The sequence below is a fragment of the Coregonus lavaretus genome (assembly GCF_964263955.1).
Source record: "Coregonus lavaretus genome assembly, chromosome: 25".
NCBI lineage: Eukaryota > Metazoa > Chordata > Actinopteri > Salmoniformes > Salmonidae > Coregonus > Coregonus lavaretus.
Window position 1 is genome coordinate 40,898,308 of NC_140012.1, and position 144,179 is coordinate 41,042,486.

General features: G+C 42.6%; 3 protein-coding genes and 1 pseudogene across 4 annotated transcripts; all 4 read right to left on the reverse strand.

The window, feature by feature from the left end:
• Window positions 1-16,408: 16,408 nt before the first annotated feature.
• On the reverse strand, window positions 16,409-64,266 carry LOC311100919 (trypsin-like; annotated as a pseudogene). Its single transcript has 5 exons — window positions 64,247-64,266; window positions 51,277-51,360; window positions 17,556-17,824; window positions 17,206-17,352; window positions 16,409-16,864 (listed from the first exon to the last, which is right to left on the reverse strand). The product of its transcript is annotated as a trypsin-like (transcript).
• A 14,620-nt stretch (window positions 64,267-78,886) lies between these two features.
• On the reverse strand, window positions 78,887-82,471 carry LOC311100660 (uncharacterized protein). The gene is made up of 4 exons (XM_084141593.1): window positions 81,885-82,471; window positions 81,487-81,587; window positions 80,822-80,951; window positions 78,887-80,566 (listed from the first exon to the last, which is right to left on the reverse strand). Exons 1-4 carry the CDS (start codon window positions 81,890-81,892, stop codon window positions 80,266-80,268), a joined length of 540 nt encoding a protein of 179 aa, XP_083997719.1. The 5' UTR covers window positions 81,893-82,471; the 3' UTR covers window positions 78,887-80,265.
• A 1,303-nt stretch (window positions 82,472-83,774) lies between these two features.
• Window positions 83,775-121,752, reverse strand: LOC311101228 (nuclear protein localization protein 4 homolog). The gene is made up of 16 exons (XM_084142341.1): window positions 121,591-121,752; window positions 120,349-120,429; window positions 113,387-113,496; window positions 112,950-113,195; window positions 110,841-110,889; window positions 110,648-110,742; window positions 110,359-110,482; window positions 109,639-109,818; window positions 108,080-108,166; window positions 106,864-107,062; window positions 106,203-106,363; window positions 98,311-98,382; window positions 96,938-97,030; window positions 94,902-95,018; window positions 86,296-86,398; window positions 83,775-85,886 (listed from the first exon to the last, which is right to left on the reverse strand). Exons 1-16 carry the CDS (start codon window positions 121,603-121,605, stop codon window positions 85,723-85,725), a joined length of 1,896 nt encoding a protein of 631 aa, XP_083998467.1. The 5' UTR covers window positions 121,606-121,752; the 3' UTR covers window positions 83,775-85,722.
• Window positions 121,753-135,054: 13,302 nt separating this feature from the next.
• On the reverse strand, window positions 135,055-135,549 carry LOC311100467 (retinal rod rhodopsin-sensitive cGMP 3',5'-cyclic phosphodiesterase subunit gamma; the record flags this gene model as incomplete). The annotated part of the gene is made up of 3 exons (XM_084141387.1): window positions 135,055-135,131; window positions 135,252-135,292; window positions 135,404-135,549. The coding sequence occupies 3 exons, from the start codon at window positions 135,547-135,549 to the stop codon at window positions 135,055-135,057; spliced, it is 264 nt and encodes an 87-aa protein (XP_083997513.1).
• Window positions 135,550-144,179: the final 8,630 nt, after the last annotated feature.

Here is a 144,179-nt window from a genome sequence, read left to right on the forward strand (position 1 = left end):
CCCCACACGCTGCGTTCCTGTTTAGTCCCTAGCCCCATCTGCTGGTTCAATAAGGGGGCAAGGTATGACCTGTGTCCCGGCTGAGGGTACAGTATATCACTTAAGCCCCTTTCCCCTGACAGATGGGTGCCTGTGAGGGTAACACCCATGGCCCTCCTGGCCCCTCCTGGCCCCTAGGAGTCAAAAGGGCCCTCCTCATGTCCCGGGGGGATCGCTCTCCGTCTGTCTCTCTTTGTGTCTCTCAGCTTTGTTGTGATTGAAAGAAGTGTCCATACAAACGGATTGACGGATTCCTCTAGTCTAAACATCAGTGTGGCCAGGGACTAGGGTGAGGGTTGTAATCACTAAACATCAGTGTGGCCAGGGACTAGGGTGAGGTTTGTAATCACTAAACATCAGTGTGGCCAGGGACTAGGGTGAGGTTTGTAATCACTAAACATCAGTGTCGCCAGGGACTAGGGTGAGGTTTGTAATCACTAAACATCAGTGTGGCCAGGGACTAGGGTGAGGTTTGTAATGACTAAACATCAGTGTGGCCAGGGACTAGGGTGAGGGTTGTAATCACTAAACATCAGTGTGGCCAGGGACTATGGTGAGGTTTGTAATCACTAAACATCAGTGTGGCCAGGGACTATGGTGAGGGTTGCAATCACTAAACATCAGTGTCGCCAGGGACTAGGGTGAGGTTTGTAATCACTGACATTTCAAGGGGAACACTTTCTTTGTTCTTCTATTTTTTAAGATGAGTAACATTTCTAATCAACATCAAAGTCCCATTCATGTCTTGACCAAAGGAGGGTAATTATAATGTCAGCAGTGGTAATCAATTAATGCAAATGCTTTATCAATAATGTGTTTTACACATTTGTGCTACACTACATGACCAAAAATATGTGTACACCTGCTCGTCGAAAATCTAATTCCAAAATCATGGGCATTAATATGGAGTTGGTCTCCCCTTTGCTGCTATAACAGCCTCCACTCTTCTGGGAAGGCTTTCCACTAGATGTTGGAACATTGCTGCGAGGACTTGCTTCCATTCAGCCACAAGAGCATTAGTGAGGTCGGGCACTGATGTTGGCCGATTAGGCCTGGCTCACAGTCGGCGTTCCAATTCATCCCAAAGGTGTTTGATGGGGCTGAGGTCAGTGCTCTGTGCAGGCCGGTCAAGTTCTTCCACACCGATCTCGACAAACCATTTCTGTATGGACCTCGCTTTGTGCAAACTGTTGCCACAAAGTTGGAAGCACAGAATTGTCTAGAATGTCATTGCATGCTATAGCGTTAAGATTTCCCTTTACTGGAACTAAAGGGCCTAGCTCGAACCTTGAAAACCAGCCCCAGACCATTAGTCCTCCTCCACCAAACTTTACAGTTGGCACTATGCATTGGGGCAGGTAGCCTTCTCCTGCATCCGCCAAACCAGTGCCGACCCATCAGGTAGATCCCCACCTGTTTTGAGCCCCACCTGTTTAGCTTTTTAAAAAAGTAAAAAAAGTAAATTGTTGTTATTGTTTCCGGTTTTGCATGTTATTTTGGCATTAATACATGTCACATATCAGTTTGCAAACAATGTAAAAAAATATATATATTGAGTTAATAAAGCTGCATACAAACATGGTCTCTTTTTTGCTTTCTTGAGTAAGGCAGCTCCAAAATGCAGGTGTTTCAGCCTAGCTCAGTGCTTTCTGTGGTGGTGGGGCAGCCAGCGGAAAATACGGAGCGTAGGGGTTGGTAATGTTCTCTCGTTTTTGCCGTGATTGGCTCATTGTTCTGTCACTCATGGGGACACTACATCACCGCAAAATCAACAAAGTTCAAGCCCCCTTGGGTGCTGCCATAGATTCACATTAGAAGTGCCCATCCAAGAAGGCTCAAGGTGAGTCCAAGAATGTATTATTGTAATATGCCAGGGAGGTATGTATACTGTAGTTTAGAAAGTAATACTAAGTGTATGTTGTGTAGTAAGCTGTTAGTAGCCCATGTGCCTCACCCTAATAATTTGGTCCCTTTCCCCCTCATAATTTAGCCTACTGTTCTGGCTTGGTGGTGCACATGTAGCCTATAGCCTGTTTTAGAAAAATGTCATCATAGAATATTGTAAGAGCTTTCATTGTCTGTTACTATGCCCCGGTTATTTATCCTACGGTTTTGACTTGGTGTACAGGGAGAATACTGTAAGAACGGCCCATGTTCTGAATTCTGTCGCTGTACATTTCAAAAGTGCTGAACAAATAGTTATATTTACATTTACATTTACATTTTAGTCATTTAGCAGACGCTCTTATCCAGAGCAACTTACAGGAGCAATTAGGGTTAAGTGCCTTGCTCAAGGGCACATTTACGTCATTTAGCAGACGCTCTTAAACAGAGCGACTCACAAATTGGTGCATTCACCCTATAGGCAGTGGGATAACCACTTTACAATTTTTTGGGGGGGGGGGGTAGAAGGATTACTTTATCCTATCCCAGGTATTCCTTAAAGAGGTGGGGTTTCAAATGTCTCCGGAAGGTGGTGAGTGACTCCGCTGTCCTGGCGTCGTGAGGGAGCTTGTTCCACCATTGGGGTGCCAGAGCAGCGAACAGTTTTGACTGGGCTGAGCGGGAACTATGCTTCCGCAGAGGAAGGGGAGCCAGCAGGCCAGAGGTGGATGAACGCAATGCCCTCGTTTGGGTGTAGGGACTGATCAAAGCCCGAAGGTACAGAGGTGCCGTTCCCCTCACTGCTCCATAGGCAAGCACCATGGTCTTGTAGCGGATGCGAGCTTCAACTGGAAGCCAGTGGAGTGTGTGGAGGAGGGGGGTGACGTGAGAAAACTTGAACACCAGACGGGCTGCGGCATTCTGGATGAGTTGTAGGGGTTTAATGGCACAGGCAGGGAGGCCAGCCAACAGCGAGTTGCAGTAGTCCAGACGGGAGATGACAAGTGCCTGGATTAGGACCTGTGCCGCTTCCTGTGTAAGGCAGGGTCGTACTCTCCGAATGTTGTAGAGCATGAACCTGCAGGAGCGGGTCACCGCCTTGATGTTAGCGGAGAACGACAGGGTGTTGTCCAGGGTCACGCCAAGGCTCTTCGCACTCTGGGAGGAGGACACAACGGAGTTGTCAACCGTGATGGCGAGATCATGGAACGGGCAGTCCTTCCCCGGGAGGAAGAGCAGCTCCGTCTTGCCAGGGTTCAGCTTTAGGTGGTGATCCGTCATCCATACTGATATGTCTGCCAGACATGCAGAGATGCGATTCGCCACCTGGTTATCAGAAGGGGGAAAGGAGAAGATTAGTTGTGTATCGTCAGCGTAGCAATGATAGGAGAGGCCATGTGAGGATATGACAGAGCCAAGTGACTTGGTGTATAGGGAGAAAAGGAGAGGGCCTAGAACTGAGCCCTGGGGGACACCAGTGGTGAGAGCACGTGGTGCGGAGACAGCTTCTCGCCACGCCACTTGGTAGGAGCGACCGGTCAGGTAGGACGCAATCCAGGAGTGAGCCGCGCCGGAGATGCCCAGCTCGGAGAGGGTGGAGAGGAGGATCTGATGGTTCACAGTATCAAAGGCAGCAGACAGGTCTAGAAGGACAAGAGCAGAGGAGAGAGAGTTAGCTTTAGCAGTGCGGAGAGCCTCCGTGACACAGAGAAGAGCAGTCTCAGTTGACTGACCAGTCCTGAAACCTGACTGGTTTGGATCAAGAAGGTCATTCTGAGAGAGATAGCAAGAGAGTTGGCTAAAGACGGCACGCTCAATAGTTTTGGAAAGAAAAGAAAGAAGGGATACTGGTCTGTAGTTGTTGACATCAGTGGGATCGAGTGTTGGTTTTTTGAGAAGGGGAGCAACTCTCGCTCTCTTGAAGACGGAAGGGACATGGCCAGCGGTCAAGGATAAGTTGATCAGCGAGGTGAGGTAGGGGAGAAGGTCACCGGAGATGGTCTGGAGAAGAGAGGAGGGGATGGGGTCAAGCGGGCAGGTTGTTGGGCGGCCTGCAGTCACAAGTCGCAGGATTTTATCTGGAGAGAGAGGGGAGAAAGAAGTCAAAGCATAGGGTAGGGCAGTGTGAGTAGGACCAGCAGTGTCATTAGACTTAACAAACGAGGATCGGATGTCGTCAACCTTCTTTTCAAAGTGGTTGACGAAGTCATCCACAGAGAGAGAGGAGGGGGGGGGGGGGGGGGGGAGGATTCAGCAGTGAGGAAAATGTGGCAAATAGCTTCCTAGGGTTAGAGGCAGATGCTTGGAATTTAGAGTGGTAGAAAGTGGCCTTAGCAGCAGAAACAGATGACGAAAATGTAGAGAGGAGGGAGTGAAAAGATGCCAGGTCGGCAGGGAGTTTAGTTTTCTTCCATTTCCGCTCCGCTGCCCGGAGCTCTGTTCTGTGAGCTCGCAATGAGTCATCAAGCCACGGAGCTGGAGGGGAGGATCGAGCCGGCCGGGAGGATAGGGGACACAGAGAGTCAAAGGATGCAGAAAGGGAGGAGAGGAGGGTTGAGGAGGCAGAATCAGGAGATTGGAGGGAGAAGGATTGAGCAGAGGGAAGAGATGATAGGATGGAAGAGGAGAGAGTAGTGGGAGAGAGAGAGCGAAGGTTGTGGCGGCGCATTACCATCTGTGTAGGGGCAGAGTGAGTAGTGTGGGAGGAGAGCGAGAGAGAAAAGGAAACAAAGTAGTGGTCGGAGACATGGAGGGGAGTTGCAGTGAGATTAGTAGAAGAGCAGCATCTAGTAAAGATGAGGTCAAGCGTATTGCCTGCCTTGTGAGTAGGGGGGGACGGTGAGAGGGTGAGGTCAAAAGAGGAGAGGAGTGGAAAGAAGGAGGCAGAGAGAAATGAGTCAAATGTGGACATAGGGAGGTTGAAATCCCCCAAAACTGTGAGGGGTGAGCCATCCTCAGGAAAGGAACTTATCAAGGCGTCAAGCTCATTGATGAACTCTCCAAGGGAACCTGGAGGGCGATAGATGACAAGGATATTAAGCTTAAATGGGCTAGTGACTGTGACAGCATGGAATTCAAATGAGGAGATAGACAGATGGGTTAGGGGAAAAATTGAGAATGTCCACTTGGGAGAGATGAGGATTCCTGTGCCACCACCCCTCTGACCAGATGCTCTCGGGGTATGCGAGAACACATGGTCAGACGAGGAGAGAGCAGTAGGAGTAGCAGTGTTTTCAGTGGTAATCCATGTTTCCGTCAGCGCCAGGAAGTCGAGGGACTGGAGATTAGCATAGGCTGGGATGAAGTCAGCTTTGTTGGCAGCAGAACGGCAGTTCCAGAGGCTGCCTGAGACCTGGAACTCCAGGTGTGGGGTGCGTGCAGGGACCACCAGGTTAGAGAGGCAGCAGCCACGCGGTGTGGGGCGTTTGTGCAGCCTGTGCAGAGAGGAGAGAACAGGGATAGGCAGAGGCATAGTTGACAGGCTGTAGCAAATGGCTACAATAATGCAGAGGAGATCGGAATGAAATGAACTAAACATCTGGGAGAGTAGAGAGCAGGGCCTCCCTCACCAAAAACTTCTACCTCAGAAACTATAATTGTTTCACTGAACCACCCGAACAAAAACTCTACCAACTTCCACCTTTAGAAATCAGAATTGTTGTGAACCACAGCGGTTCAATGTTTAAAGGAATAGACTCAACCCACTTTATTCAGCTAGCTAACTATGACACCATAGCTAACTAGCATGCTAGCATCCAATAACACACAGTTTAGCACCAACACTTGGTCACAACAAACCACCAATAGTGTGTTAACACACTAAGCAGATAATTCGGCTATGTAGCACAACTATATTGTATTTAGCTACTACAGTACAGTTAGCTGGTCATGTTGGCTAGCTAGCAATGGCCACTGTGTTGACCTTGTTTGAAGAACGGCTAGCTAGCTAACTAGCTTCGTGCAACCCCCGGCACCACCGAAAAACAATGCCAACCTACAGTAACTACCCACAACAGCCCACAATGCCTAGCTATGACGCCATAGCTAACTAGCATGCTAGCATCCAATAACACACAGTTTAGCACCAATACTTGGTTACAACAAACTACCAAGAGTGTGTTAACACACTAAACAGATAATTCATGTCCGTGTCTAGTTCCTTTCATAACGCAGCAAAAAATTAAACGTTGGCTAGCTAGCACATTAACACTGGAAACAGCTCTCCACCGTTGCACTAAACAGATAATTACCAATAAACGTTACCAGTAGCTACCCGCTAGCTAGCTAGCATACCAAGAGTGTGTTAACACACTAAACAGATAATTCATGTCCGTGTCTAGTTCCTTTCATAACGCAGCAAAGATTAAACGTTGGCTAGCTAGCACATTAACACTGGAAACAACTCTCCACGGTTGCACTAAACAGATAATTACCAATAAACGTTACCAGTAGCTACCCGCTAGCTAGCTAGCTAGCTAGCCTCGTGCTTCGCCGGGCTCCGCCGTAAACAATACAATACTTACCTACAATAATTGCCTACGGAAACCTACAATAACAACCTAAATAACTACGTAAATAAACTACCTACCTACGATCTAAATACATGGTTTAAGCTTTACTCAACACCATATGAGAAGCCAAGCTTACCTCCTGCTAGAGAAAAACACAACCTCTCCCGACGAACTCTCCCTCTATCCCTCTATTTACTACGTCCGTCCTAGCTCGCTCATTAATGCCTCTTATCCGCTCATCGTTCCCTTATGCCATAGTTTGTACATCTCAATTGTCAGTAGAAACCACATTTGTTTAAGCAAGTCAGCCATGTCAGCTATGTTTTTTTTTAAAGGCAGTAAATGAGGCTGAATGAACTGTTTCGCTGCCAGACAAGACTCCGCCGATAGCCAGGTGTAGCGGTGGTAAGGATTCACTCCATGGTGCTGAAAAGAAAGCACTAATGTTGGGACAGCTTTATGAAGGCCCTAACAGTTTGTGGGCACTGTTAGTCACCGTTATAGTGCAATTAATGTATTGTTTAGTGTTTTGTAGTGGCTTTGCCCCACCAAGATTTACATGCTAAAATCACCACTGCGCCAAACCCAGATTTGTCCGTCGGACTACCAGATGGTGAAGCGTGATTCATCACTCCATAATATGCGTTTCCACTGATCCAGAATCCAATGGGGGTGAGCTTCACACCACTCCAGCCGACGCTTGGCATTGCGCGTGGTGAACTTAGGCTTGTGTATTGCTGCTCGACCATGGAAACTCATTTCATGAAGCTCCAGACGAACAGTTCTTGTGCTGACGTTGCTTCCAGAGGCAGTTTGGAACTCAGTAGTGAGCGTTGCAACCGAGGACAGACAATTTCTACACGCTACGCGCTTCAGCACTCAGCGGCCCCATTCTGTGAGCTTGTGTGGCCTACCACTTCGCGGCTGAGCTGCTCCTAGACATTTCCACTTCACAATAACAGCACAATACAGTTGAGCGGGGCAGCTCTAGAAGGACAAACATTTGATGAACTGACTTGTTGGACGGTGCCACGTTGAAAGTCACTGAGCTGTTCAGTAAGGCTACTGCCAATGTTTGTCTATGGAGATTGCGTGGCTGTGTGCTCAATTTTATACACCTGTCAGCAACAGGTGTGGCTGAAATAGCCGAATCCGCTAATTTGAAGGTGTGTCCACATACTTTTGTATATATAGTGTATGTTTGCCCCCATACAGATCCTTCATTCAGCTACAAATGGTTAGTCAGTTTGTTAGCTTTGTCAGTTACTGTTAATGACCATAAGAGCGGGTGAGAGCTGCAAACGTGACGATGACAATAGCAGAAAGCTGCCAAAAGGGCCTTAGAGGCCTACTGTGGCCTAGCGGTCAGTGAGGCCTACCTTAGAGGCCTACTGTGGCCTAGCGGTCAGTGAGGCCTACCTTAGAGGCCTACTGTGGCCTAGCGGTCAGTGAGGCCTACCTTAGAGGCCTACTGTGGCCTAGCGGTCAGTGAGGCCTACCTTAGAGGCCTACTGTGGCCTAGCGGTCAGTGAGGCCTACCTTAGAGGCCTACTGTGGCCTAGCGGTCAGTGAGGCCTACCTTAGAGGTCTACTGTGGCCTAGCGGTCAGTGAGGCCTACCTTAGAGGCCTACCGTGGTGGACTAGCCTAGCGGTCAGTGAGGCTGCCCACAGCACACATACTGTATCTCTCAGTGTCGACGTGGGTTCTAATCTAGCCCACTGCCCAACTGACACACTCTACTCCTATCTCTCCCACTATCTCTAATCTGTATAATACAAAATGCAACAAAAAAAAACGACAATAACAAATGGGACCTTACTTCCAGTGAGGTGGCCTGATCTAGAGAAGCCTGGTTGTTGGTCTTCAGGAGGAGGACATCATGCAGGTCCAGGGTGAGGTGGCCTGATCTAGAGAAGCCTGGTTGTTGGTCTTCAGGAGGAGGACCTCATGCAGGTCCAGATTGAGGTGGCCTGATCTAGAGAAGCCTGATTGTTGGTCTTCAGGAGGAGGACATCATGCAGGTCCAGGGTGAGGTGGCCTGATCTAGAGAAGCCTGGTTGTTGGTCTTCAGGAGGAGGACATCATGCAGGTCCAGGGTGAGGTGGCCTGATCTAGAGAAGCCTGGTTGTTGGTCTTCAGGAGGAGGACCTCATGCAGGTCCAGATTGAGGTGTCCTGATCTAGAGAAGCCTGGTTGTTGGTCTTCAGGAGGAGGACATCATGCAGGTCCAGGGTGAGGTGGCCTGATCTAGAGAAGCCTGGTTGTTGGTCTTCAGGAGGAGGACCTCATGCAGGTCCAGATTGAGGTGGCCTGATATAGAGAAGCCTGGTTGTTGGTCTTCAGGAGGAGGACCTCATGCAGGTCCAGGGTGAGGTGGCCTGATATAGAGAAGCCTGGTTGTTGGTCTTCAGGAGGAGGACCTCATGCAGGTCCAGATTGAGGTGTCCTGATCTAGAGAAGCCTGGTTGTTGGTCTTCAGGAGGAGGACCTCATGCAGGTCCAGATTGAGGTGTCCTGATCTAGAGAAGCCTGGTTGTTGGTCTTCAGAAGGAGCACTTCATGCAGGTCCAGGGTGAGGTGGCCTGATCTAGAGAAGCCTGGTTGTTGGTCTTCAGGAGGAGGACCTCATGCAGGTCCAGATTGAGGTGTCTTGATCTAGAGAAGCCTGGTTGTTGGTCTTCAGAAGGAGCACTTCATGCAGGTCCAGGCCTGTCACAGACCCTCAGGCCTCTCCTCTCCTCCTATGACAACCTCTGCTGGAACTCTGATGGCAGCCTCTGGAACGGGTCCTGCAAACACAAGACATCCATATTCAGCAAACACAAGATAATCACAGAAATTGATATAATTAGGGACATAAAAACAAATCCTAGATCAGATTAAATCTCCTATCTCACATGCATCAGAAGAGGATAACTCGCTTTTTAAGAAAAATCTAATTATGAACCAAATCAAATCAATTTTATCACATGCGCCGAATACAACAGGTGTTGACCTTTACAGTGAAATGCTTACTGACAAGCTCTTTCCCAACGATGCAGAGTTAAATAAGATAAATAAAAACACAACAAAAACAATATGAAGATAATTTATATACAAGGAGCTTATTTGAGTCTTAGAAAAGCGCTGAATTAATCCCATGTATTATAAATAAACTGAAATTCTCAATTTTTTGGAGCAACATACAGTGGGGAGAACAAGTTTTTGATACACTGACGATTTTGCAGGTTTTCCTACTTACAAAGCATGTAGAGGTCTGTCATTTTTATCATAGGTACACTTCAACTGTGAGAGACAGAATCTAAAACAAAAATCCAGAAAATCACATTGTATGATTTTTAAGTAATTCATTTGTATTTTATTGCATGACATAAGTATTTCATACATCAGAAAAGCAGAACTTAATATTTGGTACAGAAACCTTTGTTTGCAATTACAGAGATCATACGTTTCCTGTAGGTCTTGACCAGGTTTGCACACACTGCAGCAGGGATTTTGGCCCACTCCTCCATACAGACCTTCTCCAGATCCTTCAGGTTTCGGGGCTGTCGCTGGGCAATACGGACTTTCAGCTCCCTCCAAAGATTTTCTATTGGGTTCAGGTCTGGAGACTGGCTAGGCCACTCCAGGACCTTGAGATGCTTCTTACGGAGCCACTCCTTAGTTGCCCTGGATGTGTGTTTCGGTTCGTTGTCATGCAGGAAGACCCAGCCACGACCCATCTTCAATGCTCTTACTGAGGGAAGGAGGTTGTTGGCCAAGATCTCACGATACATGGCCCCATCCATCCTCCCCTCAATACGGTGCAGTCGTCCTGTCCCCTTTGCAGAAAAGCATCCCCAAAGAATGATGTTTCCACCTCCATGCTTCACGGTTGGGATGGTGTTCTTGGGGTTGTACTCATCCTTCTTCTTCCTCCAAACAGTTTAGACCAAAAAGCTCTATTTTTGTCTCATCAGACCACATGACCTTCTACCATTCCTCCTCTGGATCATCCAGATGGTCATTGGCAAACGTCAGACGGGCCTGGACATGCGCTGGCTTGAGCAGGGGGACCTTGCATGCCCTGCAGGATTTTAATCCATGACGGCGTAGTGTGTTACTAATGGTTTTCTTTGAGACTGTGGTCCCAGCTCTCTTCAGGTCATTGACCAGGTCCTGCCGTGTAGTTCTGGGCTGATCCCTCACCTTCCTCATGATCATTGATGCCCCACGAGGTGAGATCTTGCATTTAGCCCCAGACCGAGGGTGATTGACCGTCATCTTGAACTTCTTCCATTTTCTAATAATTGTGCCAACAGTTGTTGCCTTCTCACCAAGCTGCTTGCCTATTGTCCTGTAGCCCATCCCAGCCTTGTGCAGGTCTACAATTTTATCCCTGATGTCCTTACACAGCTCTCTGGTATTGGCCATTGTGGAGAGGTTGGAGTCTGTTTGATTGAGTGTGTGGACAGGTGTCTTTTATACAGGTAACGAGTTCAAACAGGTGCAATTAATACAGGTAATGAGTGGAGAACAGGAGGGCTTCTTAAAGAAAAACTAACAGGTCTGTGAGAGCCGGAATTCTTACTGGTTGGTAGGTGATCAAATACTTATGTCATGCAATAAAATGCAAATTAATTACTTAAAAATCATACAATGTGATTTTCTGGATTTTTTATACAGACCTCTACATGCTTTGTAAGTAGGAAAACCTGCAAAATCGGCAGTGTATCAAATACTTGTTCTCCCCACTGTATGTTTTCAGTCCAACACCTGCCGTGTCCCATGGCACACGTTGCCTGGATTTACGGCTCAGAGGGAGGCTGACCGCCTGCATGTGGTTCCTGAGGTCAACTAGTGGTGGTTAGCAGGGGTCAAGGGTCATGGGCGTGAAAGGGTTGAACCCATAACAAACTAGTAAATGTGGTCACAGAGGGGGAGTTTTATTTCACTGACAGATTTTGTATTGTTGGATTGGTCATTAAAAGTGATTTGGGCTCGGCCTATGAGCCATTAATCCATTGATATGAAAAGATCCGTTGGGATCATTTCATCTCATATCAATATTGTTATGATTAGAACTGGAAATTCAACTAACTGCCTGATTTCATCTCATGTTGGAGTCAACAGGTATGCTGATATACAGTTCCTTCAAAAGGTATTCACACCCCTTGACTTTTTCCACATTTTGTTGTGTTACAGCAGCCTGAATTTAAAATTGAACAAAAAAAGAAATCTACACACAATAGCCCATAATGTCAAAGTGGAATTATGTTTTTAGACATTTTTACAAATTAATAAAAAATGAAAAGCTGAAATGTCTTGAGTCAATAAGTATTCAGCCCCTTTGTTATGGAAAGCCTAAATAACTTCAGGAGTAAAGATTTGCTTAACAAGTCAGATAATAAGTTGCATGGACTCACTCTGTGTGCAATAATGATGTACAACATGATTTTTGAATGACTACCCCATCTCTGTACCCCACACATGTCCCTCAGTCGAGCAGTGAATTTCAAACACAGATTCAACGACAAAGACCAGGGAGGTTTTCCAATGCTTCGCAAAGAAGGGCCCCTATTTGTAGATTGGTTAAAAAAAAACAAAGCAGACACTGAATATCCCTTTGAGCATGGTGAAGTTATTAATTACACTTTGGATGGTGTATCAATACACCCAGTCACTACAAAGATGCAGGCATCCTTCCTAACTCAGTTGACAGAGAGGAAGGAAACTGCTCAGGGATTTCACCATGAGGCCAATGGTGATTTTAAACCAGTCACAGAGTTAAATGGTTGTGATAGGAGAAAACTGAGGATGGATAAACAAAATTGTACAGTGAACAAAAATATAAACGCAACATGTGAAGTGTTGGTCCCATGCTTCATGAGCTGAAATAAAAGATCCCAGAAATGTCCCATACACACAAAAAGCTTATTTCTCTCAAATTTTGTGAACAAATTTGTTTACATCTCTGCAAGGCCAATTTTTACTTAAACCGGCTTGAAAATCTATGGCAAGACTTGAAAATGGCTATCTAGCAATGATCAAAAACTAACTTGACAGAGTCCACTTCGAGTTACTTTCACCGATTCAACAGTCCCCAATCTCTTCTCCACCCAATCTGATACAACATATGGATCAGCCAGAATACAAGGATCCATTCTCTCTACAAATCTCACTCCCACTGGGCCAGAATCATCCTTTTCATGATCAGGACGAGGCATGAACTCGGCCGTCCTCACCGTAGGTACTTTATCCACACTCTCGTCAGGTTCCATCTCTGAACCACTGGAGGACGTAGCCCTCTTTTTGCACTTGATGCCAACCCTTCCTCACCGCACAGCTTCCCTCTACACTCAGCTCCTTCTCGCCGGTCATCACTGCACCTGTTAATTCATCCTCACTCTCGTCACGTTCAATTTCCTTCTGTAGCTCTTCCAAAAGTTATGTGAATTCCTCCATTCCATATTCCCTCTTGTTCACCATCTTCTCCTTCATCAGATCTTCCAGAAGGCTTGTGCAATCCCCCACTCCATATTTACTTATACTATGTTCCACTTTCCTCCTATTTTTCCTATCTGCCATCTTGGAAGCCATCTTCCTTTAATCCCCTCCTCCAACAATCTTGCTGGACAGCTGTTACAAATGCAACAACATGTCTCTGTCACCACCAAATACAGTCATGGGTGGAATCTCTACAATTCACTCGAAAGACAAGGCACTCTGGGAAATAAGGCTTTATACCAAGCAGTGTGTTAATTGAACACTGTTCAGTGTCTATATGGGTTCACACTTTCAGTGTTAATTTAACACTCTCAGTGTTAAATGTAACACTGAAGAATTTGCTGTGTAGTAACCTCAATGAACAAACTGTATGGCTCTGCAAAACTGGTGGTAAAAGGTCCACTCTCTCCCATATCATCAACTGCATATCTCATTCTCACAGCCTTGTAGCTGCCCTGTTTCCCCCAATTCTTACTCATTCTCAAATCCTTTCAAGGAAAGCATAGTTCAAAAGGAGTCAAAAAAGCACTACTAAGTCCTAAAATATAGGCAACAAACGTGAGGTGGTAAATTTATCAGCAAAACATTGAATTTCCCAGAGAAACCAATTGCTATGATCCCATGGAAAATATGGGAGTATTTCTCTGGATAATATTGATTTACTGCCCATAATAATACAACTAATTAGAAAGTTGTTATAAAGGCCCAGTAACACATTAGTTATTAATAATAAAACCCTTAATTAAGGGCTAATATATGGCTTATACGGAATAATAAATGCCTTATTATCCTCTTAAGGATCGGACCCTTTTTTTCAATTTTCGCCTAAAATGACATACCCAAATCTAACTGCCTGTAGCTCAGGACCTGAAGCAAAGATATGCATTTTATTGATACCATTTGAAAGGAAACACTTTGGAGTTTGTGGATATGTGAAATTAATGTAGGAGAATATAACACATTAGATCTGGTAAAAGATAATACAAACAAAAAAACATGCGTTTTCTATTATTTTTTTTCCATTATCTTTGAAATGCTAGAGAAAGGCCACAATATAATATTGCAGTTTAGGCACAATTTAGATTGTGGCCACTAGATGGCAGCAGTGTGTGTGCAAAGTTTCAGATAGATCCAGTGAAGCGTTGCAATACTGGACTATTTTGTATCAAGTCTGCCCAACTGTGCCGAATTGGTCAATTGATACAATTTCAAGTACATAACTATAGAGAACATCGAAAAATGATATGGTAATACAGAATGTAAGTTTACACACTCCAGGAATGTCATAAATGATGGATCATTAGCTTATACACTAACTTTCACACCGGGCGGGGTGGGTGTGAAGCCAGTGACAGCAAGGGTTCAAACTGTAGAACCCAGATCCTACATTTGAATATAAAAATGGATTTCATCAAACAAAACTATGCTACATTTTATCTCTGGGACCCTTAGGATGACAAATCAGAGCAAGATTACTGAATGTAAGTACATTATTCACCTTCAGAGGTGAATGTATCAAACCAGTTGCCGTGATACGTTGTTGTTGTGCACTCTCCTCAAACAATAGCATAGTATTTTTTCACTGTAATAGCTACTGTAAATTGGACAGTGCAGTTAGAGTAACAAGAATTTAAGCTTTCTGCCCATCTAAGACATGTCTATGTCCTGGAGAGTTTGCTGTTACTCACAACAGTCATGCTAATCACAATAGCGCACGTTAGCTCAACCGTCCCATATACGGGACACCGATCCTGTAGAGGTTAACCACTTATATACACTTATAAACTACTTAGTAGTGGTTAAAATGTGAACCTTGTATTAAATAAATAAAGTCACACACTCTCTATATGTGTTCGCAACAATTTAATGGGTAAACCTCAACCAATGTTTCACAACGCAGTGCCTTCTTTACGAATGGTTAATATGTGTATTTAAAGTATAGTGTTACCCATGCTTTTTATTGATAGGAAAGATGGAAGAGGAGACAGGAAAGACAGGAGACATTTTAGTCATTTAGCAGACGCTCATATCCAGAGCAATTTCCAGTTAGTGCATTCATCTTGAGATAGCTAGGTGGGACAACCGTATATCTCAGTCATAGTAATTTGCTATCAGCAAAGTCAGTGCTACTAGGGGGGGGGGGGGGGGGGGGGGGAGTCAGTTTTAGTTGATGAGACGACAGTGATGTGTGCACTGGGGGCTGTGGCACTAACCACTAGACCACTGCAGGCCGCTCCATAAAGACATTTGATTTTTGCATTCTTATACAGTGTTCATAGCTAAAGGATTTGTCATTTCTCAAATTTTAAAAGGGCAATCTGGGAATGGTACACCCATTTTTAGACTTTTAAATGAAAGACACACTCCAGCTTAAAAAAAAACTTTTCTTGTTGAAACAATATCTATCCCAATTAATTAAGGGTACAAAAAATATGTTTTGAGCAAAATAGTGTTTTTTAGACGCAAACGTCAAGAGTTGTTCTGATGGGTTTACGCTGACGTCATGTCATGACTTACCTGAACCACCCCGCCCACTTGTGCCATGTCATGACTTACCTGAACCACCTATTGAGATGTGCCTTTTGCTAAATAAATCAGGTGATAGATTAGGTGAAAAGAAGACTAAAGTGCATCTTTAATGATATATAGTAATTCATTCTCGAAGAATATAACTTAAAATCTCTCATGAGCTTAGTGAAACTGTCCTGCTTCACCACAAGCCAAAATATAAGCTTGTTTTACTATATTGTTTGTAAACAATGTAATATTAAAGAAACATTGTAAAGAAACATGGTTAAAGCTATCAGGCTATCATTGCACCCAAAGCTCTGTCTATGAATTTAAGAGATTGTCACGGATTCAGCCGAGGCTGGCCCTCCTCCTTGCTCGGGCAGGCTTCGGCGTTCGTCGTCCCCGGAGTACTAGCTGCTACCGATCTATGTTTCTGTGTTTGACTTGTTTGGTCTTTATTGTGTACACCTGTTTCCCATTATGTTGTATTGTCTTCCCTATATAACCCTCTGTCGTTCATTGTGTGTTGTGTGTGATTGTATTCGTCATCGGCAGTAGTTTGTGTGCGGGTTGTTTTCCTCCCTGTGTGGAGGTTGTTTATACTCTTGTTACTTTCGAGTAAAGTACGTTTCCAGTGAGCTCTGTGTCCTGCGTTTGACTTCGCCTACCGCATTCACTGATGTTCGGACAGAGATACATTTCTCCAGCCCTATCCCTGAGCTGTTTACCAAAAAGTGTCAGGGTCACCGTTTGTTTGAATCCCATATTGCCCCTTAAATAAATAAGTAAATATATTTGAGGTTATCCATCTTCATAAAGAAATCAACACAATAGTAAGGCCCATTGAAAACAACTCACCCAGGAAAAAGGGGGATTGGATCTGGGGAAACTGAACATACAATAGCAGATAGTTCTTCCAGAGCACGCCAGCCATTACTTTAAAAGAGAAATCTCCCGAACTAATAGCACATGCACTCAGGCTGCCAATAAAACCTCGCCCTCGATTGGAACAAGGTAAGAATCATTTCTGTAAATGGTAAGAAACACCAGAATCAACAAGGTGCTCAGCATATAAAGGGAGCTGAACAAACTCTGTCCATTATCAAAGATGGAACCATATGGGTAAGGATAGTAGTAGGGGGAGGGGTAAGGGGAGGGGTAAGGGGAGGGGAAAGGGGAGGAGTCGACAGTAGTTGTTGAAGGGCCATCAGAACAACTGTAATTGCTGTCATCATCTACTCCACTTGAGGTAAAGTGGACAAAGACTGGCTTGTCGGTGCTGATCTTGGAGTCGATCCAGGACTGGTAAAGAGACACTTTGGTGTAGACCCCAGGGAGATTGGGCTGAGCGCAGCCATTACCCCAACTAACAATCCCAGACTGGACCCAGACGGAGTTCTGTTGAATCACCATTGGACCACCTGAGTCACCCTGAGAAGATAGAGTAAGGTAAGTATCACAAAGCAATTAAAAGAAGGCACGCTCTAGGAAATGGATTGGAACAGGGACCAGGTTTTTCAAAAGTTATCTGATCAGATTTTGGCAACCTGATAGCATTAAAAGCATAGAAATAGAATGAATGGAACAGGCGTATCATTGACTTGAAGGAGGACATAGAATGAATGGAACAGGCGTATCATTGACTTGAAGGAGGACGCCCATTGTAGTCATTCTATTTCTATGCTTTTAATGCTATCAGATTGCCAAAATCCGATCATATAACTTTTTTAAAACTGGGCCCTGTAGTACAACAAGGTGGGTTAGAACTTTACCTGACATGAGTCCTTGTCCCCCTACCAGAACACCAGCACAGAGCATGTCGTCTGTGATTGAGCCGACCCCAATGAGGCAGTTACACTCTCGGTTCCCCACAACTGGAACCTTCACTTCTTCCAGAGCCTGGGTGGATGGGAGGGGAACTGAAGGAAACAAAGGAAGACTAGTGATGGGAGATTACAAACGGGAGATAACTTTACGACTGTTTTCATCAGATTGTCCATTTCCATCGCAATAAGAAAAGGTTTTTCAGTGTGCACTTGCATTGTGGCCACTGGGGATACTGTTTCACATAAAACATAATCTCATCAACGTCTCCTACAATGGATCATGAATGTGTCCTCACCTCCTTCATTGGTGTTACCCCAGCCGGTCACCCAGCTATCAGTACCATTGTGGAAAACACTATCACTTGCTGCCAGACAGACGGGTCGGATGTAGTTTGTGAAGTTGACTGGTGAGGAGAGTCTGAGCAGAGCGATGTCGTTGTCATTTGTGCCACTGTTGTAAGCTGGATGTATAATGATCTCAGCCACAGTTCTGGACACTTCATTGGGGTTAATGCCCTCCAGGGTCTGTCGGCCAAGGCTAATGTTCCAACCGTTTGGGTTTGAGCTTTGTTGGAATGGAAAATGTAATAAAATGAAGACGGATCAAAGTGACGAAATATAAGATCAACATGGAAATAATGGACAGTTACATTTTGGAAAACGTATTTCAAGTAAGAGGAGTTGCACTCAGCTGCATCACAAATAATTGACATAATTATTTCTCCTGTACAACCTTTTATGTCTCCTGTATCTCACGCTAACTCAGTGGGCTGCCGACATCACCCACACCTTTTTGATGAGGGACCCACCACAGTCATGTCGGCCAGAGTATTGGAGACTAGTGTCAGAAACTCATGTTTAGCTTTGGGAAGGGTGATGGTTCTATGTGGAACCATACTGACCCAAAATGGTTCTTTGCAGTTCAGAAAAGGGTTCTTTCCTCTTTTAATGACAATTCAAATGTAGGGGCGGTGGCTCATTAGAATATTTTGGGGCGTGTTTTGCTGACAGATCTTTTTGTGAATCTGTGAGAGTGTCATTCCAGTTTATCTAATCTGTTGTGTTATACAATTACATGTTATACATGTGAGCTAAGGCCAGAAAACCACACGAAGAGGCAACCTGGCACTCAGGCCGGTCTTGTCATTTTGGGAGCATGTCAGCATTGGGCGGCTCGATACTGAGTTTCCTGAAGTCCCACACAGAGATGGAATTCTTGTCGGAGGCTCGGGCGAGTCAGAAAGAAGGGTGCGAGGTGCAAACCGACTGCGAAATACTAGTCAAGTACAGGAGAGAAAAATGCATGTTACGCGCCTGAAAACCCTGAGCAATCGACTGATAGTGAACTTGAAATTGATCCTGACAAAAGTGAGTACGATTCGTGGAGAAAATGGATCCATGCCTTTTGGCCGATCCATTTGTGGTATCAGGCTGGGTGAAGAAGGAGTTGTGTTCTGTCAATTCGGAGTATGCAGAGATGGATTTTTTTGTGTGTCTGCTGCTGCTCAAAGGGAGAGGGCCCTGTGCGTTTCAAGACTCGGGACCAAAGCACTGTCCTGCTTTTTTCCCCGGAGCAGAGCGCCGCTGAACGTAGTGATTACTGGGGTGGGGTTGAGTATTAAAGGTGTATCTATTGAAGTTGGGGACCCGTGGTGTCTGTGATGGACGCCATTTGGTGCGACGCAGACCCGGAGGCGAGCGCAAGACTGAGGAGACCCTATCTGTCCTTTTTTGAGTTTTGATGCAGATTGTGTGCCGATATATATGAAGTCATGCTAGGATATATATGTTGTCCCGTGAGAGCTTTTGTTCCGAACCTAATATGGTGTTTCAGGTGCCACGTTTAGGGTCAAGTTGCATTAGTATGTTGGAGGGAGATTCTGAGGTGTGAGAAGTGTGCAGGAGGACAAAGGAGTGTGTAATTTCGGTGGAAAAAGTGTTTCAATTGTGGGGGGGGTGGCCATTGTGGGGGGTGGCCATGTTGCTGGGGATCAGAAATGTCCTGTGTGAGTAAGACAGATTGAAGTTTCCAGGGTGAGAGCAGTGCAGAAAGTGTCATGTATTGAGGCAGTGATGGTGGGCAAAGGGTGAGGGAGGATCCCTGTGACTAGTAGGCCAGTACAGAGTGACCCAAACAGTTTGTGCTTTAGTAAGGTTGGCTTCTTGGCATTTATGGTCATTAATTGTACCACACAGATGCAGAGGAAATCCCAGAAGATTGAATTGGTAGTAGCAGCAGCAGAGAAGTTTTGGTGTATCAGAGATTTTAGTGTAAAAGAACTACAGGGGTTTTTGAGATAAAGGGTTCCAGCCTCCTAGGATCTGCTGGGGCCAGAGTAGTGGGAAGGGGTGAGTTGGGGATAGTGGTATAGACTGTATATAGCGTTAGATGGCAGTGCAATTTCCTTTTTTCCCAATTTCCCTTTTTCCTTTACTGTGAATAAATGTGCAATGCACTTTCCAAACTGTGAAAGGCAGCAATACGCAACAAAGCGTCTAGTCTGCTGGAAAGCCAGACAAAGAATAAGATTACATGTTATATACACTGAGTGTACAAAAAAATTAGGAACATCACGTGAATCCATGTGAAAGCTATCATTTCTTATTGATGTCACTTGTTAAATCCACTTCAATCAGTGTAGATGAAGGGGAGGAGACCAGTTAAAGAAGGATTTTTAAGCCTTGAGGCAATTGAGACAGGAATTGTGTACGTGTGCCATTCAGAGGGTGAATGGGCAAGACAAACGATTTAAGTGCCTTTGAATGGGTTATGGTAGTAGGTGCCAGGCACACCAGTTTGAGTGTGTCAAGAACTGCAACGCTGCTGGGTTTTTCATGCTAAACAGTTTTCCGTGTGTATCAAGAAAGGTCCACCACCCAAAGGACATCCAGCCAACTTGACACAACTGTGGGAAGCATTGTAGTCAAAATGGGCCAGCATCCCTGTGGAACGCTTTGGACACCTTGTAGAGTCCATGCCGCGATGAACTGAGGCTGTTCTGAGGGCAAAAGGGGGTGCAAATCAACATTAGGAAGGTGTTCCTAATGTTTTGTACACTCAGTGTATGACTGTGGCATCTTGTCAAAGACTTGCATATGGCTTTGTGTCATTTGAGAACTGTTGTGTAAATCAGTGGTTCTCATTTCTCTTCTTAGGGACCCCCAGCCATTCCAGAGCTAGCACACATTATTCATCTTGTCAATAAATACAATAATAAAACCTATGAAATTTTAACAATATAATATGGCTATCCAAATAAAGGAACCATGTATTTGGTTCTTTAAAAGGTTCTTTGTAGAACCTTTGAGATTGCACAATGTCCTTTATAGAATCGTTCTCCATGAAGGTTCTATAAAAAAAACATTAAAAAGGGTTCTACATAGCACCAAAAAGGGTTGTAACCATAGTGGAACCCTTTTTAGGTTCTATATAGAACCTTTTTTTAATGGTTCTTTATAGAACCTTAGGAAAGGGTTCTTTATAGCACCATAAAGGTTCCATTTAGAACCGTATGAGCATGGTTCTTTATAGAAGAATTGGGGGCACTATATAGAAACATTTGTTTTTCGTGTGTAGGACAGGTGAAACTTTTATTTAATAATAATTCAATAATTTCATATGCCCACCCCTTGCTGAGCTGAGGGATTAAAGGGAAGATTTTCCAAAATTTTTGTCCAATGTTAATTGTTTCCTTACCTCGAGAGTATGTGTCTTCAAATGTTAACACAAGCTCTATGGAAAGGCATGTGAAGTAAGCCATGCATGGAATGAGAACAACTATACAAATTGATGAAAACAGTTCTGTTCCAAAATAAGTCACAGAACTATTCAAGTCATATTACCGCAATAAATGTAATTGAAGTGTGAGCTATTTTAGGAAGTTTATATTTTTACCTGTCTAACATCAGCCTGCTTGCGCTGCGGTGGGAGGTGTGGCAATATCTGAGGTGTGTCCTTAAAAACAATTTCAGGCAGCGCGAGTGGGGATATTCAAGACCCACCAAAAGCAGCTCTTAGCAGTAACGTGGTTGGTGTTGGTTATAATTTGTTTCAGGAACATACACCCAAAATATTTCACCTTTATTACTTTACCAAATGTTCCGTTCCCCAGCTAGAAAACTAAGTAATGTCGCTGAAACAGAAGGGGGAACTAACAAAGAGTCACTGACAACAACAAAACGAACGAGGTGGGGTTATAGGAGGGGTTCTACTCATGGGGGTGTCCGCTGAAAGTTGACTAGCAACAACTGGAACCTAAAATACACCCACCATGAGTGTCCACTAAATTTGCCTAAGAAGAGGCAAACAAAAGAAAAACCCACACAAAACTTAAAGACAGGAAGCAAACCAAAAGGTGGAGCAAAACAAAATCACACAAAGGAATGTTTGTCTAGAAATCAAAATAGATAGAGCCAACTAAAGGTGTTGACCCTCCACATTTCTCAAGGCAACTTGAACACCGGGCCAGCCACTTTTAAATAGCACCCGGGACAGCACAGGTGAAACACCTTCCCACTAACGAGATGACAAACCAGCCCAGATGTAACACATACTGACTAACGTGGTATACTTGCTAAACTCCAACTGCAAAACATACTTTCCCTTAAGACAACAAATATATCCTATATTTCTGTTGGACAAGTTTGCTTACCAACAACAGAAAACAACTTCCATTGCACAACATAATCAACTTAAATGCGTTGCTACTTAAATGCGTTGCCTTCTCCAATATAAACATGGCGTCTCCTGGCTGTCAACAATTAAATACAAGAAAAAACAGCCACATAGTTTTTTTGTAAATATATATACTTTTCTATCATTTGTATATATAGTTGCCTAAAACTCAGAAGTTTTAAGAAACGGATGGACTAAAGTATGTTTCCATAACTCTCGTCCCCTTGGAATATGGCACAATCAAGACAAAACGGCAAAACGTGCAGTCAAAATAAATTGTGAGCCAGGGCAACACACTGGCAAAACACAAAACACAAAACTTATTGACTGCCCACCCTTGAGAGACAATCAGCCGCCAAGTTGTCCTTACCACGGACCACGGTCTGATTTCAAGGGGAAACTCCTGCAATATCCGTAGTAACCTTCCTCTTGTGATTTTCCTCAGTGGAATTTGTTTGATTGGGGCAGAGTCCACAAAGTCAATGTCATGCTCTAGTACATTTGTCTGGGTTGGCACATCTGAGAATAAACCCTGTTATTCTAAAAGAATGTCCAATTTTTACTCCGGAGACAAAAATACATTCCGTTTTTTCTAGAATATCTGAGTTACACAAGCGTCCAACCGGCACAGGGTGTATTAGACTTTCCTCAGACTCTTGTGGAAGACTATAGTCAACGGTGACAGTAGTGACCACAGGCAGAACGTCAGTACCGCCCAATCGTAGCAGGTGAGGTATGGTTTCAACATGTTGACATGACACAGCCAGGTTTTTCTCCTGCGCTCCGGTGTGGCGACGACGTAATCCAGATTACCAATTTTTTTTAAGGGCCTGAAAAGCGAGCCTGCAATGGTGACCCCAGAATGGGCAACAAAACCAGGACCTGGTCACCCACATCGAAGGTGTGGTTTCAGGCCTTCCGATCGCACCAAACGTTCATTTTAGTTTTCGCCTCCTCCAGATTCTCACAGGCAAACTCACAGGTGCGGAGCAATCTGTATCGAAAAGCTCTAACATGCTCCAACAGATTTGTTTTTGTTTTTAAGGTGTCGCCCTGCAACAACGTCTCTCTCAGCAAGCTCAACCTCTGACATGATCTCCAAACACGAGCTAATTCGGACTAAAACCGAGAGATTCCTGAACAACCTCCCGTGCTGCAAACAGCACGAAACCCCTTCAGCCCAGTCTGTCTCAAACCTTGAGACTCTGGGTGGGGCACAACAGGGACAATCGGTTAAACCCAAGTGGTGTTGCACTTGCTTGAAGACCTTTGACATGAAATTCGAATCTTGGTCCGACTGCACGACCTGCATTGAAAATAACTTCACGAGGGCCTTAACAACACTGTGAGCCGTGATCTTCCTCAGTGGCCTCAGGGAAAACAAGTGGCAGCACACAGTATGGTTAAGAGAAACTGGTTACCACTCTTGGCTTTGGGCAAAGGACCCAACACAATCCGCAGGAACCCTGCTGAAAGGTTTGTTAGAAGCAGGAATAGGCTCCTCTGGACGTATCTCAGCAAAAGATGGGAGAGGGAAAAAATCTTTACACTGTTCCACAATCACCTGCTTCCTAGACATCGAACTGTCAACTGTAGGGACCCTCTCTTCCTATCATAATTTGTGAACATCTAAATCAACATTTGAGCCATTTAAACAGTGTAGGTCCCTCCTATAGTTAGAGGGAGAAGGGCTATGTAAAGGGCTCCATTTTGTCATTCTGAGCAAATGCCATGCCGCTGATAACGTCCACACAAAAGGACTAATTTACTTATTTTAGGTTTATGAAGTGTATAAGTCGCATTCTTTATCATAGAGCTATGAAAGCTATGCATTTAGATCCGCCTGCACGAGACAAATTAAGCGATTGCTTTGCCATGTCTTTGCCGTGAAGGAGTCGGGCTGGGGAACTGTTTTTCTAAGGACCGCCCTTTTGGCGTGATATAAATCGATGTCATGATGCAGCCGACCACCAGAGGGAGGCAAATACAAATGTATTCGACAGAGGATCTTTACATGGTCGTAGGAAAGTCTGGATTCTGTATTCTGACTTGTAAAACAGTGGGAAATCAATAAAATAAGTCATGTAAACATATTGATATTTTCTTCAGTAATTTTGATATTTTCTTCAGTGCCAATTTCGGGGCACTGTCAGCTCAAGAGGTTTTAAACATGTTAAGATTCACAAGGCCGGGGTGCCAGACGATTACCAGGACACGTACGCAGAGCATGCGCTGACCAGCTGGCAGGTGTCTTCACTGACATTTTCAACTTCTCCCTGACCCAGTTTGTAATACCTACATGTTTCAAGCAGACCACCATAGTCACTGTTCCCAAGAACAACCAAAGTAAACTGTCTAAAAGAAAAAATTAACACAAACTATTAGAAAGATCAACGTACCAAAATAAACTACAAAATACTTATATTTTGAAATGTATTTAATTAAAATACCTGTATTTTGTATTTACAATTACAGAAATACCTTTGCAAGTAGCTGTCCCGAACAGCAACTTGCTGTGATATGTGGTTGTTTATCTACCTTCGTTGAGTGCACTGACTGTAAGTCACTTTGAATAAGAGTGTCTGCTAAATGACCTAAATGTAAATGTGTATATGAAAATGAACATACCGAAATGAACTACAAAGAACATTGTGTATTATTATTGTCCTTGTTTCAGGGTCATGACTAGATGGGATACAGCTGAACCTCATTCTGCTATGCTGCTGCGTAAATTCTCCTAAAGCTGCTACGAAAAGTCAATTTTGACAAAACCTGTATTCCTTCTAGACAAAACCTTGTTTTTGGGGGGGGGGGGGGCTCACTAGAATAATACTCAGCATGCTTTGCAATTGTACATTTTTACATACACATTTACATGTAGTTAATTTAGCAGACGCTCTTATACAATGCAGTATGAAAGGGGGAAACAAAATGTTGAACCGCCATAAAACAAATGTATAGAAAAGTATTTGGTATTATGAAAATACAAATTACAGCTCTCAAAAGTATCTTGTTACAAAATACATTGGAGTGTAGTTCAACCCAGTGTAATACAAATTACAAAAATACTCATTAGTAATTGAAATACATATTTCAAATACATGTAACAGAAATACTGCCCATCTCTGACTGTTAGTCTACACCTGTTGTTTATGAAGCATGTAACAAATAAAATCAGATTTTTGATTTGATTTGACTGGACCGTTGTCATCACAGTTCCATGATCTGTGAGGATTAGGCCAGATTTATAGGACTACTGTTCAACCTTTCTCCCCTTCCAATATTTCATGGATTGAACAACTCAATACGGCAACTTTCAGGATGAACCAAACCACTGTATTTTTTTGATTCACCCATATATTTAGTGCGTAAAGGCTCTCCAAACCAGTTTTCTATGAAGTAGGCAGATTCATAAACACTTTCCTGACCCTAAATCATCTACAAGATCAGAGTATCAACATGTGGGAGGACTCTTTCTGCGGTTGAATTAGATATATTCAGGAAGCCACACCCAAAAGAGCTCATTGCATACCTGCATAAGTTAAGTCTTAATACCAAATATTGAGAAGTGCTAAAACGCATAGAAATTGTGTAGATGTCCTTAGTCTGAATCGGCCCCTAAGCAGGTTAGCTGAGACAGTAAAGCCATTCCTTAATATTTTGTTCAATTGTAACTTTATTTAAAGACGGATGCTGTTTCCATTGCCAAGGAGAGTTTTCAGAATAAACAACCCCAACGTTTTTTCTGTGTCCTGTGCTGGGTATACTTTCGCCAGGCTACATATCAGTGGAGGCTCCTCAGAGGAGGAAGGGGAGAACCATCCTCCTCGGTGAATTTCATAAAAATAAAAATTGTAAAACATTGAAAAAGTTATCATTTTTAGATAAAACTATACTAAATATATTCACGTCAGCCAATAATTGATTCAAACACACTGTTTTGCAAAGAAGGTCTACAGCAGCCTCAACAGCACTCTGTAGGGTAACACCATGGTGTAGCCGGAGGACAGTTAGCTTCCGTCCTCCTCTTGGTACATTGACTTCAATACAAAACCTAGGAGGCTCTTGGTTCTCACCCCCTTCCATAGACTTACACAGTAATTATTACAACTTCCAGAGGGCGTCCTCCAACCTATCAGAGCTCTTGTAGCATGAACTGACATGTTGTCCACCCAATCAAAGGATCAGAGAATGAATCTAGTACTGAAAGCATAAGCTACAGGTAGCTAGCACTGCAGTGCATAACATGTGGTGAGTAGTTGACTCAGAGCGAGAGAAAGACAATAGTTGAACAGTTTTCAACAAATTAATTTATTCAAAAATGAAGAAGCAAAAAAGAGAGAGAGAGAGTGAGAGAGAGAGATTGCTTCCTTTTTTCTCACATTCAGTTTCACTTACTCAGCTAGCAAGTGCAGCTGGCTAGTTTAGTTACTCAAAATCTCGGCTCAAACAGAGGGACGCTATGTTAGCTAGCTGGCTATGACAATCCAACACAACACTGGAACTCTTCCAAGTCAAGGTAAGCTTTTGGTTTTACTAATTTATTGCCACCGGGGCCCGCCAGTCTAACTGCTTACTCTCTATACACTGTAACGTTACTGCATGATTGTAGCGGGTTTACTAACGCATTAGTTCTATTACCTATGTTGACTAGGACGTTACTTTAGCTAATATGGGGACAACGATGTGGGCTGGGTGTAGCGGTTATGATATGGTTTGGCTTGGAAATGTTTTTTCGCCTGGTCACATACAGCTGATGTGTTGTTCATTGAAGTCCACAAACGAAGGGAAAGGTGAGAGGAGGAGAGTGCATAGAGGCGAGAAGGAATTCAACGTGGCTGCTATGAAAATGAACTCTGTTTATGCGTGATCAGGGGTGTATTCATTCCGCCGATTCTGTTGAAAAATGTTTCTTAAATGGAAGCAAACGAAACGGCGATAAAAATCTTGTTTGCAACTGTTGGTATTGAATGTGTCACTGTCTGTTCATGTGTCACTGTCTGTCATCTCAAATGTTTCTCTCGACCTGTGTGCATCTACGTTGTATCGTATATGAAGATTATGTCTTTGTTAAATGTTTTTCATGAAGAAATGGAATGTTGTTTATGTTAGTATATGTTTTAGTGTAACGTCACATACCACAGACCGGAAGTGTGTTGTAGACAGGGGAGACTGGGGATTGGCCAGAAGAGGGAGCATCATTGTTATAAATAGGGGGGAAAACGAAGAAGAAAGTCAGAACGAGCAGCCATTCTGAGGCGTCACTCTCCGGGTGTCATGTCACCTGTAACTTATGCTGTAACCTCGTGATTTTAATAAAAGCCTCTAACACGATGCAGCATAAACGGACTCTTTGTTGACAGCAATAACTGGCCACCACTCATCCGATACGACATAATGGCGCCCAACGTGGGGCTGGTCTGCGCCTCTTCTTTGTTTCAGTCAACCGCCAAGCTAACTCGCTTTGAAGCATGGCCAAACAAGGGTGAGTTTTTCTTACCGCTTCGGAGTTTGTTAGATTGGATACGACTTGTGTACACTGGAGAGATGTACCATTACGACCTTGCCTCGGGTGGCGTTATTGCTGTTGACTAGAGTCTGTTAAAATATATTCCATTGGTAACGGCAGGCAATGGGAAATTTAGAGCATTAAACGGTAGGATTTAAGTATTGAAAGTGTACAATTAAGGTAGATATGCGCATTCATCTTTAGGGCACTGTACCGCTTTAAGACCTCCAGGGGGGGCCATTTTAGATGTTGGGCCGGCAAATCCGTTTGAACGATAGAATGGGCAGACGGTGGTTTTTTTTAAAAGGAAAACTCTGATTAATGAGGTTTATCTGATTGTGATTATGATTCGACTTTCGTCCGACGGGATGTCTGATTGGGTCTGATTTCTCGGTGTAATGGTCATTAAGTCACGGTAGCAAAAAACGGTAGGATAAATATGTTTAAAGGGAATAAGGGCAGTGCAGGGTATGTCTTTGTGTAGTAGGCCGCAGTTAGCTTAAGGCTAATTCTAAATGCTTGATTATATGTTTCAGGCCACGTGGTACATCGTGGCTAAGGCTAATGCTGAATGCTAAATGTGTTTTGTGTCACAGTGTATCTAAGGCTAATGCTAAATGTGTTTTGTGTCACAGTGTACCTAAGGCTAAGGCTAAGGCTAATGCTAAATGCTAATTGTGTTGCGTGCTACATGCTAACATATCCTTAGAGACCCCATTGCGATGGATTAAAGTCTCTTAAACTTGTCTCTGTGTGTAAGTCAGGTTATATGTTTTGTGAGCTCTGTTATGTGTAATTGTGTGAGTATAAGGTATAAAATAGTGAAGCTGTAGCGTAATGCTATCGTTCTATGGTGAAAAAGCATGGGGTTAAATGGAGGTGCGCATGTGCATGATTTTACGGCGCTAAAACTACGACATGCGGTTGTGCTAAGCCTACAAAACACTGCATTATGGGTAAAGGTCATAGGTCCCATCTGGGGGCTGCAGGGGGAGACAGAGAAATGGACACAGACAAAGAGGAGAGATTTTAACACGAGTATTCTAGTTTAAACTGCGGTTGGTTAAAGATGAAACTTGTTTTGTGACCTATTGAATTTATAAATTAAATATATGTTGACGGAGTATAATGAATTAAATTAAATGACGGATTAAAATAAAATAAAAATGTTTTTGAGCGATCTATTTAGTTCTGAGGTTAGTCTTAGAGTGAATAATGGGTGAACGAAGGAATATTGAATATGGTTGAAATAACTCAGTGATTGCATTAACTACTAAAATGTGATTCTGTGTCTCTGTTTTTCTGTCATCTGAGAGGAGCAATACGATACGACAGGAGAGAGGAGGGGCTAACGTGTGACTGACGTGCGTCACGTGACAAGGTGTGACGAGGCAGAGGATCAGATATCAGGCTAGTTCACAAAATCATCCTAACAAAATATGTGATGTTATGACAATTTTACATAGGCTTGGCAAATGATTCATTAAAAATTGCATTTTGGAGGCTCTGTATCACTGGGGTTTGATGGGAGTTGTGTTGGGAATCAAGGACTGACATTATTCTGTAAATTTAAGATAATTAGGTGCCTATAGAGCAAGGTTTTTTTTTTTTTTTTTTGGAGTTGTTAGTTTTATATTAATAATTAGAGGGGGGAAGCCATAGGCTATACAGTCTAAAATAAGATAATTCATAATAAAGGAATATAAAAGGGTTGATATAGGGGAAAAAATAGTAATCCTTTAACTAAAGTAGTGTTAGAAAAACTAATGGCAGAAGTTAGTACACCTTTCTCACATACGGATTCAGCAAAAAGTACAGCTTAGGGATGTTTATCCTCAGCTTCCAGTGATCATCCAGGAGGGTGATTGTTGCATCAGAGATGAAGACGAATAATAGATAGAGGACAAGCAGAAACGACGATGAAGATGAATCAAAACTCCAGAAGGAAGAAAATGTGATGTCTGGAAGAAAAGAGGGAGGTTAAGGAGGATGGAACTTAAAGAAGATGAGGATGATGAAGATGAGTGATGATGAAGAGGTCATGGGTGGAGATGACTCTGTGATCAGAAGGAAGTTGGCAAGAGAGGAAAGAAGAAGGATACTAGAGATTTGATCTCTGATGGAAGTTGAAGGAAGAAGGATACACGAGATTTGATCTCTGATGAAAGCAAAGATGAAGAAAGCGATGAAGATTTGGAGATTAAAGGTGCTTTATGTTCAAGAGGATTTTGTCCTACAAGGACTGGCACAGAAGAAATAGAAGGAGATATAGACCGATGTTTATCATGCCTGGATAAAGCAAATAGTTTAGAAGAAGTAACACAGCTGAAGATACAGAAGAGGAGAAACTGCTGAGAGGATCCCAAGAATTGGAGAAGAAGAAAGAACAGGACGAAGAAACTCTGAGAACTCAATCATACAACGGGTGGAGAAGAGAAGCTTTGGTTATGTAGAATCAGAATGAACCAAATCAACAATCACTGTTACAGCTTCAACTGAACAATATCAAATGCAATTGTACCAGCCAAGGGGGGTACCAGATGTTCCATATCCACAGCCAGTTTCTGGACAGACACAGAATTGGAGAGGAAGAGGACGAGAAGAAATAGAAGGAGGAGGAAGATTTCAGCTACACTTCCAGCAACTTTCAGAAGACTGTTATAATTGTGGACAGATTGGGTACTTTACCTGTGATGAAAATGCGTCAGGAGGAAACAACAGAGGAAGATAAAGGAGCAAGTGAAGATCACCTGTTAGTGCCTAGAAGATCCGGAAGGGGGGTATCAGCTGAGAGCATCGATTGGAGAAGAAGAGAAAATAGCTAACAATTGAAGTAAAAACAACCGACCATTAGAAGTGATGGTGAATAGTGGAAAAACTTATCTGTGTTCAGCCTAAAGAGGTTAAACATATCACTATGTAAAATTAACTAATTAGGATAGGGATTTGAGGTAGTAAAACAGTTAATTACTCTTAAGATACTAATATTAGAAGATACTGTTATTGCAGTATTGGAAAGAGATGCATTGTTTATTCTGGGTTACATTCTTACACTAAGGGATTTCAGGCTAGGCTAAAAGGTGTTTCGTTTGCCAAGTCTGTGTGTAATGAGTCAGAAGCAGGTGGGGAACTTTCCCAATCACATATTCTAAAAATTTGGTGGTAAAGGGATGTTGTGAATAAATCAGTGGAAAAAGTTTAAAGGTTAGGAGGAAAACATTAGATTAAAATAAGTTAGGAGAACTAGGTTGAAGGAACTCTAAGACAGTAAGCTAAGTTTCAAAGTTAGTAGTAAGAGAGAGAGAACAATGGTGAATGACACTTTAGAGTAGGAAGATCAAGGTAATTATAGGTGTATTTTTTATAATCAAAAGTTTGAAAGTCAGGGATTAGAGAAAGGACTGAGATTTGGGGAAAAAGTGACACTAGTGGTGATAGATGGAAGTACAAGCAAAGACAACTTTTCTTTGGGGAAAACTAGAAGTAACTAAGGACATTGACACTTCAGTCTATTAAAACAACAGTGAGAAGCAATTTAACTCTTTCAACATTGATAGTTATTAAAGCCATAAATATATCGCATTTGATTATAAGGGAACCAATAGCTCCAGTGCCAATTTTAGGGTTAGGATGGGGACGTTTCTCCCACATGGAGAGATAATTATGGAGAAGAAGTATACTTATCTAGTGCAAGCATTAGAATTTGTTCTGGTTAAGAATTATTGGTTAAAAGGCTATGTAATTCATAAAGTAACGCTTATGATGGAAGATTTGAAATCTGTTGAAGTTTCACAGTCATTGAGGGAGTTCAGGAGGAGTAGGTTACAGTAGTCACTCCAACAGTGAATAATACACATAGGATATCGGTAGCTTTGCCACTAGAAATAATTAAGGTTAATACATCAACTACTTTAATGGTAACTTTGGAAGGGATTAATGATACGATGGCAATAAGCAAATGTAGGAAGTATGACACCGACAACTTTTCTGAAATTAAAGGGGGTAGCAAGACGAATAGGGTTAAAATAGGAGAACAGATAGTAGTAGAGAGAATATAGATTTATCATGGAGGACAGGATGAGGTCTTTGATTTTAATGACAGACAAGGAGAGGTATCTGATCAGTACCGCTCGTTAGGGAAGAGAGAAACTATATGCATGTGGTTTGATTCTTCTGTTGTGAAAATTAGAGATAGATGGCAGGTAGGAATCTTTGGTTCCAGCAGCTCATTCTGTAAGATCAGTGAGGAATCTTGAGGGTCCATGTCTGGTTAGAATTCCAGTCAAACATGTTAGAGACGGTCGTTCGACCTCTATCAAGTATGTGTCAATTTTATGCTTTGTCATGACTGTGGTATCAGCAACAATCAGTAACAGATAAAATAATGTCGTTGTCAAAACATTTGTTTAAGTCTAGGGTTAGGTGTTATTGGATTAAGTGAATTAACTTGTGTGAATTTGTTAGATGGAAAGTAAAATCAGGTAACAAGCAAACCCTGAAGCATTTGAGGTGTAACCATGGAGGGCTAAAAGTTGTTTGTTCTAATAAAACATATGAGGTAAGGGGTATGTTTATGGGAATATCAGATTGTGATGATTATAGGATGACTTTGGATAAGCATGAACATAAGGTTAGAGATGACAAATATAATGTAATTTTTATGTACCAGTTAGTAGGAACAGCAGGACTTTGATGGTTAAAAGATTAGCTTTTGCCTGACAATGTGACTATGGGGAATTTTAGAGATATTTGGAGGGTTTGTGGTGATAAAGCATATATATTCTTACACTATGGATAGACAGGATGTTGTTACATGTCAACGTTGAAGCTTCCATATGAGGTTTTTACCATTATAAGAGGGATAGCACCGGACACAGCTAAATCTAGGGTTAAAAGGGTGACATGGCTACATGTCATAGTCTTCAAGCCTATCATTGAAGGATAAATCTAAGGGAGAAGGGGGGACTTTTTCCATGGTATGGTGTAACATTTGGAAAGATCCTATTGATAATATTAGGTATACTTTGAGTCCAGATAGTTCGATAATGTCACGAGTGTTATATATGCATTTAAGAATATAAGGGATGTGTTTGGGAGATCTGAGAAGATTTGGTTGCAAGATCAGGTAGGCCAGTAGGGGCAGTGATGGGTTACATTTAATGGCAACTTTGATAACACTGTGTGATGTTTGTAATTTGTTACTGATCTTTGAGAAAGCTATGATATTGAGATAGGTTGGAGAGTGAGGCCTGGAGACAACACTCAGATGCCGGTGTTGACTGTTCCTGATCTGGATAAAGATGGACAAGTGGAACTGATGGATAAATATCATTTTTGATTATTTGATCATTTTTCAATTTTTTTTTCAATATTGGGGTGATGTTGGTATGATTTATGAATCAAAGGGGGGAATGGGTTTATGTGATTCATGCATCATTTATATATCATTTTTATATTCTTAGTGATATTGATGTTCAATTTGAAAGTGTTTGTTTTGCAAAAGATACTGTTTGGTTTTTTCTTTTCTTCCAGAAGCATTTGGGGGAACATGTGGAGATTCAAATACTCAAAACAGGGACAATATGAAGGGACAATATGACTGGAGGAGATGAAACAAGGAGGGTGTGGCCGATTCCATCATCAACAGTCCATTGGAAGAGGAGACTACAGGGAGATGAAGTGTAGTGGACTACATTCCAGTGTCTGCAATGAAATATAGACATGTGTAATACATAATTGTGTCATATTCTTAGGGATTAATTTTTGTAGAATGATGTTTGATGTTATTGAATACATGTGAGGATCTTAGATGTTTTTGTTTATTTCGGTGATGCTTAGGGACAGAGAAAATTTAGGCAGGGAGAGGTTCACTGTACGGTCCAATGGGTTGACCAGCCTTACAAGTGGATGTTTTTGGATAGGATTTTGTTTGCAGGGGCTTACATGTGTATTTAATTGCATCATACTTTCAAATGCATTTACATGGTTTATGAGGTTATCTGGAGTACCAAAGGTGGTTGCCTGGGGCAGAGGGACCGTGAGAGAATTTTACTGTCTTGATTGATGGATGGAAGGTTGCCGGACAGTTTTTCGCTCTTACACTCCATAGAGATTTGTTCATATTTCATAGTAATGTATTTACACTTCATAAAGATAGTAATGTATTCACACTTCATAAACAGTTATTCATATTTCATAGAAGGGTATTTACACTCTAGAGGAGAATGTTTTTGGTTTAATGTTAAACCTACTCAATAAGATAAATTGTTACTAGTCATAATCCTATTCTGTTTGTTTTCGAGACGTTTAGTTCGTCTCGAAGGGGGGAATATCGTATATGAAGATTATGTCTTTGTTAAATGTTTTTCATGAAGAAATGGAATGTTGTTTATGTTAGTATATGTTTTAGTGTAACGTCACATACCACAGACCGGAAGTGTGTTGTAGACAGGGGAGACTGGGGATTGGCCAGAAGAGGGAGCATCATTGTTATAAATAGGGGGGAAAACGAAGAAGAAAGTCAGAACGAGCAGCCATTCTGAGGCGTCACTCTCCGGGTGTCATGTCACCTGTAACTTATGCTGTAACCTCGTGATTTTAATAAAAGCCTCTAACACGATGCAGCATAAACGGAATCTTTGTTGACAGCAATAACTGGCCACCACTCATCCGATACGACAGTTGTAAACTTTCATTCATAGGCTAGGTTGTAGCAACCTCCTGATGGGTATAGGGAAAATGTTAGTATCATGTAGTAGCCTAAACCTATCGATGTTACATTGCACTGGGTGAATGGAATATGAATGACAGTCATCCAACATGCTGTAATAGAAATAAGGCCATGCTCATTAATAAAAAAATAATCCTCCCTCATCATAAACGGCACTGATACATATATAACATACTATATGATTAAGATCAGAGATGGTTACAATTCAGAGAGTTAGAGAGAATTGAGAAGTGGATTGAAATCAGTTATTGGACGTAATGTAAACTCACCAGTGGCTGTTGAAGGGCCAACCGTTGAAGTGTTGTCTACAAGGGTAACTTTAGCAGTGGCTGGAGAGAATAGACAGAGAGGTTGAAAACCAAGCACAAGCACCGTTTGATTTAAAAGTTATTTTGTGACATTTTAAGAGTAATGTGTTGCGTTGTACCATGCTGCAACCACTGGTTGATTTAAATTATTTCGGGACATTTTGATAGTAATTATCAACCAGACAGAAACAATGACAGCCACATAATAATATTTGTTCTCATACAAAATGTGGTTTGAGCTTTTAGATTTTGCTAGTTGTTTGAATGAGGAAGTGCTAATCACCCCCAAAACCACTCTGCTCGTGATCCACTCGAAATTCATCACCTAGCCAGGAGGGTAAACTAGGGCTGACCCCAAAGATTTGATTTGTTTAACCCTGACTTGATTCACTTGTTGCTGATTCTAGTATTTGCTAAATAATGTTTTAGCAAAGAGCCCAAGCCATTGGCACAACTCAACATTACAAAGAGTGACAAGAAAGCCCAAAACATGTCTGCTGCAGAGGAGCAAGACAAAGCCATGAGAGCTTGATCAGTCATAGGATTGACTTTTGTAACTAACATGCACTCTAAATATACACTGAATCTGGTCCTTTAAACTGGAACTGGCAGGCTACCTAGTGCTCAACTAAAAGCATTTTGGCTCACCATCTATAAGTCGTCTGACTAGCGCTAGCTAATGTTAGCAATCATGGCTACTTAAGCCATACACATTGTATTTACTGTTTAATTGGATGCCCCGCTTAACATTTCTCCCAAAATGAAAAAAAAAAAGACAATACTTCTAGAGTGATTCAAAAACGTTTGACATCATCTAGGGTGCATCATGTGATTTTAATAAACAACAAGTAGGCTAAGATGTGCTAATTTACCAAATTAAACAATGCATGGAATGTGTGTAGAGAAACTAGACTAAAAATCAGTGAAAACAGTTGAGTTCCAAAATCTTTAATTCTAAGTCACAGATCATCTCGAGTGATATTGTCTCAATATAAATTTAATTTAAGTGTGCAAGTTATTTGAGGACATTAATAAGCCAAATTCTCAAACTTGCATTCCGTTCCATTCTTTCTGTAGAATAAGGAAGTAAATTGATTTATCTGTGTGTTTATTCACTACTAAGTGATCTGATCTCTGCTTGTTTCGTGTTATCTATAAGTATCACATGATGGTTTCAGTCTTCTATAATTCAGTCAGAGTTGAAAAGTGGATTTAAATCAGTTATTGGATGCAATGTAAACTCACCAGAAACAACAGTGGTCACCATTGTTATACCTTTTGAAACAACAGGGCGGAATCAAGGTCAGCCAAATGAAATTCACATGTAAAATAGTAGGTCAATCATCATCATCATACAAAGTGGATTAAGTACTTACTCATTATTGGGGATTTATCATTCTCCTAAATTGATGGGATGACTAACTTAGAAAGAATGCATTCTTGACTGGGCTAATGTAGGCTGTGACACCTGGCAAGGCTGTGATTGATGTGAAGAGCTGTTTTAGGGGGTAAAATGAGATAAGGATGTGTCGTCAAATGCTAGACTATACTGGTTCTTTGTGATCTGTGAGCCTTCCTTGGACGTAGGAATGATGTCTAAGGGAGCTGGCTCTTCTCACTATGATAGGTTGTTATGATAATCTTGTGCCTGGCTGAAGTGTGCAACAAATGGCGCCGAGGAGATGAGACCAACCCCTGAATCAATGGATTGGCTGAGTAAGTTTAAACCACACTCAGTCCTCTACTCTAATTGGTCAGCAGAGAAGTGGGAAACTTTCTCTGTCAGAGTATTTGGGTATTGTTTCTAAAACAATGTAGTTAGTTCTCTGAAGCGCCCTGTGAGGTATTTCAGAGAGCCCGTATATACGAAACATCATATTTACCATTGAAGGTTTTTGCATTAATTAAAATAACTAGTATATCTTAGAAGTCGTGTTGACCTCTTTTGTTCCTAATACCAGATTTGAATTGACGCGACTTTGACAATTGGTGACCCCGACGCGGTCTGGTAGAAGGGACTTCGCTGGGTAATGTCCGGCACATTTGGTCACCTCTTTCATCGAACCGTATGTTTCACAAACTGCCCGGGCTTCTAAAAAGGTAAGCAGATACCTATTGTTAAATAACTGAAGATCTGCACATTGGCTTTATCCAAATTAATTTTGTGAAACAACTGTCTGATGTAAGTGAACTAAATTATGAAACTATTATGAGTAGATAAGCACAATATTGTGACATGCAAACCTTTGCTAAATGTGATGTTTAAAACCATGGTACCAGAGAGTGTTGGTTCCACCGGCAAGGTCCGTTAAGATACGGCTAGGTTCAGGAGACAATACTGACATCTACCGGCAAGGTCCGTGATTGCGACAATACGGCTAAGGTTCGGAAGATATAGGGAATAATTGGTTTAAGTAATTGCTATCGGCAAGGTTCGTAACTACGACAGTACGACTAAGGTTCGAAGGATTATACCGGCAAGGTCCGTAACTGAGATACGGCTAGGTTCGGGAAATTTTAGATAAATACTAGCGACTGGCAAGGTCCATAACTTCGAGGATATGGCTAGGTTCAGCTGAGTATTTTTTTAAAGATAGTAGAAGAGGCTGTGTGCCCAAATAGATTGTGTGTGGAATATAAGTGTGTCATTTATGACTGAGTGACATGGGTGTCATTTATGACTGTGTGACATGGGTGTCATTTATGACTGTGTGACATATTTGACTGTATGATAGGATTATGACTGTGTATTGTGAGTGAGGGCGATAACTGTGTACTATTTTTGCTGTGTGATAACTGTATACTACGCTTAACTGTGTACCATTTTTGGCTGTGAATACAAAGAATATTTTAAAACAGTAAATAATGAGAATTACAAATAGGAAATAAGGTTTAAATTGTGCAAACGTTAACAAAAGACACCCATAGGAGGTACTATAAAAAGTTAGACAGTGCGAGTGTTGTCGTATGCATGAAAGTGTGAATGATAAACCTGTATACCTTGATAGAAAACAAATTGGGAATCAAAAGACGTTTGTGGCTGTTCAAACTGTATAATTTGGGAATAAATGTTGGATTTGTGGTTACTTAAACCATATAACCCGTTAAAAACAATTGGGAACATAAAACTAAAGTGATGAATGAGTGTGACTGAACTAGAACGTTTGAATTGATATATTTGAAATATAACATTTGGTGTTTGACATAGCATAATACTGCTTTTGAATAGTTGTGTCGAAGCAATTTGGTTTAGTATTTGATTTGACGTTTGATGTTTGACCGTGCAAAATACTGGTTAAACAATTAGACCGAAATAATTCGGTTTATAAACGTGCACCAACTTTAACTAATTAGGTGGGAATTATTTGATTTAAATAAATGGACTGGAGTGCTTTGAGTAACGGCGGAATATTGGAGGCGCGCTGGGATGAGAAACAGCTCCTCACAGCTCCTCAAAAAGCCTGTTCCCCCTGGACAAAAAAGGTAGAGTTGCGAGGGGAGGGGCTGGAGAGAGCGAAAGTGTGGCTTTTGGAGCCAGAAAAGACTGGCAGTTGGCTGGGAACGCATGTGGGTATCTGACGAGAGAATGTTCTAAACTTGCTCACCGAGCGTAGATGTGCGTCATGGGTGAGAAAGTAGAGAATATTTACATTTGCGTTTTTGGTAATTTGGCAGACGCTCTTGTCCAGAGCGATTTATGGGAGCAATTGGGGTTGAGTGCCTTGCTCGAGGGCACATCGGCAGATTTTTCGCCTGGTCGGCTCGGGGATTGGAACCGGCGACCTCTCGGTTGTTGGCGCGGCGCTATTGGTAACTAAACTGCCAGCCGCCCCATATGAGTTTAAGATTGTGCCGTTGTTGGATAATGTGATGGTGGAATAAACTAAGTAAATGTTGTTTTAGACGTAATGTATAATATAGTACAAAACAAATAGAGGGTTAAATTGAACTAATTATCATGGTAGAGCTAACGTAGTACAGTGAGGGAACTTCATTTTGTGTCAGAGGGTAAGATGAGATCATTAATGGTACTATTGGTGGAAATCTATTTATCATTTCAAGGCATGGAGTAACAATCTGCATTTATGAGTGTAAAATTCCACGGCTGATGTGTTGATTGAATGGGTACGATGAGTATTTGGTTTGGTAATGTTGAATGGACTATTTGTAGCGTGTATAGGGGTTAAATAGAAAAACTAACCTATTCAATAGGGAATCAAAGGGAGAGAGAGTTTTTTGCTGAGGTGAAAGCTACTGCGAATTTCATTTGGTGACGTCACTTGCTCTATGAACTGGGAGTAGTTACTTTGAGAGCATCGCAGATGGTGTGGAGTGACTGGCGATGTCCCTGGTTCGAACACAGGTAGGGACAGTAGACAAAGCTTTCGCAGTGGGGCTATATACCTAGATTACTATGTGGATTGAGAAATGTGAAAGGTTGAATTAGATAGCTTAAATAGAAGTATTCTAGAAAAGTCTATGAAAATATGTTATAAGGTTACCATGCGCTCTCCCCGAAGGAGCAAGGGGAGGGTGAGAGACAGTATAGTTCAGATGGTAGGAATGTCATTAAGCGTATGCTGACCAACGATAGCAAGTATTTGTTTTATTAATTAGGGCCTAATCAGAGAGAACAGTTAAATAAATTGAATAGCGAACTGAAATGGGTTAGCGGGGAAATACAAGATAGATGGACCATTTTAAAACGATAATATATTTTGGTTAGGATGCAAGTATGCATTGGCTGTTGTGCTGGGGAATAGCGCCAGCCTGTGGTGGGTTATGGATTTGTTACATAAACTTATATTTTAAATTAAAGTGATGGAATAGGCTACAATTATAACATTATCAGAAAAAATACACAATTTAATGTGAAATAGTTATTACAATTATTATTGATAGTTATTACAGTTATTGTCATTGATCCAGTAATGATATAAGGATAGTAGAGGAAGGCAGGGGATTTAATCTCATTTAGGGAAGTTATATTAGGAAGAAAATACCATTAAATGAGGGAACATTTGATGTAACCGTGATTGTATTGGCTAATAACTCAAATATGACATTTACAGGGGAGACAGGAACAATAGAAGGGGAGACAGATTTTCCTAGGGCGTTGAACAAATAATTGATAAATGGATCATTTGAGATGAGATCACATGTAGCAGAGTTAGGGTAATCAATTAAATAATCATTGTATACTCGAGGAATTTTGAGTGGTTTAATGAATTAGATATGAGGAATTAGAATGATACAAACAATTATTGATGGGTTAAGACTGGGAATATCTATCATGTTTTGTGTATACTACCATCTTTAGATTATAACTAGGAGAAAGAGATTAGCTCATCTCAGTTAGGCAATATTTAGGTCATAAAAGTGAGCTATCAAATTGAGTGAGGCCTGGCTATTTGTGATTGTTGTTTTTTCAAATTGGGTTAAAATGGGTTCACAGAGCCAGAGGCTGTACAGAGAAAGGTGGAGCCCCCATGTTGCCCTAGTGAAAGAACATTCAGAGGAATGGTTATCACTAGGTAAATGGATAAAATAGGGGGAAAACATTACTGATTAGCAGAATACACCAAATGGGGATCAGTATGGCCACTCCACTGGGAGATATAGAATAAAGTTAAATTGGAGAGCAAAAAACCCAGCCCATTGTCCATCTGGAGATAAGTTTTAACGGATGACAGGAAGAGATTTTCTTAACTCAGGAACAGGAGGCTGAGTTAGCAGCAATTCCGTTCAAATTATGGTCACAAGGACAATAGATGTAGGACTAATTAAGGGGGAAGCTCCAGTACAAGTGATTCCTCGATCCGATAATAGACCATAACAAAAGCAATACCTTATGAAACCAGAAGCAATAAAAGGGATAACACCTACATTTGAGCATTTACTTAAGGGAGGGGTGATAATTCCTGGAGATGAGGTAAACTGCAACTCTCCAGTATTTCCTGTTAGAAAGGAGACACCTAGCGCCGACTGGAGGATGGTCATGAACTTACAGTTAGTTTAATAGAAATATCATTCCCAGAGTTCCATGTGTACCAGATCCACATACATTGCTGAACCAATTGAAACCAGAGAACTCCTATTTACAGTGATAGATTTAGCTAATGCTTTCTTTAGTATCCAAGTTCATCCGGATAGTCAGGGGTGGTTTGGCTTTACTTTTCAGGGAAGGAAATGGACTTAGGCTAGGATGCCTCAAGGCTACTCGGAAAGTCTTACAATCTTAGCCCAGGCTATAACTAAGAATTTGGGAAAGTTTGAACATAGGGAAGGAAGCAAATGTTAGTTTATGTAGATGTTATTCTATTGGCTAATCCCACTCAGGAGGGATGTAAGAGGGATACAATCCAATTGTTAACCTTCCTGGCAGAACAGGGACACAAAGTGAGCAAAAAGAAACTTCAACTTTGGTAGAGCGAGGTCATTTACCTAGGACACACTATAACACAGGAGGGGCGAATGTTAAACTCATCCAGGAAAACTGCTATATTTGAAGCGCCAAAACCATTAAAACAAAAAACAAATGATGAGCTTTTTGGTAATGATAAAGTGCTGTAAAGTTTGGATACTCCATTATGTACTGCATACGGGTAAATTAAGTGATCTTATCTATGGGAAGGCAATGGTAGCCCATGGTAAAGTAATTTGGAACTCTAAGGAGGCATACATACATCAGGGATGTTATCCAAATGGTAGAGAGTAACGAGGGATATGACATTGGTAGTGATTTAAAGATGATGAGGTTTTTTGGTGGGCTATTAGATATAACTGGGTTAATCATGAACATAGAGATTTTTATTCTTTGTTGCTAGACAGAAGACTTAGGTGACCTAAAAAATAGACTTGTCATGTCCAACAATTAGTCTTCAGGTCAAGCCCGGGAGAGCCTGGGTAGAACAGAGTTTGAACTAAACATAAGTGTTTTTACAAGATAAGAGATTGATTGATTGGATTACTAATTGATTCTGAACTGGATGAAAGTTGAATTTAGCTGCCATAAAAGACAAAGGAAGTGGGAGGAGCAATAAAGAAGCAAAAGATAATCCCAAAAATGAAAGGCATGGCAATAGGATGATAAATTACATAAGGAATGGTTTAGAAAGGTGGTAATATTGACACATGGGTAAATCATGTGTCAAAAAGGGGGAGTGATAGGATTAAATAATAGTGATAGGATTAAATAATAGTGATAGGATTAAATAATAATGATAGGATTAAATAAAAATAAAAAAACAACAATAGAAATTGAGAGCTCAACATGTATGTGTGAAGATAGTTTATTAACCACACCCGTATGTCAGAGGTTTTGTGCCCCACAGGTGAACTAAAGGAGAAGGTGACCCACTCTATCTCACCAGGAGACTGGGTGTGGATCCAGTCCCTAAAAGAAGAAAAACTGGAAGCAGGCCTGTTGGGAATGGCCCTATCAAGTCCTATTAGATCCATCTGGGTGCATGTCACACACTGCAAAAAGGTAAACCCAGTTACACCTGATGAACAAACACAGAGTTAGGAGAAAGATCCGATCACCATTAGGGCTCGGGGGTTGGCTCCTTAACGAAGATTCCCTTACCCTGTCTGATCATCCCTGTGTGAGTTTGGTAGAAGGTGAAGCAATGGGTTGGCGTCTGACATGTTCTCAGGGCGAGGGTGGGGATTCACAGGTCTCCTGACGGTAGGTAGCTGTCTGATTGTGGGGGCCATATTCCTAACACACTCAAACCCTTCTGATCAGCCGAAAGTAGTTGTTAACCTAAAACAAGTTGATAAAATAATACCTGAGCACAGTCTACGAAGGCATAGGAGACAGCTAGACGTAGGGAAAGGGGAAGATTAGGGACTTTAGGGGAGGACATCACTGTATGTGTGTCGCCGTGTACATCCTGGGACAATGTAGTTGCTCATGTCGAGAGCGTGGGGGATGTGTAGGTCTCCGTGCACAGTTTGGGGACAGGTGTAGTGTTGTGAGGGTAGGGAATTACCAGAAATGGCAGTGCGACCCATAGAAGGGTAGGTACTGTCTGAAAGTCTGAAGTACGCAAAAACAGATTTATCCTCCATGCAAGCCACCTGGGAATGTGGTGAAAGAGTCTTGTAGTAACTTGAACTATCTGTATCCCCCGATAACAAAGTCATTCCGACCTAGGTTGCCTATGTTTGAAGTCTCAGGGGATTCTAATTGTTTTTATAGGACTAGTAAGATAGGATACAGAGTAGGGCATCTTAGCTCTGCTCCTACACAGAGAATATCACAACTGAAAGAGAACATGACTAATCTCTCCTCTTTGTTGCAGCCAGAGGAATTTAGGAACTAAAACCAGGCCCGTGCTGACATCTGATGGTTGTGTGGTGATAACTGATTGTGAACTCACCTACATACGCAAACAATCAAACGTGTCAGAGACTGGTGAGTTGTCACGTAGAAAGTAGGACCTCCTCCCGGGATCCTTTGATGAAAGGATCCTGTGATGGGATAGGAGCACCTCGAGGGGTTCCAGAAGAATTCAAAGCTAGGAATCAGATCGCAGCTGAGTTTGAATTAAGTATTTTTTGGTGGTCAACAATTAATAAAAACGTAGATTGGATAAATTATATTTACTATAACCAGCAAAGATTTATAAACCACACTTGTGATGCAATAAAGGGATTAGATGAGCAGACAGCGGCAACTATCTTAATGACAAGGCAGAATAGAATAGCTTTAGATATGCTTTTGGCTGAGAGGGGCGGAGTTTGTGTTCTGTTTGGATCTATGTGCTGTATTTTCATCCTCAAACAATATAGCACCGGACGGGTCAGTGACAAAAGAGCTTCAGGGGAGTAACTACACTGACGAACAAACTGGCTGAGAACTCTGGTATTGATAGCTCCATAAACGGTTGGTTTGATAACATATTTGGTAAATGGAAAACTATTGTTGTAACTATTCTGGGTGAAGTTATAGCCTCTATGGGTATACTTGTTCTTTGTGGATGTTGTCTTATTTCCTGTGTCTGAGGTTTGGTGAGAAAGGAGATGGGGAAGGTGATTTCCCAACAGACCAGGCCCGTGCTGACATCTGATGGTTGTGTGGTGATAACTGATTGTGAACTCACCTACATACGCAAACAATCAAACGTGTCAGAGACTGGTGAGTTGTCACGTAGAAAGTAGGACCTCCTCCCGGGATCCTTTGATGAAAGGATCCTGTGATGGGATAGGAGCACCTCGAGGGGTTCCAGAAAAATTCAAAGCTAGGAATCAGATCGCAGCTGAGTTTGAATTAAGTATTTTTTGGTGGTCAACAATTAATAAAAACGTAGATTGGATAAATTATATTTACTATAACCAGCAAAGATTTATAAACCACACTTGTGATGCAATAAAGGGATTAGATGAGCAGACAGCGGCAACTATCTTAATGACAAGGCAGAATAGAATAGCTTTAGATATGCTTTTGGCTGAGAGGGGCGGAGTTTGTGTTCTGTTTGGATCTATGTGCTGTATTTTCATCCTCAAACAATATAGCACCGGACGGGTCAGTGACAAAAGAGCTTCAGGGGAGTAACTACACTGACGAACAAACTGGCTGAGAACTCTGGTATTGATAGCTCCATAAACGGTTGGTTTGATAACATATTTGGTAAATGGAAAACTATTGTTGTAACTATTCTGGGTGAAGTTATAGCCTCTATGGGTATACTTGTTCTTTGTGGATGTTGTCTTATTTCCTGTGTCTGAGGTTTGGTGAGAAAGGAGATGGGGAAGGTGATTTCCCAACAGATGGTGAGATACGGCCCAATCCTGGACTCCAACCTAGGAATGGAGGATATGACCTACCAGGCTTGGTGGAGTGACACTAGAGGGTGTCTAAAGGGGGCCAAAATATACTTCTCTGTTTGTGTTTTATGTTTTAATAGTCTTATGTTTTGTGTTCTATTAATCCTGTGTTTTATGCTTTATTAATCAAGTTAATCATGTGAATGTTTGTCTTTCCTTATGTGATGGTTTGAAGTTCTTTGATGACTGGAAACAATTTGCAAGTGGGGTGTAGATGAACTGAGGGTTTGAATTGTTTAGTATCATTATGGCCTATTAATAAAAGTGTGATTTTTTGTTTGTATTATATTATAATGAATGACAATCTGTGTTTTCTTATTTTTTGAATCACACCTTATTAGGTGTGAAAAGTGGGATTATTGGGGATTTATCATTCTCCTAAATTGATGGGATGACTAACTTAGAAAGAATGCATTCTTGACTGGGCTAATGTAGGCTGTGACACCTGGCAAGGCTGTGATTGATGTGAAGAGCTGTTTTAGGGGGTAAAATGAGATAAGGATGTGTCTTCAAATGCTAGACTATACTGGTTCTTTGTGATCTGTGAGCCTTCCTTGGACGTAGGAATGATGTCTAAGGGAGCTGGCTCTTCTCACTATGATAGGTTGTTATGATAATCTTGTGCCTGGCTGAAGTGTGCAACAAATGGCGCCGAGGAGATGAGACCAACCCCTGAATCAATGGATTGGCTGAGTAAGTTTAAACCACACTCAGTCCTCTACTCTAATTGGTCATCAGAGAAGTGGGAAACTTTCTCTGTCAGAGTATTTGGGTATTGTTTCTAAAACAATGTAGTTAGTTCTCTGAAGCGCCCTGTGAGGTATTTCAGAGAGCCCGTATATACGAAACATCATATTTACCATTGAAGGTTTTTGCATTAATTAAAATAACTAGTATATCTTAGAAGTCGTGTTGACCTCTTTTGTTCCTAATACCAGATTTGAATTGACGCGACTTTGACATCATCAGCAACAAAAGCAGCCCAGAAAGCATCATTTGATTCCCCATTGTCAGAAGCTCCTTTTCCATTCAAATCTAGGAGCAAACATGATTATAATTATTGGCATACCCATTAATATCATTATCCCCTTCTTCAACACTGGCTTCATTCACAAATATGTTAGATGAGATCACCTGTTGCTGTGCATTCACCCTTTCTTCTGTGTATTTCTGCTGGGTTGGCACTATACATGTACGACTCTTAAATACTGTAGACAATGGGGTCTAGTAAATGACATTAATGAATGATCCCTATGACATTTATAATATAATATAATAATATGCCAATTAGCAGACGCTGTTATCCAAAGCGACTTACAGTCATGTGCGCATACATTTTTACGTATGGGTGGTCCCGGGGATCGAACCCACTACCCTGGCGTTACAAGCGCCATGCTCTACCAATTGAGCTACAGAGGACCACAGTGTGACAAGTGCACTCACACAATTAAATGTTGTATCTAAGAATGGCTTACCTGTTTCTCTGCCTTCTTTCTTTTAACCATATAGTTGGCACTAGGCATACAGTATGTCTCTGAATGTTCTGGTAGCAAATACCTACCTAACTGGTTTGAATACAACTTCCACAGTTGATGGGCCATCAGCAGGCAATTAGGTACATGCTTAGATAAAAGGGTTAGAAAAGGGTTCTTCGGCTGTCCCCATAGGAGAACCGTTTTTGGGTCTAGGTACAACCCTTTTTTATTCCAGGTAGAACCCTTTTGGGTTCCATGTAGAGTCCTCTGTGAAAAGGGTTCTACATGGAACCCACAAGGGTTCTACTTGGAACCAAAAGGGTTCTACCTGGAACCAAAAATGGTTCTCCTATGGGGACAGCCGAAGAACCCTTTTCTAACCCTTTTATCTAAGCATGTACCTAATTGCCTGCTGATGGCCCATCAACTGTGGAAGTTGTATTCAAACTAGGAGTGGCCTAGCCACTAGGAGTGGCCTAGCCTGGAGACTAGCTAGGAGTGGCCTAGCCAGTCTCCAGATCTCAACCCCATAGAAAATCTTTGGAGGGTGTTGAAAGTCTGTGTTGCCCAGCGACAGCCCCAAAACATCACTGCTCTAGAGGAGATCTGCATGGAGGAATGGGCCAAAATACCAGCAACAGTGTGTTAAAACCTTGTGAAGACTTACAGAAAATGTTTGACCTGTGTCATTGCCAACAAAGGGTATATAACAAAGTATTGAGAAACTTTTGTTATTGACCAAATACTTATTTTCCACCATAATTTGCAAATAAATTCATAAAAAATCCTACAATGTGATTTTCTGGATTTTTTTTCTCATTTTGTCTGTCATAGTTGACGTGTACCTATGATGAAAATTACAGGCCTCTCTCATCTTTTTAAGTGGGAGAACTTGCACAATTGGTGGCTGACTAAATACTTTTTTTCCCCACTGTATCCCAGTCCGCGTGATCAAAACAATCTTGAAGCATGGCTTCTGATTGGTCAGACCAGTGTTGAATAGTCCTTAGCACTGGTACTTCCTGTTTGAGTTTCTGCCTATAGGAAGGGAGGAGCAAAATAGAGTCGTGATCAGATTTGCCAAAGGGAGGGTGGGGGAGGGCCTTGTAGGCATTTCGAAAAGCTGAGTAGCAGTGGTCCAATGTTTTCTCAGTGCAAGTGCTACACTCAATGTGTTGGTAGAATTTCGATAGCGTTTTCCTCAAATTTGCTTTGTTAAAATCCCCAGCTACAATAAATGTGGCCTCAGGATATGTGGTTACCAGTTTGCATAAAGTCCAGTGTAGTTCTTTGAGGGCCGTCGTGGTATCGGCTTGAGGGGGAATATACACGGCTGTGGCTATAACCGAAGATCATTATTTTGGGAGGCATTTGATTGTGAGGTATTCTACGTCGGGTGAACAAAAGGACTTGAGTTTCGGTATGTTATCACAATCACACCATGAGTAGTTAATCATGAAACATACACCACCGCCTTTCTTCTTCCCGGAGAGCTCTTTATTCCTGTCTGCACAATGTACTGAGAACCGAGCTGGCTGAATGGACTGAGACGGTATATCTCGAGAGAGCCATTTTTCCATGAAACAGTGTATGTTACAATCCCTGATGTCTCTCTGGAAGGATATCCTCGCCCTGAGCTCGTCTACTTTATTATCCAGAGAATGAACATTAGCGAGTAATGTTCAGTGCATTAGCGAGTAATGTTCAGTCTCCGGATAATAAAGTAGACGAGCTCAGGGTGAGGATCTCCTTCCAGAGAGACATCAGGGATGTAACATACTCTGTTAAGTATCAAAGAAAATGTAAACAACGTGGAATTTCATAGTGTTGTTATTAACCCCATAATTTGCCAAGGGCAAGATGAGGTATGGTATGCTTAGATACGTTTATGAAGTGTCATATAAAAAGAAAGAGCAACACAAGGTACAATAAAAATAGAATAGTCTATTATGATACAGAACACTAGTTTAAAAATTTTATAAAATAATACAAATATATATATATATATATATATATATATATATATATATATATATATAAAACTAATGAAAATTATAAATATACTCTAAAAATTAAGAATTAAAAAATTAGAAAAATATATCTTTTTTTATTTTTTTAAAGTGGTTGTCCCACTGGCTATCATAAGGTGAATGCACCAATTTGTAAGTTGCTCTGGATAAGAGCGTCTGCTAAATGACGTAAATGTAAATGTAGTTTTCATCGCGTTCACAGTTGACTAGTTTACACAGTTCCTTTTTAACTAGTAGGTTTAGGCTATGTTGGTAATTTCCTATTTGATTGTAAAACTCAGCTTGATTCTGTACCTACCTCATTGCCATTTGAGATTAGAATGATATACTTACACAATCAAATCAAATCAAATGTTATTTGTCACATATACATGTTTAGCAGATGTTATTGCGGGTGTAGCGAAATGCTTGTGCTTCTAGCTCCGACAGTGCAGTAATATCTAACAACTTCACAACATATACCCAACACACACAAATCTAGTAAGGAATGGAATTTAAGAATATATACATATATGGACAAGCAATGACAGAGCGGCATGGACTAAGATACATTAGAATATTATAGAATAGAATGCAGTATATACATATGAGATGAGTAGTGCAAGATATGTAAGCATTATTAAAGTGACTAGTGTTCAATTTCTTAAAGTGGCCAGTGATTTCAATAGGCAGCAGCAGCCTCTAATGTGCTAGTGATGGATATTTAACAGTCTGATGCCTTGAGATAGAAGCTGTTTTTCATTCTCTCGGTCCCAGCTTTGATGCACCTGTATTGACCTCGCCTTCAGGATGATAGCGGGGTGAACAGGCAGTGGCTCGGGTGGTTGATGTCCTTGATGATCTTTGTTGGCCTTCCTGTGACATCGGGTGCTGTAGGTGTCCTGGAGGGCGGGTAGTTTTTTCCTATCGTCCTCCCACTCTTGAATAATCCATGGATGACTTGCCATTTTTCTTGATATGATCCCATGAGTTAGCATTGGCATTGGCAATTTAGCATTGGCTCGCTAAGCTACCTCTAACTTCCTTCATACTTGACACAGAAAATAATAAAAATGTTATCCATGAGTTCATCTGACATTGGGGAGGTAGATAAAGGGCCTCATTGCCAAAATCCCAAAGTATTCAGTTTAGATAACTCTGGAAATCAAATGTAACTAGGCCTACTGTGATAGATATGTTCAGAATAACTATTGGGTTGACTCTACATCTAATTATAATAGTTTTATGTATACCCAATTTGATCATTTCCTATTGTAACTTGTTAAAACACTTTCCATGCTGTAAATAAAACAATAATATGCACTAACCTCAGAAACTTTTTGTCCGTAATTTTTTCCTCTGCTTCCTTCTAAACTGCTTTAGAAGTTAAACCTGCTAAACAGGTTTAAAGGAAGGGAATGTGGCACTGAGAGAGCCTCCTCTCCTATATACTCATTACAAATGACATCATGTAAGACCTACCTGCAACCTCATGGGTGAGTTATCTCTCATGCCATTCTGCCTTTTACCAATAATAGCTCTGATTTGACTACTTACTGTATGGAAGATCAGGGTACCAATTTGAAAGATCCTTCATTGACTTGTGTTTCAAGAGATAATGTTATTGACAATGTGCCTTATACTGCCAACGTGTAGTGTTCAACTATTACTGCAATATCTTAAAGTTTTTTGCTGTCAGATTGAAATCGATAGATCTATCAACGTAAACTGCAGGTAACAGGGTTGGGCTCAATTCATAATGTTTTTAATTGACTGCCATTCAACACGAGTTGAAATTCTAATAGAATTTGCCACACCCCACAGGATGTCGAATTTAAATTTGAGTTTGAGTGACAGGAAGTAGAATTTAAATCAGTGAAATTCAAAGAAATTCCACTCAGTCATAGAACATGATAGTTTCATTGAATCTGACAGGTCACACTTCCAGATACCAAAGAATATATAACTTTTCTCTGGAAACAATGTTCATATGCTCTTTTAAAGGTCCCGAACAGTCAAAATCATGTTTTTCATTAAATGTGATATTTGTGATGAAACCAGATCAAAGTAGGACTACCAAAGTATGAAAAATGTCTTGCTTCTACATTGATAAAGTTTGATCATAAAGTTACTGGTCCCCTCACCCATGTCAAACACTCAGATTCAGGAGGTGGGATTATTTGAGTTGCTAATGTTAAAGGTGCAATATGCAGAAATTGCTCCGCCATTTCCTGGTTGCTAAAATTCTAATAGTTTGCCTAATTTCAGTTTAGATGACAAAAACAGCAGTCATTGTGTAGAAAATCATTGTACCATCTAAACCACTGTGAAATATATATTTTCCTTAACCAAAAATATTGTATTTTCAGCTGTTTGAAGCTGCTGTACAAAACCGAAAGTAAAAGACGCAAAATCTAAATTTAAGAACGGGAAGCATAGAAATAGCACACATAGAACAGATCTACTGCTTCTTAGACTTGCTTTCAATGAGAATGAGATCTATAACTCACATTTATATGTGAATTTGGTCAGGTCGCCCAAAAAGTTGCATATTGCAGCTTTAATACACCAACGGTAATGGCGTATTCTCTTACCTAATTTAAATATGTACCGCCTTTAACTAAAATTGTCCAAGATGAACTAGCTAGCTAGCTTGATAAACAGTGCTGACAATTCCATTTGTGCTAGCTAGCTAAATTATATAGCCAACATGCCATTTCAATGTTGTTTGAGTTGCTTTGTGTATCAGCAAATTTGCTTGAGATAGTCTCACTGCAACCATGTTGCTCGACATAGGCTTTTTCACTGTCAGTCAAGGTGAGCTCCCCGCCCACTCAGTTTGTCTTTTCAGACTCAGGTAGAGGTCTTCAAGGGTCCAAAAAGTTGGATCCATTCTGAAATGGATCTGTGGCTTTCCCACCTGACCCGATATGCAAAATAAAAAAATAAAAAACAGAGACCCATTCCGAATGGACCTGAGGACAGTCAGACCCGTTCTGAAAAGGACCGTGGAAAAAAGAACCAAACAGACACGAGCAGGTTCGGATCCGAGAGACCCGTTCAGATCCTAGAGAAAGAGAAAGAAATTTCAAACTGTAGTTTGTGAAGTTGACTGGTGAGGAGAGTCTGAGCAGAGCGATGTCGTTGTCATTTGTGCCACTGTTGTAAGCTGGATGTAGCCACATGATCTCAGCCACAGTTCTGGACACTTCATTGGGGTTAATGCCCTCCAGGGTCTGTCGGCCAAGGATAATGTTCCAACCGTTTGGGTTTGAGCTTTGTTGGAATGGAAAATGTAATAAAATTAAAGACGGATCAATGTGACGAAATATAAGATCAACATGGAATTAATGGACAGTTACATTTTGGAAAACGTATTTCAAGTAAGAGGAGTTGCACTCAGCTGCATTACAAATAATTGACATAATTATTTCTCCTGTACAACCTTTATGTCTCCTGTATCTCACGCTAACTCACCTGGAGAAGCAGTGGGCTGCCGACATCACCCACACCTTGTTGATGAGGGACCCACCACAGTCATGTCTGCCAGAGTATTGGAGACTAGTGTCAGAAACTCATGTTTAGCTTTGGGAAGGGTGATCTTTGGGAAGGGTGATGGTTCTATGTGGAACCATACTGACCCAAATAACCCTTTGAGTCCTTCAATGGTTCTTTGCAGTTCAGAAAAGGGTTCTTTCCTCTTTTAATGACAATTCAAATGTAGGGGCGGTGGCTCATTAGAATATTTTGGGGCGTGTTTTGCTGACAGATCTTTTTGTGAATCTGTGAGAGTGTCATTCCAGTTTATCTAATCTGTTGTGTTACGAAATTACATGTTATACATGTGAGCCAAGGCCGGAAAGACACACGAAGAGGCAACCTGGCACTCAGGCCGGTCTTGTCATTTTGGGAGCATGTCATCATTGGGCGGCTCGATACTGAGTTTCCTGAAGTCCCACACAGAGATGGAATTCTTGTCGGAGGCTCGGGCGAGTCAGAAAGAAGGGTGCGAGGTGCAAACCGACTGCGAAATACTAGTCAAGTACAGGAGAGAAAAATGCATGTTACGCGCCTGAAAACCCTGAGCAATCGACTGATAGTGAACTTGAAATTGATCCTGACAAAAGTGAGTACGATTCGTGGAGAAAATGGATCCATGCCTTTTGGCCGATCCATTTGTGGTATCAGGCTGGGTGAAGAAGGAGTTGTGTTCTGTCAATTCGGAGTATGCAGAGATGGATTTTTGTGTGTGTCTGCTGCTCAAAGGGAGAGGGCCCTGTGCGTTTCAAGACTCGGGACCAAAGCACTGTCCTGCTTTTTTCCCCGGAGCAGAGCGCCGCTGAAAGTAGTGATTACTGGGGTGGGGTTGAGTATTAAAGGTGTATCTATTGAAGTTGGGGACCCGTGGTGTCTGTGATGGATGCCATTTGGTGCGACGCAGACCCGGAGGCGAGCGCAAGACTGAGGAGACCCTATCTGTCCTTCGGAGTTTTGATGCAGATTGTGTGCCGGATGAAGTCATGCTAGGATATATATGTTGTCCCGTGAGAGCTTTTGTTCCGAACCTAATATGGTGTTTCAGGTGCCACGTTTAGGGTCAAGTTGTAGCAGTATGATGGAGGGAGATTCTGAGGTGTGAGAAGTGTGCAGGAGGACAAAGGAGTGTGTAATTTCGGTGGGAAAAGTGTTTCAATTGTGGGGGGTGGCCATTGTGGGGGGTGGCCATGTTGCTGGGGATCAGAAATGTCCTGTGTGAGTGAGACAGATTGACGTTTCCAGGGTGAGAGCAGTGCAGAAAGTGTCATGTGCTGAGGCAGTGATGGTGGGCAAAGGGTGAGGGAGGATCCCTGTGACTAGTAGGCCAGTACAGAGTGACCCAAACAGTTTGTGCTTTAGTAAGGTTGGCTTCTTGGCATTTATGGTCATTAATTGTACCACACAGATGCAGAGGAAATCCCAGAAGATTGAATTGGTAGTAGCAGCGGAGAAGAGAAGAGAGACGTTTTGGTGTATCAGAGATTTTAGTGTAAAATAACTACAGGGGGTTTTGAGATGAAGGGTTCCAGCCTCCTAGGATCTGCTGGGGCCAGAGTAGTGGGAAGGGGTGAGCTGGGGATAGTGGTATAGACAGTATATAGCGTTAGATGGCAGTGCAATTTCCTTTTTTCCCAATTTCCCTTTTTCCTTTACTGTGAATAAATGTGCAATGCACTTTCCAAACTGTGAAAGGCAGCAATACGCAACAAAGCGTCTAGTCTGCTGGAAAGCCAGACAAAGAATAAGATTACATGTTATATACACTGAGTGTACAAAAAAATTAGGAACATCACGTGAATCCATGTGAAAGCTATCATTTCTTATTGATGTCACTTGTTAAATCCACTTCAATCAGTGTAGATGAAGGGGAGGAGACCAGTTAAAGAAGGATTTTTAAGCCTTGAGGCAATTGAGACAGGAATTGTGTACGTGTGCCATTCAGAGGGTGAATGGGCAAGACAAACGATTTAAGTGCCTTTGAATGGGTTATGGTAGTAGGTGCCAGGCACACCAGTTTGAGTGTGTCAAGAACTGCAACGCTGCTGGGTTTTTCATGCTAAACAGTTTTCCGTGTGTATCAAGAAAGGTCCACCACCCAAAGGACATCCAGCCAACTTGACACAACTGTGGGAAGCATTGGAGTCAACATGGGCCAGCATCCCTGTGGAACGCTTTGGACACCTTGTAGAGTCCATGCCGCGATGAACTGAGAATGTTCTGAGGGCAAAAGGGGGTGCAAATCAACATTAGGAAGGTGTTCCTAATGTTTTGTACACTCAGTGTATGACTGTGGCATCTTGTCAAAGACTTGCATATGGCTTTGTGTCATTTGAGAACTGTTGTGTAAATCAGTGGTTCTCATTTCTCTTCTTAGGGACCCCCAGCCATTCCAGAGCTAGCACACATTATTCATCTTGTCAATAAATACAATAATAAAACCTATGGAATTTTTACAATATAATATGGCTATCCAAAAAAAGGAACCATGTATTTGGTTCTTTAAAAGGTTCTTCGTAGAACCTTTGAGATTGCACAATGTTCTTTATAGAATCGTTCTCCATGAAGGTTCTATAAAAAAAAACATTAAAAAGGGTTCTACATAGCACCAAAAAGGGTTGTAACCATAGTGGAACCCTTTTTAGGTTCTATATAGAACCTTTTTTTAATGGTTCTTTATAGAACCTTAGGAAAGGGTTCTTTATAGCACCATAAAGGTTCCATTTAGAACCGTATGAGCATGGTTCTTTATAGAAGAATTGGGGGCACTATATAGAAACATTTGTTTTTCGTGTGTAGGACAGGTGAAACTTTTATTTAATAATAATTCAATAATTTCATATGCCCACCCCTCGCTGAGCTGAGGGATTAAAGGGAAGATTTTCCAAAATTTTTGTCCAATCTTAATTGTTTCCTTACCTCGAGAGTATGTGTCTTCAAATGTTAACACAAGCTCTATGGAAAGGCATGTGAAGTAAGCCATGCATGGAATGAGAACAACTATACAAATTGATGAAAACAGTTCTGTTCCAAAATAAGTCACAGAACTATTCAAGTCATATTACCGCAATAAATGTAATTGAAGTGTGAGCTATTTTAGGAAGTTTATATTTTTACCTGTCTAACATCAGCTTGCTTGCGCTGCGGTGGGAGGTGTGGCAATATCTGAGGTGTGTCCTTAAAAACAATTTCAGGCAGCGCGAGTGGGGATATTCAAGACCCACCAAAAGCAGCTCTTAGCAGTAACGTGGTTGGTGTTGGTTATAATTTGTTTTAGGAACATACACCAAAAATATTTCACCTTTATTACTTTACCAAATGTTCCGTTCCCCAGCTAGAGAACTAAGTAATGTCGCTCAAACAGAAGGGGGAACTAACAAAGAGTCACTGGCAACAACAAAATGAACGAGGTGGGGTTATAGGAGGGGTTCTACTCATGGGGGTGTCCACTGAAAGTTGACTAGCAACAACTGGAACCTAAAATACACCCACCATGAGTGTCCACTAAATTTGCCTAAGAAGAGGCTAACAAAAGAAAAACCCACACCAAACTTAAAGACAGGAAGCAAACCAAAAGGTGGAGCGAATCAAAATCACACAAAGGAATGTTTGTCTAGAAATCAAAATAGATAGAGCCAACTAAAGGTGTTGACCCTCCACATTTCTCAAGACAACTTGAACACCGGGCCAGCCACTTTTAATTAGCACCTGGGACAGCACAAGTGAAACACCTTCCCACTAACGAGATGACAAACCAGCCCAGATGTAACACATACTGACTAACGTGGTATACGTGCTAAACTCCAACTGCAAAACATACTTTCCCTTAAGACAACAAATATATCCTATATTTCTGTTGGATAAGTTTGCTCACCACCAACAGAAAACAACTTCCATTGCACAACATAATCAACTTAAATGTGTTGCTACTTAAATGCGTTGCCTTCTCCAATATAAACATGGTGTCTCCTGGCTGTCAACAATTAAATACAAGAAAAAACAGCCACATTGTTTTTTTGTAAATATATATACTTTTCTATCATTTCTATATATAGTTGCCTAAAACTCAGAAGTTTTAAGAAACAGGGGGTGGACTAAAGTATGTTTCCATAACTCTCGTCCCCTTGGAATATGGCACAATCAAGACAAAACGGCAAAACGTGCAGTCAAAATAAATTGTGAGCCAGGGCAACACACTGGCAAAACACAAAACACAAAACGTATTGACTGCCCACCCTTGAGAGACAATCAGCCGCCAAGTTGTCCTTACCACGGACATGTCTGATTTCAAGGGGAAACTCCTGCAATATCTGTAGTAACCTTCCTCTTGTGATTTTCCTCAGTGGAATTTGTTTGATTGGGGCAGAGTCCACAAAGTCAATGTCAGGTTCTAGTACATTTGTCTGGGTTGGCACATCTGAGAATAAACCCTGTTATTCTAAAAGAATGTCAAATTTTTACTCCGGAGACAAAAATACATTACGTTTTTCTAGAATATCTGAGTTACACAAGCGTCCAACCGGCACAGGGTGTATTAGACTTTCCTCATACTCTTGTGGAAGACTGTAGTCAACGGTGACCGTAGTGACCACAGGCAGAACGTCAGTACCGCCCAATCGTAGCAGGTGAGGTATGGTTTCAACATGTTGACATGACACAGCCAGGTTTTTCTCCTGCGCTCCGGTGTGGCGACGACGTAATCCAGATTACGAATTTTTTTTAAGGACCTGAAAAGCGAGCCTGCAATGGTGACCCCAGAATGGGCAACAAAACCAGGACCTGGTCACCCACATCGAAGGTGTGGTTTCAGGCCTTCCGATCGCACCAAACGTTCATTTTAGCTTTCGCCTCCTCCAGATTCTCGCTGGCAAACTCACAGATGCGGTGCAATCTGTATCAAAAAGCTCTAACAAGATTTGTTTTTGTTTTTAAGGTGTCGCCCTGCAACAACGTCTCTCTCAGCAAGCTCAACCTCTGACATGATCTCCAAACACGAGCTAATTTGGACTAAAACCGAGAGATTCCTGAACAACCTCCCGCGCTGCAAACAGCACAAAACCCCTTCATCCCAGTCTGTCTCAAACCTTGAGACTCTGGGTGGGGCACAACAGGGACAATCAGTTAAACCCAAGTGGTGTTGCACTTGCTTGAAGACCTTTGACATGAAATTCGAATCTTGGTCCGACTGCACGACCTGCATTGAAAATAACTTCACGAGGGCCTTAACAACACTGTGAGCCGTGATTTTCCTCAGTGGCCTCAGGGAAACAAGTGGCAGCACACAGTATGGTTAAGAGAAACTGGTTACCACTCTTGGCTTTGGGCAAAGGACCCAACACAATCCGCAGGAACCCTGCTGAAAGGTTTGTTAGAAGCAGGAATAGGCTCCTCTGGACGTATCTCAGCAAAAGATGGGAGAGGGAAAAAATCTTTACACTGTTCCACAATCACCTGCTTCCTAGACATCGAACTGTCAACTGTAGGGACCCTCTCTTCCTATCATAATTTGTGAACATCTAAATCAACATTTGAGCCATTTAAACAGTGTAGGTCCCTCCTATAGTTAGAGGGAGAAGGGCTATGTAAAGGGCTCCATTTTGTCATTCTGAGCAAATGCCATGCCGCTGATAACGTCCACACAAAAGGACTAATTTACTTATTTTAGGTTTATGAAGTGTATAAGTCGCATTCTTTATCATAGAGCTATGAAAGCTATGCATTTAGATCCGCCTGCACGAGACAAATTAAGCGATTGCTTTGCCATGTCTTTGCCGTGAAGGAGTCGGGCTGGGGAACTGTTTTTCTAAGGACCGCCCTTTTGGCGTGATATAAATCGATGTCATGATGCAGCCGACCACCAGAGGGAGGCAAATACAAATGTATTCGACAGAGGATCTTTACATGGTCGTAGGAAAGTCTGGATTCTGTATTCTGACTTGTAAAACAGTGGGAAATCAATAAAATAAGTCATGTAAACATATTGATATTTTCTTCAGTAATTATAGTGCCAATTTCGGGGCACTGTCAGCTCAAGAGGTTTTAAACATGTTAAGATTCACAAGGCCGGGGTGCCAGACGATTACCAGGACACGTACGCAGAGCATGCGCTGACCAGCTGGCAGGTGTCTTCACTGACATTTTCAACTTCTCCCTGACCCAGTTTGTAATACCTACATGTTTCAAGCAGACCACCATAGTCACTGTTCCCAAGAACAACCAAAGTAAACTGTCTAAAAGAAAAAATAAACACAAACTATTATAAAGATCAACGTACCAAAATAAACTACAAAATACTTATATTTTGAAATGTATTTAATTAAAATACCTGTATTTTGTATTTACAATTACAGAAATACCTTTGCAAGTAGCTGTCCCGAACAGCAACTTGCTGTGATATGTGGTTGTTTATCTACCTTAGTTGAGTGCACTGACTGTAAGTCACTTTGGATAAGAGTGTCTGCTAAATGACCTAAATGTAAATGTATATATAAAAATGAACATACCGAAATGAACTACAAAGAACATTGTGTATTATTATTGTCCTTGTTTCAGGGTCATGACTAGATGGGATACAGCTGAACCTCATTCTGCTATGCTGCTGCGTAAGTTCTGCTAAAGCTGCTACGAAAAGTCAATTTTGACAAAACCTGTATTCCTTCTAGACAAAACCTTGTTTTGGGGGGGGAGCTCACTAGAATAATACTCAGCATGCTTTGCAATTGTACATTTTTACATACACATTTACATTTAGTTAATTTAGCAGACAGTCTTATACAATGCAGGGTGAAAGGGGGACACAAAATGTTGAACCGCCATAAAACAAATGTATAGAAAAGTATTTGGTATTATGAAAATACAAATTACAGCTCTCAAAAGTATCTTGTTACAAAATACATTGGAGTGTAGTTCAACCCAGTGTAATACAAATTACAAAAATATTCATTAGTAATTGAAATACATATTTCAAATACATGTAACAGAAATACTGCCCATCTCTGACTGTTAGTCTACACCTGTTGTTTATGAAGCATGTAACAAATCAAATCAGATTTTTGATTTGATTTGACTGGACCGTTGTCATCACAGTTCCATGATCTGTGAGGATTAGGCCAGATTTATAGGACTATTGTTCAACCTTTCTCCCCTTCCAATATTTCATGGATTGAACAACTGAATACGGCAACTTTCAGGATGAACCAAACCACTGTATTTTTTTGATTCACCCATATATTTAGTGCGTAAAGGCTCTCCAAACCAGTTTTCTATGAAGTAGGCAGATTCATAAACACTTTCCTGACCCTAAATCATCTACAAGATCAGAGTATCAACATGTGGGAGGACTCTTTCTGCGGTTGAATTAGATATATTCAGGAAGCCACACCCAAAAGAGCTCATTGCATACCTGCATAAGTTAAGTCTTAATACCAAATATTGAGAAGTGCTAAAACGCATAGAAATTGTGTAGATGTCCTTAGTCTGAATCGGCCCCTAAGCAGGTTAGCTGAGACAGTAAAGCCATTCCTTAATATTTTGTTCAATTGTAACTTTATTTAAAGACGGATGCTGTTTCCATTGCCAAGGAGAGTTTTCAGAATAAACAACCCCAACGTTTTTTCTGTGTCCTGTGCTGGGTATACTTTCGCCAGGCTACATATCAGTGGAGGCTCCTCAGAGGAGGAAGGGGAGAACCATCCTCCTCGGTGAATTTCATAAAAATAAAAATTGTAAAACATTGAAAAAGTTATCATTTTTAGATAAAACTATACTAAATATATTCACGTCAGCCAATAATTGATTCAAACACACTGTTTTGCAAAGAAGGTCTACAGCAGCCTCAACAGCACTCTGTAGGGTAGCACCATGGTGTAGCCGGAGGACAGTTAGCTTCCGTCCTCCTCTTGGTACATTGACTTCAATACAAAACCTAGGAGGCTCTTGGTTCTCACCCCCTTCCATAGACTTACACAGTAATTATGACAACGTCCAGAGGGCGTCCTCCAACCTATCAGAGCTCTTGTAGCATGAACTGACATGTTGTCCACCCAATCAAAGGATCAGAGAATGAATCTAGTACTGAAAGCATAAGCTACAGCTAGATAGCACTGCAGTGCATAACATGTGGTGAGTAGTTGACTCAAAGCGAGAGAAAGACAATAGTTGAACAGTTTTCAACAAATTAATTTATTCAAAAATGAAGAAGCAAAAAAGAGAGAGAGAGAGAGATTGCTTCATTTTTTCTCACGTTCAGTTTAACTTACTTAGCTAGCAAGTGCAGCTGGCTAGTTTAGTTACTCAAAATCTCGGCTCAAACAGAGGGACGCTATGTTAGCTAGCTGGCTATGACTATCCAACACAACACTGGAACTCTTCCAAGTCAAGGTAACCTTTTGGTTTTACTAATTTATTGCCACCGGGGCCCGCCAGTCTAACTGCTTACTCTCTATACACTGTAACGTTACTGCATGATTGTAGTGGGTTTACTAATGCATTAGTTCTATTACCTATGTTGACGAGGACGTTACTTTAGCTAATATGGGGACAACGATGTGGGCTGGGTGTAGCGGTTATGATATGGTTTGGCTTGGAAAGGTTTTTTCGCCTGGTCACATACAGCTGATGTGTTGTTCATTGAAGTCCACAAACGAAGGGAAAAGGTGAGAGGAGGAGAGTGCATAGAGGCGAGAAGGAATACAACGTGGCTGCTATGAAAATGAACTCTGTTTATGCGTGATCAGGGGTGTATTCATTCCGCCGATTCTGTTGAAAAATGTTTCTTAAATGGAAGCAAACGAAACGGCGATAAAAATCTCGTTTGCAACTGTTGGTATTGAATGTGTCACTGTCTGTCATCTCACATTTTTCTCTCGACCTGTGTGCACCTATGTTGTAAACTTTCATTCATAGGCTAGGTTGTAGCAACCTCATGATGGGTATAGGGAAAATTTGAGTATCATGTAGTAGCCTAAACCTATCGATGTTACATTGCACTGGGTGAATGGAATATGAATGACAGTCATCCAACATGCTGTAATAGAAATAAGGCCATGCTCATTAATAAAAAAATAATCCTCCCTCATCATAAACGGCACTGATACATATATAACATACTATATGATTAAGATCAGAGATGGTTACAATTCAGAGAGTTAGAGAGAATTGAGAAGTGGATTGAAATCAGTTATTGGACGTAATGTAAACTCACCAGTGGCTGTTGAAGGGCCAACCGTTGAAGTGTTGTCTACAAGGGTAACTTTAGCAGTGGCTGGAGAGAATAGACAGAGAGGTTGAAAACCAAGCACAAGCACTTCCTGTGTAGCCCCAAAATGTGAGATTTTGTATTTTATTTAAGCGCTTAAAGCCTCCCTCCTGTTTGTTACGTTGTATCATGCAGCAACCACCGTTTGATTTAAAAGTTATTTTGTGACATTTTAAGAGTAATGTGTTGCGTTGTACCATGCTGCAACCACTGGATGAGTAATTATCAACCAGACAGAAACAATGACAGCCACATAATAATATTTGTTCTCATACAAAATGTGGTTTGAGCTTTTAGGTTTTGCTAGTTGTTTGAATGAGGAAGTGCTAATCACCCCCAAAACCACTCTGCTCGTGATCCACTCGAAATTCATCACCTAGCCAGGAGGGTAAACTAGGGCTGACCCCAAAGATTTGATTTGTTTAACCCTGACTTGATTCACTTGTTGCTGATTCTAGTATTTGCTAAATAATGTTTTAGCAAAGAGCCCAAGCCATTGGCACAACTCAACATTACAAAGAGTGACAAGAAAGCCCAAAACATGTCTGCTGCAGAGGAGCAAGACAAAGCCATGAGAGCTTGATCAGTCATAGGATTGACTTTTGTAACTAACATGCACTCTAAATATACACTGAATCTGGTCCTTTAAACTGGAACAGGCAAGCTACCTAGTGCTCAACTAAAAGCATTTTGGCTCACCATCTATAAGTCGTCTGACTAGCGCTAGCTAATGTTAGCAATCATGGCTACTTAAGCCATACACATTGTATTTACTGTTTAATTGGATGCCCCGCTTAACATTTCTCCCAAAATAAAAAATAAAAAAGACAATACTTCTAGAGTGATTCAAAAACTTTTGACATCATCTAGGGTGCATCATGTGATTTTAATCAACAACAAGTAGGCTAAGATGTGCTAATTTACCAAATTAAACAATGCATGGAATGTGTGTAGAGAAACTAGACTAAAAATCAGTGAAAACAGTTGAGTTCCAAAATCTTTAATTCTAAGTCACAGATCATCTCGAGTGATATTGTCTCAATATAAATTTAATTTAAGTGTGCAAGTTATTTGAGGACATTAATAAGTCAAATTCTCAAACTTGCATTCCATTCCATTCTTTCTGTAGAATAAGGAAGTAAATTGATTTATCTGTGTGTTTATTCACTACTAAGTGATCTGATCTCTGCTTGTTTCGTGTTATCGATAAGTATCACATGATGGTTTCAGTCTTCTATAATTCAGTCAGAGTTGAAAAGTGGATTTAAATCAGTTATTGGATGCAATGTAAACTCACCAGAAACAACAGTGGTCACCATTTTTATACCTTTTGAAACAACAGGGCGGAATCAAGGTCAGCCAAATGAAATTCACATGTAAAATAGTAGGTCAATCATCATCATCACACAAAGTGGATTAAGTACTTACTCATTATTGGGGATTTATCATTCTCCTAAATTGATGGGATGACTAACTTAGAAAGAATGCATTCTTGACTGGGCTAATGTAGGCTGTGACACCTGGCAAGGCTGTGATTGATGTGAAGAGCTGTTTTAGGGGGTAAAATGAGATAAGGATGTGTCTTCAAATGCTAGACTATACTGGTTCTTTGTGATCTGTGAGCCTTCCTTGGACGTAGGAATGATGTCTAAGGGAGCTGGCTCTTCTCACTATGATAGGTTGTTATGATAATCTTGTGCCTGGCTGAAGTGTGCAACAAATGGCGCCGAGGAGATGAGACCAACCCCTGAATCAATGGATTGGCTGAGTAAGTTTAAACCACACTCAGTCCTCTACTCTAATTGGTCAGGAGAGAAGTGGGAAACTTTCTCTGTCAGAGTATTTGGGTATTGTTTCTAAAACAATGTAGTTAGTTCTCTGAAGCGCCCTGTGAGGTATTTCAGAGAGCCCGTATATACGAAACATCATATTTACCATTGAAGGTTTTTGCATTAATTAAAATAACTAGTATATCTTAGAAGTCATGTTGACCTCTTTTGTTCCTAATACCAGATTTGAATTGACGCGACTTTGACAATTGGTGACCCCGACGCGGTCTGGTAGAAGGGACTTTGCTGGGTAATGTCCGGCACATTTGGTCACCTCTTTCATCGAACCGTATGTTTCACAAACTGCCCGGGCTTCTAAAAAGGTAAGCAGATACCTATTGTTAAATAACTGAAGATCTGCACATTGGCTTTATCCAAATTAATTTTGTGAAACAACTGTCTGATGTAAGTGAACTAAATTATGAAACTATTATGAGTAGATAAGCACAATATTGTGACATGCAAACCTTTGCTAAATGTGATGTTTAAAACCATGGTACCAGAGAGTGTTGGTTCTACCGGCAAGGTCCGTTAAGATACGGCTAGGTTCAGGAGACAATACTGACATCTACCGGCAAGGTCCGTGATTGCGACAATACGGCTAAGGTTCGGAAGATATAGGGAATAATTGGTTTAAGTAATTGCTATCGGCAAGGTTCGTAACTACGACAGTACGACTAAGGTTCGAAGGATTACACCGGCAAGGTCCGTAACTGAGATACGGCTAGGTTCGGGAAATTTTAGATAAATACTAGCGACTGGCAAGGTCCATAACTTCGAGGATATGGCTAGGTTCAGTGGAGTATTTTTTAAAAGATAGTAGAAGAGGCTGTGTGCCCAAATAGATTGTGTGTGGAATATAAGTGTGTCATTTATGACTGAGTGACATGGGTGTCATTTATGACTGTGTGACATGGGTGTCATTTATGACTGTGTGACATATTTGACTGTATGATAGGATTATGACTGTGTATTGTGAGTGAGGGCGATAACTGTGTACTATTTTTGCTGTGTGATAACTGTATACTACGCTTAACTGTGTACCATTTTTGGCTGTGAATACAAATAATATTTTAAAACAGTAAATAATGAGAATTACAAATAGGAAATAAGGTTTAAATTGTGCAAACGTTAACAAAAGACACCCATAGGAGGTACTATAAAAAGTTAGACAGTGCGAGTGTTGTCGTATGCATGAAAGTGTGAATGATAAACCTGTATACCTTGATAGAAAACAAATTGGGAATCAAAAGACGTTTGTGGCTGTTCAAACTGTATAATTTGGGAATAAATGTTGGATTTGTGGTTACTTAAACCATATAACCCGTTAAAAACAATTGGGAACATAAAACTAAAGTGATGAATGAGTGTGACTGAACTAGAACGTTTGAATTGATATATTTGAAATATAACATTTGGTGTTTGACATAGCATAATACTGCTTTTGAATAGTTGTGTCGAAGCAATTCGGTTTAGTATTTGATTTGACGTTTGATGTTTGACCGTGCAAAATACTGGTTAAACAATTAGACCGAAATAATTCGGTTTATAAACGTGCACCAACTTTAACTAATTAGGTGGGAATTATTTGATTTAAATAAATGGACTGGAGTGCTTTGAGTAACGGCGGAATATTGGAGGCGCGCTGGGATGAGAAACAGCTCCTCACAGCTCCTCAAAAAGCCTGTTCCCCCTGGACAAAAAAGGTAGAGTTGCGAGGGGAGGGGCTGGAGAGAGCGAAAGTGTGGCTTTTGGAGCCAGAAAAGACTGGCAGTTGGCTGGGAACGCATGTGGGTATCTGACGAGAGAATGTTCTAAACTTGCTCACCGAGCGTAGACGTGCGTCATGGGTGAGAAAGTAGAGAATATTTACATTTGCGTTTTTGGTAATTTGGCAGACGCTCTTGTCCAGAGCGATTTATGGGAGCAATTGGGGTTGAGTGCCTTGCTCGAGGGCACATCGGCAGATTTTTCGCCTGGTCGGCTTGGGGATTGGAACCGGCGACCTCTCGGTTGTTGGCGCGGCGCTATTGGTAACTAAACTGCCAGCCGCCCCATATGAGTTTAAGATTGTGGCGTTGTTGGATAATGTGATGGTGGAATAAACTAAGTAAATGTTGTTTTAGACGTAATGTATAATATAGTACAAAACAAATAGAGGGTTAAATTGAACTAATTATCATGGTAGAGCTAACGTAGTACAGTGAGGGAACTTCATTTTGTGTCAGAGGGTAAGATGAGATCATTAATGGTACTATTGGTGGAAATCTATTTATCATTTCAAGGCATGGAGTAACAATCTGCATTTATGAGTGTAAAATTCCACGGCTGATGTGTTGATTGAATGGGTACGATGAGTATTTGGTTTGGTAATGTTGAATGGACTATTTGTAGCGTGTATAGGGGTTAAATAGAAAAACTAACCTATTCAATAGGGAATCAAAGGGAGAGAGAGTTTTTTGCTGAGGTGAAAGCTACTGCGAATTTCATTTGGTGACGTCACTTGCTCTATGAACTGGGAGTGGTTACTTTGAGAGCATCGCAGATGGTGTGGAGTGACTGGCGATGTCCCTGGTTCGAACACAGGTAGGGACAGTAGACAAAGCTTTCGCAGTGGGGCTATATACCTAGATTACTATGTGGATTGAGAAATGTGAAAGGTTGAATTAGATAGCTTAAATAGAAGTATTCTAGAAAAGTCTATGAAAATATGTTATAAGGTTACCATGCGCTCTCCCCGAAGGAGCAAGGGGAGGGTGAGAGACAGTATAGTTCAGATGGTAGGAATGTCATTAAGCGTATGCTGACCAACGATAGCAAGTATTTGTTTTATTAATTAGGGCCTAATCAGAGAGAACAGTTAAATAAATTGAATAGCGAACTGAAATGGGTTAGCGGGGAAATACAAGATAGATGGACCATTTTAAAACGATAATATATTTTGGTTAGGATGCAAGTATGCATTGGCTGTTGTGCTGGGGAATAGCGCCAGCCTGTGGTGGGTTATGGATTTGTTACATAAACTTATATTTTAAATTAAAGTGATGGAATAGGCTACAATTATAACATTATCAGAAAAAATACACAATTTAATGTGAAATAGTTATTACAATTATTATTGATAGTTATTACAGTTATTGTCATTGATCCAGTAATGATATAAGGATAGTAGAGGAAGGCAGGGGATTTAATCTCATTTAGGGAAGTTATATTAGGAAGAAAATACCATTAAATGAGGGAACATTTGATGTAACCGTGATTGTATTGGCTAATAACTCAAATATGACATTTACAGGGGAGACAGGAACAATAGAAGGGGAGACAGATTTTCCTAGGGCGTTGAACAAATAATTGATAAATGGATCATTTGAGATGAGATCACATGTAGCAGAGTTAGGGTAATCAATTAAATAATCATTGTATACTCGAGGAATTTTGAGTGGTTTAATGAATTAGATATGAGGAATTAGAATGATACAAACAATTATTGATGGGTTAAGACTGGGAATATCTATCATGTTTTGTGTATACTACCATCTTTAGATTATAACTAGGAGAAAGAGATTAGCTCATCTCAGTTAGGCAATATTTAGGTCATAAAAGTGAGCTATCAAATTGAGTGAGGCCTGGCTATTTGTGATTGTTGTTTTTTTCAAATTGGGTTAAAATGGGTTCACAGAGCCAGAGGCTGTACAGAGAAAGGTGGAGCCCCCATGTTGCCCTAGTGAAAGAACATTCAGAGGAATGGTTATCACTAGGTAAATGGATAAAATAGGGGAAAAACATTACTGATTAGCAGAATACACCAAATGGGGATCAGTATGGCCACTCCACTGGGAGATATAGAATAAAGTTAAATTGGAGAGCAAAAAACCCAGCCCATTGTCCATCTGGAGATAAGTTTTAACGGATGACAGGAAGAGATTTTCTTAACTCAGGAACAGGAGGCTGAGTTAGCAGCAATTCCGTTCAAATGATGGTCACAAGGACAATAGATGTAGGACTAATTAAGGGGGAAGCTCCAGTACAAGTGATTCCTCGATCCGATAATAGACCATAACAAAAGCAATACCTTATGAAACCAGAAGCAATAAAAGGGATAACACCTACATTTGAGCATTTACTTAAGGGAGGGGTGATAATTCCTGGAGATGAGGTAAACTGCAACTCTCCAGTATTTCCTGTTAGAAAGGAGACACCTAGCGCCGACTGGAGGATGGTCATGAACTTACAGTTAGTTTAATAGAAATATCATTCCCAGAGTTCCATGTGTACCAGATCCACATACATTGCTGAACCAATTGAAACCAGAGAACTCCTATTTACAGTGATAGATTTAGCTAATGCTTTCTTTAGTATCCAAGTTCATCCGGAAGTCAGGGGTGGTTTGGCTTTACTTTTCAGGGAAGGAAATGGACTTAGGCTAGGATGCCTCAAGGCTACTCGGAAAGTCTTACAATCTTAGCCCAGGCTATAACTAAGAATTTGGGAAAGTTTGAACATAGGGAAGGAAGCAAATGTTAGTTTATGTAGATGTTATTCTATTGGCTAATCCCACTCAGGAGGGATGTAAGAGGGATACAATCCAATTGTTAACCTTCCTGGCAGAACAGGGACACAAAGTGAGCAAAAAGAAACTTCAACTTTGGTAGAGCGAGGTCATTTACCTAGGACACACTATAACACAGGAGGGGCGAATGTTAAACTCATCCAGGAAAACTGTTATATTTGAAGCGCCAAAACCATTAAAACAAAAAACAAATGATGAGCTTTTTGGTAATGATAAAGTGCTGTAAAGTTTGGATACTCCATTATGTACTGCATACGGGTAAATTAAGTGATCTTATCTATGGGAAGGCAATGGTAGCCCATGGTAAAGTAATTTGGAACTCTAAGGAGGCATACATACATCAGGGATGTTATCCAAATGGTAGAGAGTAACGAGGGATATGACATTGGTAGTGATTTAAAGATGATGAGGTTTTTTGGTGGGCTATTAGATATAACTGGGTTAATCATGAACATAGAGATGTTTATTCTTTGTTGCTAGACAGAAGACTTAGGTGACCTAAAAAATAGACTTGTCATGTCCAACAATTAGTCTTCAGGTCAAGCCCGGGAGAGCCTGGGTAGAACAGAGTTTAACTAAACATAAGTGTTTTTACAAGATAAGAGATTGATTGATTGGATTACTAATTGATTCTGAACTGGATGAAAGTTGAATTTAGCTGCCATAAAAGACAAAGGAAGTGGGAGGAGCAATAAAGAAGCAAAAGATAATCCCAAAAATGAAAGGCATGGCAATAGGATGATAAATTACATAAGGAATGGTTTAGAAAGGTGGTAATATTGACACATGGGTAAATCATGTGTCAAAAAGGGGGAGTGATAGGATTAAATAATAGTGATAGGATTAAATAATAGTGATAGGATTAAATAATAATGATAGGATTAAATAAAAATAAAAAAACAACAATAGAAATTGAGAGCTCAACATGTATGTGTGAAGATAGTTTATTAACCACACCCGTATGTCAGAGGTTTTGTGCCCCACAGGTGAACTAAAGGAAAAGGTGACCCACTCTATCTCACCAGGAGACTGGGTGTGGATCCAGTCCCTAAAAGAAGAAAAACTGGAAGCAGGCCTGTTGGGAAGGGCCCTATCAAGTCCTATTAGATCCATCTGGGTGCATGTCACACACTGCAAAAAGGTAAACCCAGTTACACCTGATGAACAAACACAGAGTTAGGAGAAAGATCCGATCACCATTAGGGCTCGGGGGTTGGCTCCTTAACGAAGATTCCCTTACCCTGTCTGATCATCCCTGTGTGAGTTTGGTAGAAGGTGAAGCAATGGGTTGGCGTCTGACATGTTCTCAGGGCGAGGGTGGGGATTCACAGGTCTCCTGACGGTAGGTAGCTGTCTGATTGTGGGGGCCATATTCCTAACACACTCAAACCCTTCTGATCAGCCGAAAGTAGTAGTTAACCTAAAACAAGTTGATAAAATAATACCTGAGCACAGTCTACGAAGGCATAGGAGACAGCTAGACGTAGGGAAAGGGGAAGATTAGGGACTTTAGGGGAGGACATCACTGTATGTGTGTCGCCGTGTACATCCTGGGACAATGTAGTTGCTCATGTCGAGAGCGTGGGGGATGTGTAGGTCTCCGTGCACAGTTTGGGGACAGGTGTAGTGTTGTGAGGGTAGGGAATTACCAGAAATGGCAGTGCGACCCATAGAAGGGTAGGTACTGTCTGAAAGTCTGAAGTACGCAAAAACAGATTTATCCTCCATGCAAGCCACCTGGGAATGTGGTGAAAGAGTCTTGTAGTAACTTGAACTATCTGTATCCCCCGATAACAAAGTCATTCCGACCTAGGTTGCCTATGTTTGAAGTCTCAGGGGATTCTAATTGTTTTTATAGGACTAGTAAGATAGGATACAGAGTAGGGCATCTTAGCTCTGCTCCTACACAGAGAATATCCCAACTGAAAGAGAACATGACTAATCTCTCCTCTTTGTTGCAGCCAGAGGAATTTAGGAACTAAAACCAGGCCCGTGCTGACATCTGATGGTTGTGTGGTGATAACTGATTGTGAACTCACCTACATACGCAAACAATCAAACGTGTCAGAGACTGGTGAGTTGTCACGTAGAAAGTAGGACCTCCTCCCGGGATCCTTTGATGAAAGGATCCTGTGATGGGATAGGAGCACCTCGAGGGGTTCCAGAAAAATTCAAAGCTAGGAATCAGATCGCAGCTGAGTTTGAATTAAGTATTTTTTGGTGGTCAACAATTAATAAAAACGTAGATTGGATAAATTATATTTACTATAACCAGCAAAGATTTATAAACCACACTTGTGATGCAATAAAGGGATTAGATGAGCAGACAGCGGCAACTATCTTAATGACAAGGCAGAATAGAATAGCTTTAGATATGCTTTTGGCTGAGAGGGGCGGAGTTTGTGTTCTGTTTGGATCTATGTGCTGTATTTTCATCCTCAAACAATATAGCACCGGACGGGTCAGTGACAAAAGAGCTTCAGGGGAGTAACTACACTGACGAACAAACTGGCTGAGAACTCTGGTATTGATAGCTCCATAAACGGTTGGTTTGATAACATATTTGGTAAATGGAAAACTATTGTTGTAACTATTCTGGGTGAAGTTATAGCCTCTATGGGTATACTTGTTCTTTGTGGATGTTGTCTTATTTCCTGTGTCTGAGGTTTGGTGAGAAAGGAGATGGGGAAGGTGATTTCCCAACAGATGGTGAGATACGGCCCAATCCTGGACTCCAACCTAGGAATGGAGGATATGACCTACCAGGCTTGGTGGAGTGACACTAGAGGGTGTCTAAAGGGGGCCAAAATATACTTCTCTGTTTGTGTTTTATGTTTTAATAGTCTTATGTTTTGTGTTCTATTAATCCTGTTTTTTATGCTTTATTAATCAAGTTAATCATGTGAATGTTTGTCTTTCCTTATGTGATGGTTTGAAGTTCTTTGATGACTGGAAACAATTTGCAAGTGGGGTGTAGATGAACTGAGGGTTTGAATTTTTTTGTATCATTATGGCCTATTAATAAAAGTGTGATTTTTTGTTTGTATTATATTATAATGAATGACAATCTGTGTTTTCTTATTTTTTGAATCACACCTTATTAGGTGTGAAAAGGGGGATTATTGGGGATTTATCATTCTCCTAAATTGATGGGATGACTAACTTAGAAAGAATGCATTCTTGACTGGGCTAATGTAGGCTGTGACACCTGGCAAGGCTGTGATTGATGTGAAGAGCTGTTTTAGGGGGTAAAATGAGATAAGGATGTGTCTTCAAATGCTAGACTATACTGGTTCTTTGTGATCTGTGAGCCTTCCTTGGACGTAGGAATGATGTCTAAGGGAGCTGGCTCTTCTCACTATGATAGGTTGTTATGATAATCTTGTGCCTGGCTGAAGTGTGCAACAAATGGCGCCGAGGAGATGAGACCAACCCCTGAATCAATGGATTGGCTGAGTAAGTTTAAACCACACTCAGTCCTCTACTCTAATTGGTCAGCAGAGAAGTGGGAAACTTTCTCTGTCAGAGTATTTGGGTATTGTTTCTAAAACAATGTAGTTAGTTCTCTGAAGCGCCCTGTGAGGTATTTCAGAGAGCCCGTATATACGAAACATCATATTTACCATTGAAGGTTTTTGCATTAATTAAAATAACTAGTATATCTTAGAAGTCGTGTTGACCTCTTTTGTTCCTAATACCAGATTTGAATTGACGCGACTTTGACATCATCAGCAACAAAAGCAGCCCAGAAAGCATCATTTGATTCCCCATTGTCAGAAGCTCCTTTTCCATTCAAATCTAGGAGCAAACATGATTATAATTATTGGCATACCCATTAATATCATTATCCCCTTCTTCAACACTGGCTTCATTCACAAATATGTTAGATGAGATCACCTGTTGCTGTGCATTCACCCTTTCTTCTGTGTATTTCTGCTGGGTTGGCACTATACATGTACGACTCTTAAATACTGTAGGCAATGGGGTCTAGTAAATGACATTAATGAATGATCCCTATGACATTTATAATATAATATAATAATATGCCAATTAGCAGACGCTGTTATCCAAAGCGACTTACAGTCATGTGCGCATACATTTTTACGTATGGGTGGTCCCGGGGATCGAACCCACAACCCTGGCGTTACAAGCGCCATGCTCTACCAATTGAGCTACAGAGGACCACAGTGTGACAAGTGCACTCACACAATTAAATGTTGTATCTAAGAATGGCTTACCTGTTTCTCTGCCTTCTTTCTTTTAACCATATAGTTGGCACTAGGCATACAGTATGTCTCTGAATGTTCTGGTAGCAAATACCTACCTAACTGGTTTGAATACAACTTCCACAGTTGATGGGCCATCAGCAGGCAATTAGGTACATGCTTAGATAAAAGGGTTAGAAAAGGGTTCTTCGGCTGTCCCCATAGGAGAACCGTTTTTGGGTCTAGGTACAACCCTTTTTTATTCCAGGTAGAACCCTTTTGGGTTCCATGTAGAGTCCTCTGTGAAAAGGGTTCTACATGGAACCCACAAGGGTTCTACTTGGAACCAAAAGGGTTCTACCTGGAACCAAAAATGGTTCTAGAAAGGGTTCTTCTATGGGGACAGCCGAAGAACCCTTTTAGGTTCTAGATAGCACCTGTTTTTCTAAGAGTGTATGCTAAATTAAGGGTCTGTGAGAGGGTATTGTAGATTAACCGGAAGAATAAACCAATATAACGATGTGCCTTGCTCATATATACAGTGGGGGAAAAAAGTATTTAGTCAGCCACCAATTGTGCAAGTTCTCCCACTTAAAAAGATTAGAGAGGCCTGTAATTTTCATCATAGGTACACGTCAACTATGACAGACAAATTGAGATTGTTTTTCTCCAGAAAATCACATTGTAGGATTTTTAATGAATTTATTTGCAAATTATGGTGGAAAATAAGTATTTGGTCACCTACAAACAAGCAAGATTTCTGGCTCTCACAGACCTGTAACTTCTTCTTTAAGAGGCTCCTCTGTCCTCCACTCGTTACCTGTATTAATGGCACCTGTTTGAACTTGTTATCAGTATAAAAGACACCTGTCCACAACCTCAAACAGTCACACTCCAAACTCCACTATGGCCAAGACCAAAGAGCTGTCAAAGGACACCAGAAACAAAATTGTAGACCTGCACCAGGCTGGGAAGACTGAATCTGCAATAGGTAAGCAGCTTGGTTTTTAAGAAATCAACTGTGGGAGCAATTATTAGGAAATGGAAGACATACAAGACCACTGATAATCTCCCTCGATCTGGGGCTCCACGCAAGATCTCACCCCGTGGGGTCAAAATGATCACAAGAACGGTGAGCAAAAATCACAGAACCACACGGGGGGACCTAGTGAATGACCTGCAGAGAGCTGGGACCAAAGTAACAAAGCCTACCATCAGTAACACACTACGCCGCCAGGAACTCAAATCCTGCAGTGCCAGACGTGTCCCCCTGCTTAAGCCAGTACATGTCCAGGCCTGTCTGAAGTTTGCTAGAGTTCATTTGGATGATCCAGAAGAGGATTGGGAGAATGTCATATGGTCAGATGAAACCAAAATATAACTTTTTGGTAAAAACTCAACTCGTCGTGTTTGGAGGACAAAGAATGCTGAGTAGCATCCAAAGAACACCATACCTACTGTGAAGCATGGGGGTGGAAACATTATGCTTTGGGGCTGTTTTTCTGCAAAGGGACCAGGACGACTGATCTGTGTAAAGGAAAGAATGAATGGGGCCATGTATCGTGAGATTTTGAGTGAAAACCTCCTTCCATCAGCAAGGGCATTGAAGATGAAACGTGGCTGGGTCTTTCAGCATGACAATGATCCCAAACACACCGCCCGGGCAACGAAGGAGTGGCTTCGTAAGAAGCATTTCAAGGTCCTGGAGTGGCCTAGCCAGTCTCCAGATCTCAACCCCATAGAAAATCTTTGGAGGGTGTTGAAAGTCTGTGTTGCCCAGCGACAGCCCCAAAACATCACTGCTCTAGAGGAGATCTGCATGGAGGAATGGGCCAAAATACCAGCAACAGTGTGTGAAAACCTTGTGAAGACTTACAGAAAACGTTTGACCTGTGTCATTGCCAACAAAGGGTATATAACAAAGTATTGAGAAACTTTTGTTATTGACCAAATACTTATTTTCCACCATAATTTGCTAATAAATTCATAAAAAATCCTACAATGTGATTTTCTGGATTTTTTTTCTCATTTTGTCTGTCATAGTTGACGTGTACCTATGATGAAAATTACAGGCCTCTCTCATCTTTTTAAGTGGGAGAACTTGCACAATTGGTGGCTGACTAAATAATTTTTTTCCCCACTGTATCCCAGTCCGCGTGATCAAAACAATCTTGAAGCATGGCTTCTGATTGGTCAGACCAGTGTTGAATAGTCCTTAGCACTGGTACTTCCTGTTTGAGTTTCTGCCTATAGGAAGGGAGGAGCAAAATAGAGTCGTGATCAGATTTGCCAAAGGGAGGGTGGGGGAGGGCCTTGTAGGCATTTCGAAAAGCTGAGTAGCAGTGGTCCAATGTTTTCTCAGTGCAAGTGCTACACTCAATGTGTTGGTAGAATTTCGATAGCGTTTTCCTCAAATTTGCTTTGTTAAAATCCCCAGCTACAATAAATGTGGCCTCAGGATATGTGGTTACCAGTTTGCATAAAGTCCAGTGTAGTTCTTTGAGGGCCGTCGTGGTATCGGCTTGAGGGGGAATATACACGGCTGTGGCTATAACCGAAGATCATTATTTTGGGAGGCATTTGATTGTGAGGTATTCTACGTTGGGTGAACAAAAGGACTTGAGTTTCGGTATGTTATCACAATCACACCATGAGTAGTTAATCATGAAACATACACCACCGCCTTTCTTCTTCCCGGAGAGCTCTTTATTCCTGTCTGCACAATGTACTGAGAACCGAGCTGGCTGAATGGACTGAGACGGTATATCTCGAGAGAGCCATGTTTCCATGAAACAGTGTATGTTACAATCCCTGATGTCTCTCTGGAAGGATATCCTCGCCCTGAGCTCGTCTACTTTATTATCCAGAGAATGAACATTAGCGAGTAATGTTCAGTGCATTAGCGAGTAATGTTCAGTCTCCGGATAATAAAGTAGACGAGCTCAGGGTGAGGATCTCCTTCCAGAGAGACATCAGGGATGTAACATACTCTGTTAAGTATCAAAGAAAATGTAAACAACGTGGAATTTCATAGTGTTGTTATTAACCCCATAATTTGCCAAGGGCAAGATGAGGTATGGTATGCTTAGATACGTTTATGAAGTGTCATATAAAAAGAAAGAGCAACACAAGGTACAATAAAAATAGAATAGTCTATTATGATACAGAACACTAGTTTAACATTTTTATAAAATAATACAAATATATATATATATAAAACTAATGAAAATTATAAATATACTCTAAAAATTAAGAATTAAAAAATTAGAAAAATATATCTTTTTTTATTTTTTTAAAGTGGTTGTCCCACTGGCTATCATAAGGTGAATGCACCAATTTGTAAGTTGCTCTGGATAAGAGCGTCTGCTAAATGACGTAAATGTAAATGTAGTTTTCATCGCGTTCACAGTTGACTAGTTTACACAGTTCCTTTTTAACTAGTAGGTTTAGGCTATGTTGGTAATTTCCTATTTGATTGTAAAACTCAGCTTGATTCTGTACCTACCTCATTGCCATTTGAGATTAGAATGATATACTTACACAATCAAATCAAATCAAATGTTATTTGTCACATATACATGTTTAGCAGATGTTATTGCGGGTGTAGCGAAATGCTTGTGCTTCTAGCTCCGACAGTGCAGTAATATCTAACAACTTCACAACATATACCCAACACACACAAATCTAGTAAGGAATGGAATTTAAGAATATATACATATATGGACAAGCAATGACAGAGCGGCATGGACTAAGATACATTAGAATATTATAGAATAGAATGCAGTATATACATATGAGATGAGTAGTGCAAGATATGTAAGCATTATTAAAGTGACTAGTGTTCCATTTCTTAAAGTGGCCAGTGATTTCAATAGGCAGCAGCAGCATCTAATGTGCTAGTGATGGATATTTAACAGTCTGATGCCTTGAGATAGAAGCTGTTTTTCATTCTCTCGGTCCCAGCTTTGATGCACCTGTATTGACCTCGCCTTCAGGATGATAGCGGGGTGAACAGGCAGTGGCTCGGGTGGTTGATGTCCTTGATGATCTTTGTTGGCCTTCCTGTGACATCGGGTGCTGTAGGTGTCCTGGAGGGCGGGTAGTTTTTTCCTATCGTCCTCCCACTCTTGAATAATCCGTGGATGACTTGCCATTTTTCTTGATATGATCCCATGAGTTAGCATTGGCATTGGCAATTTAGCATTGGCTCGCTAAGCTACCTCTAACTTCCTTCATACTTGACACAGAAAATAATAAAAATGTTATCCATGAGTTCATCTGACATTGGGGAGGTAGATAAAGGGCCTCATTGCCAAAATCCCAAAGTATTCAGTTTAGATAACTCTGGAAATCAAATGTAACCAGGCCTACTGTGATAGATATGTTCAGAATAACTATTGGGTTGACTCTACATCTAATTATAATAGTTTTATGTATACCCAATTTGATCATTTCCTATTGTAACTTGTTAAAACACTTTCCATGCTGTAAATAAAACAATAATATGCACTAACCTCAGAAACTTTGTCCGTAATTTTTTCCTCTGCTTCCTTCTAAACTGCTTTAGAAGTTAAACCTGCTAAACAGGTTTAAAGGAAGGGAATGTGGCACTGAGAGAGCCTCCTCTCCTATATACTCATTACAAATGACATCATGTAAGACCTACCTGCAACCTCGTGGGTGAGTTATCTCTCATGCCATTCTGCCTTTTACCAATAATAGCTCTGATTTGACTACTTACTGTATGGAAGATCAGGGTACCAATTTGAAAGATCCTTCATTGACTTGTGTTTCAAGAGATAATGTTATTGACAATGTGCCTTATACTGCCAACGTGTAGTGTTCAACTATTACTGCAATATCTTAAAGTTTTTTGCTGTCAGATTGAAATCGATAGATCTATCAACGTAAACTGCAGGTAACAGGGTTGGGCTCAATTCATAATGTTTTTAATTGACTGCCATTCAACACGAGTTGAAATTCTAATAGAATTTGCCTCACCCCACAGGATGTCGAATTTAAATTTGAGTTTGAGTGACAGGAAGTAGAATTTAAATCAGTGAAATTCAAAGAAATTCCACTCAGTCATAGAACATGATAGTTTCATTGAATCTGACAGGTCACACTTCCAGATACCAAAGAATATATAACTTTTCTCTGGAAACAATGTTCATATGCTCTTTTAAAGGTCCCGAACAGTCAAAATCATGTTTTTCATTAAATGTGATATTTGTGATGAAACCAGATCAAAGTAGGACTACCAAAGTATGAAAAATGTCTTGCTTCTACATTGATAAAGTTTGATCATAAAGTTACTGGTCCCCTCACCCATGTCAAACACTCAGATTCAGGAGGTGGGATTATTTGAGTTGCTAATGTTAAAGGTGCAATATGCAGAAATTGCACCGCCATTTCCTGGTTGCTAAAATTCTAATAGTTTGCCTAATTTCAGTTTAGATGACAAAAACAGCAGTCATTGTGTAGAAAATCATTGTACCATCTAAACCACTGTGAAATATATATTTTCCTTAACCAAAAATATTGTATTTTCAGCTGTTTGAAGCTGCTGTACAAAACCGAAAGTAAAAGACGCAAAATCTAAACTTAAGAACGGGAAGCATAGAAATAGCACACATAGAACAGATCTACTGCTTCTTAGACTTGCTTTCAATGAGAATGAGATCTATAACTCACATTTATATGTGAATTTGGTCAGGTCGCCCAAAAAGTTGCATATTGCAGCTTTAATACACCAACGGTAATGGCGTATTCTCTTACCTAATTTAAATATGTACCGCCTTTAACTAAAATTGTCCAAGATGAACTAGCTAGCTAGCTTGATAAACAGTGCTGACAATTCCATTTGTGCTAGCTAGCTAAATTATATAGCCAACATGCCATTTCAATGTTGTTTGAGTTGCTTTGTGTATCAGCAAATTTGCTTGAGATAGTCTCACTGCAACCATGTTGCTCGACATAGGCTTTTTCACTGTCAGTCAAGGTGAGCTCCCCGCCCACTCAGTTTGTCTTTTCAGACTTCCTGGTAGAGGTCTTCACGGGTCCAAAAAGTTGGATCCATTCTGAAATGGATCTGTGGCTTTCCCACCTGACCCGATATGCAAAATAAAAAAATAAAAAACAGAGACCCATTCCGAATGGACCTGAGGACAGTCAGACCCGTTCTGAAAAGGACCGTGGAAAAAATAACCAAACAGACACAAGCAGGTTCGGATCCGAGAGACCCGTTCAGATCCTAGAGAAAGATAAAGAAATCTCAAACTGGGCGCCGCCAGTGCCATCAATAAACAAGCATATTGGCCAAATGATCCAAATGAAAGTTGCATGTCCTTACAAACGGCATATAACAAATTCCCAAAAAATATTAGTTGTGTTTCTAAGTGAAGCATAATAAATACTGTATAGTCCATGGTTTTATTGGTTTTTACTTTACTAAAACAATAGTTGTCTGCCTCACGGTTCAGCTGTCGAAGATTTGAGCGATAAATGCATCAGGGCATTGCATGCATGTAGGCCTATAGGCGTCCACTGTATGATATTCATATTTAACAAATATTAAAGGAGACAAGCTTATGCCCCAAGAGAGACCAGAGAGAAAGATAGAGATGTGCTGGTACCATGTTCCCGACATTGACATGAATTTCTTTATACTTGTCAGATTGTCTACTGCTGCTATGCAGATACAGGCATACAGAAGGAGGCTAATTTGTTAATTTTCTAATCAGAATATATTTTATAAAGATAAGCATTATATTGTTATATCAAAGGAGTAACTCGTAACTCTGGTAGGCCTAAAACATTCTTCCTCACCTCAAGTTCAACTGTGGCAGTCAGTTGGAGTGCCGGTGCGTACTTCCTTCCTGCTATAGCTAAGCCTCGTAATATCTCTACCAGACCAAACCTTCACAAAAGTTGCTTAACTTTATTAAGGTAATATCAAAAGTAAGTCAAGTCAATGTTTATAGAGAAAATACGAACAGGTTATTATATATGCAGCATTACATTAATTACCAACAAAGTCGATTGCCAACCACATAGACCTACCCAACAAATAACAGCAATAGGCTAATGATAGGATATTTATTTTACAACAGTCAAACTTTTAACCTTTAACTAAATACAGAGCACAAAATTAAAGACAACTTAATTTAGCCAATGAGAATGTCTCAAGAAAATGAAACAAAACACTATTTAAATAACTGGTTTATATTATTAAATAGGCTTACAATAATAATGATTTACAATAATAATAATGACGTCTACAATACTTATCTACAATACAAAAATAAACAATTGATAATAAATACGAAAATAAATAAATGAAAGGTAAAAAACTGAATCAAACCTGAATAGCCAGTTGCACACAGTCCATGTGGTCACCAACATTCTCATCTTTGTCCACTACAATGTTAAAACGTCCCCGAGGACATTCCCTTTCTCCGCTTCTTTTCACTATATTCTTTCTCCACTAACTTTAGTTTTACTTCAATGAAAAAGGACTGTCACGGAAATTCAACTCTGGGAAGTCAGAGTTGAATCACCTCAAGTGGCTGCTCACCTCAAGTGCTCCTGCTGCTGAGGAGAGAGAGAGAGAGAGAGAGATAGTAAACTTTTAATAGCGCTCTCTCTCTCCTCAGCAGCAGGCGCACTTGTGGTGAGCAGCCGGAAACAGTTTCAGCTGGATATAAGCTATACGTTTTATTGAATTGCAATTGGCTGACACGAATAACAAGCTGGCGCACTTCTCATCACACAAACACTAAATTAACAGGAGGACAGGTCCAATCGGGTCCAGTCGGTAAATACAGTTTAACTGCACATACCTGAGACCCATGGCAATTATAATCAGACCCGACCCGAGACAAAAGTCCGAATTTAGGACCAGGACCTGCTTGGGTCTGTTGGAAATGTGAAGACCTCTAGCACAGTGCTTTTTCACACACTCCCACACTATTTGTAACAAACCAATGATTTATATATCCACTAGATGACCAATAGGGGGCGCTGTGTTGAAGCCACCGTGCCTCCATCTTCGCACTCCCCCACCAGTGTAAAACACATTTTGGAAGCTATAGAAAAATGCATTTATTAAATGTCTAAATTAATTTTTGCCCCATTTATTCTATTACAGACACCTTAATGCATTCTTTTAAATTATGTTATGCGAGCTAAACATGCAAATAAAAACTGAAAAGATATATACAAATATTTTCCTTAAAGCATAATTTCTTTGTATTACTAATATTACTGGCCCCACTACAACAACAAAATACTCAAATACATGTAATTTTGTCCTTGAAACATTTAATTGAAATACTGTAGAATTCCATTCATTCCTATGGAGGACTGTGCCAATATGGCCGACCAGTGGCTTCGAAAGCCTCTCAATGGCCAATACATAGCATCAGCAATCCAGCGTTTATATACATCATTAGTAACAACTGAAAGTGAGAATGAAGCAGTCAGTGAGCAGGGGAAGTGACTCCTGTTCCAGCAACAGAAGGCCTTTTCAAAATAAAAATCCCTCAACGAATCTGCTGACTCGTTTTTCTAAATAAAAGTCTCGTGGGGGGGGGTGATATCGTTCATATGCAGATGTAAAAAAAACGGTGATGACATGCCAATACAATAGTATGATAAGACAATAATTAGATAAAAACAACACATGACAAATAATTATATTGTAAAATATCAAATCCTCACAGGGAACCTTAATGAAGCGAGCCACAAACGTGTGGCATAGTCATTGGACACACTGTGGTTATCAGATTATCAGATTCCTCCACAGGTAAAAATGTGGAACAGCAAAACAATATTTACAACTTGTCTCCCACAGTATGTGTTTTGAAATAAAATGTGATTTGGAGTCCATTGAGGGAAAGGGGAAAGCAATACATTTTTACTGTATAGCCTACTGTATGTTGCTTTTACAATTAATTGAGTGATATGCAATGTATTTTCAGTTTTGAGTGCTTAGAGGGAATGATATTGTCATTTTCACCACTGAGTTTTAGGTGGAGAGAGTATGGATGGTTGTGGACAGAGTCCAACCGCTTAGACCAGGGCACCATTAGCAGGTATCTTGACCCTCCGGACCACCACACGGTGCCTGCGTCTAGTACTGGTGCCGGTACCGGTTCCCTCTCCGGTTCCAGTCAGCGTGGTGTTCTGGTTCTCCTCCTCTGGTGTCAGTGGGCGGGGCTCTGCTCTGGGAGGGTAGGGGCTTCTTCCTGCCCTCACGTCATCCACGAAGCCCTCGACTCCCTCAAACTTGGTGGTCAGCTCCCCAAGACGCTCCTTCAGAGCATTAAACTCCTTGTAGAGATCTCCGAGGGCATCTGATAGAGGAGGGATCCTGGTGGAGGAAGGGACGGTGGGGGAGAAAACGACAGTCCATTACAGTGCGAAAACAAGTTACATGTTATAATAACAGTCTTCTTGGGATCTGACTAAAGCTAAAAAAGGTACATGTCCAAAGTAATGAGCTTTGTAATAAATACAGTGAAGTATCTCCTCTTTCTATTTATCCAATCATACAAGTATGTTAAAATGTCTGATCTCACCAATTAACTTCTCAAATCTAAAAACCAACTAAATAGGATATACCCACCTCCCGTAATCAGGCAGCACAGTGCTGTGGTCGTTGAGGAGAAGGTCTTTGACTTTGTTCATGATAGCAAACTTCCAGTTGTCCAACACCAGGGTGAGGTTGGCACAGCCTCTAGTGTTCACCTTCCCTGCTGCAGTGGCATGAACAGAAAGGGGGGGGGGGGGGGGGTAATCATTACATTTTATTGATTGTGTTTGGCATCACAAGCTGTACTTCTACTTCTAACAACGCCTCAACACCCCTGTGCAGATTTCTGTCTACCTTGTCATGTCTAAAGAATACATCAGCAACCAAGGAATGCAAAAGAGCAAATCATGACTGAGGATGATCCCCAGTGGTGTAGTGGAGGGTAAACAAGTACATTTTTTACATTTTAGAAGAAGAGCTTATCCAGAGCGACTTACAGTAGGGAGTGCATACATATTCATATTTGTTCGTACTGGTCCCCCGTGGGAATCAACCCACAACCCTGGCGTTGCAAGTGCAATGCTCTACCTACTAAGCCCCGCACGCACACACACACACGACCGTAAACACAGTTTATGCACCTTTTTTCAAAAATGATGCACGAGGGTTCACCCACCTTTTGCTGAAAAATGCATTGAAAGTGTAGGGAGCGTTACTTTCTGATTCTGAAATGAAAACCGGACCAGGCAGCCACTCACCCTCAGTCCTGTAGTCCCATTCGGAGTTCTGTTCAGTTTTCCTCCTCTTCTGCGCTGCACACAGAGCCACCAGGCACAACAAAGCCACCGCAGTCCTCATCCTCAAGTCAGAACAAATATGATTATATCATGTGAGGTATAATCCTTCTAACCACCCTTACCCCAACCCCCCCCCCCAAAAAAAAACAACAACATTGTAAAGTGGTTATCCCACTGGCTATAAGGTGAATGCACCTATTTGTAAATCGCTCTGGATAAGAGCGTCTGCTAAATGACGTAAATGTAATGTAAATGTAATAATGTAACAGTTTGAATTGCTCTGCAAACATCCATTCTATCGTCTTATAAGGAATGTCTAATAACCTGATTATTTTCTCACAGTATTGTTCACCACTTACCTTTTCATTGTGTTTTCGATAATCCCTCAGTAGTGCAACGGTGTGTGGCGCGCCGACAGAGGGACCTGCATATATACAGTCAATATGACCTCACACTGAGGTCTCTCAAAGAGAAGGGTGTCCTCCATGTCTCCGCCCCCTATGAGAAAATTGGCACAGGCATCCACGTCATTATTTTTAATTGTCCATTGATCATAACATGGCAGCAGGTAGCCTAGCGGTTAGAGCGTTGGGCCAGTAACCGAAAAGTCGCTGGTTCAAATACCCGAGCCGACGAGGTACAACAATCTGTCCTTGGGCAAGGCACGTAACCCTAATTTACTCCAGGGGTGCTGTGCTACTACGTCTGACCCTGTAAAACAACACATCTCACAGCACCTATGTGACGTATTCAGGTCCACAGGAATGTTTACGGGTCAGTTTGGAATTCATAAGTAGAATCAATAGAATGGTTAACCCCAGTATTCTCTCCCTTGTTCCGTCATTAACGTTACTCCATGTTGTCATATGCATGTGACGTAAATGGTAATTGCACTCTCAACCCACAAGAGGCTTTATCTGCTTCCCATTTGGGTCCTGTTGAGACTAGTCAGTGTGTCCGACGGTCGGTGGCGATAAACTGTTTGACTACTCCATAACATGCACTGCCCCTCGTAAAGACCGAATGGTCAAGACAGCATGTCAGCAGTAAAGGTAGAGTACATTGTGACACAGACTATTAGATAGAATGGAAATAGTGACATTAAATACATATTTGCTATCTTTATGGCTAAAATGATATCTATTTTAAAATGCCTTTGAAAACACAGTAAAAACTTGGCTTATTTGGATATAACCAGTAAGGGGTCACAAAATCAGAGTTGGGTTCCATGCATGGTAGAAATAGCTGCTACAGTGCCTTCAAAAAGTATTTGTATCCCTTGACTTATTTCACATTTTGTTGTTACAGCCTGAATTCAATTTTTTTTTTTTTTTTTATGCTCACCCATCCATCTACACACAGTGCATGTTCACTGCTGCTCCCCATCTAATTTAAAAGATTGAGAAAATCTGCAAGGAACAATGGGAGAGAATCCCCAAATCCAGATGTGCAAAGCTGATAGACATACCCAAGACGACTCAGAGCTGTAATCGTCACCAAAAGGTGCTTCTACAAAGTATTGACTCGGGTGTAAATATGTATGTAAATTAGATCTGTATTTCATTTCGAATACACTGGCCAAAATTTCTAAACATGTTTTCACTTTGTCATTATGGGGTTTCTTGTGTAGATGGGTGAGAGACAATTGAATCCATTTTGAATTCAGGCTGTAACAACAAAGAAACCAAGGGGTATGAATACTTTCTCTAGACACTAAAGTGTTAAAAATAGTGATAACTATCGGATATGCTAGTACCAAAGATAAAACACCTAATACAGGGTCTGGTCAAGCGCATGGAGAAAAAATTACCCAAATCAGAAAAACAATCTGTTAACGAGCTCAAAGAAGCCACCAAAAGTAAATTAAAGGGAAATAGTTTGTGGTGGAGGTGCTGCTTGAAAAGCGACACAGTGGTTGAAGATTCAGAGTACACATGCATTCTGAGGCAGAACACCGTACAGCAATTCACATTTACATTTTAGTCATTTAGCAGATGCTCTTATCCAGAGTGCCTTACAGGAACAATTAGGGTTAAGTGCCTTGCTCAAGGGCACAGACAGACTTTTCACCTAGTCAGCTCGGGGATCTGAACCAGCAACCTTTCGGTTACTGGCCCAACGCTCCTAACGGCTAGGCTACGTGCCGCGGTTGGAGGGCCGACCTTAACCACTCCGCTAAGAGGACAAAATCAGCCTAAAAGTACAACTGTTCTTTCTTCCAGGGTGAATCAACAAAACAAACACTGTGCTCCATTGATAGGAATTGTTTATTGTTTGACTGGTATTTCTGATATTAAATTAAAATCCAGATCTACAGCATCATACAACTTTCTTTCAGGGTCCCATTCTTCAGCTCAGAGGGGGAAGTTAGGCTTTATGTAGCTCTGGTCCAGGGCGTTACGTGTGGCTGAAACTCAGCATCAACAAGCCGCACGTAAACCACTGGACCAGAGCTGGGACTTAATTTATGCATTTTCAGATAATCTTTCTCAACAACTCACACAGGGGAAACAGGCAAAATAACCTTAGACCATTTTCAAATTAATCTACAAACTAAAAACACTCACTTTTTCAATGGAAATTACTCCCGAGCGCTTACAAAAAAGCAAATCTTTATAAATAGCATAATTTGAAACCCATGACCCCACCTCTCCATTCAACTGAGAAGGACAATTTACTGATAGCAGCCCCAAAATGGGGCTGCTATCAGTAAAGTGACTCAAGTGACGACAGGCTCAACCGCTTGGACATGCGCTCGCTACATATTTAGACCAAAGTCCCTCAAAAGGAAATATTTGAAGGCTGGAAAAAGTTGAGGTATCTGTTGGACTAAATCTGACTGCTACAGTGTCAAATTATAAATAAAACAAATCAAACCAAGGATTTCATTGAATGCCATCAAAATAGCAGTGTAAAGGTTTGGGCACTTTATTTCAAGAATATAAAGCTGAATTAATTGAATCAGCGATCTATGAGAAGTGACACACACACCTCCCCAGCGCTGACCAAGAGATACTCTGGAATAAGTACTTGTCCGTGCTAACCACTAACCCGTTCCTATTCTCAGACATTAAATGGGGTACCTGGATCATTGTAACCTGTATCTAAACGGGGGCATGAGAAGAGAAAACATTCCCTACTGAATTGCCTGTGCTGTGGACATCAGTTATTTGACGTCAAATTACTACCGTTGGAATGAGTTCAGTTTTACAGCTGTTAGTGTGGAGAGAAAATATTGGTTCTCTGTAACAGAAGCAAACACACCCTGAGCTCTTAACCCTGCCTGGCCGCCATCTTTCCCCGTTCCTTCGCAATCGACCCATCTCTCCAAACTCACTCCTGAGGTCAGGGCATCAACTTAGGGGAAGTGCCTGAGCAACCAAGAACACATCACTCCTGCAATACAAAAGACTAAATAAAAAAGTTAGGTTTATGATACTGAAGAGCCTGATAGTTTAATAACTCTGAAGAGGTTTGGGCCAATCAAGAGATCTTATGGATAGACCGTCACTGTCTGATAACTGTTGGAGAATGAGTGAGGGTTCTACAAAAACTATCTGGCTGAGAAAAACAGACCCAAGCAGATTCCAAAAGTCCCAATATATACTGTAGCTACAACCAGGAAAACAAAACACTTCATGTGCAATTAAATAAACAGCATCAATCATTCCTCAAATAATGTATATTATTTACACAGACTTTCCAGATTAAGTCGTGAGAGCGAGTGGGGGGCACTGGTCGGTGTGAGTGAGAACTTCAAATTGTAAAGTCTTTATTTTGCTGTTGTCCTGAAGCACAGCAACGTTTATTGGAGCCAGGTCATAGAGGAATATAAGGGGCCATGGGGAGGAAGAGGGAAGAAGAAGCCTTGTTGCCAAAGTGCTTTTAGCTAAACATGTCCCAGCCAGTCTCAGTCAGGGGCCACGACAGAGCGTGCGAGAGATGAGAGCACAGTCATTTGTTAAATCACTTGATTTGGTGGAAACGAACGCCATTCGTTTTGCGCTTGTCAACCCCATAGCAGTCAGATGGGAGGGACAGAGGGCCAGGGGCCAAGAGGAGGAGACATCCAATCACGCAGCTGTTTGCAGTATCCAATCCCGGTGCGATGATGTGCGTAAGGAAGCGGGCCGGGCTGGAGACCGGGTGGTAGAGGGGTTAGGGAAACAGGGCAGGGGGCCACAGGAGGGATGGGGTTTAACCCCTCGGCAGGCTGCACATCTCACAGAACTCTGTGCCTGGCTGGTTCATAAAGGTGCAGTGGAGGCAGGACCACATGGCTGAGGACGACGCTGGGGTAGAGGGGCCCCCGCCCACGGCCCCGTACTCCTGAGGGCCCGATGACTGCCCACCCACCGTGCCTGAGGAGAGGAGGGAGAGAGGGGTCAGGGGTCTTTTCAGACTTCCTTTTTTATATGTAGGAATGATACATGTCATGAGCTCCAACCAAATTGCTCTTTGTGGTCAATAAAGTTCTACTGAATTGAATGCAAGACAAGTTCAACTCAATCAATCACATTAAAATCAGATAAAAATCAAATGTTATTGGTCGCATACACATATTTAGCAGATGTTATTGTGGGTGTAGCGAAACGCTTGTGTTCCTAGCTCCAACAGTGTAGTAATAACTAACAATACACACTAATCTAAAAGTAAAATAATGGAATTAAGAAACAAATAAATCAATCCATCACTCCTCAACGACGACATAAATGTGATAATTTCAACTAAGGCATGTCAGCGCCTTCCTTGATGGCCAGTGGTGCTTACTGCACAGCTGCTCGATGGTGGCCCACTGCTCAGACTTCTTCCAGGTCTGAGCCAGCTCCTCGTCTTCCGTCTTCACAGCGTCCAACAGCAGACCAATGCTGTCCTGGGAACAGATCATTACAACTCTGTTACACAACACATTCGGGTAAAAGTACATTACGTACTGCTTTTCTGGCCATGCCAAGATAACCCAATCCAATGCAGGGAAACATTGTGTGATTTGTGTGATGACACAAAATCAAGGGTTTAGAGCCAAGTTGCCGTGAACAAAGAGATTGTGAGGGGAAACAAAACGTCATGATGACAAAGACACTAAATCATTTCCACATTGGACAAACATGTGGTGATAATCTGAACCTTTTGTAGCGTGACAACAAACCAAAACATTGTGCTTGAACGCGTTTGGTTTTATAGTGTGCGAGAGTGAGGGTGTGTGTGTGTGTGTGTGCAATCGGGTTGAGCGATGTCTGGAATGACATCATCCCATCTTCCTTTACAAACAGTTTTGTACGGTATCATTTCCACATTGGACAAACATGTGGTGATAATCTGAACCTTTTGTAGCGTGACAACAAACCAAAACATTGTGCTTGAACGCGTTTGGTTTTATAGTGTGCGAGAGTGAGGGTGTGTGTGTGTGTGCAATCGGGTTGAGCGATGTCTGGAATGACATCATCCCATCTTCCTTTACAAACAGTTTTGTACGGTATCATTTCCACATTGGACAAACATGTGGTGATAATCTGAACCTTTTGTAGCGTGACAACAAACCAAAACATTGTGCTTGAACGCGTTTGGTTTTATAGTGTGCGAGAGTGAGGGTGTGTGTGTGTGTGCGCAATAGGGGTTGAGCGATGTCTGGAATGACATCATCCCATCTTCCTGTACAAACAGTTGGTAGTTTTTCCGATGCTAGAACACGTTTTTGTTACTTTCAGTACTTCTGTCAAATGTGTCTCACATCATATACGGATTGAGAGGATGGAGTCTGTCTAGTACTATGTCTGAATCTTCAAACTAGCCAGGCTACTTACGCAGCTGACAGTGCAAGACACTTTTGAGAAGCAAGTGAGAGGAGAGAAAATGCCCACAGCTTCTTCTAACAAAAACACCATACCTCCACGCCCACAGCTTGTTGACAAAACTGGCTCCAGAAGTGAACTAAGAATTTACAGAGCAGATGATGACAACTATGCTAAAAGGTGCAAGGGAGGTTGATTTTCAAAATGACCAAAAAAATATTTTACACGTGACATTCGAATTGTAACATTCTACTAGCAACTAAATTTGATTTGAGTGACAATGACATGAACATGTGCCTTCAGAAAGTATTCACACCCTTTTGACTTCTTCTACATTTTGTTGTGTTACACAGCTTGAATTTAAAATGGAATAAATTGAGATTGTGTCACTGGCCAACACACAATACCCCATAATGTCAAAGTGGAATTAAAAATGAAAAAGCTTAAAATGTATCCAACCACTTTGTTATGGCAAGCCTAAATAAGTTCAGGAGTAAAAATGTGCTTTACAAGTCGCATAAGTTGCATGGACTCACTGTGTGTCCAATAGCGTTTACATTTGTAATCACTACACCATCTCAACACATATAATTATTTAGAAGGTCTCCAAGTCGAGCAGTGAATTTAAAAACACAGATTCAGGGAAGTTTTCCAATGCCTCGCAAAGAAGGGCACCTATTGGTAGATGGGTATAAAACATGGTGAAGTTACACTTTGGATGGCGTATGAATAAACCAAGTCACTAGAAAGATACAGGCATCATTCCTATTGGCTGTGGCGGTCAGGCATCATTCCTATTGGCTGTGGCGGTCAGGCATCATTCCTATTGGCTGTGGCGGTCAGGCATCATTCCTGTGGCTGTGGCGGTCACCAAATATCGTCAGCTGGTGATTGTCAAGCAAATAACTGGTCGGTCTCACGGTAATTGACCGTTAATTAACAAACACATTTAGCATCTCCTGGCTTCCACACATAGCCTACAAGCCACCGATGCAGACCTTTCAAAAACATCAACATTTTAAAAAGTCTAATAAATCCATGTAATGTAGCCTACACTTTCACAATAAATCTATTATTTATTTTAGACAGGTCTAAAGAAACATGATATGAAGAAAATGTAGTCTATTTCAGAAGAACAGAATAGCATACTCTGCGTTGTCCTTATGTTAGGTCCTGATCTGGCTATGCCATATGGCTGTGGGCTACACTAGTTCATTTAGCAGACAAGATTTGCTTAGAATTCCGTGGCATTATATTATAGTATGAAGAACACAATTGAACAAAGCTGAATAAATTGGAAAGGAGTGCGCACATACAGCTATTCTGTGTTGAGCGGTTAACAAAAGAAACAGGTCCTCCTATATGCTTAACTTAGAGTTATTAATGTAACTTTGGTTGTTCTACAAACGTTGGGCTATATGTTTTGATTTTTAATAGATTGTAAGGCTGCATGATGCGACTAATGATGATTCGAAAAAAAGTCGCTTGAAAGGCATGAGCTCTGCTTTGGGTTTTTTGCGCAGGCTGTACACACTACATCAGCCACTCATTCAAAAGTGCTTGATAATGCCTAGAATTTCACGGCGGCATCACCTTTGTGTGGCCGTAATGCACCCTACAAAAATCCATGCCTTTTGCGGCCAGTGGCCATTGTGCCCTTCTCACTGAGTGCTGAGCGCTCCGAATCATCGCTCACTCACATGGCTCTCCGTCACGTGATCGGGTCTTTCTCACAGGCTACAAGTAAAGGCAGACACATCAGGGACCCACCTGCGCGCGTCCTTATCCAATTCCGAGGTGCATATTGAAGATATTTGAAGAACTGTCCACATTTACTTTGTCAGCCAACAAGATGAGTAGGCCTAACGACCAGCAAAAGCACTAGCCTGTGTCAATCTACTATCCCCATAGTACAAAAGTTGACCTATTCTGTGCAATAAATAAATATTCCAATCAGTCTGGGACAGTTGTGGGATGCGATAGATCCCAAATTAATACAACCTCTAGCATAAAAAAAAAAAATGTTTTACGCAATGTGGCTGACGCAACAGATCAGAACGTTTAGCTTAAAATGGTTCATATAAATATTTTAAAAAGAAAAAGAAACAAAAATAGTCACATCTGAAGCAGTGAACTTTGTGAAGACCAATACTTGTCAAAACTTTTGACCACGACTGTATACTGAACAAAAATATAAAACACAACATGTAAAGTGTTGGTCCGATGTTTCATGAGCAGAAATAAAAGATCCCAAAAAAAGTTCAATATGCACAAAAAGCTTATTTCTCTCAAATTTGGTTTACAAATTTGTTTACGCATATCAAGAAGCTGATTAATTCTTTAGAGTCTAAGACGTTTGGGGCGGGTGCTAAACTGACACAACTCAGTAAAATCATTGAAATTGTTGCATGTTGCGTTTATAGTTTTGTTCAGTATACTTAACCGATGACAAGACTTGAAAATGTCTGTGTAGCAATGATCAACCACCAACTTGACAGAGCTTGAAGAATTTTTAAAAGAATGTGCAAATATTGTACAATCCAGGTGTGCAAAGCTCTTAGAGACTTACCAAGAAAGACGCACAGCTGTAATCGCTGCCAAAAGGTGCTTCTAACTTGTATTGACTCAAGGCTGACTCAATACATTTGCAAAAACTTATAAAAACATATTGTCACTTTGTCATCATGGGGTAATGTGTGTAGATGGGTGAGAAAAACAATCTATTTAATAATTTTCTTATTCAGGCTGTAACAACCAAATTTGGAATAAGTCCAGTGGTATGAATACTTTCTGAAAGCAAAGTATTCATGACATTCATGTGAGCATTATAATATGATTACAACCCAAAAGTAATGTGAAATGCACTCATAACTTCGCTATGACAATATATTTAGGCTACTTGGCATTTATCTGGGCATGCTAGCAGTAGCCACCAGCCAGCCAGCAGTCCTGGGTGGAGCATTGCACCCTGGGAGTTGAAATGCGCTCTGGGAATCGTAGTAGGCGGTGTATTTCTCTGGTGTGTAGACTACTGCAATATATATATATATATATATATATATATATATATATATATATATATATATATATATATATATATATATATATATATATATATATATATACACACACACACACACACACAGTGGGGGAAAAAAGTATTTAGTCAGCCACCAATTGTGCAAGTTCTCCCACTTAAAAAGATGAGAGGCCTGTAATTTTCATCATAGGTACACGTCAACTATGACAGACAAAATGACAAAGAAAAATCCAGAAAATCACATTGTAGGATTTTTAATGAATTTATTTGCAAATTATGGTGGAAAATAAGTATTTGGTCAATAACAAAAGTTCTCAATACTTTGTTATATACCCTTTGTTGGCAATGACACAGGTCAAACGTTTTCTGTAAGTCACACACTGTTGCTGGTATTTTGGCCCATTCCTCCATGCAGATCTCCTCTAGAGCAGTGATGTTTTGGGGCTGTCGCTGGGCAACACGGACTTTCAACTCCCTCCAAAGATTTTCTATGGGGTTGAGATCTGGAGACTGGCTAGGCCACTCCAGGACCTTGAAATGCTTCTTACGAAGCCACTCCTTCGTTGCCCGGGCGGTGTGTTTGGGTTCATTGTCATGCTGAAAGACCCAGCCACATTTCATCTTCAATGCCCTTGCTGATGGAAGGAGGTTTTCACTCAAAATCTCACGATACATGGCCCCATTCATTCTTTCCTTTACACGGATCAGTCGTCCTGGTCCCTTTGCAGAAAAACAGCCCCAAAGCATGATGTTTCCACCCCCATGCTTCACAGTAGGTATGGTGTTCTTTGGATGCAACTCAGCATTCTTTGTCCTCCAAACACGACGAGTTGAGTTTTTACCAAAAATTTATATTTTGGTTTCATCTGACCATATGACATTCTCCCAATCCTCTTCTGGATCATCCAAATGCACTCTAGCAAACTTCAGACGGGCCTGGACATGTACTGGCTTAAGCAGGGGGACACGTCTGGCACTGCAGGATTTGAGTCCCTGGCGGCGTAGTGTGTTACTGATGGTAGGCTTTGTTACTTTGGTCCCAGCTCTCAGCAGGTCATTCACTAGGTCCCCCCGTGTGGTTCTGGGATTTTTGCTCACCGTTCTTGTGATCATTTTGACCCCACGGGGTGAGATCTTGCGTGGAGCCCCAGATCGAGGGAGATTATCAGTGGTCTTGTATGTCTTCCATTTCCTAATAATTGCTCCCACAGTTGATTTCTTCAAACCAAGCTGCTTACCTATTGCAGATTCAGTCTTCCCAGCCTGGTGCAGGTCTACAATTTTGTTTCTGGTGTCCTTTGACAGCTCTTTGGTCTTGGCCATAGTGGAGTTTGGAGTGTGACTGTTTGAGGTTGTGGACAGGTGTCTTTTATACTGATAACAAGTTCAAACAGGTGCCATTAATACAGGTAACGAGTGGAGGACAGAGGAGCCTCTTAAAGAAGAAGTTACAGGTCTGTGAGAGCCAGAAATCTTGCTTGTTTGTAGGTGACTAAATACTTATTTTCCACCATAATTTGCAAATAAATTCATAAAAAATCCTACAATGTGATTTTCTGGAAAAAAAATTCTCTATTTGTCCGTCATAGTTGACGTGTACCTATGATGAAAATTACAGGCCTCTCTCATCTTTTTAAGTGGGAGAACTTGCACAATTGGTGGCTGACTAAATACTTTTTTCCCCCACTGTATACACATTTTTCCGTTAACAAAGAGATTGTAAGGAAAAAACTTACTGACAACTTAGACACAATCATTGCCACATTGGACAAACATGTGGTGATAATCTGAACCTTTTGCAGCTTGACAACAAACCAAAACATGGTGCTTGAGGTATTTGGTTTGAGAGCGTGTGCGTGAGAGTGTGTGTGTGTGTGCAATACAGTTGGGTGATGTCTGGAATGACACATCTTCCAGTACAAACAGTTTTGAACGGTATAATGAAACTTTGGTAGTTTTTCAACCCAAAAGTAATGTGAAATGCCCTCATAACTTTGCTATGACAGCAATATAGACTGAACAAAAATATTAATGCAACCTAGTGTTGGTCCCATGTTTCATGAGCTGAAATAGATTCCAGAGATTTTCCATACGCACAAAAAGCTTCTTTTTTTTAAATGTTGTGCACAAATTTGTTTATATCCCTGTTAGTGAGCATCTCTTCTTTACCAAGATAATCCATCCATCTGACAGCATATCAAGAAGCTGATTAAACAGCATGGTCATTACACAAATGCACCTTGTGCTGGGGACATTAAAAGGCCACTAAAATGTGTAGTTTTGTTACAACACATTGCCACAGTTGAGGGAGCGTGCAATTAGCATGCTGACTGCAGGAATATCCACCAGAGCTGTTGCTAGAGAATGTAATGTTCATTTCTCTACCACAAGCCCCCTGCAACATTGTTTTAGAGAATTTGGTAGTTCATCCAACCGGCCTCACAACCGCTGACCACGTGTAACCATGCCAGCCCAGGACCTCCACATCCGGCATCAAACTGTCAGAAACCGTCTCAGGGAAGCTCATTTGCGAGCTATTCCACAATCAACAGCCTAATCAACTCTATGCTAAGGAGATGTGTCGCGCTGCATGAGGCAAATGGTGGTCACACCAGATAATGACTGGTTTTCTGATCCACGCCCCTACTTTTTTTTTTTTTTTTTTTTAAAGCTATCTGTGACCAACAGATGCATATCTCTATTCCCACTCATGTGAAATGCATAGATTACGGCGTAATGAATTGATTTCAATTGACTGATTTCCTTTAAAAAGAACTGTAACTCAGTAAAATCTTTGAAATTGTTGCATGTTGTGTTTATATCTTTGTTCAGTACATTTAGACTACGTTGCGTTCATCTAGGCTTGCTAGCAGTAGCCACTAGCCAGCCAGCAGTACTGGGCAGAGCATTGCACTCTGGGAATCGAAGTAGGCTGTGTAAAATCAATTGTTTTTATCTGGTGTGTAGACTATTGCAATATAGAATCTTCAGAAATGAGCTCCAAAGTGTGTATGTATTTAATACATTAAATGATTTAGCTGTAATGAATAATGAACCATAGGTCGAATGAATGTCATTTGACCCAATATTATGGCCATAGATGAGCAAAATAACCCTGATTTGTATCAAATTACATTTTAAAACAGTTGATGTAATTGTAAAATAATTTTGTGTTTGAGTATCAGATATGGTTTTGCATAAGGAACATTTGAGATATTCTTCTGTTATTTAATATGGTGTTTTACTATTGAACGAAATTGAATAGACAATATATTATTTGTTATTTTAGTTTTTCTACCAGTTATCAACAATATGTTCAATGTTAAAGAAAATAACGGCCAGTGGTTATTCTGTGACTTCAGCGAATACACACTCTTTTTTTTTGCTGTGGTATCGTCTCCGTATCGACTATTGTTTCTGTATCGAGAAACGTGATACTAAACTTGGTATTGGTATTAAAGTCAAAATTCTGATACTGACAACACTAATAAACATCGTTGATATACGATTGTATCGTGTATTTTTATTTTTTCTTCTCTGGGGGAGGGTGCGCGTTGCACACCGAGGGGTCAATTGGCGGGAAGAACGCAATATAACAGACAATATAACCCCCCCCACTACTTTAGGTTATTTTCGTACTCATTTCGTTTAAGCTACTTTATTAATTTTGTAACATGTAGGCCTATATTTAGGATTTGTACAGTTTGATAGGCAAAAGGCATATCCTAATAGGCCTATTAGTTTTTAGCATAAGCCAACGTTCATTCATTTCTAAGTGTTATAAAAACAGTTATAAATGATAATTTGTTTTATCTGATTGTATATTTAGGATTTTCACAGTTCAATATGCAAAATGCCTCCTAAAGATAATATACATTTTTTTTTTTGCCTAAGCCAATGTTCATTCAAGTGTTATAAGGTCATAAAACGTAATTATTATTTAGCCTATCTTATTGTTGTTGACTTTTATATAAATGAAAACATTTGCTAAATATTTTAAAATAAAACGTTTTAAACTCCGACACCTGCTTCTCATTCATTTATTTGTTGTTCCCGCTTATTAAAAGGGCTGCTGTGGGAGTGAATGGCCGATTGCCTGTTGCGCAATTCATGGACATCAATAAACATTTTGACAATATAATAAATATTAGTTTATAAATTTAACTTGTCAGAGAAACGTTTACTGCAGCTTCTATTGACATTAGCTTGGTGTAAGGCCTATATTATTGGCTGTTTGGTTTGCAAGGAGAGATTTTCCGAAAGCACAATTTACTTTGCCTACACTTTGGTCAAGCAGAAACATATGAGGTTTGTTTAAACTTCCTAGTCCATCTTGCAATTGTTTGTTCTCTCGCATCGATAGACGCAATTGTAAATTCGCCCAACCCCTAGTGTGCAAGTCTGTATGTGAGTGTGTGCAAGCGCGTGTGTGGTACGGTGTGTGTGTGTTTGTGTGGTACGGTGTGTGTGTGTTTGTGGTGTACGGTGTGTGTGAGTGTATGGGTGTGTGTGGTACAGTGTGAGTGTGTCTGTACAGAACTTACTCTGAGAGGCATGACCTCGTTGGTGACCAGGAAGAGGAGCAGGTGGAAGTCAGACACCATGTCCAGGAATACAGTGGAGGTGCACTGGGACAGGTACGTAGCTAAACTGTGGAAATCCTGTTACACACACGGGAAGGGGAAAACATGGATTATGATCAAGACTAATAACTTCCTAAACATGAGCCTTCATTTTTCACTGGCAGACAGTCATGTGATCAGGTCAGATTGAAACATAGCAGAGAAATAATGGCTGTTGCCAAAGTGGGTTAAAGGTCAGAAAAAAACATTACTTAGTCTTATGTACAGTTGAAGTCAGAAGTTTACATACACTTAGGTTGGAGTCATTAAAACTTGTTTTTCAACCACTCCACACATTTCTTGTTAACAAACTATAGTTTTGGCAAGTCGGTTAGGACATTACTTTGTGCATGACACAAGTAATTTTTCCAACAATTGTTTACAGACAGATTATTTCACTGTATCACAATTCCAGTTGGTCAGAAGTTTACATACACTAAGTTCACTGTGCCTTTAAACAGCTTGGAATATTCCAGAAAATTATGTAATGGCTTTAGAAGCTTCTGATAGGCTAATTGACATCATTTGAGTCAATTGGAGGTGTATCTGTGGATGTATTTCAAGGCCTACCTTCAAACTCAGTGCCTCTTTGCTTGACATCATGGGAAAATCAAAAGAAATCAGCCAAGACCTCTGAAAAACAATTGTAGACCTCCACAAGTCTGGTTCATCCTTGGGAGCAACTTCCAAACGCCTGAAGGTACCACGTTCATCTGTACAAACAATAGTACGCAAGTATAAACACCATGGGACCACGCAGCCATCATACCGCTCAGGATGGAGACGCGTTCTGTCTCCTAGAGATGAACGTACTTTGGTGCAAATCAATCCCAGAACAACAGCAAAGGACCTTGTGAAGATGCTGGAGGAAACAGGTACAGAAGTGTCTATATCCACAGTAAAACACGTCTTTATATCGACATAACCTGAAAGGCCGCTCAGCAAAGAAGAAGCCACTGCTCCAAAACTGCCATAAAAAAATCCAGACTACGGTTTGCAACTGCAAATGGGGACAAAGATCGTAATTTTAGGAGAAATGTCCTCTGGTCTGATTAAACAAAAATAGAACTGTTTGGCCATAATGACTATCGTTATGTTTGGAGGAAAAAGGGGGACGCTTGCAAGCCGAAGAACACCATCCCAACCGTGAAGCACGGGGGTGGCAGCATCATGCTGTGGGGGTGCATTGCTGCAGGAGGGACTGGTGCACTTCACAAAATAGATGGCATCATGAGGAAGGAAAATTATGTGGATATAATGAAGCAACATCTCAAGACATCAGTCAGGAAGTTAAAGCTTGGTCGCAAATGGGTCTTCCAAATGGACAATGACCCCAAGCATACTTCCAAAGTTGTGGCAAAATGGCTTAAGGACAACAAAGTCAAGGTATTGGAGTGGCCATCACAAAGCCCTGACCTCAATCCTATAGAACATTTGTGGGCAGAACTGAAAAAGCGTGTTCGAGCAAGGAGGCCTACAAACCTGACTCAGTTACACCAGTTCTGTCAGGAGGAACGGGCCAAAATTCACCCAACTTATTGTGGGACGCTTGTGGAAGGCTACCCGAAACGTTTGACCCAAGTTAAACAATTTAAAGGCAATGCTACCAAATACTAATTGAATGTATGTAAACTTCTGATCGACTGGGAGTGTGATGAAATAAATAAAAGCTGAAATAAATCATTCCCTCTATTATTCTGACATTTCACATTCTTAAAATAAAGTGGTGTTCCTAACTGACCTAAAATAGGGAATTCTTACTAGGATGAAATGTCAGGAATTGTGAAAAACTGAGTTTAAATGTATTTGGCTAAGGTGTAAGTAAACTTCCGACAAACTATAGGTCATTCTTTGGCCACTGAAGGAAACAAAATACCAAACATCAGAACAACCATTTTAGTTGTTATCGTGTTTGTGTGTGTGTGTGTGTGTGTGTGTGTGTGTGAGTCAATGTGTACCTGTGTCTCTCCCAGGATGTCTCTGTTCTCTATGGGAAAGCGTGGTGTGGAGCTGAAGGTGTACTGGGGGTCCTTGGGGAAGGTGGTGGTTATCTGGATGGAGATGGAAAGGAGGAAGTAGAACAGTTAACTGACTGGAACATTCCCAAGTTCTCCCATGTCACCCCGCTCCTCTGCACACTCCACTGGCTTCCAGTCGAAGCTCGCATCCACTACAAGAACATGGTGCTTCCCTATGGAGTAGTAAGAGGAAGTGCCCCTCCCTACCTTCAGGCTATGCTCAAACCCTACACCCCAACCCAGGCACTCCGTTCTGCCACCTCTGGTCTCCTGGCCCTCTGACCCCTACGGGAGATATGTGGAAGTGCCCCTCCCTACCTTCAGGCTATGCTCAAACCCTACACCCCAACCCAGGCACTCCGTTCTGCCACCTCTGGTCTCCTGGCCCTCTGACCCCTACGGGAGATATGTGGAAGTGCCCCTCCCTACCTTCAGGCTATGCCCAAACCCTACACCCCAACCCAGGCACTCCGTTCTGCCACCTCTGGTCTCCTGGCCCTCTGACCCCTACGGGAGATATGTGGAACTGCCCCTCCCTACCTTCAGGCTATGCTCAAATCCTACACCCCAACCCAGGCACTCCGTTCTGCTACCTCTGGTCTCCTGGCCGTCCCCACCTCCTGCTGAGCCCAGTCAAAGCTCTTCTCTGTCCTGGCACCGCAATGGTGGAACCAGCTTCCCCCTGAAGCTAGGACAGCAGAGTCCCTGCCCATTTTCAGAAAGATCTGAAACCCTAGCCCTTCAAAGAGTATCTTAAATGGATCCCATTGCGCAGCCTGCTAGTTAGAGAATAGTTAACTGACTGGAAGATCCCCTAGCTCAGTTGGTAGAGCATGGCGCTTGCAACGACAGGGTTGTGGGTTCGTTTCCCACGGGGGGGCCAGTATGAAAATGTATGCACTCACTAACTGTAAGTCGCTCTGGATAAGAGCGTCTGCTAAATGACTAAAATGTAAACGTAAAATGGTGATTTCGATCTTTCTGTATGGCATGGAGCTGCCAATATTTTTACAAGATTATTGTGGAAAGAGGAAGACATCCTTACATCATCGGGCAAAGCTTCAGTTTTACCATTTAAAAATGGTTCATAAACACACATAGCAACAGAACTTTCAGAAAACTAGAAATGTGTCTACACTTGCTACTTGGAAGGCATGGAGAACTATTAACTTACAGAAGCTTAGTTCAGTTGACTGGCCCTACTATGCATCCTAAACTGTAAAACCTGCCCTACCTCTACTCAACATGTCATTGGTCGATTCCCTTCTTTAACCTGCATAAAAAAGGCCACACCCACATTCGTTCATACTTACATCTATGATAAGGTACTCCACAGGAAGAGGCCGGGCTAAATATGTGATGTCATTGCCAAATTTATCTTTGTCCTGTTGAGGGGATGAAGAAAAATGCCAATCAATGGAGATAAATACGACAGCTGTAGCTGTCCAATAGGTATTTGGTATTTTAAAATCAGGATCCCCATTTGCTGTTGCGAAAGCAGCAGCTACTCTTTCTGGGGTCCACACAAAACATGACATAATACAGAACATTAATAGACAAGGACAGAACTACATACAACGGCACATATCAATACATACACAAAATATCTAGGTCAAATAGGGGAGAGGCGTTGCGCCGTGAGGCGTTGCGTTACCTGTTTTTTTTTTTTCAACAAGGTCTGCTGTTCATTTGAGCAATATGAGATGGAAGGGAGTTCCATGGCTCTATATAATACTGTCTGCTTTCTTGAATTTGTTCTGGTTTTGAGGACTGTGAAAAGACCCCTGGTGGCATGTCTGGTGGGGTAAGTGTGTGTGTGTCAGGGCTGTGAAAAGACCCCTGGTGGCATGTCTGGTGGGGTAAGTGTGTGTGTGTCAGAGCTGTGTGTAAGTTGACTATGCAAGCCATTTTGAATTTAACACAATGTTTCTCATAAAAAGAAGTGATACAGTCAGTCTCTCCTCAACTCTTAGCCAAGAAGGACTGGCATGCATAGTATTTATATTAGCCCTCTGATTAGAATGAAGAGCAAGACAAGGCGCTCTGTTCTGGGCCAGCTGCAGCTTAACTTAGTATTTCTTAGCAGCACTTGACCACATGACTCGACAATAATCAAGACAAGACAAAACTAGAACCTGCAGGACTAGCTTTTTGGAGTGTGGTGTCAAAAAAATCAGAGTATCTCTTCACCATTGAATCTATATATGTTTTGACCATGACAGTTTACAATCTAAGGTAACACCAAGTAATGTATTCTCCTCAACTTGTTCAACAGCCACACCATTCATTACCAGATTCAGCTGAGGTCTAGAGCTTAGGGAATGATTTGTACCAAATACAATGCTCTTAGTTTTAGAGATGTTCAGGACCAGTTTATTACTGGCCACCTATTGCAAAACTGACTGCAACTCTTAAGGGTTTCAGTGACTTCATTAGCTGTGGTTGCTAAAACGTATATGGTTGAATCATCAGCATACATGGACACACAGGCTTTGTTTAATACCAGTGGGATGTTGGTTGTTATTGGTAAAAATAGAAAAGAGGGCCTAGAGAGCTGCCCTGCGGTACACCACACCCTACTTGTTTGACATTAGAGAAGCTTCCATTAAATAAAACCCTATGACTTCTATTAGAAAGGTAGCTCTGAAGCCACAATATGGCAGAGGTTGAAAAGCCATAACACATTAGTTTTCAACAACAGGTTATGATCAATATTATCGAAGGCTGCACTGAAATCTAACAGTACAGCTCCCACAAACTTCTTAATGTCAATTTCTTTCAACCAGTCAGTCATTTGAGTCAGTGCACATGAGTGCTTCTCTATAAGCATGCTGAAAGTCTGTTGTCAGTTTGTTTATAGAGAAATAGCATAGTATTTGGTCAAACAATTTTTTCCAACAGTTTCCTAAGAGCTGGCAGCAAGCTGATAGGTCTACTGTTAGAACCAGTAAAGGCCGCTTTACCGCTCTTGGGTAGTGGAATGACTTTGGCTTCCCTCCAGGCCTGAGGACTAACACCTACCTCTAGACTCAGATTAAAGATATGCCAGATAGGAGAGGCCATAGTCAGCTACCATCCTTTAGGAGCATTCCATCTAAGTTGTCAATTCCAGATTTGTAATTAGGAAAGGAGATATCTAGTCAGTTGTACAACTGAATGCATTCAACTGAAATGTGTCTTCCGCATGTAACCCAACCCTTTTGAATCAGAGGTGCGGGGGGCTGCCTTAAAATCGACATCATCGGCGCCCGGGGAACAGTTGGTTAACTGCCTTGCTCAGGGGCAGAACGACAGATTTTGACCTTGTCAGCTCGGGGATTCGATCCAGCAACCTTTGGGTTACTGGCCCAACGACCCTACACGCCAGGCTACCTGCCGCCCATTATTGATCAATACTAATTTTTTCACCTCTCCCACACTAACTTTACAAAATTCATTATTTGTTTTTTTTATGCATGAATACGATAGCTCACTGTTAGTTTTTATTTTATTTAACCTTTATTTAACCGGGTAAGCCAGTTTAGAACAAGTTCTCATTTACAACTGCGACCTGGCCAAGATAAAGCAAAGCGGTGCGATAAAACAGAGTTACATATAGTTCTTGGCATTTCCTGCCTTAGTTCGCCAATGAAGGAATCAAAATAATTGGCAACATCAAATGGTTTTGTGATGAATAGATGATTCGATGAAAGATGGAGTTGAATTTGTTTTTCTGGCCATAATTTAAAGTATTCCAAAGTTTTTTTTCTCCATCATTCTTTATATCATTGATCTTGGCTTCATAATACAGTCTCATCTTCTTTTTGACAAGTTTAGTCAAATCATTTCTCAATTTGCAGTAAGTCAGCCAGTCAGATGGGCAGCCACCTATTGGCCACTCCTTTTGCCCCGTCTCTTTCAGCCATACAGTTTTTTCCAATTGTTCATCATCACCATAGAGCTTTAACAGATCTAACAGTCCGTTTCTTAACAGGTGCATGTTTATCAATTACTGGAAGAAGCAATTTCATAAATTCATCAAGTGCAGCGTCTGGAAACTCTTTATGAAATCACAGACTAACAAATATTTCTAACATCCACATAAGAGTCAGAGCAAAATCTTTTGTACGATCGCTTATACACCTTTTTAGGCACAGCTTTTGGAACTTTGGCTCCCCTAGATATATATCACTGCATCTAATAGGTACGAATCCAGCTTCAGAACAAGGTTCTACAGTATCAGTAAAAATGTGATCAATACTTGTGGATGATCGTGTTCCTTCAGTGTTTGTAAACACCCTGGTAGGTCGATTAATAACCTGAACCGGATTACAGGCACTGGTTAGTGAGAAGCTTCCTCTTGACAGTTTTGATGAAAACCAATCAGGTCACCAAGAAAGTTGACCTCTCTGTTTACATCACATACACTATCAAGCATTTCACACACATTATTTAGATACTGACTGTCAGCACTTGGTGGCCTATAACAACACCAAAAGAATAGGCTTTAGATGAGGCAGGTGAACCTGCAACCACAGCACTTCAGTAACACTTGACATGAGATCTTTAAGCATTACAGGGATATGGCTCTGAATATACACTGAACAAAAAAATAAAAACGCAACATGTAAGGTGTTGGTCCCATGTTTCCATGGAAGTTTTCCATACTCAAAAAAATATTATTTCGCTAAAATTGTGCACAAATTGGGTTCCATCCCTGTTAGTGAGCATTTCACCTTTGCCACGATAATCCATCCACCTAACAGGTGTGGCATATCAAGAAGCTGATTAATTAAATAGCATGATCATTACACAGGTGCACCTTGTGCTGGGGACAATAAAAGGCAACTAACATGTGCAGTTGTCTCACACAACACCACAGATGTCTCAAGTTGAGGGAGCGTGCAATTGGCATGCTGACTGCAAGAATGTCCACTAGAGCTGTTGTCAGATAATTTAAAGTTTATTTCTCTACCATAAGCAGCCTCCGTTGTTTTAGAGAATTTGGCAGTACGTCCAACCGGCCTCAACGGCAGACCATGTGTAACCACGCCAGCCCAGGACCTCCACATCCGGCTTCTTCACCTGCGGGATCGTCTGAGACCAGCCACCCAGCAGCTGATGAAACTGAGGAGTATTTCTGTCTGTAATAAAGCCCTTTTGTGGGGGAAAATTACTTCTGATTGGCTGGGCCTGGCTGCCCAGTGGGTGGCCCTATGCCCTCCCATGGCTGCAACCCTGCCCAGTCATGTGAAATCCATAAATTAGGGCCTCATGAATTTATTTCAATTGACTGATTTCCTAATATGAACAGTAACTCAGTAAAATCATTGAAATTGTTGCGTTTATATTTTTGTATAGGATATATAGCAACACCTCCCCATAAGCATTCCTGTCTCTTTTATACATGTTTTATCCTTGTATTGCTACTGCTGTATAAAAATGAATTATCTAAGTGAGTCTCAGAAATGGCTAATGTAATCTGATTTCATGAACCTACATATATTAATTTGGGCTATTTTCAGCCCATTCCTAGGTAGCCTCTCAGAGATAGACATAATATGGAAAATAACAAACAAAGCAAGATAAAAAATAAAAATAAAATCAGCAGTCCATTAATCAGTTGGTGGGTGTGCAAGTGTGTGTGCTGCGGGGTTGAAGCCACAAACCCATAGGCTTGGCTCTCATCCCTTCCAGGTTTTTCCAGAAACAGCAGCAAACAGCAGGGATCTGGACAGTCACAGGGTCAGAACAATCTGCGGTCCCAGCCTCAAGGGCTAACCGCTTCGCGGGATATGTGTTCAAGCCCTTAAGGAAACCCCGCTATCTTTGATAGGGCAGCTAATTGGTCCTCTGTAGCTCAATTGGTAGAGCATGGCGCTTGTAACGCCAGGGTAGTGGGTTCGATCTCCGGGACCACCCATACGTAAAAAATGTATGCGCACATGACTGTAAGTCGCTTTGGATAAAAGCGTCTGATTATTATTACTAACAGTGGCAGCTAGGCTAGCTGTTACTCCAAGCAGCTCATCTGACCCTTGGTCAGCGGGATCCCTGGACAGAGAGCAGCGGTCCCAGCAACTGATGCCAACCACGTCGCGGGATCCCTGGACAGAGAGCAGCGGTCCCAGCAACTGATGCCAACCACGTCGCGGGATCCCTGGACAGAGAGCAGCGGTCCCAGCAACTGATGCCAACCACGTCGCGGGATCCCTGGACAGAGAGCAGCGGTCCCAGCAACTGATGCCAACCACGTCGCGGGATCCCTGGACAGAGAGCAGCGGTCCCAGCAACTGATGCCAACCACGTCGCGGGATCCCTGGACAGAGAGCAGCGGTCCCAGCAACTGATGCCAACCACGTCGCGGGATCCCTGGACAGAGAGCAGCGGTCCCAGCAACTGATGCCAACCACGTCGCGGGATCCCTGGACAGAGAGCAGCGGTCCCAGCAACTGATGCCAACCACGTCGCGGGATCCCTGGACAGAGAGCAGCGGTCCCAGCAACTGATGCCAACCACGTCGCGGGATCCCTGGACAGAGAGCAGCGGTCCCAGCAACTGATGCCAACCACGTCGCGGGATCCCTGGACAGAGAGCAGCGGTCCCAGCAACTGATGCCAACCACGTCGCGGGATCCCTGGACAGAGAGCAGCGGTCCCAGCAACTGATGCCAACCACGTCGCGGGATCCCTGGACAGAGAGCAGCGGTCCCAGCAACTGATGCCAACCACGTCGCGGGATCCCTGGACAGAGAGCAGCGGACCCAGCAACTGATGCCAACCACGTCGCGGGATCCCTGGACAGAGAGCAGCGGACCCAGCAACTGATGCCAACCACGTCGCGGGATCCCTGGACAGAGAGCAGCGGTCCCAGCAACTGATGCCAACCACGTCGCGGGATCCCTGGACAGAGAGCAGCGGTCCCAGCAACTGATGCCAACCACGTCGCGGGATCCCTGGACAGAGAGCAGCGGTCCCAGCAACTGATGCCAACCACGTCGCGGGATCCCTGGACAGAGAGCAGCGGTCCCAGCAACTGATGCCAACCACGTCGCGGGATCCCTGGACAGAGAGCAGCGGTCCCAGCAACTGATGCCAACCACGTCGCGGGATCCCTGGACAGAGAGCAGCGGTCCCAGCAACTGATGCCAACCACGTCGCGGGATCCCTGGACAGAGAGCAGCGGTCCCAGCAACTGATGCCAACCACGTCGCGGGATCCCTGGACAGAGAGCAGCGGACCCAGCAACTGATGCCAACCACGTCGCGGGATCCCTGGACAGAGAGCAGCGGACCCAGCAACTGATGCCAACCACGTCAGCGGGATCCCTGGACAGAGAGCAGCGGTCCCAGCAACTGATGCCAACCGCGTCGCGGGATCCCTGGACAGAGAGCAGCGGTCCCAGCAACTGATGCCAACCGCGTCGCGGGATCCCTGGACAGAGAGCAGCGGTCCCAGCAACTGATGCCAACCACGTCGCGGGATCCCTGGACAGAGAGCAGCGGTCCCAGCAACTGATGCCAACCACGTCGCGGGATCCCTGGACAGAGAGCAGCGGTCCCAGCAACTGATGCCAACCACGTCGCGGGATCCCTGGACAGAGAGCAGCGGTCCCAGCAACTGATGCCAACCACGTCGCGGGATCCCTGGACAGAGAGCAGCGGTCCCAGCAACTGATGCCAACCGCATTGCAGCATCCAACCTCAAAAAAGGTAGCTAGCTAGTAACCAAACTTCTTTAACCGAACACTTTTCCAGAGACTTTAAAAACATTCCAAAACAACAAACCGAGCTCTCCCTCGTTCCGCATTCAACAGGAAGTGACAACATGTGACAGCAGTAGGAGAACTGACAACTAAGAGAACTGACAACTTCGCCTCTACTTCTGTCATTTTCTGCAGACAATGATGTAATACTGAGAGAGGATCATGTCTAAATTATGGAAGTGTTTATGCCCAAGGCAGAGAGAGGATGATGGTGTTTATGACCAAGGCAGAGAGAGGATGATGGAGGTGTTTATGCCCAAGGCAGAGAGAGGATGATGGAGGTGTTTATGCCCTAGGCAGAGAGAGGATGATGGAGGTGTTTATGCCCTAGGCAGAGAGAGGATGATGGAGGTGTTTATGCCCTAGGCAGAGAGAGGATGATGGAGGTGCTTATGCCCAAGGCAGAGAGAGGATGATGGAGGTGCTTATGCCCAAGGCAGAGAGAGGATGATGGAGGTGTTTATTCCCAAGGCAGAGAGAGGATGATGGTGTTTATGCCCTAGGCAGAGAGAGGATGATGGAGGTGTTTATGCCCTTGGCAGAGAGAGGATGATGGAGGTGTTTATGCCCTAGGCAGAGAGAGGATGATGGAGGTGTTTATGCCCAAGGCAGAGAGAGGATGATGGAGGTGCTTATGCCCTTGGCAGAGAGAGGATGATGGAGGTGTTTATGCCCTAGGCAGAGAGAGGATGATGGTGTTTATGCCCAAGGCAGAGAGAGGATGATGGTGTTTATTCCCAAGGCAGAGAGAGGATGATGGAGGTGTTTATGCCCAAGGCAGAGAGAGGATGATGGAGGTGTTTATGCCCTAGGCAGAGAGAGGATGATGGTGTTTATTCCCAAGGCAGAGAGAGGATGATGGAGGTGTTTATGCCCAAGGCAGAGAGAGGATGATGGAGGTGTTTATGCCCTAGGCAGAGAGAGGATGATGGTGTTTATTCCCAAGGCAGAGAGAGGATGATGGAGGTGTTTATGCCCAAGGCAGAGAGAGGATGATGGAGGTGTTTATGCCCTAGGCAGAGAGAGGATGATGGTGTTTATGCCCAAGGCAGAGAGAGGATGATGGTGTTTATGCCCTTGGCAGAGCGAATAAGAACTTTGGGTTGCATTCATTCTGTCATTCTCACATTATTGGAAGGTGTCTTGTAGCATGCACAGACCGCTGCATTGTGATGTCACTGTTTCCTTACTTCTATAAAGCAGTGATCCTTTAGGTTTATCTCAGGTCCAAGCCAGCTCCATTTATTCACACAACGTTCCTTCTAGGCTAACTCAATCTACCGGACAACATTTTATTCAACGTTTGTTCCTGCCATTTTAGCCTAAAGGAAACATTTGGAGCAGTAAAAATGACTGAGTGGTGAGAGAAAAAGTGACTGTCTTGTTGTGAGTTTGGTGTGTCTCAGAATGTTGTACGAGTGCTGCAGTCATCCCCAGCTCCCAAGTTACAAAGGAACGGTACCTTGTAGAAGACGTCTGGTACGTACTGCTCCGTGCTGGACTCTTTAGCGTAGCCCAGCTCCGGGGCGTCTCGGCAGGGCAGTAGACACTCATCTCTGACCAGGGCCATGCACTGGTTAGACACCTGGTAACCCTCAAAGTGCACCTGGTTATCAGGACCACCTGTAGGGAGAGAAGGATGGGTTCACTGATAAAACAGGAACATTTTGAATATCACAAGAGCAGGTCGTCTCTCTCATCATTACTCAATGTCATGTGAGCATGATTGCTCCGTCATACAATAGTGCAGACCCAGGATAGCCATATAATATTCATAGAATCACGGCCATGGTTGTGCTGAAATATCCACATCTCATGAACACCCAAGTTCATGTCCCCAGCTATAAGTGAGCCTTCAGGACCTCAGGAGGATAATGGAGGCTAGAGGTGTGTTCTTATTACTTGTATGCATTAACAACCACAAAATGAGTCGGTCGGTCAGTGCAAACAAAAGTTTTGTAACAACGTGCTGCGTTACTATCCTCAAACCAAAGTCCACTGTGTAACTACTTGCTTTGAAGTGATCGAGTCAGAAACAACTAGGGCACATCTACACCTGCTTCTGGTGTGGTAGGATTCTGTTGTAGAAGTGAACCACAGGAAGCCTAGTTAGGTCTGTGTACCTGTGGCCACCACAGTGATAAACTTGGATCCAAAGTGTCCGTCGGGTGAGAGTCTGCAGGGGTTACACTGTTGGTTCTGGAAGTGTCCAGCCGTGATGCACTCCTCCGCACTAAGGAAGTACGAGTCCTTGTTCCTGGTGTATTTGACCGTGCCTATCCTGGTGTCCTCAGAGAGCAGGTCAGTGAAGATCCATCCCACCTACAGTACAGACCACATAGGAAAACTATGATCAGTAAAGTGAAGCTCACCACAGCTCATATAAGAATATATGATACTTTAAATATGAATATATATTGTGAAACTTTTGTGGAGTAACCTATATTCATAACAAGCAAACTGTTGTGGACAACAACTATTAGACACATATGGACAACAGCAGCAACACTGATTGGGTTTTTCTTTCTTAAAATGGTTGCGTACATTTTCTACACATTACATACACCATGGCCTGGGAGCATATGGAAGCTGTTTAAAGCCACTATCCTGTAAAGATTGAGGAATCTAAGGAACGCCCCCACATTGATTAGTGCCTCACGGCCCCAGTGGTCTATAATGATTGGCCAGTCAGACTGGAGAGGAGCTGCTGTCTGTTCGGTCTACAGACTCCTGGGCTTGAACCCAGATGTTCTCCTAAACCTGATCCCCCTGAGTGACGGGGGTCCGACCCAGATGAAGGGTGGTACGTGGAAAAGGATACTACCCCTCCAATACTGTGATTTGTTGTGACATCAAAATACAAAATGTGGCACCAGGTCAGCTGGATGCATTTTGAATAATAATAATAATAATAATAGCACAATAGTTTAGAGATGATATTACATTTTAGTCATTTAGCAGACGCTCTTATCCAGAGCGACTTACAGTTAGTGAATACATTTATTTATTTTTTTTATACTGGCCCCCCGTGGGAATCGATCCCACAACCCTGGCGTTGCAAACGCCATGCTCTATCAACTGAGCTACATCCCTGCCGGCCATTCCCTCCCCTACCCTGGACGACGCTGGGCCAATTGTGCGCCGCCCATGAGTCTCCCGGTCGCGGCCGGCTGCGACAGAGCCTGGATTCGAACCAGGATCTCTAGTGGCACAGTTAGCACTGCGATGCAGTGCCTTAGACCACTGCGCCACTCAGGAGACATAAGGACCTAGGCAGGTTCAGAATCTGGATCAGGGACAGGATATTGTCCATAGTATCAGCTAGTGGTGTGGTCTAACCTTGCGCAGGCCCAGCTTGGCTGCGATCTCCTCCACAGCTGCAGCTTTAGGGTCCTCTACCAGCTCAACACTGTTCTGGGAGGCAATCTGATGTACAGAGGAATCAAACAAACCACTAAATAAAAACACATTAGGATTAATATATTATTTCTAACAAAGTACACAGTAACCTTACAGTTGTTTCCAATAGCATAAGAAAATAAATATATATACACACACACTGAACAAAAATATAAAACGCAACATGCAACGATTTCAAAGATTTTACTGAGTTACAGTTCATATAAGGAAATCATTATGCCCTAATCTATGGATTTCACAGGACTGGGAATACAGATATGCAAAAGTTGGTCACAAATACCTTTTAAAAAAAGGTAGGCGCGTGGATCAGAAAACCAATCAGTATCTGGTGTGACCACCATTTGGCTCATGCAGTGAGACATCTCTTTCATATAGAGTTGATCAGGCTGTTGATTGTGGCCTGTGGAATGTTGTCCCACTCCTCTTCAATGACTGTGTGAAGATGCTGGATATTGGCGGGAACTGGAACACTGTTGTACACGTCGACCCAGGGCATCCCAAACATGCTTAATGGGGGACATGTCTGGTGAGTACGTAGGCCATGGAAGAACTGGAACATTTATCTTCCAGGAATTCTGTACAGATCCTTGCGACATTGGGCAGTGCATTATGCTGAAACATGAGGTGATGGCGGCAGATGGATGGCACGATAATGGGCCTCGGGATCTCGTCTTGGCATTTTTGTGTATTCAAATTGCCATCGCTAAATCGCAATCATGTTCGTTGTCCGCAGCTTATTCCTGCCCATACCATAACCCCAACGCCACCATGGGGCACTCTGTTCACAACGTTGACCGCTCGCCCACACAACGCCAAACAAGTGGTCTGCTGTTATGAGGCAGGTTGAACGTACTGCCAAATTCTCTAAAACAACGTTCTCTAAAACGGCTGATGGTGTAGAATTGAACATTCAATACTCTGGCAACAGCTGTGGTGGACATTCCTGCAGTCATCATGCCAATTGCACACTCACTCACAACTTGAGACATCTGTGGCATTGTGTGTGACCACAGCAAATTTTTTGAATGGCCTTTTATTGTCCCCAGCACAAGGTGCACCTGTGTAATGATCATGCCGTTTAATCAGCTTCTTGATATACCACACCTGTCAGGTGGATAGATTATCTTGGCAAAGGAGAAATGCTCACTAACTGGGATGTAAACAGATCTGTTCACCTAATTCTAGAGAATTAAGCTTTTTATGCGTATGGAACATTTCTGGGATCTTTTATTTCAGCTCATGAAACATGGGACCAACACTTTACATGTTGCGTTCATGTTTTTGTTCAGTGTAGATACAATGATCCGATTACTTAAGTCTGTGATATAACTACTGGTCCTGCAACAGCAGCACTTTGTTTAATACCCATTCCCCCCATTGAAAGTGAACCTACTGCCATCCTGTGGCTAACCAATCTTACTACAGCCACAACTCACTAACAAGCCATTGGGAGTGACTCCAGAGAGCAGAGCACTCACCTGTGGGGGTTCGTAGATGGCAGCGACCTCCGCTCTGATGGCCAGAGGGATGTCTTTGTGCTCCGTGTACCTGCCGTACAGGAAACCCATCCTCTGGCTGCCCGTCTTCCTCCAGAAGTCCAGGAAACGGTCTGCGATGGTGTGGTTCTCAAACATGATGTTGTCTATATGTCTGTATTTCTGTTGGCAGGGATGAGGTGGGTTATAAAAATCAGCATCTCCACCACTAGGAATGAGTAGAGGTTGAGAAATCTCTTGAAGTGCATTTCAAAAGTTTACAGTGGATTCCACTCATCATGACTTAATCTGAACTGACGTGACAGAACTGGACAGGTGAAAAAGTTCAAACAAATATCCTTGTAGGCACCCACCCACCATATTGCCTTGTTATCACCCATTCTGTGACAACCAATGACTAAATGAAGCCAAGGAGAACCCACTCTAGAACAGGGTTTCCCAAACTCGGTCCTGGGCCCCCCCGGGTGCACGTTTTGGTTTTTGCCCTAGCACTACACAGAGGATTCAAATAAGTTGGTTATTTTAAAATCAGCTGTGTAGTACTAGGGCAAAAAAACTAAACGTGCACCCAGGGGGGGGGGGGGGGGGCCAGGACCGAGTTTGGGAAACCCTGCTTTAGACTACCGAGATGGACCCTTGGTAGCAAAGAGTAGTATTGAGATGGACTCTTGGCAGCAAGGAGGAGAGAGTTATAGGGTGTACTTGTCTATTGAGGGTGATGGCGCTGGGCTGGCACTTGGTGCAGATCCCCTCTGGCCAGGGAGGATGGCCTTCGCAGCCCGACTTGATCTTACAGCTGATGTTCTCCAGGGCCACAAACTTCCCTCTGTAGAGGGAAAAAATTTTTTAATAAAAAGACAAAGAGCTTGTGGATGTGGCCAATTCTCCTGCTAGAGATGTGAAGGGTATATAGGGTGTATATTCTATTGATGTTGCCAAGACGGCACAGAAAGATCTGGAAGCGGGCTAGAGAACGTCAGGTGCCACTCACTTGTCAGCGCCTCCTGTCAGCTTGCGGATGTAGGCGTGGAATGACATGTGCTTGACAGGTGGCTCTAGATGGCTCAGGTACTCTTCGTCAAAAGGCTGGCAGACAGAAAACAATTACATTCACAGCAAAGTTGACATGTAAAACAGCATTTTAAAGCAAACCGTAATAGTTGGATGAATGAAAGAACACTTACCTCTAGTGGTACGCAGTGCACACACTTTCCCATCGATCCATGTCGACACCTGAAACAAGAACTGAATCAATGCACTGATACAATTGAATGCCTTAATACAATTACATAACTAGCTAGCTACAGTCCCACTTGCACCTGTTGATCTCTGTTCCTATAGATCTTTGCTTCAATACAACATACAGAAAGTCTATAAAATCTCTTACAGCTGTGGATCTCTGTTCCTGTAGCTCTTTGCTTCAATACAACATACAGAAAGTCTATAAAATCTCTTACAGCTGTGGATCTCTGTTCCTATAGATCTTTATGTATATAAATATCTTACAGCTGTGGATCTCTGTTCCTATAGATCTTTATGTATATAAATATCTTACAGCTGTGGATCGATGTTCCTGTTAGGGGTGTGAACGTTTAAACGAAATTGAATCCTTAAGGTTAAGAAAAGAAAAAAATCGCTCCACAAAATTAAGATCACAGTGCAGTTATCACGAAACTACCACTAACCCTCCCGATCATCATTATCATCACAAAGGGAAAACGTTTAAATAACCCTACCTAACGCTACAATGCTGTAACTTTACTAAGATGCCACAATGCTCTTACTAATGTTACAGCATAGCCACCATGCTTCTACATCTGCATTGCTTGCTCTTTGGGGTTTTAGACTGGGTTTCTGTACAAGCACTTTGTAACAACTGCTGATGTAAAAAGGGCTTTATAAATACATTTGATTGATTAATTGATGTATCTTTCAATTTTTTGGGGGCCACGGATATAAAGCACGCTGCACCTCATCGCAGATGAATTAAAAAGTTAATTAACGACTACAGAAATTATTGAAGTTGATATGCAGCCATTAACAATGGCCTAATTGAGTTGCGAGGTCATTTGCTAAATGAAGGACTGCAAGTGCCATTTGAGCCACGACTCGCGCTACTGAAATGGGTGCGTCTTTCTCATTAATATCACTGTTCACCGTTTATTCCCGTTTCAACAGTGTTATTCCCTTTATAATGGGAGTTGAGACATATGCCTACAGCAAAGATTTTTTTATAACTAAACCAAGATAGACCACAGCGTGTCGTTTCCAATGGGAACAAATGAGTCATAGTGGGCAGAGCCAAGCATGAGCTAGCAAGATCTATTGGCCCGTTCTAGCATGCATCTGCATATTTCCGTTAGGGAACGCCTACTGCGCGTTCTATAAGCCAAATCGCCTTAGCACTCCTAAACAACGCAATTTTTAAAAACTTTGGCAAAGGGTAAAGTCTGCTAAACTTAGTCCACTCTGTTCATAACAGATTCTAGTTTTGGGAACAGAAAACTGTATTGACATCACATTTTTAAATCGATGAGAAAATGTGAAGAATGTTGGCCAAAATCCATCTGCTTCCATCTTCTCCCACTGCCGGCCACTGGGCTTCCTCTCACCACCATATTTGGTAGTGAGTGGAAACGCCAAGAGTATGGCTTCACATTTATACATCTGGTGAAATATCTGTCTTCTCGTTTTAACGGAAAACCGATTAAAAGAATGGCAATTGAAACATTACGAAAAATTGTCAATTCGTCACATCCCTAGTTCCTGTAGATCTTTCTGTATATAAATCTTACAGCTGTGGATCTCTGTTCCTGTAGATCGTTGCTTGAATACAACATACAGGAAGTATATAAAGCTCTTACAGCTGTGGATCTCTGCTCCTGTAGGTCTTTGCTTCAATACAACAACATACAGGAAGTATATAAAGCTCTTACAGCTGTGGATCTCTGCTCCTGTAGGTCTTTGCTTCAATACAACAACATACAGGAAGTATATAAAGCTCTTACAGCTGTGGATCTCTGTTCCTGTAGATCGTTGCTTGAATACAACATACAGGAAGTATATAAAGCTCTTACAGCTGTGGATCTCTGCTCCTGTAGGTCTTTGCTTCAATACAACAACATACAGGAAGTATATAAAGCTCTTACAGCTGTGGATCTCTGCTCCTGTAGGTCTTTGCTTCAATACAACAACATACAGGAAGTATATAAAGCTCTTACAGCTGTGGATCTCTGCTCCTGTAGGTCTTTGCTTCAATACAACAACATACAGGAAGTATATAAAGCTCTTACAGCTGTGGATCTTTGTTCCTGTAGATCTTTCCCTCCTGCTTGGCCAGGTACTGGTCGATCTCGTCCTCTGAGATGTGGGGTGCCGAGTGGGAGCGTGACATCACGGACGAGGAAGAAGAGGAGGAGGAAGAGGAGGAATGGGAGGTGGAGGGAAGTGATGATGACGAGTGAGGCGTGGCCACGTCCATGGTCTCTCCTGCTGGTCCCGGGGAGCCCGAGGGGTACAGGTAGAGCATGTCTCCATGTCTAGAGGGAGGGAAGAATTAGACACGTAAAAAAAAACACACACAAATGAGCATAATGACAATCCAAGGTAAAACAATGAAGTGACGATATGGATGACAACATGTGTAGCTAGCTAAATGGAGCAGCCCAACAACTAGTGATCCGTGTGTTTTAGGTCCAATGGAAACAACCCAATGTTGCTCCAAACTCACTTGATCTTCAGCAGGCTGAGGGTCTTACTCTGGGACCGGATCTCGTCGGTCTTGTTGCGGTTCAGATAGATGGAGAAGCCGTTGGAGGTGAAGCCAAACTCTTTGCCCACCTGACAGTAGAAATAGAGTAATGATGATTAGTCCTGTCTCGCTTGCCAGACTCATGACACGGCTGTGGGAAGAGACTAGATAATGATGAGCTTTAGTTTAGAGGGTTGAGTACGGCCACATCTTTCCTGGCTGTCTTCCTGGAGCATGGTACATAATGACTATAGTATAAAGTACGGCCACATCTTTCCTGGCTGTCTTCCTGGAGCATGGTACATAATGACTATAGTATAAAGTACGGCCACATCTTTCCTGGCTGTCTTCCTGGAGCATGGTACATAATGACTATAGTATAAAGTAAAGTGTCAAAATGTTCTATTAAAAGCCCATGAAATAAGAAAAAGGGTCTTGCTAATCCTGCTATCAACTCTGTGTGTGTTACAAAGACCGTTCACGCCACTTACTTGCACTACCCATTAAACTGTCAAAATGGATTACCAAACAACAGGCTGATAGAGGAGAAAGGAAGACTGTCTACGGTCATCATCGCAGAGACGTCCAAGATCTAATAAGAGCCCTATGAGCACTTCTGGCAAGCCTAAATGAGCACTCTTGGATTTAATCGAATCCATAATGCTTTAGTGTTGTAAAGAAAGTCAACCCTGTTGTACTGTTGGCTACATCTCACCAACAAAGGATATTTCATAATTCCAAGAGATCAGGGTCACTACAGACCCTGGTTCAATTCCAGTCTGTATGACAATCCGGCCGTGATTGGGAGTCCCATAGGGTGGCACACAATTGGCCAAGCGTCGTCCGGGTTTGGCCGTCATCGTAAATAAGAATATGTTCTTAACTGACTTGCCTAGTTAAATAAAAAGGTTAAATAAAAAATGTATACAATTTTAAAAAATGGAAGGTTAAAGCAAAGGTGTCACTAGGCAGGTTTCAATCCAACTGTTTTATTCGAGTAAAGTACACTACATATACACAAACGTATGTGGACACCCCTTCAAATGAGTGGTTTGGCTATTTCAGCCACACCGTTGCTGACAGGTGTATGAAATCGATCACACAGCCATGCAATCGCAATAGACAAACATTGGCAGTAGAATGGCCTTACTGAAGAGCTCAGTGACTTGGTGGAGGAGGAATAATGGTCTGGGGCTGTTTTTCATGGTTCGGGCTAGACCCCTTAGTTCCAGTGAAGGGAAATCTTAACGCTACAGCATACAATGACATTCTAGACAATTCTGTGCTTCCAACTTTGTGGCAATAGTTTGTGAAAGGCCCTTTCCTGTTTCAGCACGACAATGCCTCGTGCACAAAGCGAGGTCTATACAGAAATGGTTTTCGAGATTGGTATGGAAGAACTTGACTGGCCTGCACAGAGCCCTGACCTCAACCCCATCGAACACCTATGGCTTAAATTGCCCAACATCAGTGCCCAACCTCACTAATGCTCGTGGCTGAATGGAAGCAAGTCCCCGCAGCAATGTTCGAACATCTAGTGGAAAGCCTTCCCAGAAGAGTGGAGGCTGTTATCGCAGCAAAGAGGGGACCAACTCCATAATAATGCCCATGATTTTGGAATGAGATGTTTGATGAGCAGGTGTCCCCTGCGCACGTCGCTTTGTAATGCTGAAACAGGAAAGGGCCTTCCCCAAACTGTTGCCACAAAGTTGGAAGCACAGAATCTTCTAGAATGTAATTGTATGCTGTAGAGTTCAGATTTCCTTTCACTGGAACTAAAAGGGGCCTTAGGCTTGTGTGCGGCTGCTCAGCTATGGAAACCCATTTACCAAGTTAGCTAGCTGAATAAACTAAGTTAGAGTCTATTCCTAGAAAACATTGAACCGCTGTTGTTTACATCAATTATAATTTCTAAAGTGGAAGTTGGGAGAGTTATATTTGAGTGTTTCAGTGAAACGTAAGTGAGTGAGGCCCCGCTCTCTCGCTTTCCCAGATGTTTAGTTAATTTCATTCCGATCTCCTTTGCATTATTGTAGCCTTTTCTGTAGCCTGTCAACTATGTGTCTGTCTATCCCTGTTCTCTCCTCTCTGCACAGTGCATACAAACGCTTCACACCGCGTGGCTGCTGGCACTAATCTGGTGGTCCTTGCGCGCACGACCCACGTGGAGTTCCAGGTCTCCGGCAGCCTCTGGAACTGCCGTTCTGCGGCCAACAAGGCAGAGTTCATCTCAGCCTATGCTACCCTCCAGTCCCTCGACTTCTTGGCGCTGACGGAAACATGGATTACCACAGAAAACACTGCTACTCCTACTGCTCTTTCCTCGTCTGACCATGTGTTCTCGCATACCCGAGAGCATCTGGTCAGCGCGGCGGTGGCACAGGAATCCTCATCTCTCCCAAGTGGACATTCTCTCTTTTTCCCCTGAACCATCTGTCTATCTCCTCATTTGAATTCCATGCTGTCACAGTCACTAGCCCATTCAAGCTTAACATCCTTGTCATTTATCGCCCTCCAGATTCCCTTGGAGAGTTCATCAATGAGCTTGACGCCTTGATAAGTTCCTTTCCTGAGGATGGCTCACCCCTCACAGTTCTGGGTGACTTTAACCTCCCTACGTCTGCCTTTGACTCATTTCTCTCTGCCTCCTTCTTTCCATTCCTTTCCTCTTTTGACCTCACCCTCTCACCATCACCCCCTACTCACAAGGCAGGCAATACGCTTGACCTCATCTTTACTAGATGCTGTTCTTCTACTAATCTCACTGCAACTCCCCTCCAAGTCTCCGACCACTACTTTCTATCCTTTTCTCTCTCGCTCTCCTCCAACACTACTCACTCTGCCCCTACTCAGATGGTAATGTGCCGTCGCAACCTTCACTCTCTCTCTCCCGCTACTCTCTCCTCTTCCATCCTATCATCTCTTCCCTCTGCTAAATCCTTCTCCCGCCGATCTCCTGATTCTGCCTCCTCAACCCTCCTCTCCTTCTACATCTTTTGACTCTCTATGTCCCCCTATCCCCCCAGCCGGCTTGGTCCTCCCCTCCTGCTCAGTGGCTTGACGACTCATTGCGAGCTCACAGAAGAGGGCTCCAGGCAGCCGAGCAGAAATGGAGGAAAACTAGACTCCCTGCAGACCTGTCATCTTTTCACTCCCTCCTCTCTACATTCTCTTCCTCTGTTTCCACTGCTAAAGCCACTTTCTACCACTAAATTTCAAGCATCTGCCTCTAACCCTAGGAAGCTCTTTGCAACCTTCTCCTCCCTGCTGAATCCTCCTCCTCCCTCTCTGTGGATGACTTGGTCAACCATTTTGAAAAGAAGGTTGACGACATTCGATCCTCATTTATTAAGTCAAATGACACCGCTGGTCCTGCTCACACTGCCCTACCCTATGCTTTGACTTCTTTCTCCCCTTTCTCTCCAGATGAAATCTTGCGACTTGTGACGGCCGGCCGCCCAACAACCTGCCCGCTTGACCCTATCCCCTCCTCTCTTCTCCAGACCATTTCCGGAGACCTTCTCCCTTACCTCACCTCGCTCATCAGCTCATCCTTGACCGCTGGCCATGTCCCTTCCGTCTTCAAGAGAGCGAGAGTTGCACCCCTCCTCAAAAAACCTACACTCGATCCCTCCGATGTCAACTACAGACCAGTATCCCTTCTTTCTTTTCTCTCCAAAACTCTTGAGCGCGCCGTCTCTAGCCAACTCTCTTGCTATCTCTCTCAGAATGACCTTCTTGATCCAAACCAGTCAGGTTTCAAGACTGGTCATTCAACTGAGACTGCTCTTCTGTGTGTCACGGAGGCTCTCCGCACTGCTAAAGCTAACTCTCTCTCCTCTGCTCTTATCTTTCTATACCTATCTGCTGCCTTTGATACTGTGAACCATCAGATCCTCCTCTCAACCCTCTCCGAATTGGGCCTCTCCGGCGCTGCTCACTCATGGATTGCGTCCTACCTGACAGGTCGCTCCTACCAGGTGGCGTGGCGAGAATCTGTCTCCGCACCACGTGCTCTCACCACTGGTGTCCCCCAGGGCTCAGTTCTAGGTCCTCTCCTATTCTCTCTATACACCAAGTCACTTGGCTCTGTCATATCCTCACATGGTCTCTCCTATCATTGCTACGCAGACGACACACAATTAATTTTCTCCTTTCCCCCTTCTGATAACCAGGTGGCGAATCGCATCTCTGCATGTCTGGCAGACATATCAGTGTGGATGTCGGATCACCACCTCAAGATGAACCTCGGCAAGACGGAGCTGCTCTTCCTCCCGGGGAAGGACTGCCTGCTCCATGATCTCGCCATCACGGTTGACAACTCCATTGTGTCCTCCTCCCAGAGTGCAAAGAACCTTGGCGTGACCCTGTCATTCTCCGCTAACATCAAAGCGGTGACCCGATCCTGCAGGTTCATGCTCTACAACATTCACAGAGTACGACCCTACCTGACACAGAAAGCGGCACAGGTCCTAATCCAGGCACTTGTCATCTCCCGTCTGGATTACTGCAACTCGCTGTTGGCTGGGCTCCCTGCCTGTGCCATTAAACCCCTACAACGTATCAAGAACGCTGCAGCCCGTCTGGTGTTCGACCTTCCCAAGTTCTCACGTCACCCCGCTCCTCCGCACACTCCACTGGCTTCCAGTTGAAGCTCGCATCTGCTACAAGACCATGGTGCTTGCCTATGGAGCTGTGAGGGGAACGGCACCTCCTTACCTTCAGGCTCTGATCAGACCCTACACCTAAACGAGGGCACTACTTTCATCCACCTCTGGCCTGCTAGCTCCCCTACCTCTACGGAAGCACAGTTCCCGCTCAGCCCAGTCAAAGCTATTCGCTGCTCTGGCACAACAATGGTGGAACAAGCTCCCCCACGATGCCAGGACAGCGGAGTCAGTGACCACCTTCCGGAGCCACTTGAAACCCTACCTCTTTAAGGAATACCTGGAATAGTTTAAAAGTAATCCCCCCCCCCATTAAAAAAAATAAAAATAAAAAGGAGTTATAATAATAATAATATGCCATTTAGCAGACGCTTTTATCCAAAGCGACTTACAGTCATGCGTGCATACATTTTTTTTTTTTGTGTATGGGTGGTCCCGGGGATCGAACCCACTACCTTGGCGTTACAAGCGCCGTGCTCTACCAGTTGAGCTACAGAGGACCACAGAGTTGTACCAGAGTTGTACCACTGGCTATCATAAGTTGAATGCACCAATTTGTAAGTCACTCTGGATAAGAGCGTCTGCTAAATGATGTAAATGTAATGAAGCTCCAGACAAACAGTTATTGTGCTGACGTTGCTTCCAGAGACAGTTTGGAACTCTGTTGTGAGTGTTGCAACCGAGGACAGACTATTTTTATGCGCTACGCGCTTCAGCACTCGGCGGTCCCGTTCTGTGAGCTTGTCTGGCCTACTACTTTGCGGCTGAGCTGTTGTTGCTCCTAAATGTTTCCTCTTCAAAATAACAGCACTTACAGTTGACCGGGGAAGCTCTAGCAGGGCAGAAATCTTGACATACTGACTTGTTGGAAAGGTGGCATCCTATGACGGTAACTGAGCTCTTCAGTAAGGCCATTCTACTGCCAATGTTTGTCTATGGAGATTGCATGGCTGTGTGCAGACAACGGTGATCTTTCTTATATGTCTCAGACACTTCAGAACCAACTTCCTTTAGATTTTTTTTGTGGGGACTATCTGTTGTTCCATGTAGTGAATATGTTATTCAATGTGTTTGAATGCGCTAATAGCAGTAAGGCCCAAAACAATAGTTCATAAAAAAAGCTTTCTAAAAATGTGTATCCTTCAATGGGGTCTTAAAATTCTAAATCAAATAGCAAAATGATCCTTGGTATGACCTTCTTAAACAATTCCATATAGCTAACTAGAACCCCCCATCCCCCCGGCTTAGACTCTTATGGGTTAATTAATGCCTCTCTCTGAGCTCTTCATGCAACTCTCTGTCTCCATATCCCCCCCATCACTGACTGAGTGACTGCACATCTGAAGAAAAATACTCTCCATTGATCTGCAACACATTTCTTTTTTAACTAAAAGACATGCATTTTTAATGGGGTACTGCCGCAGGCAAGGCAACCCTTCACTGTGACCAAACAGCCGGCCACTCCTGATTTTCAGTCACTGATGTGGAATTTTGACTCCCACTTAAGCTATTTAATCGATTTCCTACCCAATACTGTCTCGCAGTCGCTGAGGTCCAGTTGTGCCCAAGGCATTGCCCATATTTCACTGTTATTCTATAATGCTGCTAAGCCACAGTTAGACATTCATATCCATTTCATCCAAACACAATGTGGCTAGATGAGGTGGGTTTGAAATGGAAATGTAATACAATTCTATGATATGCTAACAACCCTTACTGGAAGGTAGCTAGGTACTCCCAATGGGTTTTAAATCGCTACCTGGCAGGATAGCAAGCAGCTGCTGTGGTAAATCTATTTATAGCGTGCTGTTTAAAAGCATTGCATTGCACACCATTCTCTCTCCACATAACTCACAGCTCTCCCTACACGTACATGTCTCTGCTGAGCCATGCATCAGATCCATCAACAGTGGATGGCTCAAGCTCATAAACTGTACAGTGCACAGGCAAGGGGGGAACACTGCAGAAATACCCTCCCTTTCCTGTAGAGCTGCCTGCTTCATACATAAATTAACACTGAGGTTGAGCACAGGCTAGGCACAGGGAGAGCAAGAGGGAGATAGAGTTGTATGTCTATCTTCTGATGCTAGCTGGCCAATAGCACATTTGGACAGAATGTGCTATGAATATGACAACAGAATGACAAAGAACCACAAGTTTCCCCATGTGTTTGTGGGAAGTAGTGTTTGTTGTTGTATATGGCCCAACCATATAGCCTACAGTACCACTGAGAGCCCATGTTTGTCTTCATAGCATGTGTCCATACTTTAATACCTTATTGAGGAAAGCGGCTGCTGTCTCCTTCTTGGTGGCAGGGATCTTCTTCATCCCGGTCGGGGACTGAACCCTGATGATCTGTAAATTAGGAAAAACATTACATTTCTCCACACCATAATATATTGTTTCCCTTAAAATGTAGATTGCTTTGCCAAATCAAATACATCCATTGGGGAAACCATATTGATCATGACTCATCGGCTAATTCGATGAACCATTAACCGGCTAGGTTACATTTCTTGTAACTGCAACCCACTGAAGACATGACACTGTCCCCTGTAGCTCAGTTGGTAGAGCATGGCGCTTGCAACGCCAGGGTTGTGGGTTCGTTTTCCACGGGGGGGCAGTATGAACATGTATGCACTCACTAACTGTAAGTCGCTCTGGATAAGAGCGTCTGCTAAATGACTAAAATGTAAAATGTCATAATTCACAAGCAATAATGTGGTTGTGATTGTAAATTAACAGTAACGTTAGCTAGATCAGTTAACGAATCTAGTTAGTTAGGAATTTTAAATGACATGAGCAGCTTCTATCATGCCATGGGCTGGCTAAATTACCAGTGACTGGTTTTCTGGTCATTAGCTAGTTAGTTGGATTGTTTTACCTCGAATGAGCAAAGAAAAACAACACTAGTTAAAGTTAGCTAGCCGATCTTGTGGCTAACTAACGTTAGCTAGTTAAAATAAAAACAAATAGCCACGTTGAATACAAGCTATGAACACTGACTAGCTTTCTTCTTTTTTTTTTTTAAGTTAGCTAGCTGTTGCTTCTTTCTTGCAAAACAAATTAGAGCCCCAGGGTTATGTTGATAAAACCGGTTAGCTTGCTAACAGGTACTGTAGGTAGCAAGCTAGCTACTTAAAGTCAACAGCAATGTCCCCTTTGTCAAAGTGAACGTCCACGCATTTCTCAAAACCAATAACATTACAAAGATAACGTTACTTAGTTAACGTAATATGCTATTTACTTGTCTATTAAATATATTATATTTTAATTAAAACGACCGTACATTTGGGCACATTTTAATTCAAACATTTCTGACCAGCTAAGCTTGCTAACAGTGAGTTAGCAGTTATCTAGGCCCTGTCATTCTAGTGACGCTAGCAAGTGGCTAATTCTGCTGCCTCATCACTCCGATCATCAGACTTCGGTAACATTAGCTAACGAAGTTAGCTACCTAGCCGGCTAACAATCCACAATATTTTATCAATAACTACAATGTGTTGTAATACTTACAATATTTTCTGCCATGATGGTCGGGTTTGTGCTCCCGATGTATTTCGCTGTGTAACAAAATAGAACGATATCAGAGATTAAAAATCGACTGACAAGACAGTCAACGAAACTCCATCCCAAAACTCAAACACCGGGCGTTACACGATAACAAGTCCGTACCCTATAGTGTCCCTCCTCAGCAACTGCCCGAGTGAAACAATTAATATAAAATCATTCCGCCACTTTATTTTAGCAGGATTCCCAGGTTATTACGCCCTTGATAAAGTAAACATATTTAATTAAAATTAAGGGATAACAAAAATACGAGTAATTAGTTGGCTGTTGTTCAAATTGACGAGCCCTACACTTTTTGTAGGAGCCAATTTGGCCTGCTTTACTGTGCACTTTAGGGCAAAGAGGAAGAGGTGAAGTGGGAGGGTCGTCACTAGTTACACAAAGTCATAATTATGGCTAAACCCCGCCTATTTCTCACATGTTTCTTCTTAAAATCGGATTTTAAACCTAATCCTAAACTTAAACGTAATCACACTGCTAACATTATGTCTCACCTTAAATGAAGACCAAACGGCTAATTTTAGTTTTGATGTATTTTTACGATGCAGACCATTTTGACTTTGTGGCTGTGGTAACTATTTACAACCAAGCAAGATGGTCGACTACGTCAACATTTTCATTTTCATTTTCATTTTCATTTTCATTATTTCCATTATTTTCTTCTTCCTCTTCTTCTTCATTATGGCGGTCCGCAAACATTCCTTAAAGGTTCATGCCGCCACCTACTGTGTGGGCTGTGTCCGCCTACTGTACTGGAGTGTGAATTCATTACACTTTGTGACACAAAGGGGGAGGGAAAAAGGACACGGGAAAGGGAAGAACAATTGCGTTACCAACTAACCCTACACCCATTAAAACCTCACCACTATTCCACTACTTTGGCCCTATCTGATCCTACACCAGGCTGGCACCCTGGGAGGACGGGACACTATCGTTCAACACACCTTGTAACTCTTCTGCAGTAAAATTTACATTTACATTTACATTTACGTCATTTAGCAGACGCTCTTATCCAGAGCGACTTACAAATTGGTGCATTCACCCTATAGCCAGTGGGATAACCACTTTACAATATGTTTTTTGTTTTTATTTTATTTTTATTTTTAGGGGTGGGGGGGGGCGGGGTGTAGAAGGATTACTTTATCCTATCCCAGGTATTCCTTAAAGAGGGGGGGTTTCAAATGTCTCCGGAAGGTGGTGAGTGACTCCGCTGTCCTGGCGTCGTGAGGGAGCTTGTTCCACCATTGGGGTGCCAGAGCAGCGAACAGTTTTGACTGGGCTGAGCGGGAACTATGCTTCCGCAGAGGAAGGGGAGCCAGCAGGCCAGAGGTGGATGAACGCAATGCCCTCGTTTGGGTGTAGGGACTGATCAGAGCCTGAAGGTACAGAGGTGCCGATCCCCTCACAGCTCCATAGGCAAGCACCATGGTCTTGTAACAGATGCGAGCTTCAACTGGAAGCCAGTGGAGTGTGCGGAGGAGCGGGGTGACGTGAGAGAACTTGGGAAGGTTGAACACCAGACGGGCTGCGGCATTCTGGATGAGTTGTAAAATCTTGTACACATACACCCAAGTAATTCTCTGCAGCTGCCACCATAACATCTATTTTCTGTGATTTACATTCCATTTCTGCGGTACAGTTGACAACCATGGCCACGAACGCCAAAAAAACAACCTTACTGAAGCACATGTAATTCCTATCACTCTCTATTGACCTCGGCCTAATCTTAGGATCCCTCACTCTGGACCCATCTTCCTCTACTACTCTCTCCACTGCCTCAGCATACACCACCTTCTGCATTACTCTGATGGACCCATCTTCCTCTACTACTCTCTCCACTGCCTCAGCATACACCACCTTCTGCATTACTCTGATGGACCCATCTTCCTCTACTACTCTCTCCACTGCCTCAGCATACACCACCTTCTGCATTACTCTGATGGACCCATCTTCCTCTACTACTCTCTCCACTGCCTCAGCATACACCACCTTCTGCATTACTCTGATGGACCCATCTTCCTCTACTACTCTCTCCACTGCCTCAGCATACACCACCTTCTGCATTACTCTGATGGACCCATCTTCCTCTACTACTCTCTCCACTGCCTCAGCATACACCACCTTCTGCATTACTCTGATGGACCCATCTTCCTCTACTACTCTCTCCACTGCCTCAGCATACACCACCTTCTGCATTACTCTGATGGACCCATCTTCCTCTACTACTCTCTCCACTGCCTCAGCATACACCACCTTCTGCATTACTCTGATGGACCCATCTTCCTCTACTACTCTCTCCACTGCCTCAGCATACACCACCTTCTGCATTACTCTGATGGACCCATCTTCCTCTACTACTCTCTCCACTGCCTCAGCATACACCACCTTCTGCACTACTCTGATCATGACAACCTTGACCTGCCTTTATTTCACCGGACACTTCTGATCTCCAGCAACATAGGTACCCCTACAGTTAACACACAGCTTTTTCCACTGACAAAAGCTCTCACGGGATAACTGACACAAGCTTTTTTTATTTATTTTTTTATTTAACCTTTATTTAACCAGGTAAGCCAGTTGAGAACAAGTTCTCATTTACAACTGCGACCTGGCCAAGATAAAGCAAAGCTGTGCGATAAAAACAACAACACAGAGTTACATATGGGGTAAAACAAAACATAAAGTCAGAAATACCACAGAAAATATATATACAGTATGTGCAAATGTAGCAAATTATGGAGGTAAGGCAATAAATAGGCCATAGTGCAAAATAATTACAATTAGTATTAACACTGGAATGATAGTTGTGCAAGAGGGCGGCAGGTAGCTTAGTGGGTAAGAGCGTTGTGCCAGTAACCGAAAGGTCGTTGGTTCTAATCCCCGAACCGACTAGGTGAAAATTCTGTCGATGTGCCCTTAAGCAAGGCACTTAACCCTAATTGCTTATGTAAGTCGCTCTCTGGATAAGAGTGTCTGCTAAATGACTAAAATGATGTGCAAATAGAGATACTGGGGTGCAAATGAGCAAAATAAATAACAATATGAGGTAGTTGTGTGGGCTAATTTCAGAAGGGCTGTGTGCAGTGATCGGTAAGGTGCACTGACAACTGATGCTTAAAGTTAGTGAGGGAGATAAGAGTTTCCAGCTTCAGAGATTTCTGCAGTTCGTTCCAGTCATTGGCAGCAGAGAACTGGAAGGAATGGCGGCCAAAGGAGGTGTTGGCTTTGGGGATGACCAGTGAGATATACCTGCTGGAGCGCATACTACGGGTGGGTGTTGCTATGGTGACCAATGAGCTAAGATAAGGCGGAGACCTAACTTGACTTCGTTCGGTAAAGACTCAGCAGGACAGTCAGTGTGTTCTCTGTTTCACCACACTCTCCATGGGTCTGCGTCACACCAAATGGTGCTGCCACTTTCAAGGAGCGGGACACTAATCCGGACGGTTATAAGAGATCCCGCTATGCCCTCAGACAAACCATCAAACAGGCAAAGAGTCAATACAGGACTAATATTGAATCCTACTACACCGGCTCTGATGCTCGTCGGATGTGGCAGGGCTTGCAAACTATTACGGACTACAAAGGGAAACCCAGCCGTGAGCTGCCCAGTGACGCGAGCCTACCAGACGAGCTAAATGTATTTTATGCTCGCTTCGAGGCAAGCAACACTGAAGCATGCATGAGAGCACCAGCTGTTCTGGACGACTGTGTGATCACACTCTTCGTAGCCGATGTGAGCAAGACCATTAAACAGGTCAACATTCACAAGGCCAAGAGGTCAGAAGGATTACCAGGACATGTACTCAGAGCATGCGCGGACCAACTAGCAAGTGTCTTCACTGATATTTTCTACCTCTCCCTGACTGAATCTGTAATACCTACATGTTTCAAGCAGACCACCATAGTCCCTGTGCCCAAGAAAGCGAAGGTAACCTGCCTTAATGACTACCGCCCCGTAGCACTCATGTCGGTAGCCATGAAGTGCTTTGAAAGGAAGGTCATGGCTCACATCACATCCATCATCCCGGAAATCCTAGACCCACTCCAATTTGCATACCGCCCCAACAGATCCACAGATGACGCAATCTCAATTGCACTCCACATTGCCCTTTCCGACCTGGACAAAAGGAACACCTATGTGAGAATGCTGTTCATTGACTACAGCTCAGTGTTCAAAACCATAGTGCCTACAAAGCTCATCACTAAGCTAAGGACCCTGGGACTAAACACCTCCCTCTGCAATTGGATCCTGGACTTCCTGACGGGCCGCCATCAGGTGGTAAGGGTAGGCAACAATACATCTGCCACGCTGATCCTCAACACTGGGGCCCCTCAGGGGTGCGTGCTTAGTCCCCTCCTTTACTCCCTGTTCACCCACGACTGCGTGGCCAAGCACTACTCCAACACCATCATTATGTTTGCTGACGACACAACAGTGGTAGGCCTGATCACCGACAATGATGAGACAGCCTATACGGAGGAGGTCAGAGACCTGGCAGTGTGGTGCCAGGACAACAACCTCTCCCTCAATGTGAGCAAGACAAAGGAGCTGATCGTGGACTACAGGAAAAGGAGGGCCGAACAGGCCCCCATTAACATCGATGGGGCTGTAGTGGAGCGGGTCGAGAGTTTCAAGTTCCTTGGTGTCCACATCAACAACAAACTATCATGGGTCAAACACACCAAGACAGTTGTGAAGAGGGCATGACAACACCTTTTCCCCCTCAGGAGACTGAAAAGATTTGGCATGGGTCCCCAGATCCTCAAAAAGTTATACAGCTGCACCATCGAGAGCATCCTGACCGGTTGCATCACCGCCTGGTATGGCAACTGCTCAGCATCCGACCGTAAGGCGCTACAGAGGGTAGTGTGTACGGCCCAGTACATCACTGGGGCCAAGCTTCCTGCCAACCTGGACCTATATGCTAGGCGGTGTCAGAGGAAGGCCCAAAATATTTTCAAAGACTCCAGTCACCGAAGTCATAGACTGTTCTCTCTGCTACTGCACGGCAAGCGGTACCGGAGTGCCAAGTCTAGGTCCAAAAGGCTTCTTAACAGCTTCTACCCCCGAGCCATAAGACTGCTGAACAATTAATCAAATGGCCACCCGGACTATTTACATTGACCCCCCCCCCCCCCCCCTTTGCTTTGTTTTTACACTACCACTACTCACTGTTTATTATCTATTCGTAGTCACTTTACCCCTACCTACATGTACAAATTACCTCAACTAACCTGTACCCCCGCACATTGACTCGGTACCAGTACCCACTGTATATAGCCTCGTTATTGTTATTTTATGGTGTTACTTTTTATTTTATTTTTTACTTTAGTTTATTTAGTAGATATTTTCTTAACTCTATTTCTTGAACTGCATTGTTGTTTAAGGTTTTGTAAGTAAGCATTTCATGGTAAGGTCTACACCTGTTGTATTTGGTCCATATCCTGGCGCCGACGAAGATGGCGGCCTCGCAACTAGCTCTTAGGAAACTTTGCGGTATTTTGTTTTTTTATGTATTATTTTTTACATTATTAGCTCAGAAAGTGTTTTGTATCATTACATACAGCCGGGAAAAACTATTGGAAATCTGAGCGGTGGTAACTCACCAGCATTACGACCAGGAATACGACTTTCCAGAAGCAGATCCTGTGTTTGCTCTCCCCAGGGCAATTGAACTGATTCCAGTGGCTGACCCAAAACATCACCGGCGGAGGAGAGGCACTTGGAGCGGCCTGCTGGTTCGACTTAGGAGGCGTGCACACCACCCACCGCTTCCAAGTATATTTCTCACTAATGTTCAGTCTTTGGATAACAAGGTCAACGAGCTCAGGGCAAGGATTTCTTTCCAGAGAGACACCAGGGCCTGTAACATACTTTGTTTCACAGAAACTTGGCTCTCTCTGGATAGTCTGTTGAAATCGGTCCAACCAGATGGGTTCTCAGTTCATCGCGCAGACAGAAATAAATATCTCTCCGGGAAGCAGAAGGGCGGAGGTGTGTGTTTCATGATTAACGACTCATGGTGTAATTGTAGTAACATACAGGAACTCAAGTCCTTTTGTTCACCCGACCTAGAATACCTCACAATCAAATGCCGACCGTATTATCTCACAAGATAATTTTCTTTGGTTATAGTCACGGCCGTGTATATCCCCCCTCAAGCCGATACCATGACGGCCCTCAAAAAACTTAACTGGACTTTATGCAAACTGGAAACCACATATCCTGAGGCTACATTTATTGTAGCCGTGGATTATAACAAAGCAAATATGAGGACTAGGCTGCTGAAGTTCTATCAACATATCGACTGTTGTACACAGGCTGCTAAAATTCTCGACCGTTGCTATTCGAACTTCCGGGATGGTTATAAGGCCCTTGCCCACCCTCCATTAGGGAAGTCTGACCACGACTCAATTTTGCTCCTCCCTTCCTATAGGCAGAAACTCAAACAGGAAGTACCCGTGCTATGGACTATTCAACGCTGGTCTGACCAATCGGAATCCCCGCTTCAAGATTGTTTTGATCACGTGGACTGGGATATGTTCCGGGTAGCTTGCGAAAATAATTTTGACGAATCCACTGAAACGGTGACTGGGTTTATCAGGAAGTGTATAGGAGATGTTGTGCCCAAAGTGACTATTAAAAACTACCCTAACCAGAAACTGTGGATAGATGGCAGCATTCGCGCAATACTGAAAGCGCAAACCACTGCATTTAACCATGGCAAGGTGACTGGGAATATGGCAGAATACAAACAGTGTAGCTACTCACTCCGCAAGGCAATTAAACAGGCAAAACATCAGTATAGAGACAAAGTGGAGTCGCAACTCATCGGCTCAGACACGAGACGAATGTGGCAGGGTCGACGTCTTGCTTCCGGACAAGCTAAACACCTTCTTCGCCCGCTTTGAGGATAACACAGTGCCACCGACGCGGCCCACTACCAAGGACTGTGGGCTCTCCTTCTCCATGGCCGACGTGAGTAAGACATTTAAGCATGTTAACCCCTGCAAGGCTGCCGGCCTAGACGGCATCCCTAGCCACATCCTCAGAGCATGCGCAGACAAGCTGGCTGGTGTGTTTACGGTCATATTCAATCTCTCCCTATCCCAGTCTGCTGTCCCCATATGCTTCAAGATGGCCACCATTGTTCCTGTACCCAAGAAAGCAAAGGTAACTGAACTAAATGACTATCGCCCCGTAGCACTCACCTCTGTCATCATGAAGTGCTTTGAGAGACTAGTCAAGGATCATATCACCTCTACCTTATCTGTCACTCTAGACCCACTTCAATTTGCTTACCGCCCAAATAGATCCACAGACGATGCAATCGCCATCACATTGCACACTTCCCTATTCCACCTGGACAAGAGGAATACCGATGTAAGAATGCTGTTCATTGACATTAGCTCAGCATTCAACACCATAGTACCCTCCAATCTCATCATTAAGCTTGAGGTCCTGGTTCTGAACCTCGCCCTGTGCAACTGGGTCCTGGACTTCCTGACGTGCCACCCCCAGGTGGTGAAGGTAGGAAACAACATCTCCACTTCGCTGATCCTCAACATTGGGGCCCCTCAAGGGTGCGTGCTCAGCCCCCTCCTGTACTCCCTGTTCACCCATGACTGTGTGGCCAAGCACGCCTCCAACTCAATCATCAAGTTTGCAGACGACACAACAGAAGTAGGCTTGATTACCAACATTGATGAGACATACTACAGGGAGGAGGTGAGGGCTCTGGGAGTGTGGTGCCAGGAAAATAACCTCTCAGTCAACGTCAACAAAACAAACGAGATGATCGTGGACTTCAGGAAACAGCAGAGGGTGCACCCCCCTATCCACATGGATGGGTCTGCAGTGGAGAAGGTGGAAAACATCAAGTTCCTTGGCATACACATCACTGACAAACTGAAATGGTCCACTCACTCACGCAGACAGTGTGGTGAAGAAGGCGCAACAGAGCCTCTTCACCCTCAGGAGACTGAATAAATTTGTCTTGGCACCTAAAACCCTCACAAACTTTTACAGAAGCACAATTGAGAGCATCCTGTCAGGCTGTATCACCGCCTGGTATGGCAACTGCACCACCCACAACCGCAGGGCTCTCCAGAGGGTGGTGCGGTCTGCCGAACGCATTACCGGGGGCAAACTACCCGCCCTCCAGCACACCTACAGCACCCGATGCCACGGGAAGGCCAAAAAGATCATCAAGGACATCAACCACCCAAGCCACTGCCTGTTCACCCCGCTATCATCCAGAAGGCGAGGTCAATACAAATGCATCAAAGCTGGGACAGAGAGACTGAAAAACAGCTTCTATCTCAAGGCCATCAGACTGTTAAATAGCCATCACTAGAACATTAGAGGCTGCTGCTGCCTATTGAAATCACTGGCCACTTTAAGAAATGGAACACTAGTCACTTTAATAATGTTTATATATCTTGCATTACTCATCTCATATGTATATACTCTATTCTATAATATTCTACTGTATTTTAGTCCATGCCGCTCTGTCATTGCTTGTCCATATATGTATATATTCTTAATTCCATTCCTTACTTAGATTAGTGTGTATTGGGTATATGTTATGAAATTGTTAGATATTACTTGTTAGATATTACTGCCCTGTCAGAGCTAGAAGCACAAGTATTTCGCTACACCCGCAATAACATCTGCTAAACACGTGTATGTGACATATAACATTTGATTTGATTTGATGTGACAAATAAAATTTGATTTGATTTGATATTTCCGCTCCTTCATCCACTCTGGTAGCAAACTGTTCAAATGGTTCTTGTATCTTGAATTTGCCTCCATGTCGCGTCGACTGATAACGCTCTACCAGCTGCTATTACTCCACCTCACGTCAAAATCTGTCCACGCGGGAATAAGGCAATAAGCAGACTGATATGCAGACCGATAAGCAGACTGATAAGCAGACTGATAAGCAGATCGATAAGTAGACTGATAAGCAGACCGATAAGCAGACCGATAAGCAGATTGATCAGTAGACCGATAAGTAGATTGATAAGCAGACCGTAATGCCGACCGATAAGCAGATTGATAAGTAGACCGATAAGCAGACCGATAAGTAGATTGATACGTAGAATGATAAGCAGACCGATAAGCAGACCATTAAGCAGATTGTTAAGTAGACCGATAAGCAGACCGATAAACTGACCGATAATCTGACCGATAAGCAGATTGATAAGTAGACTGATAAACAGACCGATAAGCAGACCGATAAGCAGATTGATAAGTAGATCGATAAGCAGACTGATAAGCAGATTGATACGTAGACTGATAAGCAGACCGATAAGCAGATTGATAAGTAGACCGATAAGCAGACCGTTAAGCTGACCGATAAGCAGATCGATAAGTAGACTGATAAGCAGACCGATAAGCAGACCGATAAGCAGATTGATCAGTAGACCGATAAGTAGATTGATAAGCAGACCGTAATGCCGACCGATAAGCAGATTGATAAGTAGACCGATAAGCAGACCGATAAGCTGACCGATAAGCAGATCTCCTGCCTTCCCATCTTTGGGACAAGATTCCCATTGTTAGGGCGAAGACAAGACCATCTGCTCATTATATACAGTATTGCTGGTGAGGTTCACGTGGGGTTATAGGTCACACTGGTCACATGTCCAGTACTACACAGGTGACCAGGAAGTGTTAGCACAGGTGAGAAGAGAGAGCATACAATCAGAGAGGAAGAGGCGACACTAGAGGATTTACTCCGCCCAGAATCTGTCTGCGTATGAAAAGCCCTTTTTGTATAGAGGTCTATGAGACGGTGTTGAATTTTGTGAGGCTTATTTGATAGAATAGACGTTTTGTAATAATAAGGCTGTTACAAATGTACTGATATAAGTGGATACACGTGGCATTCCAGTAACCTTGAGAAAAACGACTTAGTTACCTTTTGTTCACACGAGTATCTACCCTCTCATTGACTAGAATGGATGCACCTGATCTCACTTGCCTTCACTCATTGAGGACATGTTCTACATTTCCATTGTTCGAGCTGGCACTTGGGTATCTTGTAAATATAATAGATAATCTTTGATATTATATAGTTTTACCGTCAAAATTGAACGTTTTCTACATTGTACGGTTACGGTACTTATTCTATGCAAAGTTTGTCGTTTATCTTTTATATCTGCAATAAATAGTAACATCACCCAAGATATATGTCTGGAAATGCAATTCTTTGTGGAAGAGCTTGAACTGCTCTCAATTTGTGCCAGTGGCGGGAAATTATAATTTGTATATGCCAGATAGAGCTATGAGGTAGGAATATTATTTTTTTCTCGATATTGTATCTTTGTACTAACATATTTGGATAGAAAAATTAACCAGGCAAAGTATTTATTTTCCATTTTTTATTTGGATTTGATACTGTAGAGAGGACAGGGCTCTGATGACATGAGAGTCGACCTACATGTTGTCTGCTGAAGCGTCCATCTTTCACATCCCTTCTTACCAATCATTCAATGCTAAGCCCCTTCTGTAACTTGTCAGGGTGAATATTCCAGAGTATTCCAGAGTATTCCAGGGTGAGTATTCCAGGGTGACTATTCCAACACAAAATAATATGATTCCATGGCCTTCAGTTCATTTATCAGAACAGGAGGTAAAGAAACTAATCTGAGAAAAGAAAAAATGAAGAACATGAAAGAACTAGAGGGTAAATGTTATCAAGTGATTCTTCAATATGTATTGTGGCGTACCACGGACGAGCCACCAGGGGGAGACGCGTCGAGGTCTGGAGACATACAGAGTCTACATCACGCGGCAGTGGCTCCCTCTGCTGGACGTGCCAGGTCTCGACGGGTCCGCCGGCCAGGACTAATTGGGGCTGATTGAGGCTGGTGAGTACTCAAGGGGCTGATTGCTCACCAGCCGTACGGGGCCCATAAAGCTGCCAGGAGGGCAGCACACGAGAGGGTTGGAGGTAGTGAGAGGTTGCTACCCGATAGACGTCCTCACGGTCTGCTAGAACCGAGGGGCTCGGTGTTCTACCCCAGAGGAGACAGCATTCCCCGGAGCCCAGAAGACGGTAACCAGGAAGAGGTCTCCTGGAGTAGACCGGAACTCTTTTCTGTTTCTTTATTGTTTGAAATAAACACCTTGAAACTGAGGTATCACACCTGTGTCTGATCTGTGTAAACGTCTTAAACCCCTTGGTCTGCCACAGTATAATCAGTGCCATAATTTTGCATGGATGCCAGTATTAGTGCAGATTGGTCGAGGGACTGTGGAGGGAAATGTTCTATCTAGAGATGAAATGAACCACAATTATAAAATACACACTAGGCTATATGGTGAGAAAGGTCACTATGAATGATTGACCTTTATGAGATGACGCAGAGATAATGATGAGGAAAGATTGTCTTCTACATGATTACACAACATAAACTGCAGCGTACAACTATGAAATACAGTGAACATAATGAAAACACTAATAATGACAAGATGAGCATGCAACACAGGACACAAAGCCAACATGCGATGGACAAAGTAAAAGACAGAGAACATGCCAACATATAATAAATACATCTATTAATGATATATGCTATTAAAATGGAACATTGATATCCAGAAATATGATACAATGAAATATACAATTGAAATGGATATGAAACTACAGTGAAACACAAGCAAACAAAAAGATGGTAAGCGTGATAATGAAGGAATGAGATGAACGAAATAGAGACGAAATGCTCAACTATATAAAGATGACAAAGAGATGTCAACATGAGCATTGAGGAAGATGAAGAACCTTAAAAAAGATGAAGCACAACAACAACAACAACACGAGACATCAACTACTACCGCCCAATCACAGTATGGTAGATTATCAGGTGAGAATCACATTTGGAATCTAGTTTGACATCTGAGGTTTGTGGGGAATCTGAGCAGTGGCTGTCAATGCCATCTACATCAGTTATCGTAATGCTGCACACACGTTAATCTCCAGTCCATGTCAGTGGAGGCTGGTGGGAGGAGCTATAGGAGGATTGGCTCATTGTAAATGAGTGGAAGGGTATCAACCACATCAAACATATGGAAACCACATGTCCGACTCTGTTCCATTTATTCCATTCCAGCCATTACAATGAGCCCGTCCTACTATAGCTCCTCCCACCAGCCTCCACTGTTCCATGTAATTTAATAATTTATATAATTTATAAAGTAACGGCAGCAAGAGCCAAAATTGCCAACGACAACGTGTTTTTCTCCGAGCCATTAAACAAGCTTCTATCCCTGAGAATACTTAGTTAGAATATACATATTATATAATAAAGATAGTCATAAATCGTTGATTATACAAAATATAGAAAAGCAGTGTAAGAGAATGAGGGGGTAAAGATGTATGGGGATGCCGGAGTTAAACAGGATAGAACGTTCTATTCCTGGTTCTGTTAAAGTTGTGTGTGTGTACCAGTAAAGGATAGGTGAGACTGAGGGAGGGGAAAAAGGGACGTAGCTTCATCCACATTGTCCCAGTGACAGATTACAGATTACAGTTTACGCTCAGCAATGACCAGCAGCTGTCTCATCTCTACAGAAGTCATGTTTTATATGTGTAATATTCGGCATAGATGGGCAGGTGTCTATGACGACAGCAGAGGTGCCGAGGCACATGAAATGAGAACCCACCCATTTCACGGGTATGTCACTTGTTTGTTTACTCAAGGTTGAGGCTGCTTTGCTTTCGTAAGTGTAGTTTGTTGTGTTCCGTGTGAAGAAGAGGAAAGAAGAAGAGAAGCGTGTGGAGATAGAGGAGGAGAGAAGGGGAAAATGGCTGCCGGTTGCTGCTAGATAGAATATCGTTGCAAACCAGATAATAGATAGACAGCGATACCAGAACAGAGTCCTAATCATGAGCAGACGTGTTGTATGACGTGAACTTTGGCTGCAGAAACAAAACAAGAAACCAGTGAAAGATGGATGCACTCTTAGAAGGGTTCCAAAAGGGTTCTTGGCCGTCCCCATAGGAGAAACCTTTTTTTGTTCCAGGTAGAACCCTTTTTGGTTCAAGGCAGAAGTAGAACCCTTTTGGGTTCCATGTAGAAAGGGTTCTACATGAAACCCAAAAGGGTTCTACCTGGAACCAAACAGGTTTTACCTAGTACCAAAAAGGGGTCTACAAAGGGTTCTCCTATGGGGACAGCCAAATAACCTTTTTAGGTTCTAGATAAGAGTGTAGACGGTTCTTTTTCTGTCCCGCTTTCTTCCCCCCCACCCTTTTTTTTGCAGACAGTTCTTGGCTTTGGTATATGTTTGATAGCTCCAGTCAAACCCAGTGAGAGGGCTCGAGGCAGATGCATGGTTTGAAGTAGATGGAGGTGGATGCAGAGGACTGTGGGATGGATGGTGAAGGTCAGGAGGACTTAGATGATACCATATTTGGCCAGCTCGCTGAGCTCCAGGTGGTTGAAGGCCTCCCAGGGGCAGATCACTGTGATGTCTGCAGAGGAAACACACGTTACGTTCAGTAAACAGTCAGTAGGCCACGCAAACCCTACAGTATCGGTTTTCTACACTTTTTAAGGAAGGCAGAGCAGGTGAACAGTAATAATGAACGTACCAGTGCCTAAGCCCTCCATTCCAGGGATATCATCGCCAAAACTGTAAAGGAGACAGAGATCATTTATTTACAATCAGACCTCGTGAAAATGTTTTTTATGCCCTTGTCGAATGCCTGTTTGAGACTAAGAAACCCAATGAATGTGGCCTTACCCCTGGATTCCCTTCTTGGGGGGCTTGCTCTTGAACTGGCGAGTCTGCCTCTGCTTGAATTTAGGGGGTCCCTTGCGTGGTGTTGCAGGGCCTCCGGTGACACGGGTGGCAGACTTGATCTCCAACTTGGGGACCTCGAGATTCATGGTTAGTAGTTAGCTGATTGGTGTGTGCAGGTGGTTATGTGTTCAATCCCTCTCTGATGTAAAGTCGTCTTGATGAAATCTCCTCAACTGGGGAAATGAGAGAGAGAAACAGATTGTATTACATCCACACTTCATGATAGAACTCACATTGTCATAGCTTGGTGTTATCAATTCAGTATTGACCGTTTGGAGTATTGACTGGCTGCATCACCGCTTGGTATGGCAACTGTATGGCTTCTGTATGGCTAGTGCGTATGGCCTAGTACATCACTGGGTTGAGCTCCCTGACATCCAGGACCTATATACCAGGCGGTGTCAGAGGAAGGCCCTAAAAATTGTCAAAGACTCCAGCCACCCAAGTCACAGTCTGTTCTCTCTGCTACCGCACGGCAAGCGGTACCGAAGCGCCAAGTCTGGGACCAAAAAGCTCCTAAATAGCTTCTACCCCAAAGCAATAAGACTGCTGAACAGTTAATTAAATGGCTACCCAAAGATTCTGCTTTTCACCCCCTACCTACATGTACATAGTACTTCAATCACCTAACCAAACCTACATGTACATATTACCTCAATCAATCCCCCCAACTACCTCGTACCCCAGTACACTGACTCAGTACTGCATTGTTGAGAGAGGGCTCGTAAGTAAGCAATTCACTGTAAAGTGAACATTTCATTAAAAGACAAGTCCCTGGCCTTTAACTTTGTCTGGCAGATAGACCTCATCCTAACCCCCTTACTGATCGTATTGCCCTTGTAATTTAACGTCCGATGAATGTCTAGCTCGAATAACTAAAAGATTACCCAATTTCATCATATAATCCCCAGCTCAGGTTAATAAGCGCCCCCCCCTCCCCTTCCCACCACTCCCCTCCTTCCTCATTTCAAGCCAGTGGCCAGCCATCTACACTTGGGCTAATCTTATTAGTACAAGGACAACACCGAGAATATGCTGAGCAGGCAGAAAGGGTGTAAAGCGACCAATCCTATTATCTACCCCTCATATGATGGTGTTCCAAAAGCTCACAAGGCTCTAGAATGTTTCTTACTGGAATCCATTGTGCATTTTGTTTAACTCAATAGGAAGTCACTTTTAATGCACAATGATGCATTGAGCAGCAGTTGCAGCTAAGAAAATGAAATATGAAATTCAGCCATGTTTCCATTCACATTGACTGATGTACAATACAAAATACAAGAATGTTCAGAAATGTGATTGTTTTGTGTCTAATCTACAGCTGCTACGTGTAGCAGGTACATTTCAAACATTAAACAGATCTCGGTCTGAAAAATTTATCCACACTACAAAGTCACAAAGTAGTTCTCTCTAAATCCATTCAAGAAACTCCCAATATCAATATCACCACTCAAAACTCTCTCCCACACACATTCCCTCTTCAAGTGCCAACTATTCAGCAAGTAGTATATTTTCTTACTACTTGAAAAACTGCTCTCTTCCCTCCAAGGTTGAACAGTACAGTTACAAAATCCATCAAGTCTCTGTCATCATGGGCTATGTGTCTGAATGGATGGTGGGTGTACTCACCTGCTGCTTCGGTGAAGGCTAGCCAGAAAAGTGAACATGGGCGCTGAGCGCAGCTCTCTCCAGCAGATGTGTGGGTCTCTATGCTAGGTTGGCTATGAGGGCCAGGCCGGGCTGGCCAACTTCTTATATTCCTCGTGGCCCCTCTGCAGATTAAGAGTGTCCCGCCTCCCATCCCTGACCCGCTGTTATCGTGGCTCTGGCCTGAGGTGGGGGTCAGTGGGGGAGGGTCAGGGGGTGGGAGTCAGGGGGACCCTTGTGAAGGGGCGGGGAGCAGAAGAGGGGGTGAAGGGAGATGGATGGAGGTTAATTACAGCACAAAGGCAGCAATAACTTGAATGCATTTAGTGTTGATTGTATTCTAGCATGTTCTCCATAAAATCCAAGATGACACCTTCAATGGTCTTTTATTCACGGTCTTCAAAATCATTCAAACTAAATGCAGACACATAATAAGGGATCCCAAATTGCATGGAGATGTGGATGAATCAACTGGATGAATGACGTAAATGTGGCACCCAGAAGCAAATCAGTTCCTGGATTTAATGATAAGACTGTCACGAGAGATTATGAATTATGTAGCTAATAATACACTGTTGACTTGGATGGCAATGAAGATTCTCCATATGTCGAGAAACTTCCAGTCCTATCCCTACCTACCAGAACCTTCCAGTCCTAACCCTACCTACCAGAACCTTCCAGTCCTATCCCTACCTACCAGAACCTTCCAGTCCTATCCCTACCTACCAGAACCTTCCAGTCCTATCCCTACTGACCAGAACCTTCCAGTCCTAGCCCTACTGACCAGAACCTTCCAGTCCTAGCCCTACTGACCAGAACCTTCCAGTCCTAGCCATACTGACCAGAACCTTCCAGTCCAAGCACTACCTACCAGAACCTTCCAGTCCTATCCCTACTGACCAGAACCTTCCAGTCCTATCCCTACCTACCAGAACCTTCCAGTCCTATCCCTACTGACCAGAACCTTCCAGTCCTAGCCATACTGACCAGAACCTTCCAGTCCAAGCACTACCTACCAGAACCTTCCAGTCCTATCCCTACTGACCAGAACCTTCCAGTCCTATCCCTACCTACCAGAACCTTCCAGTCCTATCCCTACTGACCAGAACCTTCCAGTCCTATCCCTACTGACCAGAACCTTCCAGTCCAAGCACTACCTACCAGAACCTTCCAGTCCTATCCCTACTAACCAGAACCTTCCAGTCCTATCCCTACTGACCAGAACCTTCCAGTCCTATCCCTACCTACCAGAACCTTCCAGTCCTATCCCTACCTACCAGAACCTTCCAGTCCTATCCCTACTGACCAGAACCTTCCAGTCCTATCCCTACTGACCAGAACCTTCCAGTCCTAGCCCTACTGACCAGAACCTTCCAGTCCTAGCCATACTGACCAGAACCTTCCAGTCCAAGCACTACCTACCAGAACCTTCCAGTCCTATCCCTACTGACCAGAACCTTCCAGTCCTATCCCTACCTACCAGAACCTTCCAGTCCTATCCCTACTGACCAGAACCTTCCAGTCCTAGCCATACTGACCAGAACCTTCCAGTCCAAGCACTACCTACCAGAACCTTCCAGTCCTATCCCTACTGACCAGAACCTTCCAGTCCTATCCCTACCTACCAGAACCTTCCAGTCCTATCCCTACTGACCAGAACCTTCCAGTCCTATCCCTACTGACCAGAACCTTCCAGTCCAAGCACTACCTACCAGAACCTTCCAGTCCTATCCCTACTGACCAGAACCTTCCAGTCCTATCCCTACTGACAAGAACCTTCCAGTCCTAGCCCTACTGACCAGAACCTTCCAGTCCTATCCCTACTGACCAGAACCTTCCAGTCCTATCCCTACCTACCAGAACCTTCCAGTCCTATCCCTACCTACCAGAAACTTCCAGTCCTAGCCATACTGACCAGAACCTTCCATTCCTATCCTTACTGACCAGAACCTTCCATTCCTATCCCTACTGACCAGAACCTTCCAGTCCTATCTCTACTGACCAGAACCTTCCAGTCTTCGCCCTACACACCAGCCCTCCCACCTGTTACGTAATCCTCTCTCCATCCATCTTCTGGGCCTGGTTCTCCGGGCTGGCCTGGCCAAGGGGTGTCAACAAACCCCCAATGCCCATCCCTCCGGAGTATCTCAGATTGACTGATCTATTACTCAACGCACCAAGTATGCTAATCCTCTACTGTGAGTGTCTTCAAGGTAGGCGACTCACCAGATGACTCACTTGTACCTCACTCTAAAGACAAATCCATGAGCTCTCAGATGGTTGCACACTTGACTGCCTGCAGCCCCCCCCCCCCCCCCCCCACTCTGAAAAACAGAAAACAATTACTCTGACTGCAGTTGTGGATTATAGTGGCTGGCTTCTGTTCTCTGGTTAATTAATTACATAGGGTAAACCCACCGTGCGGCCGGGATTATTTCACCTCAGTGGGATTATTTCACTTCAGTAGTTATTCACCAATCTGTTTTCAATCTTGCTCATCATCTACAAGCATTAGATTTCAAATGAATGACAGACCAAATAGATTGCATGTGGCTATGCTGCCCTGAGGATGTGTCTGTCTGGTCTGGCTGTGCCTGGTCACCTCTAAACTCTCAGCAGGAGGTTATGACTCATTATCTCTATGTATGGAGTTAATGAAGGGTGAAGGATCACTCAGGAGAGACAGCAGACAGAGGGCCACTATCAATGTAAAAAAAAAGTACTGTATTGTCAGGGATCAGTCCATATACTACACACTCTGATCGGTAGCCTATGAGATTAATGCTGGGACAATAATTATTCCTCCAGACACAACACATATGAACAGTTCTTCCCCTCAGATGGCTTCGTTTTGTCCAGACTTCTAGTATTTATCCTGTCACTGCTAGAACACCCTCTATGCTCCTCTGGTAGGGAGCACATGTCAGTGTGAGATATTCATCAGAGCCAAAGGCTAGTTGGCCGATGGCATTGACCGTAGCACATTCCATGTATTGTACTACATTCCTCTTTGTTAAGTGAATACCGATAATGTAATATAAATACAATAGATTAGATTAATATTACATCATGTGGCTAAACATTGTAATGTTTATTAGACAAGGCATAGGCTAAGTGACATGTGACATGGAAAGAAAGGATGCATCATTGCTTCAGAGTGTATTGCATTGTAAACTCCCAGGCATCGATCTCACCAAACAACACTGCACTTTACTAGGATCCTGAGTTGACTTCGTTCACCTGAGCTGTAGTCAGTCAATCACAAATTGTGATAATAATGCTACATGTCAAAATGCTCCTTACTGCCAAGTGCCCATGTCACAATGCTACATGTCAAAATGCTCCTTACTGCCAAGTGCCCATGTCACAATGCTACGTGTCACAATGCTCCTTACTGCCAAGTGCCCATGTCACAATGCTACATGTCACAATGCTCCTTACTGCCAAGTGCCCATGTCACAATGCTACATGTCACAATGCTCCTTACTGCCAAGTGCCCATGTCACAATGCTACATGTCACAATGCTCCTTACTGCCAAGTGCCCATGTCACAATGCTCCTTACTGCCAAGTGCCCATGTCACAATGCTACATGTCACAATGCTCCTTACTGCCAAGTGCCCATGTCACAATGCTACATGTCACAATGCTCCTTACTGCCAAGTGCCCATGTCACCATGCTACATGCCACAATGCTCCTTACTGCCAAGTGCCCATGTCACAATGCTCCTTACTGCCAAGTGCCCATGTCACAATGCTACATGTCACAATGCTCCTTACTGCCAAGTGCCCATGTCACAATGCTACATGTCACAATGCTCCTTACTGCCAAGTGCCCATGTCACAATGCTACATGTCACAATGCTCCTTACTGCCAAGTGCCCATGTCACAATGTTCCTTACTGCCAAGTGCCCATGTCACAATGCTACATGTCACAATGATCCTTACTGCCAAGTGCCCATGTCACAATGCTCCTTACTGCCAAGTGCCCATGTCACAATGCTCCTTACTGCCAAGTGCCCATGTCACAATGCTACATGTCACAATGTTCCTTACTGCCAAGTGCCCATGTCACAATGCTACATGTCACAATGCTACATGTCACAATGCTACATGTCACAATGCTCCTTACTGCCAAGTGCCCATGTCACAATGCTCCTTACTGCCAAGTGCCCATGTCACAATGCTCCTTACTGCCAAGTGCCCATGTCACAATGCTACATGTCACAATGCTCCTTACTGCCAAGTGCCCATGTCACCAATGCCCCTTTCCTGTGCAATTATTCTCACATGGAAACAAAACTTGAATGTCAGAGGTGTCAAAACGTATTTGTTATTCAACAGATGATAATTCTGTATTATTGAACTAGACCACCCTCCAGTGGTCAATATCATATCAGAGTCAAAATGGTCAAAGAAAATGACAAAGGGTTCATTCAGTCATACAAGTACAATATTTATTTCACACAAATGTTGTCCATCATCAACCTACACTTAAAATGTACATTTAGATAATAAATAAGATAAACAACTCATCCACCACCAACTGATATAAAAATAAATATAAAAAATTGAATCCATCAAACATAATTGTGCGTATTGTATTTCAAGTGTCAGGGAAATTTCTTTTTCAGGTTCATTTGTCACAGAATAGCAGAAACTAACATATCACACTGTCAGATGGCATAAATAAATCAAACCCAACATCAAATGCATTGCGATTGTGATTTTTTAAATAATTATTCCTACCCTATTGAATGCTTCAACAAAGTAGGCAACTATGGCAGTAGGCTATGTGTACAGTGCATTCAGAATGTATTCTGACCCCTTGGCATTTTCCACATTTTGTTACGTTACAGTCTTATTCTAAAATGGATTAAATAAATAAAAATCCTCATCAATCTACACACACCAAGCTTGTAGCGTCATACCCAAGAAGACTTGAGGCTGTATTCGCTGCCAAAGGTGCTTCAACCAAGTACTGATCAAAGGGTCTGAATACTTATGTAAATGTAATATTTAAGTTTTTTTTTTATTATACATTTGCAAACATTTATAAAAACCTGTTTTTGCTTTGTCATTATGGGGAATTGTATGTAGATTGATGAGGGGGAAAAAACAATTTTATCAATTGCATGCATGAAATTATACATGATTTACTAATGTAAAATACTATAGATTAAGTAAGAATATGCAAGATTTTGCAGTGACAAAAACTAGTTGAAATTTCCATGACCAAGTGAAATGACAGTTTAATAGACACATACGATAAAATGCATACCAGTATTCAAATCTGAGGGAGAGGTTTTAAATATACAGTGTCCCCATTCCCTCTCCCCCATGGCCACACAAAGACACACATCATCCTGATCTCCACCTTCAGGAAGGCTTTCAGTTTACATTTACATTTTACATTTTAGTCATTTAGCAGACGCTCTTATCCAGAGCGACTTACAGTTAGTGAATACATTTTTTTTTTTTTTTTTTTATACTGGCCCCCCGTGGGAATCGAACCCACAACCCTGGCGTTGCAAACGCCATGCTCTATCAACTGAGCTACATCCCTGCCGGCCATTCCCTCCCCTACCCTGGACAACGCTGGGCCAATTGTGCGCCGCCCATGAGTCTCCCGGTCGCGGCCGGCTGCGACAGAGCCAGTTTCTCATCCGGTACGTTCTCCTCAATAGCAGCCAGGGCCTTCTCTTTCCCAAACCCTCCATTACGGTAGTAGGTTAGGAGCTGCTCTGTGTGTTCGATCTACACACAGTCATGGCAACCGCTCATACAACAGTGGGTGGGGGCGAGTGGAGGGCCATCGGCCTTGGCAGGAGGGGGGTTAGAGGTACTGGGGCCAGGGCTATACTCAGGGCTACTGACTGTGGGTCTTGTCTGTTGGCTGTCTGTAGGTGCGGTCTGTCTAATATTGTCTGTGGATGGTGATGCTGTCTGTCAGCTACTTTATGTGGTGGCTGAGGTATTCAGAGTAAGAGGAGTTGGAGTGGTTGATCCAAGTCCAGTTGTGACACTGTGGATAGTTCCTAGTCTGAGGTAAGGTTTTACCCGTGGCAGTTGAAAACGTTGAGGAATCCGCCGTCCCAGGTGAAGCAGGTACAGGATCCACAGCTGGTAGAAATACAAAGCATATAGGCGAATTTCATCACCATCATGTGATAATGAAAGAGAAGGGGGAGAGAGAAACGGGATGATGTGGTAGGTAGCTAGCTAGTCCAAGAATGTACTGTTAAAGAGTGTAGGTTTTGGTGAATGAGAGCTAGTAGCTAGCTGAACGAGAGCTAATATTTAGCTAGCCCTTGATCATGACTCTCAGTTCCATTACATTACACATAAGAGTCATTGGATGAAGGAGTCTTCTGTACGGGGGAGTTATCTTCAGAGCCCCGACACTCGGCCTGAACGTTAACACGCATCACATGCGGTACGGTTTTGGAAGCACAAGGACCTTATCTTTCATATCAGTGAGAAATAATTTACGAAAAACGAAATGTTAAATTGATACACACCTTTATAGGGTTAGTGTTCCCACACGGCCATATCTCCATGTTACAGTGAGTTTATGGAAAACAGACGGAAGACAGTTGACTCCCTGTGCTAATTAGCTATTTACAGACAGATAAGATAAGAGCAGACGCTCTTATCCAGAGCGACTTACAGTTAGTGAGTGCGTAAATTTTTCATACTGGCCCCCCGTGGGAAACGAACCCACAACCCTGGTGTTGCAAGCGCCATGCTCTACCAACTGAGCTACAGGGGACAGCTATCTGTGTCTCCTAAAACCTGTGTGTAAACGGAAGACGTGTGGTCACTGAAAACTACTGTTGGCTGCAAGTGTGTTAAAACAGGTTAAAAAGGTGTACAGTAAATGTGCATTTTGCATTTGAAATTATTTTAATGTTATATGAAAGTAGAGGATTTATGTTTCTAGAACCGTGTCGCAATGGAGAATCAACAAACAGCCAAATACTCCATCTAAACGTGAATCGATTCTCAATTGCGGTACGGTTCTAGGAACATATATTCTCTACTTTCATATCACACCAAAATAATTTCA

Bases quoted from the DNA above. Each gene is read 5' to 3' on its own strand.
- LOC311100660 (XM_084141593.1), bottom strand. The intron at 80,952-81,486 runs GTGAGTGGCTGC...ATGCCACTGCAG, and splicing joins ATGGGACTACAGGACTGAGG to CAGGGAAGGTGAACACTAGA. The intron at 80,567-80,821 runs GTGGGTATATCC...TTCCTCCACCAG, and splicing joins GTGCTGCCTGATTACGGGAG to GATCCCTCCTCTATCAGATG.
- LOC311101228 (XM_084142341.1), bottom strand. The intron at 110,890-112,949 runs GTAAGAGCTTTA...TTCTTGTTTCAG, and splicing joins AGGAACAAAGATCCACAGCT to GTGTCGACATGGATCGATGG. The intron at 110,483-110,647 runs GTGAGTGGCACC...TTCCCTCTACAG, and splicing joins CTGACAGGAGGCGCTGACAA to AGGGAAGTTTGTGGCCCTGG.